At 45.0% G+C, this 140,000-nt stretch overlaps 6 protein-coding genes and 1 long non-coding RNA gene across 11 annotated transcripts in view; 3 read left to right on the top strand and 4 right to left on the bottom strand.

Annotated features, from left to right (window-relative positions):
- Positions 1 to 4,318: 4,318 nt before the first annotated feature.
- Positions 4,319 to 8,241, bottom strand: rpp30 (ribonuclease P/MRP 30 subunit). Its single transcript, XM_079260474.1, has 11 exons — positions 8,130 to 8,241; positions 6,448 to 6,506; positions 6,210 to 6,332; positions 6,060 to 6,131; positions 5,758 to 5,847; positions 5,179 to 5,295; positions 5,059 to 5,088; positions 4,909 to 4,946; positions 4,717 to 4,796; positions 4,547 to 4,618; positions 4,319 to 4,457 (listed from the first exon to the last, which is right to left on the bottom strand). Exons 1-11 carry the CDS (start codon positions 8,209 to 8,211, stop codon positions 4,408 to 4,410), a joined length of 813 nt encoding a protein of 270 aa, XP_079116600.1. The 5' UTR covers positions 8,212 to 8,241; the 3' UTR covers positions 4,319 to 4,407.
- A 177-nt stretch (positions 8,242 to 8,418) lies between these two features.
- Positions 8,419 to 12,595, top strand: nudt13 (nudix (nucleoside diphosphate linked moiety X)-type motif 13). 4 transcript variants are annotated; one of them, XM_079260335.1, is made up of 9 exons: positions 8,419 to 8,605; positions 8,794 to 8,984; positions 9,279 to 9,421; positions 9,518 to 9,625; positions 9,700 to 9,806; positions 9,904 to 10,032; positions 10,936 to 11,047; positions 11,163 to 11,317; positions 11,395 to 12,595. In XM_079260335.1, the coding sequence occupies exons 2-9, from the start codon at positions 8,893 to 8,895 to the stop codon at positions 11,587 to 11,589; spliced, it is 1,041 nt and encodes a 346-aa protein (XP_079116461.1). In that variant the 5' UTR covers positions 8,419 to 8,605; positions 8,794 to 8,892; the 3' UTR covers positions 11,590 to 12,595. The 4 variants fall into 4 exon arrangements, with proteins under 4 accessions (XP_079116461.1, XP_079116458.1, XP_079116459.1 ...); XM_079260332.1 differs by having other exon boundaries at positions 8,838 to 8,984; XM_079260333.1 differs by having other exon boundaries at positions 8,419 to 8,579; positions 8,838 to 8,984.
- Positions 12,596 to 12,995: 400 nt separating this feature from the next.
- On the top strand, positions 12,996 to 18,511 carry LOC306771938 (uncharacterized protein). 2 transcript variants are annotated; one of them, XM_079261274.1, is made up of 5 exons: positions 12,996 to 13,291; positions 15,776 to 15,923; positions 16,009 to 16,070; positions 16,189 to 16,285; positions 17,249 to 18,511. In XM_079261274.1, exons 1-5 carry the CDS (start codon positions 13,115 to 13,117, stop codon positions 18,313 to 18,315), a joined length of 1,551 nt encoding a protein of 516 aa, XP_079117400.1. In that variant the 5' UTR covers positions 12,996 to 13,114; the 3' UTR covers positions 18,316 to 18,511. The 2 variants fall into 2 exon arrangements, with proteins under 2 accessions (XP_079117400.1, XP_079117401.1); XM_079261275.1 differs by having other exon boundaries at positions 16,012 to 16,070.
- Positions 18,512 to 30,038: 11,527 nt separating this feature from the next.
- noc3l (NOC3-like DNA replication regulator) lies at positions 30,039 to 43,030 on the top strand. The gene is made up of 21 exons (XM_079260653.1): positions 30,039 to 30,171; positions 30,961 to 31,165; positions 31,261 to 31,390; positions 31,476 to 31,630; positions 33,863 to 33,946; positions 34,259 to 34,389; positions 34,480 to 34,641; positions 34,723 to 34,816; positions 34,903 to 35,078; positions 35,157 to 35,285; positions 35,360 to 35,491; positions 35,736 to 35,816; positions 35,898 to 35,998; positions 39,227 to 39,299; positions 39,374 to 39,437; positions 39,548 to 39,619; positions 39,699 to 39,880; positions 39,961 to 40,089; positions 40,573 to 40,670; positions 40,781 to 40,865; positions 42,749 to 43,030. Exons 1-21 carry the CDS (start codon positions 30,163 to 30,165, stop codon positions 42,872 to 42,874), a joined length of 2,418 nt encoding a protein of 805 aa, XP_079116779.1. The 5' UTR covers positions 30,039 to 30,162; the 3' UTR covers positions 42,875 to 43,030.
- A 1,785-nt stretch (positions 43,031 to 44,815) lies between these two features.
- On the bottom strand, positions 44,816 to 45,352 carry LOC306771231. Its single transcript, XR_013771758.1, has 3 exons — positions 45,292 to 45,352; positions 44,949 to 44,996; positions 44,816 to 44,867 (listed from the first exon to the last, which is right to left on the bottom strand). It is a non-coding gene; the product is annotated as an uncharacterized lncRNA (long non-coding RNA).
- Positions 45,353 to 48,466: 3,114 nt separating this feature from the next.
- LOC306771488 (interferon-induced protein with tetratricopeptide repeats 1-like) lies at positions 48,467 to 93,570 on the bottom strand (the record flags this gene model as incomplete). Its single annotated transcript, XM_079260654.1, is given in 8 exon segments — positions 48,467 to 48,570; positions 48,621 to 48,702; positions 48,892 to 49,113; positions 51,275 to 51,346; positions 51,351 to 51,464; positions 51,913 to 52,102; positions 52,174 to 52,350; positions 93,566 to 93,570. Coding segments are annotated over 8 exon segments (966 nt in total).
- A 32,691-nt stretch (positions 93,571 to 126,261) lies between these two features.
- Positions 126,262 to 140,000, bottom strand: part of LOC306771489 (interferon-induced protein with tetratricopeptide repeats 5-like) — a gene marked incomplete at both ends in the record, with an annotated part of 14,841 nt that continues 1,102 nt past the window's right edge. The window contains 10 exons of the mRNA XM_079260655.1: positions 126,262 to 126,456; positions 130,062 to 130,109; positions 130,161 to 130,175; positions 130,396 to 130,540; positions 130,621 to 130,744; positions 130,825 to 130,960; positions 134,112 to 134,330; positions 134,462 to 134,653; positions 134,970 to 135,159; positions 135,750 to 135,917. Coding sequence (XP_079116781.1) covers positions 126,262 to 126,456; positions 130,062 to 130,109; positions 130,161 to 130,175; positions 130,396 to 130,540; positions 130,621 to 130,744; positions 130,825 to 130,960; positions 134,112 to 134,330; positions 134,462 to 134,653; positions 134,970 to 135,159; positions 135,750 to 135,917 — 1,432 coding nt within the window. The remainder of the gene's footprint in view (positions 126,457 to 130,061; positions 130,110 to 130,160; positions 130,176 to 130,395; positions 130,541 to 130,620; positions 130,745 to 130,824; positions 130,961 to 134,111; positions 134,331 to 134,461; positions 134,654 to 134,969; positions 135,160 to 135,749; positions 135,918 to 140,000) is intronic.

Raw genomic sequence — 140,000 nt, forward strand, 5'->3', positions numbered from 1 at the left:
TTAGTTCCTCCCATCAAAGCCAGTCCCAGTTAAACCAGTCTGAAGTTTAGTTCCTACCATCAAAGTCAGTCCCAGTTAAACCAGTCTGAAGTTTAGTTCCTACCATCAAAGCCAGTCCCAGTTAAACCAGTCTGAAGTTTAGTTCCTCCCATCAAAGCCAGTCCCAGTTAAACCAGTCTGAAGTTTAGTTCCTCCCATCAAAGTCAGTCCCAGTTAAACCAGTCTGAAGTTTAGTTCCTACCATCAAAGCCAGTCCCAGTTAAACCAGTCTGAAGTTTAGTTCCTCCCATCAAAGCCAGTCCCAGTTAAACCAGTCTGAAGTTTAGTTCCTCCCATCAAAGTCAGTCCCAGTTAAACCAGTCTGAAGTTTAGTTCCTACCATCAAAGCCAGTCCCAGTTAAACCAGTCTGAAGTTAGACCTGGAAACAGAACGTTCTAGATCAGGGTTCCTCGGTCCGGTCCTTCCAGAGTCCAGCAGGTTTTCCTGCTCCAACACACATAAATCAGCTTTACTGGATCCAGCAGATAAGTCGACTCGGCACGAAGACTTATCAGGGTGAATCAAGCGTGTTGGAGCAGGAAACATTGAAAATCTGACGGATTCTGGTAAGACTGAACTAGAGCTGCACAATTCATCATTAAAGAGTCGCGATCTCCATTCATACTCGAATACGATCTCATTTTCAAATGACGACGATTAAAAAAAAACAAAAAAAAACACGAATGTGCCGCGTTTCGAACTGGGACATCACCTGCATCAAATCAAGCGCTCCCTCTTTCTCCCTCAACAAATGACAACGGCGGATCCTTACACCACGTGACGCAGATACCAGCTGGTAGGAAAAAATTTGGCAACTTTCTCGTTATATCTGGCGATTTTCCAAACCCCCTTGGCAACTTTTTTTGTTAAAAGCAACTAGCGACAGATCTAGCGACTTTTACTGGAGTTACTGGAGACGTTTCTGGTGTCTTGGCGACTGACTTGAATGTAATGTAATGGACGTTGTAGGAGAGAGGAATAATGTGGGAGAAACAAAAGGTGAGTCAAAACCACCTTAAATATGTTCATACATATTTGAACATATACAGTGACGATTGGGTTTTTTTAAAGTTGTTTTTATTTTGCCATTGTTCCATTGTGTTTTTAAAGGCTATCACTTCAAACAAGCAGATGTTGAATCCCTTTAGACCCACATTGCATAAATCACTTTTGTCCTCTATTGTTAAATGTTAGAATATCAAATTTAACCAAAGGACTGCAGTGTGAAGTTTCTAGCTTCATGTCTAACCCTCCTGTTTATATTTTAAGAAACACACCTACCTCTCATCACTTTATGCACTGAAAAATATTACTATTAAAATTATGCAAAGGTTGTGTGTGTAAGAGAAGACAAGACATTTATTGTTTTTATGTTCAGTGTCAGCCGTGCAAAGTGTGCCGGTGAAACATGTAACAAATATTTATCTTGGAAAAAAATCGCAAGAGAATCGTGATCTCAATTCTAAGCAAAAAAAAATCGTGATTCTCATTCTATCCAGAATCGTGCAGCCTTAGAATGAACTGAGTAGCCCTGATCTGGATGATGATGATGATGGTGTTTCATTACAGAAGCGGCTGTGTTTGGAGGCGGAGCTTCACGTGTCTGAGTGCCCAATGGAAACCTCCCGTACTGTGACCAATCAGCAGCTGGAGCCGCAGGTCAGTGCAGGTTGCCACGACAACAGGCTGTAACATTGGGTTTAGGGTTGTCACTCTGAGGGGGTTTCCCCGTGTCGCTCTGAGGGATTCCCCGTGTCGCTCCGAGGGATTCCCCATGTCGCTCCGAGGGACTCCCCGTGTCGCTCCGAGGGATTCCCCGTGTCGCTCCGAGGGACTCCCGGTGTTGCTCTGAGGGATTCCCCATGTCGCTCCAAGGGGGTTTCCCCGTGTCCTCCAAGGGGGTTTCCCCGTGTCGCTCCAAGGGGGTTTCCCCGTGTTGCTCCGAGGGACTCCCCGCGTCGCTCCAAGGGGGATTCCCCGCATTGCTCCGAGGGACTCCCCGTGTCGCTCCGAGGGATTCCCTGTGTCGCTCCGAGGGTTTCCCCGTGTCGCTCCGAGGGATTCCCTGTGTCGCTCCGAGGGACACCCCGTGTCGCTCCGAGGGACTCCCCGTGTCGCTCCGAGGGGAGGGACTCCCCGCATCGCTCGAGGGATTCCCCGCATTGCTCCGAGGGACTCCCGGTGTCGCTCCGAGGGTTTCCCCGTGTCGCTCCGAGGGGAGGGACTCCCCGCATCGCTCGAGGGATTCCCCGCATTGCTCCGAGGGACTCCCCGTGTCGCTCCGAGGGTTTCCCCGTGTCGCTCCGAGGGTTTCCCCGTGTCGCTCCAAGGGATTCCCCGTGTCGCTCCGAGGGACACCCCGTGTCGCTCCGAGGGACACCCCGTGTCGCTCCAAGGGACCCCCGTGTCGCTCCGAGGGGAGGGACTCCCCGCATCGCTCGAGGGATTCCCCGTGTCGCTCCGAGGGACACCCCGTGTCGCTCCGAGGGTTTCCCCGTGTCGCTCCGAGGGACTCCCCGTGTCGCTCCGAGGGGAGGGACTCCCCGCATCGCTCGAGGGATTCCCCGTGTCGCTCCGAGGGACACCCCGTGTCGCTCCAAGGGACCCCCGTGTCGCTCCGAGGGGAGGGACTCCCCGCATCGCTCGAGGGATTCCCCGCATTGCTCCGAGGGACTCCCCGTGTCGCTCCGAGGGACTCCCCGCGTCGCTCCGAGGGGAGGGACTCCCCGCGTCGCTCCGAGGGACTCCCGGTGTCGCTCCGAGGGGAGGGACTCCCGGTGTCGCTCCGAGGGGAGGGACTCCCCGCGTCGCTCCGAGGGGAGGGACTCCCCGCGTCGCTCCGAGGGGAGGGACTCCCCGCATCGCTCGCTCGAGGGATTCCCCGCATCGCTCCGAGGGATTCCCCGCGTCGCTCCAAGGGACTCCCCGTGTCGCTCTGAGAAAAGCTGCCAGTGAGGAAGAAGATCCGCCGTCAGAAAGCTTCTAAACCCAGATGATGGTTCCACTCCACCAGTTCGGGTTTTCTTGAGGCTGCTCTCGGCTCGGTATGACGTCAAACAGTTTGTGCAGCTGTAAAAAAAACATTATTTTTTGATCTCTGTAAAAACCTTCAGGTTCACGGTCAGCTCATGTGTTTATGTTGCTATGGAAACGGCTGTCTGTGCAGGTGGTTTCGGTTCAACCCAGGCCTCCTGTGCTGCGCTGCCCACGGTGTCTCGGAGGAGAACCAGTAAGATGCTCACTGACTGGCTGTTCTTGGTGAGATGCATTCTTGGAGTCATTGTTGGTTTTAATGTGTTCTATCTGATCATGTCAGGGTCACATCAACCACATCATGGGTCACTGAGACCCCGCCTCCAGGTCCCAACTCCGCCTCCATGACCTGACTCCGCCTTCAGACAACGCCCCCAAGTCCTGACTCCGCCTCCAGGTCCTGACTCCGCCTCCATAGTCCATCTCCAGGTCCCGACCCCGCCCCCAGCTCCCAACCCAGACTCGTGGTCCCGACCCCGCCCCCAGGTCCTGACTCCGGCTCAAGACCACGCCCCCCGGGGTCCTGACCCCGCCTCCATGGCCTGACTGAACCGTCCAGCACTACATCTCTCACCCATCCAGTCGGTTTCTGCTGCATGATGTCATCGCTCGTTCATTCTTCCTCGCTCTGTTGTCATGGTGACGACAGCGATAGAACCCTTCAGTCTACCTGTTTGATGCATTCAGGGACATTCGGTTGTGTCACAGAATTGAACAGCTGGGTTGGTGTCCCTGAACGCACCACCAGGTGATGGTCGGAGAGAAAATGTACTGTAAGACCCGCCCTACTCTCCTTCTCGTCACCTGATTGGTTCACCTGTTTGGAAGTTTTAAATCAGGTGATCAATAATCGATTGACAGCATGTGGGCGTTTAAACCCACCGTCTGTCCTCAGGATTCACCCTCAGAAGGAAGTTTCTTCTGTGGTGATACATATGTTAAAAGGGACATGTGAAAACAGATTAACGAGGCATTAAATTCACTTAATTCAGAAAAGATAAAAACTTTTCTATTTTTCTATTTTTATGTGGCAGAATTTATATTTTTACTTAGATTGAATGTGAAACAGCTGTTCTTTTGATGACATCATTTCCTGCTCCAGAGCTGACCAATCAGAGGTCAGCATTTGTACTGTACACTGATTTAAAAATAAAATATCTGAAAACTGATCAAGTTTGAGTTTTTCTGCCGCGCTGCATTCGCTTACATCAGGACATCTGAGCGTCAGAGAACAAACCAATCAGGTGGCGACTCGTTAAGATTTTATTTAAACCAAAAGCATCAAAGAAATAAAAGAAAACTAAATAAATGAAGAGGCTCCTCCCCCTCCGCTCTCAGTCATCTGGACAGGTGGCTTTGGCTTTCTTAGCTGCAGGAGCTTCACCTGCAAGGTGAGCACAGAGGGCGGGGTTTAGACTCAGCTCTGCTCTGATTGGCTGGTGGATTTCTAGGTTGTAGCAAAAGGAAACCAACCATCTGGGCTGGGCTGCGGCGCCGGCTGGTTCTTTACAGTGTAGACCACGCCGCTCACCGTCTTCCTGGTTTCTGCAAACACATACACCCTGCTGTAAACACACAACTGCATCTGCACCAGAACCGGGTCAGAACTCACCTTCATACACCAGAACCGTGTCAGAACGTACCTGCATGCATCAGAACTGCCCTGCAGGCGGAGGAAACGGCTTCTTTGGCGTCAGAGTCAGACAAACCAAACAGCAAACCTCTGAGGACCAACATCAGGAACACAACACATTCTGACTACTACAGGGTCTCCTAGGCCGGAATCCATGGGTCCCCCACACAGACAGATGTATTGATCAGTGATTAAAGGATACAGGTTGATGACATCATACGGTCCTCGGAGCTCTAGAGTCTGAAACACAAACATGACAGAGATCTATGGTGGCCCTGAAGGTCCAAAACTGTAGATTAATAGTTAAACCCCGGAACATTGATCCCTGATCAGTGATTGATGGATCTCTGACCTTTTCTGCTGCGCTACAGAGGATGACGTTCTGAAAGAAAAAGACATGTTTCAGCTCACGCTGTGATGTCACTGTGATGTCAGTGAAGCGGGCCAATCACAGGGCAGGATGCATACAGACCTTTCCTTTGCAGCTCTCCATCAGACTGACGGCGTTGGCGATGGTGTAGCGTCTCATGGTGGCGTCTCTAATGGCAGCAGAGTATGACACCTCAAAGACAACACCTCTGTCCACAGCCTGGACACACACACACCTTGTCTCTTTATCTCCATGGAAACAGAGTTTCTGAAACTTGTCCCAACATGAATCCAGAACCAGTCGATACAGTTCTGTCCAAACACTCACAGACAAGCTTCAGAAACAGTCGATCATGAACCAGGAAGACTTTCCAGGAACAGTTGCTAAATTTATTGATACATTCCTTTTATGGAAATTTGGCCTCATAATCTGACAGCTGAGGCTGAAAACATCACGTCTCCATGGAAACGTCACGTCTCCATGGAAACGTCACGTCTCCGTGGAAACGTCACGTCTGCGTGGAAACGTCACATCTGCGTGGAAACGTCACGTCTCCGTGGAAACGTCACGTCTCCGTGGAAACATCACGTCTCCGTGGAAACATCACTTCTTTAGATTCTCCATGTTTCTGGAGTTTTACTCGGTAAACGTTCAGCAGGATCAAGACTAAAAGTTTTTTACCCCGTTGATCGGCGCTCTTTTGAAGAAGAAGGGAAGTTTCTCTGTCACTGAGATGCAGATTATGTCGATGTCATACAGCATGCAGGCCGCCTGAACACACACACACACACACACAGGTCTGTGGTCAATGTCTGCACAGTACGGTGGCTCTGCAGGACAAACAACTAAACAAACTGTTTCTTTTCTGGTGTTTACAGTTTGTTTGTCGTGTCCTTCAGGGCTGACCAAAAATTCCAGCAGCCAGTGAATGCCTCATCACTCTGCTGTAAAGCTGTGATGGATAGAGTGTCAGTGAAGCTCACATGGAAGAGTTTCTCTGTGGTCGGCTGCATGGCAAGGAGGTCGAAGCGACGATACTCTGGTGCGTTCGGCCTCTAAAAAAAACACACACACACACACAGTTAATGATGTTGACGCCGCCACATACTGCCCTCCAGCTGATCAATACTCACAAAGTGACTGGAGTCTGACATCACCACCGTCAGCCTGTTCAGCACTCTGATTGGTCGAGAGCGACCCTGCACCACCGGCAGCTGACCAATCAGCTCATCGATCGGTGTTGGAGTGGGAACTTCCTGCAGAGAGGTTATCAATCAGTGATTAGAACCAACCATCTGATCAATGAGGAAAAATTATCAATAATTTGCTTTTGCCTGCTGTTCCTGAACGCAGCGCAGCAGGCGACCTCACCTGTTTCTTCCTGGTTGTCGGTTCGAACACATAGTTGATGGCGACAGTAGAGAAACCCACTGCAGGAAGCACACACACACACACACACACACACACACACACACACACACACACGTTACATGCAACCTGTTGAGAAGCTCCGCCTCCTATCTGACATCAGCTGGTCACATGACCAAACCCATCCATTTCTTCTTCAGGCTCCCAGAACCATCGAAATGATTCATGCAGTACCAGTCAAAAGTTTGGACACACTTTCCCAATAACTCCGATGTGAAAGTGTGTCCAAACTTTCAACTGCTAGTGTATGTCTAACTTCGAAGGACCACTAAACTTTCCTGGTGCTTCTAAAGGCTCCCAATACTCCTCAACGTTCCCAGTACTCCTCAATGCTCCCAGTACTCCTAAACATTCCCAGTACTCCTCAACGCTCCCAGTACTCCTCAACGTTCCCAGTACTCCTCAACGTTCCCAGTACTCCTAAATGTTCCCAGTACTCAACGTTTCCAGTACTCCTCAACGCTCCCAGTACCCCTAAATGTTCCCAGTACTCCTCAACGTTCCCAGTACTCCTCAACGTTCCCAGTACTCCTAAATGTTCCCAGTACTCAACGTTTCCAGTACTCCTCAACGCTCCCAGTACCCCTAAATGTTCCCAGTACTCCTCAACGCTCCCAGTACCCCTAAATGTTCCCAGTACTCCTCAACGTTCCCAGTACTCCTCAATGCTCCCAGTACTCCTAAACATTCCCAGTACTCCTCAACGCTCCCAGTACTCAACGCTCCCAGTACTCCTCAACGTTCCCAGTACTCCTCAACGTTCCCAGTACTCCTAAATGTTCCCAGTACTCAACGTTTCCAGTACTCCTCAACGCTCCCAGTACCCCTAAATGTTCCCAGTACTCCTCAACGCTCCCAGTACTCCTCAACGTTCCCAGTACTCCTAAATGTTCCCAGTACTCAACGTTTCCAGTACTCCTCAACGCTCCCAGTACCCCTAAATGTTCCCAGTACTCCTCAATGCTCCCAGTACTCCTAAACATTCCCAGTACTCCTCAACGCTCCCAGTACTCAACGCTCCCAGTACTCCTCAACGTTCCCAGTACTCCTCAACGTTCCCAGTACTCCTAAATGTTCCCAGTACTCAACGTTTCCAGTACTCCTCAACGCTCCCAGTACCCCTAAACATTCCCAGTACTCCTCAACGCTCCCAGTACTCAACGCTCCCAGTACTCCTCAACGTTCCCAGTACTCCTCAACGTTCCCAGTACTCCTAAATGTTCCCAGTACTCAACGTTTCCAGTACTCCTCAACGCTCCCAGTACCCCTAAATGTTCCCAGTACTCCTCAACGTTCCCAGTACTCCTAAATGTTCCCAGTCCTGGAGACCACATGTTGATTGACGTAAATCCATACTGCCTGTCTGGGACGTGATGACGTCACTGACTGACGTAAATCCATACTGCCTGTCTGAGACATGATGACGTCACTGACTGACGTAAATCCATACTGCCTGTCTGAGGCATGATGACGTCACTGACTGACGTAACATCTGGAATACAACAAACCCATTCCGACTTGTAACACCTGACCCATCACCAGGTGATGGTTCCGGCCCAGCAGACCCACAACGCCGTCCCCTCCCGGTTCTACCGGTTCCGACGCGCGCGCGCGCGCGGACTCACGGTGGGCAGCGGTCTCCACGAGCTTCTGCAGTTCGTTTCTGTTCGGTGAGAACATCACGTTTAGGTCCATGAACACCGACATGTTTCTGCTGTATACACGAGGACAAGCCGAAAGGGCTGATGGGATTTAGAGTCCTCTGATTTGCTGGAGTCACGCTGTTGCATTCAGGGTTCCTCGGAAAGAAGAGTTTCACCTTCCAGTCACGTCATAAAATCTCCAACTTCCGGTTAGTTCTTTTATTAATGGGGCAGAACCCATAGACATCATATATATGATGTAGTACATAGACATCATATATATGATGCCACGATCATATATATGATGTCTATGGTTAATCCAATCTATGAAAACCAGTCGTTCCGGATGTTACTGGAAGGGGGCGGAGTCAGACACTCTGTTGACAGAAGAAGAAGAAGAAGCCGCAGCAGCAGCAGCAGAAGAAGAAGAAGGTCAGAGCTCCTCGTCAAGCCGAACAGTAATTCCTGCTACATGACACGCATGCACGCGCGTATACACACAGCTCTCTGAGCGGATCTGATCCAGTTTCAACGGTTCCGACCCGGTTCGGTCCTGTTTGACGTGTTTACACATGTAAACAACACATGTAATCAATATGAAACGCAGGTTTCCATGTTTACTGACAGAGTTTCCCCTTCATCCAAGCCGCCCAGAACTGCATCAGAACCGGACCTTTGATGTGTTTCCAGGTTCTCCTGATCTGGGTCCTCCTGACCCAGCAGAACCTCCAGAGTCCGGTTCAGGATGGCAGCCGTGTTGAGAACCCTGGGGATCCTTCTCTCCACCAATCACAGAGCTCCGACCCGCTGTTGCTCAGGCTTTGTGTCCAGAATGAGGTTCAGAAGCTCACAGATGATTGGTTGATTGATTAGTTGGTTGGTTGGTCGATCGATTTGATTGATTGACTGACTGACTGATTGGTTGGTTGGTTGGTTGACTGGTTTATTGATTGATTGATTGACTGACTGGTTGGTTGGTTGGTTGACTGGTTTATTGATTGATTGATTGACTGACTGGTTGGTTGGTTGGTTGACTGGTTTATTGATTGATTGACTGATTGGTTGGTTGGTTGCTCGATCGATTGATTGGTTTATTGATTGATTGATTGACTGACTGCTTGTGGCAAACAGGCTGCTGAACAGGCTGAAGGAGGACAATGAGTCCTGCGCCGCCGCCCTGCAGACCGGTCTCTTCTTCCTCTTCCACCGCCTGAGTCCTCTGCTGCATCGCGTCCACGCCGGGACCTTCAGACCGGTCCTGCTCTCCTGCTCAGGTACAGGAACTCAGAACCAAGACCAGAACCGCTGATTCTGACCCACCTCAGTACCTGGCTTTATGTTCTAACGGCCATGTTGGGTCCTTGTTCCAGACCTGCAGTCGGTCCTGCAGAGGTCTGGTTCTGACGGGTCCCTGCTGAAGGAGTCGGTTCTGATTGGCTGTTCTGAACAGAACCAGGCCCAGTTTTGCCTGGATGTCGGTAAGATCCGGTGAAACAGGCAACTATGTGCTGAGCAGTCTGAGCGGGCTCTGGAGGTTCTGGTCTGTGTTCAGGGGACCTGGACCAGCTGGTGGTCGCAGAGGCGTGTCGGGGGGCCTTCGTGGACCTGAGGAAAGCCTTCTTCCTCCTTCCAGCGGCGGACTCGCCTCTGGTCGCCAAGGTGGGTTACAGAGTCCGTGTATCTGGTCCTTCATGCTGCTGCAGAACTCTGCGTGACATGATCTGTGTTCTGGTTCTGGTACCGGTGCGTCCTGTAGGCTCAGGCTCTGCTGCGCTGGCATCAAACCAACGGGTTCTGCAGTGCCACGGGCCAGCCGACTGTCCGGAACCAGGCTGGCAGCCACAGAGTCTGCAGCACCAACAAGTCCATCATCCATTACCCAAAGGTAAGAACCCACCAGGAACCGGGTCAGACCCTCGGTCCGGTCTGGGGCTCGGTCCGACGGTTCAGAGGAGGAGCCGCATCAACAGTTACTGAAGAAAAGACGACTCACTGAAAAGGAAACTGGATGATCCACTGGTGTCTGCAGGATCAGAGGAAAACTGGGACGGTTTCTAGTCCACCTCCTGGATTCAGTCCACTTGGATCCGGACTGAGACCGGCTTTTGTAGGGGGGCCGAGTTCGGATCTTCCATCCAAATCTAAGTTCACGTGTTCATCCCAAATGACACAAGTTTCTCAGGACCAGGACTGGAATCTGACAGACCTGGAGCCTCGTTTATCAAACTGTGCGCAGCAACGCTGACTACAGGCGGCGTACGGACGGAAAACAGGCAATGCGGCGCAAAGAAACGTCACGATTTACAAAGCAGCACGTCCCACGCCTGTTCCGCTTCATGAATCAGGATCAACAGTAAATGTTGCGCATGTGAGGGAACATCTGGCCACGCCCACATATTGGCCATAAAAGGTCAGGTGAACACCCTGATAATATTAATCCATCTCATTTCCATGACGGTTCTGCAGGAAAAAAGCAGAAAAGAGGAATAAATGACACCTAAATGAGACGTCTCTGACTCCAGTTTATTTACTGGGAACATACTGGTGTTCCTGTGTGTCCCAGCTGGGTTGCAGCGCTGCAGATGTGGTCGGAGAGGGGGGGCAGTGGTTCCACCTTGTGTCCTAGCTGCGGTGTCCTCGCAGAGGAACCAATAACTGCCATGAAGGAGGAGGTGCAGGAGATGGAGAGAAATAAACACCACCCTGACAGAAACCACTGGTTGTCTCCTAACTGGTTGCTTCATACTGTTTTTTTCGTGACTGGTTGTCTGTTTCCGCCCCGCTGCAGATGTCTCCGGTGGTCATCGCCCTGCTGTCGGACGGGAAGCGCTGTCTTCTGGGCCGCCAGGCCTCCTTCCCTCCGGGCCTCTACAGCGCTCTGGCCGGTTTCTGCGACATGGGTCAGAACCACCTGCAGGCTCTTCTGAGTCCGGCCTCATGTTCTGTGTTGCATCACTGACTGGTTCTGTTCTGGTTCTGTTGTATGACTGGGTCTGGCTGTGGTTCTGGTCCCAGGTGAGACTCTAGAGGAGGCTCTGTGCAGGGAGGTGGCGGAGGAGGTGGGTCTGGAGGTCCGGAGCGTCTCGTACAGCTCCTCGCAGCACTGGCCGTTCCCTCACAGCTCCTTCATGGTGGGCTGCCATGCCACTGTTAGCCCCGCCCACACTCAGGTGACCCAATCAGCACGAGGTTTTCAGACTCGGAACAGAACCAGAACCTGGGTCATGTGACTTCCTGTGTGTTCCAGCTGGACGTGGACCGCTCGGAGCTGGAGGACGCTCGTTGGTTCAGTCTGGAGGAGATCAGCTCCGCCCTCCAGGTGAAGACTCCGCCCAGGAAAGGTGACCCCCCCACCGTCTGGCTGCCCCCCCGACACGCCTTGGCTAACCAACTGATCACGGAGTGGTGGGACCGCCAGCGACGCAGCGAGGCCTTGCCGTGAAGACCAAACACATTCAGAAGTAGCCCCGCCCCCTCTTCTGGCCACGCCCCTCTGACATGTATGACACATCACATGACAACGGGGCTTAGGGTGGGCTGGGTCCACATGTGCCTTCCATGTCTTCCTGATTGTTTTAAAACTCACCTCGTCCCTCCTGGACTCGTCTTCATCGCCTTCTCTGATTGGTCCCATAGCTGACAGAACCAGTCCAGGTGGTTCTAATCCGTTCTGACGGAGGAACCGTCTCAGGTGGACCTCCAGAGTCCTGCTAGATGGTTCTACTGGGAGCGGACGGCACCTCATGGGGTGTTGGTTCTGATCCGGCAAACAATAACTACATTTCCGTTCTGTTTTTGTCTCCATGGGTTTTTTTAAAGGTTTTAACAGCAGCTGGAAACAAACAAGAGATTCTGATGTCAAACACACACATCAAAACACACAAAAGAAACTCATTTAAAAGAACCAGGAAAGGACTTTCTGTGTTCAGAGTTAAGAACCGGAACGGAGAAGCTGCAGAGTCCTGGGGATCGAGGTTTTCCTCCTGCTCCTCTGCATCATGCAGCTGGGTGTCCTGAGAGGCGGGCTGCTCAGAGTCAGGATGCAGAATGTGGGAAAGGTTCTGTAAAGTCCAGTTTGCTGTTTTTGTTGTTTGTAGATCATAGAGGACATGCAGCCTCGCAGCTCTGCCAGGAGATGGAGATGGAGGAGCATCAGCCTGTCTTCTGTCCTCCTGATGAGACAAAAAGCTTTTATATGTTCCTTTCTAAACATAAAACCAGTCATTTATAATCACTGAAATGAGTTTCATTCATTCATTCATTCGTTATCCTAACTGCTTAATCCAGTTCAGCGTCGCGGGGAAGCTGGAGCCTATCCCAGCAGGCTTTGGGTGAAAGGCAGGGTACACCCTGGACTGCTTGCCAGTCCATCGCAGGGCTGAAATGAGTTTTAATTATAAATAAACACTTAAATCTGAAAATCAAGGAAGTTAAATAAAACTGAGTTTACAGTTCCTCTGCCGTGTTCGTGTCATTTTTTAATTCAGTACAACTATTTCAGCAGATGTTTGATAGTTTATTCTTTATTTAAATGATCTGTTGACAATCAGACTGGTTTCATCAAAGTCTGATATGGATCAGATTTACTGCAACAATATAGAAATTCTCATGATCAGTCCATCTTAAAACTAAACTAACAAGAACAATTTTTATTAATATTTTTATGATTAAAATCCAGGTTAATATATAAAAAGCACTTTTTACGCGTAAAACTACAGGAAACTCTCAAAAACAGTTCTTACAGAAAGCGGAACCATCTTCCACCGGAAGTTGTGAATCCGGTCGGACCCCTGCAGGCGGACCTGCGGTGTGTCCGTGTCCATAGACATCATATGTCCGTGTCTGGGCGACTCTGCGGGACTTGTCATCATTAAAGGAGCCTCCGGCCGCAGCTGCAGTCCTGCGGGGATCCGCCGATGCTCCGCGGGGCCCACAGCCGGTGATTCGGCGGCCGCTGTGCCCGAAGGATGAGCTTCTCCACGGCTCTGCACACGCAGCTGGCAGCCGTCATGGAGTCTCTGGTCCACGCTTCGGTGGCGGAGCTGAAGAAGCTGGTGGAGGACAGCCGAGGTCTCTGGACCGGAGACGCCCGAGAGGAGGCGCCTCAGCCGGCCACAAGACACACGGGGAGCCTGGACACGATGGTGAGCAGCGGGGAGGGAGACCGGAGGTGTCCGGGGTGTTTCAGCACGGAAGTCAACAAGCTCTGAGGCTACTCAGAAACCCTGGTTAACTGACTCTTGAACTGGTTAACTGACTCTTGAACTGGTTAACTGACTCAGAAACCCTGGTTAACTGACTCTTGAACTGGTTAACTGACTCTTGAACTGGTTAACTGACTCAGAAACCCTGGTTAACTGACTCTTGAACTGGTTAACTGACTCTTGAACTGGTTAACTGACTCAGAAACCCTGGTTAACTGACTCTTGAACTGGTTAACTGACTCAGAAACCCTGGTTAACTGACTCAGAAACCCTGGTTAACTGACTCAGAAACCCTGGTTAACTGACTCAGAAACCCTGGTTAACTGACTCTTGAACTGGTTAACTGACTCAGAAACCCTGGTTAACTGACTCAGAAACCCTGGTTAACTGACTCTTGAACTGGTTAACTCACTCAGAAACCCTGGTTAACTGATTCTTAAACAGGATAACTGGGTCTTGAGCTGGTTAACTTACTCAAATTACTTAACTAACTGTGAAACTGGTTAACTGACTCTGAAACCCTGGTTTACTGATTCTTAAACAGGTTAACTTACTCTTAAACTCACTCAAACTACTTAACTAACTGTGAAACTGGTGAAGTGACCCAACTGGTGAGTGCTGGTAAGCAGAGAGAAGCATCGTGGAAGGAAACTTCTCGTGTCCACAGAGACGATATTTAACTTTATTTAAACTGTGGGATGAAATATCAATTCAAGAATAAAATCTTCGTTTCGTTTCAGCTGAAGGGAACGTACACGCAGGAAAGTGAACGTCAGAGGGAATAAATCTGTTAGTAAGGTGATGTGTTGTACTGGACCCTGACTGGACATCTTTTACTTCACACCAGCTGATAAATGAAACATTCCGTGTTTATTTCTACATGTTGAACTACAACAGCTGCAGTTTTAACCCCTTCAGTACCTCACAGACCAGGTTTCCAGGCCTGTCTCACACAGGTCTAACTGAGACTCCAACCACAGTAGAAAACCTCATGTTGGATGTCGTCAGCACTCAACTGGTTGATTAAAATCTACTGGAGCAGAATGATGTTCTTCATGGCGGGGGGGAGGAAGAGGATGGTGAGGAGGCGATGCTGCTGGGATCCAGACCGACAGATTTCTACCATCACACACACTTATGAAATGATGATTTCAGACGTGTGTGATTACTCCAGATACCGTCGTCCTTCTCATGTTCAGAAACATCTCTTTACGTAAATACTTAAAATACAGCTTCTAAATCTCTGGAGTGGCGTTGCTACGGGCAACCCATGTCTGACAGCGGCTTCAGGTGGGAGGAGATGGGAAGAAACTCAGGGTTTCTCTGTGGTGAACCAGCCAGGAGTTTACTTCATAGCTTGTTACCGTGGTAACAGCCTCTCTTACAGGAGCAAGCGTGTGTCTGTGGTTCTGTCCGAGTCAGGCGTCCAAAACTCACCATGAAGATGTGATGCGAGCATGTTGATCTGCTGCAGGACGGAACCAGACTGAACACACGGACGCTGGCTTGTTTGTGTGCTTGGAACACCTGTCTGTCCTCCCCCCGTCTGACCTCCCCCCGTCTGACCTCCCCCCGTCTGTCCTCCCCCCCGTCTGACCTCCCCCCCGTCTGACCTCCCCCCCGTCTGACCTCCCCCCGTCTGACCTCCCCCCGTCTGTCCTCCCCCGTCTGACCTCCCCCCGTCTGACCTCCCCCCCGTCTGCCCTCCCCCCCGTCTGCCCTCCCCCCCGTCTGCCCTCCCCCCCGTCTGACCTCCCCCCCGTCTGTCCTCCCCCCGTCTGACCTCCCCCCGTCTGACCTCCCCCCGTCTGACCTCCCCCCCGTCTGCCCTCCCCCCCGTCTGCCCTCCCCCCCGTCTGCCCTCCCCCCGTCTGACCTCCCCCCGTCTGACCTCCCCCCGTCTGACCTCCCCCGTCTGTCCTCCCCCCGTCTGTCCTCCCCCCGTCTGTCCTCCCCCGTCTGACCTCCCCCCGTCTGTCCTCCCCCCGTCTGTCCTCCCCCCGTCTGACCTCCCCCCCGTCTGACCTCCCCCCCGTCTGACCTCCCCCCCGTCTGACCTCCCCCCGTCTGACCTCCCCCCGTCTGTCCTCCCCCCGTCTGTTCCTCCCCCCGTCTGACCTCCCCCCGTCTGTTCCTCCCCCCGTCTGTCCTCCCCCCGTCTGTCCTCCCCCCGTCTGACCTCCCCCCCGTCTGACCTCCCCCCGTCTGACCTCCCCCCCGTCTGTCCTCCCCCCGTCTGTCCTCCCCCCGTCTGACCTCCCCCCCGTCTGACCTCCCCCCCGTCTGACCTCCCCCCCGTCTGACCTCCCCCCCGTCTGACCTCCCCCCGTCTGACCTCCCCCCGTCCGACCTCCCCCCGTCTGTCCTCCCCCCGTCTGTTCCTCCCCCCGTCTGACCTCCCCCCCGTCTGTCCTCCCCTCTCAGGTGCAGTTTGCTGTTGTCATGGAGACACTGGGGAACGAGGCTCTGGGGAAGATCCTGAACATTGTGGATGAGGTCCGTCTGCAGGTGGAGAGGACCAGCAGGAAGTCTCAGACCAGAGTTCTGAATATCCTGAATAAAACACACGTAGGTACGTAGCAGGCCCCGCCCCCAACAGCCTCACACACCCATCTGGCGGCCTGAGATGATGATGTCATTAACTGATGTGCTCATAGCAGAACTGGAACATTCCTATGGAGTCCGACATCAGAGCTCCCCGCCGGACCAAGCCTGTCGGGTGAGACTGTGTGTGTGTGTGTGTGTGTGTGTGTGTGTGTGTGTGTGTGTGTGTGTGTGTGTGTGTGTGTGTGTGTGTGTGTGTGTTGCATTCATTGACTCCTGCTGTGTTGCTGCAGACCAAAGCGGAGGAGGATACGGTGGAGGTCCCGTTCGTCCCAGCAGTCACGGTTAAAGATGAACATGGAAACGTGGACCTGGGCGCCATTGCAGAGAGTAAGACACTCAGAGAGGGGCGTGGTCGCAGTTCGTGGGCGGGGCCAGATGATCAAACTCCAGCCTGGTGTTTCTGCTCCTGAATCCTCACCTGAAGTCCAGGATCCTCATGTGTTCACCCGCTCATGTCCAGTTCAGTGTCTTTAGACTGAGGATAAAGTGCAGTTTATCTTCTCCTTCTCCTGAGATGTGATGTTCCATTTTTATAATGTAGTTTCCAGACAAGTCCAGGGTTCTGATGGAGGACCTGGTAGCAGTCTGGGTAGAGGACCCGGTAGCGGTCCGGGTAGAGGTCCCGGTAGAGGTCCCGGTAGAGGTACGGGTAGCGGTCCGGGTAGAGGACCCAGTAGAGGTCCGGGTAGAGGACCCGGTAGAGGACCCGGTAGAGGACCCGGTAGAGGACCCGGTAGAGGTCCGGGTAGAGGACCCGGTAGAGGTCCGGGTAGCGGTCCGGGTAGAGGACCCGGTAGAGGTCCCGGTAGAGGACCCGGTAGAGGACCCGGTAGAGGACCCGGTAGCGGTCCGGGTAGAGGTCCCGGTAGAGGTCCCGGTAGAGGTCCCGGTAGAGGTCCCGGTAGAGGACCCGGTAGAGGACCCGGTAGAGGTCCGGGTAGAGGACCCGGTAGAGGTCCGGGTAGAGGACCCGGTAGAGGACCCGGTAGAGGTCCTGAAGTCCATCAGTTAATGAACAGGATTTATTTACTCTGCACAGCGTAGGAGATGAATTTACTTGTTATTGTTTTGTATAAAAGTGAATTCACCTGAAAGACCTGGAGGGAGACTTGATCTGGTTTTACACTTTTTGGTCAGAATCCTACCATGAACATCTGGAACTGCTCCACATGTAGATATTTAGTCACGCTCGGAACCGAGCCAGAGGTTCTGGTCCAGTTTTCCATCATGTGTTTTGATCCGGTCTCGTTCTCTTTATTTCCTCATCCGGACTTTTCCATGTTTTTCTAGGAGCTCGTGTTGAAGCCGCTCCACCACCGTTGGACCTGCAGCAGATCCCGCCGGGAGCATCTGGGGCGCCCGCTTACGAGCTGCCTGGTTCTGGTGTTCGGCCACCTGGTTGTTCTGGTTCTGGCCCGCCGGATGCCGTCTGGAAGCCTTTCTGCTGTTCCGTCTGCGGGAAGTCCTTCTCATCTCAAGGCAACCTGACCTCCCACCACCTCGTGCACAGCGGCGCAAAGCCGTTCTCTTGTGCCGTGTGCGGCCGATCCTTCCGCCAGCGGCAGAGCATGCACAGCCACATGCGCACGCACACCGGCGAGTGCCCGTTCGAGTGTGCGCAGTGCGGGAAGCGCTTCTCCAAACAAGCGCAGCTGAAGACTCACTCGGTGGTCCACACCGGGGAAAAGCCGTTTGGCTGCGACATCTGCGGCCGCCACTTCAGCCTGCTGCAGAACCTGCACCGCCATGCCATCACACACAGCGGCGACAAGATGTTCGTCTGCTCAGAGTGCGGGAAGGGCTTCACACGCGCCGTGACGCTCCGGACGCACCAACTCATCCACACCGGACAGAAACCGTTTGAGTGCGACCAGTGCCCCAAGACCTTCCGGCATGCCGTCAACCTGCGCAACCACCTACGCGTCCACAGTGGTGCGCGGCCTTTTGGCTGTGACCTCTGCGGCAAGACGTTCCGGCAGGCGGTCAACCTGAAGATTCACCGGCGCATCCACACCGGTGAGCGGCCCTTCAGCTGCGGTGACTGCGGGAAGGCGTTCAGCCAGCAGAGCAGCCTTATGTCGCACCGTCGCACGCACTCGGGCGACAAGCCCTTCCAGTGCGCCTCCTGCGACAAGAAGTTCAACAACGCCAACAGCCTGAAGCTGCATGTGCGCGTTCACACCGGCGAGAAGCCGTATGCCTGCGACATGTGCGGGAAGACCTTCAGCCAGGGAAGCCACCTGAGGACACACAAGAGGCACGTCCACGCTGGCGGGAAGCAGTTCATCTGCGACCGCTGCGGGAAGCGCTATGCCGACCAGCGCAATCTCAAGCTACACAAGTGCGGCTACGCATGACCGTGGCATCCTGCACAACACAAAGCCCCTCCCACCTGGTGGTGGGCGTTTCAGGTTAATCAGACAAAAAGTGCATCTGCTGACCAATCGGGGCTCATACATCCTGGAAGGGGCGGGGCCTCTGCTTCAGGCGTTTGCCCTCTTTATGTTTACACACTACAGTTCCTGTGAGTCCAGCATCCGTTGCCATAGAAATACCTCCAACAACAGCAGTGACATCAGAGTCTCTGATTGGTTGAAGCAGACATTTAAGTTATTGATTGATGTTTCCTGTAAATGTTTCTAATTTTCTAGAGGAAATTTTTCATGTTGGGAAATAAAAACTTGTGACAGATCTGTCTTTAGTGAAGTGCCAGGATGTTCCTCCATCAGATGCATCTGCATCAAACTGGTCGTCAGAAACTGGCTAACTTAGTCTGCGTTAACTTGGTGATGATGTGGGCCTGCTAACGGTCGGACAGACTTCAGCCACCACAACCCTGAACTGGGAGTATAGAAAACTAAAACATGTCTTAAGAAATTTCCATGGGTGCGAATGCGGCAGCCATTTTACAACACTGGAACCGTAACACTGAAGAAAGCCAAAACAACAAAGGAAGCGTTTTGAACACAACTGATGTTTAAATGTTTAAAACAACTTTAAAGTTTACCTGAAATGAGCGAAAGAAAGGTAAAGCTAGTTATGTACTTGCAGAAGCCTCAGTTGAAATGATTACGAAGCTGAAGTTGGCAATAGAAGCAGTTAAAAGGTATAACTGGTTTTTACAGGGCTGAACACCATTTAGTGATGGTAATAATAATCAGTGGAATGCAGAACTGTTGAACTGGCAACTGAAAGTAATCTGGTTGAAAAGCACAGGACAAACACTAAGGAAAAGAGAGATCAGACAGAAGAGGTAAAGAAGACAGGATAGAGTATGACGAAGTGAGACGGACCTGGACACACAGGAGAAAGGAAGAGGAGACATACTGACATGAGAAAACTGCGTCTTAATTCAGGGTCTGCAAACTTTGAAGTTTTGTCGGCTGCATACGTCATAGTAGTGCCAAGTGGTGTCCCAATTCAAAGGCTCCTTCAAATCCGCACTTCCTTTGGCTCCAGATTAGTTCAGAACAAAGGCTACGAGTGATGCATCCTTTGCAGCCTTTTTTTCAGAATTCATTGCGCTTGATAGAAAAGAATGAGCACCATGTGTTATCCCTCCAGCATGTCTCTGGGGTCACAGAACACCCCACCAGGGAGGTCCAGGAGGCATCCTGACCAGATGCCCGAGCCACCTCAACTGGTTCCTCTCAATGCAGAGGAGCAGCGGCTCTACTCTGATCTCCTCCCGGATGACCGAGCTCCTCACCCTATCTCCAAGGCAGAGCCCGGCCACCCTGCGGAGGAAACTCATTTCAGCCGCCTGTATACGAGATCTGGTTCTTTCGGTCACGACCCACAGCTCATGACCATAGGTGAGCGTAGGAACGTAGATCGACTGGTAAATCAAGAGCTTCGCCTTCTGGCTCAGCTCCTTCTTCACCACGACAGACCGGCGCAGAGTCCGCATTACCGCAGACGCCGCACCAATCCGTCTGTCGATCTCGCGCTCCATCCTTCCCTCACTCGTGAACAAGACCCCGAGATATTTAAACTCCTCCACTTGAGGCAGGACCTGACTCCCGACCCGGAGAGGGCAATCCACCCTATTCCGGCTGAGGACCATGGTCTCAGATTTGGAGGTGCTGATTCTCATCCCAGCCGCTTCACACTCGGCCGCGAATCGCTCAAGCGAGAGCTGGAGATCACGACCAGATGAAGCCAACAGGACCACGTCATCTGCGAAAAGGCAGGGACCCAATCCTGAGGCCACCAAGTCGGATCCCCTCAACCCCTCGGCTGCACCTAGAAATTCTGTCCATATAAGTTATGAACAGAATCGGTGATAAAGGGCAGCCTTGGCGGAGTCCAACCCTCACCGGAAACGAATCCGACTTACTACCGGCAATGCAGACCAAGCTCTGACACCTGTCGTACAGGGACCGGACAGCTTGTACAAGGGGGTCCGGTACCCCATACTCCCGGAGTACCCCCCACAGGAGCCCCCGGGGGACACGGTCGAATGCCTTCTCCAGGTCCACAAAGCACATGTAGACTGGTTGGGCAAACTCCCATGCCCCCTCCAGGACCCCAAAGAGGGTATAGAGCTGGTCCACTGTTCCGCGACCAGGATGAAAACCACACTGCTCCTCCTCAATCCGGGATTCGACTATCCGGCGGACCCTCCTCTCCAGGACCCCTGAATAGACCTTACCAGGGAGGCTGAGGAGTGTGATTCCCCTGTAATTGGAACACACCCTCCGGTCCCCCTTATTAAAAAGGGGGACCACCACCCCAGTCTGCCAGTCCAGCGGCACTGTCCCTGATGTCCACGCGATGCTGCAGAGGCGTGTCAGCCAGGACAGCTCCACAGCATCCAGAATCTTCCGTCCGGAAGCCATTCTTCATGGCCATACCAAACTCCTGCCATCAAATCAAACTTAATTTCTTGAGCACATTTCATGCCGTGGGCAACACAAAGTGCTTTACAAGATAAAACCAAGTCATAAAGATTAAAACAAACAGTTGACAACAAGACATTTAAAAACAAAAGAAGCAAGTTCTCTTCACACACACATACACATACACTCATAACATCATTCCCTGAACACTCTTTGACTGAAAACAGGTATAATTAATAAAACAGATAAAAACTTAAACGTCTTACTTGATGCTGATGTGAGGAAACGATATCTGTGGATCCATCCACACCAAGAGCCAGTCCCTGCATGCTCATAGGGACCGCCACCTCAACAACCGCCCTACTCCCAGCCAAGGGCCTGTGGTGGAAAATACTCTGGTCTTGAGAAGTTGTAATACATCTAAGAGTCAACTGTCTTCTTACAATGAACATTTTATTATAAACTAATACAAGCACACGCTGGAGCTTGGAGAGAGAACTCTCTCTCCAGATGCTGAAGTAACACCCGATTATAAACCATGCTTAACTCCTCCTAGTTGCTGAGCACACCATATGAAACAATCATTATCTCTTATTTAAGACTAAACTGAACTCACTAAGCATCAATCACTCACTATATTACTTTATTACCTTTAACCTCTAACCTTTAGACAACTGGTCAACCAAGCAGTTGACAAAAACCGATGCCCTGCAGGAAACTCTTCCTGTCTCAGACTTTGTCTGCACATTCCAGACAAGGATCATATGACTTAAAGAAAGCTTTGTGCATAGACACAAAACACAGCAGGATCACAGCAAATCAATGCATATATGTCTAATACTTAATACAAACCAAACTCATAACAATTTTCCCCAACACTCTCCCTCCTCTTGGTCCTACAGGACCAACAATAAGAAGAGAAATTGTTATCAGAACGCAAAAATACATACAGAAGACAACATTCTCAAAACATCAGGAGCCTCATGCCTGTCGGGTTTTAAAGAATCTTTCAGAAATTACAATAGTGAGGAGCCATTTGCTTCAGCTTCAAAATCTGAGTCTAACAATAAATGTAAGAAAAGTGGAAACAAATCATTCCTCTTAGGGGGTGACAGAAGTGCAGTGAAGACACTGTCGGCGTTCTGGTGGGACTTGGCATATCACAGTTGCAGTGGAGCGCTTCTTTCACTGATCTTGCTTGAGAGCGAAGGCTGGTCTTCAGGCGTGAGAGTAGACTATCTCACTTACCCACGCAACCACAGGGATTATTCTGCCCTTTGTTGGGTGGTGCGTTATTCTTCTGTAATTTCAGACTGAAGAGCTTCAGGAGGTTCAAGCAATCTGTAGTGCCAAGCAGCTCACTCTGCGACCTTTACCGCTGTCTGGGTCGTCAGGAAAACCTGAAATGGCCTAAACCATCAATGTTGGTTCCAGCGCTGATGTTTAAAGCTTCTTATCAGGACAAAATCTCCCGGCTGAAGTGAATAGAGCTGCGTAGATGCTGATTCATGAAGGGCAGCTTTCACCTGTGTGCAAATGCCTGAAAAGGGTTCTTATGAGGTTAGGACAATATGTTAAAACATTACTTTCACACAGAGCTGTGTCTGAACAGGCAGTCTTGGAAGGAACCATGCCCACTTGGGTGAGGGTCCTGCAAAAAGAATCACAAAAAAGCCCATGTTTCCATGTTACGCATGCGCATATACATCAGAACCAGAAAAAGTACTTTTGGTCCAAGGAAGACCTGAAAAGAGAGCCAGAAGGAAATTTCCCCGTCTGCAACCTGTGGGAGGAAAACATTCAGGAAAATGGCATCCAGAAAGTCATTCATAAGAGAGCGCCAAAACATGGACTCGTTTTCAGCTAAAGAGTAAGCTCAAGTAACGAGAACTGAGACGGGAGAGCTGCAGCCTCCACCGTGTCACAGTCAGAGCAAACAGCATCAAAAGGAAAATCAAGTCAGGGTCAACTAGAGGTCGGTCAGGGGCCAGGCCTGGGGGGTGCAGAGGATAGTCAGTTTCAGCTAAACAGTCATGGAGTAAAACATGAACAATACAAAACAACAGTTAGGGCCACTTAGTTATCTGGTAGGTAATCATTCAAAGTAACCAAATTCATTTAATTACTTATTGCAAAGTTCCTATCAGGTAGTCTCATCTTAACCAACAACCAGAAAAAATCCTCTAGTACTGCATAGCAGGACATGTGTCAAACTGGACTCCCAGCAGTCTGACCAACACTTATCCATGCTGGAATCTCCTTTCTGATTTACTGCTCGTGTTGTTTATGTCATGTCTGCTAAATGACAGAAGCAGAACCACACTGAAGAATCTCTGCATATATTAAATAAAGCTCATTCAGAACTGTTGATTTAATCAGTAATGTAGTCTAGTTTAGTCTCATGGTTTACTCTGGTTTGTCTCTCTTAGACTCCAACAGACCCATTCAGGAGCAACACACACAAAACTGAGATCATAATAAGACTGGCTTTCTATTCCAAATATATTGTAAACATAAGCATAAGCATAAAGCAACAAGATGTAAACCCATCTTTAACAGCTGGACTTCAGGTACTGAACAGCCAGAGACCTTCAGGTCATAATAAAGCTGTTTGTTTTCTATCTACATTTGAACTTAAGCAGCATTTAGAAACAAACTTCTAATACTGATGGCAAAACTGTCCACATCCACAACAACACGACGCACACATGCACGTGCACACACTCACAGCAGCATTTCTTCCTTAATGATTTTAATGCAAAGAAAAGGCCAAGGCTAACTGTTTAGCATAGTTAGCTTAACTTTGGAAGTATCAATACTGTTACAAATAATCTGCCTCATGTTCATGTTAATTTTGAGGACATACAGGGCTTAAATGACTTGTTTGTTTACTTATTAAGCGTGTTAACTAAGAGACTGGTCTGTTTACTGGCAGCCATCGCAAGAGTTGGTTCTACTCTTTGAACAAAAATCATCTGATGTGTATTTTAACCACTGAGCATGTCTGCTTTAATTCAAAATAATGAATTCAGATTAGGGATAAAACACCAGCTGTCAGCAAATAAAACACGGAGATTGTTGTACTTGTGTTGCATTCGCTGAAGTCGGGAAATTACAAAGCTACCTTCTTATTTAATGTCATATAGCGGCTTATTTTTGTTCTCGTGTTTTTGTTTTCTCTTGACATCTATTCTGTCTCAAACATTAAAAACTTAGTATTCATCACTTTTTTTTTTTTTTTTTTTTTTTTTTTTATAAGGCACAGCGTGCCAGAAGTTGACTTGTCTGTATGAACTGTTCAGCTTCCCTGCAGCAGAGCAGAGATGTCTGTGTCATTGTTCAGTTGCAGAAGTCTGCAGGAGTGCAAAATTTTATACATGCTCATAAATGTGGTATAAAGCTAAGCAGAAACAGTGAGTAAATGTTTGGTTGTAGGGCCTCATTCCTTGGCCTGGTCTTGTGGATAATCATTCAGCTCGTATCACTCGATCTGCTCAGGAGTCAGGCGCGCCACAGCCACCATGCTCTCCTCCAATCAGCATACAATCAGAAATTCATGCCAGGAAGTGCCCGACACATGTTCATCAAAACTTCCTGGTAGATAAATCAGGTTCATATGTGTAAATAACAAAGAGTGACATGTAAAGGATCAGACAGTAGGCAAAAGTTCAAGGAAGGAGATCCAGGTTTTCCACAGAGAACTGAGTGAACACAACAGTCTTTCTGACAGAATCAGGGTGCAGCTTATTCCAGAAAACATCATCTGATTCTGTAGTCGGGGTGGGATCTTGCTGCCTGCCGGCCACATCCGCTAGTCTTTTACTTCCAGAAAATTCCACAACTGAAACACAGTCTGAGGACAAGGAGGATCCATCACCTCCAGAGGTCAAAGGTGAAAATCCAGCTCAAATGTCCACCATAGGAGCCATATCCACACTGTTCACAGTCACAACCAACAGGGCTCTGCCAGACCCTCTGGTTCTGGGATCTCCAGGCCCCATCAGCAGCGGCCGGGTCCATGCAGCCACATCTGCATATCAGGTTCTGCTCCAGGACTCAGAGCTGACTGACCACGCGTGACACCCAGAACTCTGCAGTGACCCGGATCAAGAACTCACTCTCCCCCAGCCCCTCCTCTGAATCCCCTCAGGCAGGATAGACAATTTTAGGACCCTGTGGACCAAGCTGCATGCTGACAAGGGTTTAGAAGGGAACGCTGCAATGCGTCCAACACCATACAGCAGACGAGCTTTTGAGACTGAACCATTTGGTCATGTGGTGTATTTTCTTCTCCAGTAAGGGGAAAATAAAGATCATAGCTTCATAATTATAATAGTTTTCTTCTGAATCCTGAGGCGAACATATTATGTGGACCATGTTCTGTGCTGTGAACATCATGTAACTTGAACATTACATTGTAATTGTGTGTGTGAGACTATATTATCAGTGGATTCATAACTCAGTTCTCTCCTGGGAAAGCTGAACATGATCTTGCTAAGAAGATACACTTGTTCTGAGAACTTCTCTTCTCGCCGTTAGCTCACATTTAGCTAAAGTGAACTTATTGCAAGGGAAATTTACTCTAGCAAAGTTACGTTGGTTCACCATTCCTATTTTAAGGTCAAGAATTTTCTTTTTTTCCTAACATTATGCTTATTTTCAGCATCCTTCAGCTGCATTATTTATTTCCAGTTTATCTAGATTTATTTAGACATGCTAGGCATAAATTTATAATAGCAGTAGTAAAGGAATAAAAATCACCTTATGAATGTCTGAAAGGGAACAGACAGAAACCTAAGCTTATTGCCCACACAATGTACAGTAATTTAACATAATAAGTTCCTAATACTATAAATCACATCTCTCACATTTCTGATTTTTCATTCTTAATATGTTGTTGCTCTTTAAAATGTTCTCAGGTGATAATAAAGAATACTTTTCCTTAGGAAAAGGTTCCACATTCATACAGGGAGTGGCTTTTATGCTCTTATAAAAGCTTTAGGAAGAAAAGCACAAGCAGCTATTTTACACAGGATTTATATGTTTGTTTCTGCCTAACATGCTATGACATCATCTCCTTCAGTGAGCAGAAGGCCTTTAATAAACACACTCTTTTCCTCACTTCCTTCTCTCATACATTTTTTGTTGTTTGTTTTTTTTCTTTTTTCTTTTTTTTTCTTACTGCAGTAAATTAGATTTTACACAAACAATTCACTTCAACAGTTGGATGAATGCATGTGAATGGGTCGTGCCCCCACGTTTGTCTACCCCCACACAAGCTTCTAGGCTCTCCTGCGAGAGTCCGGTGTGGCTTCACAAGACGTGGTTTTAATTCTCCACACAATCAATCCAATCAAGTTTAACACAGGAAATTTTACACAACCACCCCAGTTTCCCCTCACATGAAGACAGAGATTTCAACTCTTTAATGGTGCTGTACATCAACCTCCTACTGCAAAGGAACTAGTTCTGTTTGCAGCGGATGTACACAGAGGGTCAATCCCACACCTTTGTAGAATTATCAGGCAAAATTCTCAATGTCTCCAGAAACCAGCCCACACAGTTTCTTCTCTGTTCCTCCTCACTCAAGATGGCTTTCCTCTCAATTTTCTAACTCAAGGTTGGCCTGGTCTTGCTTCTCGAGCTCACAGGACTTACTGACTAATTTACTGGTCTCGGTCTTGTAACTGACAAGATTTACTGGTCTGGTCTTGCTACGTCTAGCTCACAGCACTTACGACTTGGTCTTATTACTCACGATTTTTAACTTAAACTTTAACCTAAACTTAACTTAAACTCACAGGATTTTATTTATGACGTCAACCTGATCTCGTCTTAAGTTATTCTCTTATCCCTTGAGTTATTCTTTCGATGAGGAGGTGAGGAGGAGAATCCCTGTCACAATGAGAATAATGAAGACAATTGACCACAAAACAGAAAAATATTGTGATTATTAATTAAGATATTGATTATTAATTTGTGATAAATTTCTAGTAATGTTTGACTCCAGTTTGAGTCTGAAAATTAATATAAATTTAGAATAACACTTCTCACCATTGTCTTTTCACACTGGTTCAGAAGGAGTCCTGGCGTAGTCGACCACGGGTGGGAGAAAGACGTCCTGTCCTCTGAAATTCTCTAATTGAGGTTCTTAGGATGAATCTGTGGATTCAGGTGGCCAACCCGTCTATCCCCAACCTGGGCGGACTGACGCAGGATCCCGAGACGAGCCCCCAAAAACTGTGGTGGAAAATACTCTGGTCTTGAGAAGTTGTAATACATCTAAGAGTCAACTGTCTTCTTACAATGAACATTTTATTATAAACTAATACAAGCACACGCTGGAGCTTGGAGAGAGAACTCTCTCTACAGATGCTGAAGTAACACCCGATTATAAACCATGCTTAACTCCTCCTAGTTGCTGAGCAGACCATATGAAACAATCATTATCTCTTATTTAAGACTAAACTGAACTCACTAAGCATCAATCACTCACTATATTACTTTATTACCTTTAACCTCTAACCTTTAGACAACTGGTCAACCAAGCAGTTGACAAAAACCGATGCCCTGCAGGAAACTCTTCCTGTCTCAGACTTTGTCTGCACATTCCAGACAAGGATCATATGACTTAAAGAAAGCTTTGTGCATAGACACAAAACACAGCAGGATCACAGCAAATCAATGCATATATGTCTAATACTTAATACAAACCAAACTCATAACAATTTTCCCCAACAGGCCCACCCCACAGCCGCCACCCAAACAGGAGCAGTCGCCATAGCAACAGCCCCAGACCAAACTGGTAGGCGTGGAGTGTGGAGGATCCCCATAGGAAAAACAAGTTAAATAACCTTAAGAAACAATAAAAAGAAATAGGAACCATAATAAAAATACATACAAAAGGACTTTACAATAGTGTGCTAAAAAGAAGAGGTTAAATTACATCAATTGAAAAATAGTAAGAAACAAATAAGGTAAAAGAAATAAATTAATTAAATATAATAAAGTAAAATTCAGATAAATGCTGTGCTAAAAAGGTGTGTCTTGAGCTTCTTCTTAAAAACATCAACAGTTAACATCAACCCTGATGCTCTCTGGCAGGATGTTCCACACTCGAGGACCAGAACAACGCCCGAGTTTTTGCCTTGGCGACAGCCGAAGCTGCATGCCACTTAGCCTGTCGGTACCCATCAGCTGCCTCCAGAGTCCCACAGGCCAAGAAGGCCCGATAGGACTCCTTCTTCAGCTTGATGGCATCCCTCACTGCTGGTGTCCACCAACGAGTCCTGGGATTACCGCCACGACAGGCACCAACTACCTTATGGCCACAGCTCCGGCTGGCCGCCTCAGCAATAGAGGCACGGAACACAGGCCATTCGGACTCAATGTCCCCCACTTCACTCGGGACATGGTTGACGCTCTGCTGAAGGTGGGAGTTGAAGCTCGTCTGAAGGGGGACTCAGCCAGATGTTCCCAGCAGACCCTCACAACACGTTTGGGCCTGTCAGATCTGACCGGCTTCCTCCCCCACCATCTGAGCCAACTCACCACCAGGTGGTGATCAGTTGAAGCTCCGCCCCCCTCTTCACCTGAGTGTCCAAGGCATGTGGCCGCAGGTCCGACGATACAACTACAAAATCGATAATCGAACTGCGGCCCAGGGAGTCCTGATGCCAGGTGTACATATGGACACTCTTATGCTGGAACATGGTGTTCGTTATGGACAATCCATGACGAGCACAGAAGTCCAATAACAAAACACCATTTGGGTTCAGAGGGGGGGACCATGCCTCCCAATCACTCCCCTCCAGGTCTCACTGTCATTGCCCACGTGAGCATTGAAGTCCCCCAGCAGAACAATGGAGTCCCCAGAAGGAGCACCCTCCAGCACTCCCTCCAAGGACTCCAGAAAGGGTGGGTACTCTGAACTGCTGTTCGGTGCATAAGCACAGACAACAGTCAGAACCCGTCCCCCCACCCGGAGGCGGAGGGAAACTACCCTTTCATCCACCGGGGTAAACCCCAACGTGCAGGCACCAAGCTGGGGGCTGATGAGAATGCCCACACCTGCTCGGCGTTTCTCACCATGAGCAACTCCAGAGTGGAAGAAGGTCCAGCCCCTCTCGAGGGTTCTGGTTCCAGAGCCCAAGCCATGCGTCGAGGTGAGTCCAACTATATATCGCCAGAACCGCTCAACCTTGCACACCAGCTCAGGCTCCATCCCTGCCAAAAGGTGACGTTCCACGTCCCTAGAGCCAGCTTCTGCAGTCAAGGATCGAACCACCAGGATCCTCGCCTCTTGCTGCTGCCCAGCTCACATTGGTGAAGGAAAATGTGGATCTGTCTGTAAAAATAGAAACAAAATAGTGTCTCAAACCGAGAACTCGAGTCATTTCTTGTAAAAAAATAAAAAAAAAAAAATTTCAGAAATACTATACTATACTATACCATACTATACTATACTATACTATACTATACTATGCTATGCTATACTATACTATACTATACTATACTATACTATACTATGCTATGCTATGCTATACTATACTATACTATACTATACTATACTAGACTAGACTAGACTAAACTATACTGTAACTATACTATACTGTACCTAAAATCTATCAACTTTGGACCTAATCATGAGTAGTTTATTTTATTTCTTCATCTTTTTATCTTTAACATCACACTTTCTTCACATCATTGCAAATTGCAGCACAAGCTTTCTGAGTATTCATTGTTTTTTCTTCATAATGTCTGCAGAAGAAATGACCAGCCAGATAATGCCGAAAACAACCCTCACAAAACTGCATAAAGATAAACGTGCATTCAGTAGAAGAGGATGCTCTTTTTTGATATAAAAAAAAAAAAAGCATAAAGTTAAATTTGATTTGATATTCAAATTTCACACTTGTCCACACAAGTGTGTGTTTTCAGTATCCTGGAATTATAAACCTGATAATATAAGAAATATTGAGTTGATAAAAATTAGCATTTAAATTGAATGAGATGTTGAAAAGTACAAGTTGCTAAAGGTTCCCAGAGAGTACAAGTAAATAGATAGTAAATAAACAAGTAGATAGATAGATAGATAGATAGATAGATAGATAGATAGATAGATAGATAGATAGATAGATAGATAGATAGATAGATAGATAGAGTCCTCCCGCCGCAAGGGGGCGCTGCTGTCTCCACGCGTCCTAACTGAGAGGTGACTGTTTCCGGTCTCGCTGTGAACCCGGTACCCTGGACGCCACGCGTGTTTCTCTCCACCAAAACACGGACACGCTTTGCTAGTCTCGCCGTGGAAGACAGTTAACGCCCGGACAGGACTCGCAGAGACTCCCGCAGACCTCCGCCATGGCTCCGGTAAGTGAAGCTGTCAGAGTTCCGGGTCCCAGACCTGGACCTGGTCCCAGACCGGGATTTGGTCCCAGACCGGGATTTGGTCCCAGACCGGGATCTGGTCTCAGACCGGGATCTGATCAGGGCAACATAACAGTTTCAGCACTGTAAAGGTTTTGCTGATGCAATGTGGACCTTCATGGTCCACCTGGTTCCTCCGGGGTCCTCCTGGTTCCTCTGGGTTCCTCCTGGTTTCTCCGTGTTTGTCCTGGTTCCTCCGGGTTCCTCCTGGTTCCTTCTGGGTCCATGAGGCCGGATGATAAAACAATCTGAAAGCCCCTCTAGCAGGAACCTGCACAGATAAAACCTTTCCAATCCAAACTCTGCAGAACTCCAGTTTAACCACCTTCTTCCCAGTTTAGTTGTCTTCTTGCTCCCAGTACTGCTTCCAGTCCAGGCGATCAGAAAGATTGATCTCAAGTCAGCAGATCATTTCAGTTCCTTTTAGCAGCAGTTTCCCGCGGAAACGCTTCAGATGTTTCAGTAAAGCTGGAATGTTTACCTGATCTCAAAGGGAGGAAAGTTTCAGGATTTGTTATGTATAAAAGATCAAAACGTCTTCAGGAGGAACTTGAAGCTGCTTCCAGAGGATGAAGCCTTCAGGTGAGTTTACCTGCTGGAACCCATAGATCAGGAGGGAGAACGTGGTGCTGGAGACAAAACCAGAAGATGCCGTCATGAGGAAGCTTGTTCCCTCACCTGTTCAGGTGATGCTGCGCCTGAAGGTCATGCTTGTCTCCTCCCTCCCCGCAGCCTCGCTCCAAGAAGCGGCGTCCCACGTTCCGCCGCCTGCTGAAGACCAGTGGCGTGAAGCTGGAGAACAAGATGAAGAACCGACAGCTGAAGCAGCAGAACGTCGCCAAGAAGCAACGCAAGGAGCAGAAGAGGCTGCGGCAGGCCATGAAGGGGGCCGCCCTGGATACGCCCCGCCCCCTGGAGACGTACAGGAAGAGACCAGGTGATAGAGCACCCCTCAGTCACATGACCAGTCCTCAGTTACATCATCACTGATCAGTCACATGATCAGTCACATGATCACTTCCTGTCTGACAGAGGAGGAGGAGGAGGAGGAGGAGGAATTCTTGGAGAACCTTCCTAGCGACATGATGGAGGAAGACCACCTGCAGCAGATGACCGCCATGGCCCGACAAGCCTCCTTCATCACCAGAGACCTGTCGTCATGGTAACGCAGACACTCTCAGGAACAACATTCATACTGGGCTGATTGTTACTCGGGTGTGTTTGTTTGGTGCTGCGGTGCGTCCCAGCGGGCCGGTGCACAGCGGCAAGAAGAGGAGCGCCGACGTGGTTCGGAGCTACGAGAAGGTCCCGAGGAAGATGGCGAGGACGGAGGAGACGGAGGTCGTCCATCTGCTGCCCATCAAAGACAAGAGAGGCGTGATCCCACAGAGCATCCAGAGAGGTACCACCTGACCCGCCACCTGACCCGTCGACACGCCACCTGACCCGTCGACACGCCACCTGACCCGTCGACCCGCCACCTGACCCGTCGACACGCCACCTGACCCGTCGACCCGCCACCTGACCCGTCGACCCACCACCTGACCCGTCGACACGCCACCTGACCCGTCGACCCACCACCTGACCCATCGACCCGTCACCTGACCCGTCGACACGCCACCTGACCCGTCGACCCACCACCTGACCGTCAACCCACCACCTGACCCATCGACCCACCACCTGACCCGTCGACACGCCACCTGACCCGTCGACACGCCACCTGACCCGTCGACCCGCCACCTGACCCGTCGACACGCCACCTGACCCGTCGACACGCCACCTGACCCGTCGACCCACCACCTGACCCATCGACCCGTCACCTGACCCGTCGACCCACCACCTGACCCATCGACCCGCCACCTGACCCGTCGACCCACCACCTGACCCATCGACCCGTCACCTGACCCGTCGACCCACCACCTGACCCGTCGACCCGCCACCTGACCCGTCGACCCGCCACCTGACCCGTCGACCCACCACCTGACCCATCGACCCGCCACCTGACCCGTCGACCCGTCACCTGACCCGTCGACCCGCCACCTGACCCATCGACCCGCCACCTGACCCGTCGACCCGTCACCTGACCCGTCGACCCGCCACCTGACAGTCAACCCGCCACCTGACAGTCAACCCGCCACCTGACCCATCGACCCACCACCTGACAGTCAACCCGCCACCTGACCCATCGACCCGTCACCTGACAGTCAACCCGCCACCTGACCCATCGACCCACCACCTGACAGTCAACCCACCACCTGACCCGTCGACCCGTCACCTGACCCATCGACCCGCCACCTGACCCGTCGACCCACCACCTGACCCGTCGACCCGTCACCTGACCCGTCGACCCGTCACCTGACCCGTCGACACGCCACCTGACCCGTCGACCCACCACCTGACCCATCGACCCGTCACCTGACCCGTCGACCCACCACCTGACCCATCGACCCGCCACCTGACCCGTCGACCCGTCACCTGACCCGTCGACCCGCCACCTGACCCATCGACCCGCCACCTGACCCGTCGACCCGTCACCTGACCCGTCGACCCGTCACCTGACAGTCAACCCGCCACCTGACAGTCAACCCGCCACCTGACCCATCGACCCACCACCTGACAGTCAACCCGCCACCTGACCCGTCGACCCGTCACCTGACCCGTCGACCCGTCACCTGACCCGTCGACCCGCCACCTGACCGTCAACCCGCCACCTGACCCATCGACCCACCACCTGACCCGTCACCTGACCCGTCGACCCGCCACCTGACCCGTCGACCCGTCACCTGACCCGTCGACCCGCCACCTGACCGTCAACCCGCCACCTGACCCATCGACCCACCACCTGACCCGTCGACCCGTCACCTGACCCGTCGACCCGCCACCTGACCGTCAACCCGCCACCTGACCCATCGACCCACCACCTGACCCGTCGACCCGTCACCTGACCCGTCGACCCACCACCTGACTGTCAACCCGCCACCTGACCCATCGACCCACCACCTGACAGTCAACCCGCCACCTGACCCATCGACCCGCCACCTGACCCGTCGACACGCCACCTGACCCGTCGACCCACCACCTGACCCGTCGACCCACCACCTGACCCGTCGACCCGTCACCTGACCCGTCGACCCGCCACCTGACCGTCAACCCGCCACCTGACCCATCGACCCACCACCTGACCCGTCGACCCGTCACCTGACCCGTCGACCCGCCACCTGACCGTCAACCCGCCACCTGACCGTCAACCCGCCACCTGACCGTCAACCCGCCACCTGACCCATCGACCCACCACCTGACCGTCAACCCGCCACCTGACCCATCGACCCACCACCTGACAGTCAACCCGCCACCTGACCCGTCGACCCGTCACCTGACCCGTCGACCCGTCACCTGACCCGTCGACCCACCACCTGACCCGTCGACCCGTCACCTGACCCGTCGACCCGTCACCTGACAGTCAACCCACCACCTGACCCATCGACCCACCACCTGACCCGTCGACCCGCCACCTGACCCGTCGACCCACCACCTGACCCGTCGACCCGCCACCTGACCCGTCGACCCACCACCTGACCCGTCGACACGCCACCTGACCCACCAGCTTGGTAAAGACACATCTGTTTGTTTCCAGCTGTTCCAGACCAGAAGGAGGAGGAGGAGGAGGAGGAGGAGGAGGAGGAGGAGGAATATGCTGAGACCAATCAGGAGGAGAACGGTGCGGACCAGAACATCTGACTTTAGAGCAACCAATCAGATCTTCTTATTTCCTTCATCATGTTTCGTGTTTTCTCTTCTCATCTTCATCAGTTACTCTTCATCAAGTCAGAATAAAAGTCTGTTCATATCAGCAGTGGAAACACGCACTCACTCACACACACACACACACTCGCCTGTTTGTCAGAAAGGGATTTGAACAGAAAAGTACAGACGGAAGGTTTTTACGTCCCACAGTCAGAGAGATGACGTTTACGGTTGCTGTGGCAATGGATGTGATGCAGCTGAAGCTGTGCTGTCTCCTCCGCGTCAGACGGCGTTCCGCCGAGCCTCGCGGAGCTGACGGCGGAGCAGAGGGAGCAGCTCCGAGTTCAGAAGTTAAACCAGAAGAAGGGGATCATCGCCAGCCTGGGGTCCGCCATCATCTCCGACCCCTTCAGCAACGTAAGAGCGGGCCGCCGGTCCTGGATCAGACCGTCATGACGCTGCCGTCATGTGACTTGATGTGTGTGTGTGTGTGTGTGTGTGTGTCAGATGAAGCGTGTGAAGGAGCTGCGAGGGATGCTGATGGAGACCGACCCCAGCGTGGCTGTGTCCGTCCGGAAGCTGGTGATGGTTTCCCTCATGGAGATCTTCAAAGACATCGCCCCCACCTACAGAATACGACCTCTGACCCCTGCCGAGAAGACCGCCAAGGTACCTGTGGCTCAGACCTGTCCTGCGCGAGCGCGCTGGCTCAGTGGCTGATGGTGTGTTCGGGTCACCTCATGTTCCCAGGTCAGGAAGGAAACGCAGCAGCTCCGAGAGTTCGAGGAAGGTTTGGTGAGTCAGTACAAGTTCTACCTGGAGGATCTGGAGCAGACAATCAACGGTAGGCCACCTCAGCACACCTGCACCTGCAGCCGCACCTGCAGCCGCGCCGCTGCACACACACCCATGTTTCCCCCTCATCCTCAGACTGGAAGCAAAAGAAGAGGAAGAGGAGTCAGGCGGTGGGGTTCCAGTCGTACCGCGGTCTGGCCGAGGTCGCCGCGCGATGCCTCTGTGAGCTGATGGTCGCTCTGCCTCACTTCAACTTCCACAACAACATCATCGTCATGCTCGTCCCGCTGATGAACAGCCCCTGTAGAAAGGTCAGACCTGCTGGTTCAGGCGCTTTAGGGCCGCCGGGTCGGGTACACAGCTGTGATGCATTCAGGTGTCTGTTTCAGGTCTCTGGTTTGTGCTGTGAGGCGTTCAGGAAGCTGTTCCAGCAGGACATGGTGGGCGGGGCCTCACTGGCTACCGTGCGCGTCATCTCCGGCCTCGTGAAGAGTCTGAACTACAACATCAGACCAGAGGTAAGGTATGACATTGACCTGATCCTGTGTGTGTTACCCTGCTGGACACCTTCCTCTGCCCTCCTCTTCCTCAGCTGCTCAGAACGCTGCTCAGTCTGAGGATCAAGGAGGTGGAGATGAAGAAGGACCTGGAGGCCACAGCACCAAAGAAGAAGTTCATGACCAACAAAGAGAAGAAGAAGAACCTGTCCAGGATGCAGAGAAAGGTAAACACGACGGTCTGCAAACATCTTGGAACTGTTGACTGGTTGGTGGGGGTGGACCTCGGTAGTTCTCCTGGTGCTGCTGTTGGACCTGGTCCTGCAGGTCCTTCAGGTGGACCTGGTCCTCCTGGTCCTGCAAGGGAACTGGGTCCTCCTGGTCCTGCAGGGGAACCGGGTCCTCCTGGTTCTGCAGGTGCACATGGTCCTCCTGGTAAACAGGTGATGATCCAGTATGATGTGTGTGCAGTGGCAGAAGGCCCAGGAGAAGCTGGAGAAGGAGCTGCTGGAAGCCGAAGCTTCAGAGAGCAAAGAAAGGAAAAGCAAACTGGTGAGTTAAACCTCAAACTAGGTCAAAGTTGGAGGAAGTCAGCATCCTCATCCTCATCTTCCTCTTCCTCCTCTTCCTCAGCACACAGAGACTCTCAACATGGTCTTCCTCATCTACTTCAGGATTCTGAAGAAAGCTCAGAGATCTGTTCTTCTTCCTGCCGTTCTGGAGGGTCTGGCCAAGTAGGAAACACATCTGTCCGTAACAACCTGCTCACTGTAACAACGGGCGTACTGTAGCAACCTGCGTACTGTAACAACCTGCGTACTGTAACAACGAGCGTACTGTAACAACCTGCGTACTGTAACAACCTGCGTACTGTAACAACCTGCGTACTGTAGCAACCTGCGTACTGTAACAACCTGCGTACTGTAACAACCTGCGTACTGTAACAACCTGCGTACTGTAACAACGGGCGTACTGTAACAACCTGCGTACTGTAACAACCTGCGTACTGTAACAACGGGCGTACTGTAACAACGGGCGTACTGTAACAACCTGCGTACTGTAACAACCTGCCAATGTAACAACAGGCGTACTGTAACAACCTGCTCACTGTAACAACGGGCGTACTGTAACAACCTGCGTATTGTAACAACCTGCCAATGTAACAACAGGCGTACTGTAACAACCTGCTCACTGTAACAACGGGCGTACTGTAACAACCTGCGTACTGTAACAACGGGCGTCCTGTAAAAACCTGCGTACTGTAACAACCTGCTCACTGTAACAACGGGCGTACTGTAACAACCTGCATACTGTAACAACGGGCGTACTGTAACAACCTGCGTACTGTAACAACCTGCGTACTGTAACAAGGGCGTACTGTAACACCCTGCTCACTGTAACAACCTGCTCACTGTAACAACCTGCGTACTGTAACAACGGGCGTACTGTAACAACCTGCTCACTGTAACAACCTGCATACTGTAACAACCTGCTCACTGTAACAACCTGCTCACTGTAACAACGGGGGTACTGTAACAACTAGCGTCCTGTAACAACCTGCTCACTGTAACAACGGGCGTACTGTAACAACCTGCGTACTGTAACAACCTGCGTACTGTAACAACCTGCTCATTGTAACAATGGGCGTACTGTAACAACGGGCGTACTGTAACAACCTGCGTACTGTAACAACGGGCGTACTGTAACAAGGGCGTACTGTAACACCCTGCTCACTGTAACACCCTGCTCACTGTAACAACCTGCGTACTGTAACAACGGGCGTACTGTAACAACCTGCTCACTGTAACAACCTGCATACTGTAACAACCTGCTCACTGTAACAACCTGCGTACTGTAACAACCTGCTCACTGTAACAACGGGCGTACTGTAACAACTAGCGTCCTGTAACAACCTGCGTACTGTAACAACCTGCTCACTGTAACAAGGGGCGTACTGTAACAACCTGCTCACTGTAACAACGGGCGTACTGTAGCAACGGGCGTACTGTAACAACCTGCGTACTGTAACAACGGGCGTACTGTAACAACGGGCGTATTGTAACAACCTGCTCACTGTAACAACCTGCTCACTGTAACAACGGGCGTACTGTAACAACCTGCGTACTGTAACAACCTGCTCACTGTAACAACCTGTGTACTGTAACAACCTGCTCACTGTAACAACGGGCGTACTGTAACAACTAGCGTCCTGTAACAACCTGCGTACTGTAACAACCTGCTCACTGTAACAAGGGGCGTACTGTAACAACCTGCTCACTGTAACAACGGGCGTACTGTAGCAACGGGCGTACTGTAACAACCTGCGTACTGTAACAACGGGCGTACTGTAACAACGGGCGTATTGTAACAACCTGCTCACTGTAACAACCTGCTCACTGTAACAACGGGCGTACTGTAACAACCTGCGTACTGTAACAACCTGCGTACTGTAACAACGGGCGTACTGTAACAACCTGCGTCCTGTAACAACCTGCGTACTGTAACAACCTGTGTACTGTAACAACGGGCGTACTGTAACAACCTGCGTACTGTAACAACCTGCGTACTGTAACAACTGGCGTACTGTAACAACAGGCGTACTGTAACAACGGGCGTACTGTAACAACCTGCCAATGTAACAACAGGCGTACTGTAACAACCTGCTCACTGTAACAACGGGCGTACTGTAACAACCTGCGTACTGTAACAACGGGCGTACTGTAACAACCTGCGTACTGTAACAACGGGCGTACTGTAACAACGGGCGTACTGTAACAACCTGCGTACTGTAACAACCTGCCAATGTAACAACAGGCGTACTGTAACAACCTGCTCACTGTAACAACGGGCGTCCTGTAACAACGGGCGTCCTGTAACAACGGGCGTCCTGTAACAACGGGCGTCCTGTAACAATGGGCGTCCTGTAACAATGGGCGTCCTGTAACAACCTACATACTGTAACAAGGGCGTACTGTAACAACCTGCTCACTGTAACAACCTACTCACTGTAACAACCTGCTCACTGTAACAACGGGCGTACTGTAACAACCTGCTCACTATAACAACGGGTGTACTGTAACAATGGGCGTACTGTAACAACCTGCGTATTGTAACAACGGGCGTACTGTAACAACCTGCTCACTGTAACAATGGGCGTACTGTAACAACCTGCGTACTGTAACAACGGGCGTCCTGTAACAACTTGCGTACTGTAACAAGGGCGTACTGTAACAACGGGCGTACTGTAACAACCTGCTCACTGTAACAACCTGCGTACTGTAACAACGGGCGTACTGTAACAACCTGCTCACTGTAACAACGGGCGTACTGTAACAACCTGCTCACTGTAACAACGGGCGTACTGTAACAACCTGCTCACTGTAACAACGGGTGTACTGTAACAACGGGCGTACTGGAACAACCTGCGTCCTGTAACAACCTGCATCCTGTAACAACGGGCGTCCTGTAACAACCTGCGTACTGTAACAACCTGCTCACTGTAACAACGGGCGTACTGTCACAACGGGCGTACTGTCACAACGGGCGTACTGTCACAACGGGCGTACTGTGACAACCTGCTCACTGTGACAACCTGCGTACTGTAACAACCTGCTCACTGTAACAACCTGTGTACTGTAACAACGGGCGTACTGTAACAACCTGCTAACTGTAACAATCCGCTCACTTTAACAACCCGCGTACTGTAACAACCCGCGTACTGTAACAACGGGCGCACTGTAACAACTAGCGTACTGTAACAACGCGCGTGCCGTGACAACAACCTGCATGTCATGACAACAACCTGCATGTCGTGACAACAACCTGTGTGCCGTGACAACAACCTGTGTGCCGTGACAGTGCGCGTACCGTGACAACCAGCGTACTGCTGCGACAACACGCGTACTGCGACAACATGCGTGCTGTAACAACCTACGTATTTAATATGATGTCACTTCTTTTAGTTTTGCTCACCTGATCAACCTGGAGTTCTTTGATGACCTGCTCAACGTCCTGCAGAGCCTCATCCAATCAGGAGTGAGTATGCAGTATGGCTCTGCTTCCTTAACAGCTGCTCATTCATTGATGGACTGATTGATTGGTCTCTGCAGGAACTGACCAATCGGGAGCGTCTCCACTGCATCCAGACCGTCTTCACCATCTTGTCGGGACAAGGTCCGTCTGTCTCAGATTATGGGATGATATTCGTCTCCTCCTCATCTTCAGACTCCTCTTACACAGGAGCAGTGTCTACTTCCTGTCTGAATGTTTCTACTTCCGTTCAGGTGACGCTCTGACCATCGACCCTCTGAATTTCTACTCTCAATTCTACAAGCTGCTGCCACGGCTCCACGCAGGTCTGTTTCAACCTCACTGGTCACTTAACCAGTCATACTGCTCGCTGATGACATCATACATCACATGACTGCTTCTCAGGTGCACCCAATGAGGACATCCCCATCGTGCTGCGGTGTCTGGACGCCATGCTCACTCGCCGCAGGAAGCAGGTGACCCTGCAGAGGGCCATGGCCTTCGTCAAGAGACTAAGCACGCTCAGTCTGCACATCCTGGCCAATGGCAGCATAGGAATCCTCGCTGCCAACCGAGCCACCATGCAGGTGAGTGCGACCAGTTGGGAGAGTTTACTGGGAAGTGTGGTCCTGTCGGGGTTCGGCTGACCTCTGCTTGTGTTCGTCAGTCCTTCCCAAAGTGTGACCTTCTGCTGGATAACGAGGTTCAGGGCAGCGGCTTCTTCCTGCCGGAACTGGATGAACCGGAACACTGCAACCCCCAGAACACAGCGCTGTGGGAGCTGCACACCCTGCAGGTAGGAACTGGTTCAGCTACCTCACGCTCCAGACACTTCCTGTCAAACTGCCTACCAATCAGAGAGCTGAAAAAGAAAGTTTGTCCAATCAGGAGCAGCGAAGGGGGAAATAACGGACCTCTGGCTGCAGGATGGTGTTCTAGTTGGTCCAGTTGGTCTGGTCCGGTCGGCCTGGTTGGTCCAGTTGGTCCGGTCGGTTTGGTCTGGTCCGGTTGGTCCGGTTGGTCTTCATGCTGCTCAGTCTGAGAAGGATACAACAGTCATATTGACATGTTTACACGTTTGTCATGTCAACATCCCGACCAGAATATTCTGGTGGAACTGTTACTATGGTAACAGCTCTGGGTGTGATTGGAACCTGATATAAACATGGCTGCTGGTATCACACATGTACCCAGACCTTCTTGCATCATCCTGAATGCGATTCGTCTGCTGATGCCGCGCCTCCACAGGACAAGTAATCACGTCTGCGTTTGTTTCCAGAGGCATTACCACCCGGTTGTCCGGCGGATTGCGGCCCACCTAAGTCAGGGAGCTCCCAGTGACGGGTCAGCAGCACTCAGTGTGGAACTGAGCCGCAGGTACAAGACCAGCTTCTTAAAGGGACAGTGCGCTGGGAAAACAGCAGCGTAGTCCCAGAAACGCTTTAAATGCTGATTTCTCTGGAATAACCTCAACCTTCACTGTGCAGGTCGCCTCTGGAGCTGTTTGAAGACTACAGCCTGAAAGACATGACCTTTAACCCTCCCGTTGCTCCACCGGGCTCGAAGAAGAAGGTGGGACAGTGAAACGTTTACCTGCTTAACCAGAAGCGTTTTACAGGCTGATAAAGGCAAAGTCAGTTGAAGTGTGCCACGTTGGTAGTTAGGTTGGTTAAAGTACGGTAAGTGGGAAGTTAGGGCAAGAAGGTGGAGCTGAAAGGAGGGTCAGAGCGTGGATGATTGACATCTATAAAGCACCCACCTTCCTGTAGCTAAGAGCAGACAGAGCAAACCTGAAGCTAACAGGAGCTAACCAGCTAATGGAGGTGGGCAGGCTTAAGCTAAATCAAGCTGTTACCCAAATTTCAAGATTTAATTACTGCTAAAAGAATGAAGCACATAACCCCCCCCCAGGCTGTAAACATGTTTATTTCTGCAGTAAACATGTTTATTTCTGCTGTAAACATGTTTATTTCTGCTGTAAACATGTTTATTCCTGCTGTAAACATGTTTATTTCTGCTGTAAACATGTTTATCTCTGCTGTAAACATGTTTATTTCTGCGGTAAACATGTTTATTCCTGCTGTAAACATGTTTATCTCTGCTGTAAACATGTTTATCTCTGCTGTAAACATGTTTATTTCTGCTGTAAACATGTTTATTTCTGCTGTAAACATGTTTATTTCTGCAGTAAACATGTTTATTCCTGCTGTAAACATGTTTATATCTGCTGTAAACATGTTTATTCCTGCTGTAAACATGTTTATTTCTGCTGTAAACATGTTTATCTCTGCGGTAAACATGTTTATTTCTGCGGTAAACATGTTTATTCCTGCTGTAAACATGTTTATTTCTGCTGTAAACATGTTTATCTCTGCTGTAAACATGTTTATTTCTGCTGTAAACATGTTTATTTCTGCAGTAAACATGTTTATTTCTGCAGTAAACATGTTTATTTCTGCAGTAAACATGTTTATTCCTGCTGTAAACATGTTTATTCCTGCTGTAAACATGTTTATTCCTGCTGTAAACATGTTTATTTCTGCTGTAAACATGTTTATCTCTGCTGTAAACATGTTTATTCCTGCTGTAAACATGTTTATTTCTGCTGTAAACATGTTTATTCCTGTTTTAAACATGTTTATTTCTGCTGTAAACATGTTTATTTCTGCTGTAAACATGTTTATTTCTGCTGTAAACATGTTTATTCTTGTTGTAAACATGTTTATTTCTGCTGTAAACATGTTTATTCCTGCTGTAAACATGTTTATTCCTGCTGTAAACATGTTTATTCCTGTTTTAAACATGTTTATTCCTGTTTTAAACATGTTTATCTCTGCTGTAAACATGTTTATTCCTGCTGTAAACATGTTTATTTCTGCTGTAAACATGTTTATCTCTGCTGTAAACATGTTTATTTCTGCTGTAAACATGTTTATTCCTGCTGTAAACATGTTTATTTATGCTGTAAACATGTTTATTCCTGCTGTAAACATGTTTATTCCTGCTGTAAACATGTTTATTTCTGCTGTAAACATGTTTATTCCTGCTGTAAACATGTTTATTTATGCTGTAAACATGTTTATTCCTGCTGTAAACATGTTTATCTCTGCTGTAAACATGTTTATTCCTGCTGTAAACATGTTTATTTATGCTGTAAACATGTTTATTCCTGCTGTAAACATGTTTATCTCTGCTGTAAACATGTTTATTCCTGCTGTAAACATGTTTATTTCTGCTGTGAAGTTGGTCTTTTTAACATGGGAGTCTATGGGGATTTGCTGTTTTGGAGCTCCTAGTGGATGAAGGGGAAACTGCAGGTATTGTCAGTTCTGCACAGGCTTTCCTTTTAACCGCCGGAGGCTGCTGCTTGCTCTGATCAGTTTGTCGACTCCAGACAGTGAAACACGAGTCACGTGTCATCACATCAACCAATCAACTTTTGTTTGTTTCTTCAGGATCACTTTGTGGGCGGAGCCACGCTGCTGGACACTGAGCTGCAGAGACGAGTGGACTGTGTCCTGACTGCTGCTGAGAACACACACCCGGACTTTAGCAGAGCGTGCGCACACATCCAGCACTGACACACACACACACACACACACACACTGCTCTTCTGTGAGAACTATGAAAAACCTTTTCATTCATTCAGGATGCTGGCGGTTCATGTAAAATATTGTTTCCTGTTCGCCAGATGATCTGTTAACGTTTTTAAAATTATTATTTGTTGTTTGTTTATTTTGTCTTTTGCAGTAAATAAACAAAAGATGCTGTTCAGAAGAATGGCCTTCTGGGATGTTTTCTTCTTGGGTTTTTCAGGGCCGTTCTGATGGATGTATGTATAGATGGATGGCTGGATAGATCTATGGATGTATAGATAGATGGATGTATAGATCTGGATGTATAGATAGATGGAACAATGTATAGATGAATGAATGTATAGACCTGGATGTATAGATCTATGGATGTATAGATGGATGGATATATAGGTCTATGATGAGGATACACCTGTTTTCTGATTTGTGCTCGAAACCTGAAAGGAAAAACCAGACCGGGAGACCTGATTGGATTGTTTTTCCGTCAGAAAGAAGTCACATGACCAGAAGTCCTTTCTAGTTTTAGTTTCATCCTGTATCCGTGGACAGCGATCTGCTGGATTGCTGGTTTCTGTGGACTCTCTTTCACCAACAAAGAAGAAAAGTGGTTCCTCTTTGCAGTTTTGTCATCTTTGACCACGACTGCTTGTTTTTGAAGTCCACGTACTTCAACACACCCAAGTCAGATGAATGGCTCATCTGGAAGCTTCCATAGAACTTGATGAGCCGTTGACGTAATCTGCATCTGGAGTTGGTGAGAACTCGTCCCTCAGGCAGGGCAGGGGTCCCGGAGGACCAGGTCTGACACACACTGCTCCTGGTTCATGCAGAACTGCATCAGATTTATTTCTCCTCCTCAGACTGATCATCATGTATTTGACCCCCACAAAGTCGACCCAGACCAGAGACCGCTTTCTGACCCGGGTCAAAAAGGCCGGTGTGAACGACAGTCCTCAGAGATGGTTTGACTGGAAATGAAAGAACTAAATGAGACCGTTTCTGACTTTTAACAGACCAGCTTTCAGTTTAGAAGTAAATTCACAGACTTTTTATAAAATCACAAGATAAAGTTAATATTTAATCCCCGTTCTGATGTCTACAAAAACCTCCCGAGTCATCACATCTGTGTCTGATTACTCAGGGGACATCTGGGATATGACAATGTATTCCCGGTTCGGGTTTATTCCCCTTGGAGTCCGTTGTCTTGGCACTGGCTGCTAATGTGGGAGTTTAGCAGCTAAACAGAAGACTTGGAAGGTTTACTTCATGTGTCCCCTGGCTTCTGCTGCACGCCATTCTGCGTGTCCCACTCTCCACAAGACGCTGTTTCATGTTTTTAGTCCATAATAATCTAATCCATAATATTTAAAAAGCACATTTTTAATGTAAAACATAACATGTGAAACTCAGAGTGGTTACAGAAAGAAACAGAAGACACCTTTTTAGTGAAATCTAAAGACTACAAAATAATCTAAGGACCTTAAATGTATTAAAAGCAATAAAAAGATTAGAATGCAATAAAATAAAAGAATAAAACAAGAAACCAAACCGTCAGAAAGAACATTATAAACTACACTGCAAACATAAAAAAACAAAAGGACTCAGATTCACTGAGAGAAATGAAAAAGTTAAATCCCTTCAGAGACGGGATTGTCCTGCTGGACTAACGGACCAGGAAGACAAGCCCCCCCCCCCCCCCCCCCCCCGACAGAACTAAATAAATGATCTCAGCCTGTGAATGTCAGGCTGCGGGAACCAAACCAGCACCGATCCGTCATTCAGGACCTCGTAGTTCCAAACGCAGCTCACACAGAGCCGACAAAAACTCGGTGTTGTCTCGGTCCCTCTCCAGGGCTTTCTCGTAATATCCCACCGCCCTCTTCCGAAGTCCCTCCTCTTTGGCCACATCTCCCAGCACGCCGTAGGCGGCGGCATCTCGGGGGTTTTCGGACAGACGTCGCTCTGCAACCTGCTTCAGTTTCTGCGGATGAAGGAAACATTTTCACGACTTCTCATCAGACCCAGGAATTCATCTGGACAAGCGAAGAAGAAGCTGACAGACCTTCAGGCAGTAGCTCCGGTCTGATTGGTTCGGTTCGAGCTCAAGAACCTGTTGAAAACAGGACAGTATTACACCTCCAACATGGTCTAGGACTTTATTTCCTAAAGCAGAGGTCTAGTGTGGGTCCCTGAGTCACTGGTCTGTTCCCAAGGATAAGGTTTATTCTGGTTTCCCAAATGGGGGTCTAGTGTGGTTCCCCATATTAAAAGTCCAAACTGGACTTTTAATTTGGGGAACAGGAGATTTGTTCTGGTTCCCAAGTTGGAGATCGATCCAGACTCTCAGGTTTTGTCTGGTTTCCCTAGTTGAGGTCCATAGGTGGGGGTCCGGGTTCCATCAGTACCTTTCTGTAGTAGGTGATGGCGAGCTGGGACTGGAAGGTGTGGTGCTGACAGAACTCGGCGTAGTTCCTACAGATGGCCCGACGGATGCTCTCAGGCTCCGCCTCCATCTTCCCCAGAGCGTCATCAAACAGCTGCTGAGCTCTGAAACCACAAAGACACGGTTTTAGTCCAGGACCCCCGACCTGAACCAGGACCTAGGCTGTAGCACAGCTTCAAACAGAAAGTTATTAAAACTGTTCAGAATTCGGTTCAGTGGCAAATGAAAACATGTCGGGCCCCTGACAGACGTCAGTGTCCGGTCCGGGCCCCATGACACAAGTCAGTCTTCGGTCCGGGCCCCTGACAGACGTCAGTGTCCGGTCCGGGCCCCATGACACAAGTCAGTCTTCGGTCCGGGCCCCTGACAGACGTCAGTGTCCGGTCCGGGCCCCATGACACAAGTCAGTCTTCGGTCCGGGCCCCTGACAGACGTCAGTGTCCGGTCCGGGCCCCATGACACAAGTCAGTCTTCGGTCCGGGCCCCTGACAGACGTCAGTGTCCGGTCCGGGCCCCATGACACAAGTCAGTCTTCGGTCCGGGCCCCATGACACAAGTCAGTCTTCGGTCCGGGCCCCTGACACAAGTCAGTCTTCGGTCCGGGCCCCTGACAGACGTCAGAGTCCGGTCCGGGCCCCATGACACAAGTCAGTCTTCGGTCCGGGCCCCATGACACAAGTCAGTCTTCGGTCCAGGCCCCTGACAGACGTCAGTCTTCGGTCCGGGCCCCTGACGGAGGTCAGTCTCCGGTTTGGGCCCCTGACGGACGTCAGTCTTCAGTCCGGGCCCCTGACAGAAGTCAGTCTTCGGTCCGGGCCCCATGACACAAGTCAGTCTTCGGTCCGGGCCCCTGAGTACGTCAGTTTCCGGTCCGCGCCCGACGGAGGTGTCTCCGGTTTGGGCCCCTGACGGACGTCAGTCTTCGGTCCGGGCCCCTGACACAAGTCAGTCTTCGGTCCGGGCCCCTGACGGACGTCAGTCTTCGGTCCGGGCCCCTGACAGAAGTCAGTCTTCGGTCCGGGCCCCTGACAGACGTCAGAATCCGGTCCGGGCCCCATGACACAAGTCAGTCTTCGGTCCGGGCCCCATGACACAAGTCAGTCTTCGGTCCGGGCCCCATGACACAAGTCAGTCTTCGGTCCGGGCCCCTGACAGACGTCAGAATCCGGTCCGGGCCCCATGACACAAGTCAGTCTTCAGTCCGGGCCCCTGACAGACGTCAGAATCCAGTCCGGGCCCCATGACACAAGTCAGTCTTCAGTCCGGGCCCTTGACAGACGTCAGTCTTCAGTCCGGGCCCCTGACAGATGTCAGAATCCGGTCCGGGCCCCATGACACAAGTCAGTCTTCGGTCCGGGCCCCTGACAGACGTCAGTCTTCAGTCCGGGCCCCTGACAGATGTCAGAATCCGGTCCGGGCCCCATGACACAAGTCAGTCTTCGGTCCGGGCCCCTGACAGACGTCAGAGTCCGGTCCGGGCCCCTGAGGACGTCAGTCTTCGGTCCGGGCCCCTGACAGACGTCAGTCTTCGGTCCGGGCCCCTGAGGACGTCAGTCTTCGGTCCGGGCCCCTGACAGACGTCAGTCTTCGGTCCGGGCCCCTGACAGACGTCAGTCTTCGGTCCGGGCCCCTGAGGACGTCAGTCTTCGGTCCGGGCCCCTGACAGACGTCAGTCTTCGGTCCGGGCCCCTGAGGACGTCAGTCTTCGGTCCGGGCCCCTGACAGACGTCAGTCTTCGGTCCGGGCCCCTGACAGACGTCAGTCTTCGGTCCGGGCCCCTGAGGACGTCAGTCTTCGGTCCGGGCCCCTGACAGACGTCAGTCTTCGGTCCGGGCCCCTGACAGACGTCAGTCTTCGGTCCGGGCCCCTGAGGACGTCAGTCTTCGGTCCGGGCCCCTGACGGACGTCAGTCTCCGGTCCGGGCCCCTGACGGACGTCAGTCTCCGGTCCGGGCCCCTGACAGACGTCAGTCTTCGGTCCAGGCCCCTGACAGACGTCAGTCTTCGGTCCGGGCCCCTGAGGACGTCAGTCTTCGGTCCGGGCCCCTGACGGACGTCAGTCTCCGGTCCGGTATTAAATTAAGTGAAGCTCGACTTATTTACTGTAAATGACAGTAAAGTATTCTACTTTACTGGAGAAGAAGTAGAAGTAGAATAAATATGTTCTACTCTACTCTACTGTAGACTCCTCTCCAGAGCTGACGCCGGTCACCTCTTGATGTTTATTGGATTTTACTGGGATTCTGATGTGCAGGTTCTGGTCGAGCTGGTTCAGACGAGCAGAACCTGACCCAGCGGAGCACCTGGAGTGGTTGCGCTCCTCGGCGTACTGCAGAGCCAGCTCTGCCTTGGCGTAGTTTATGGTGCTCTTCAGGCTGATGGCCTTCTCCAGGTGCTCCATGCTGAGCCGTCTCCACCGACGAACTTCTTCTGCAGAACCAGAGTGGACCAGATGTTTGGGACGTTTCTCAGGAAGGATTTTAGTCTTTGTAGGTTTTTTTCAGAGCCCATCATCTTATCAGTAACTAGTAATTAACAGTAATTAAGATCACCTGTGTCTATGCTGGATGGACAACCACTCCTGGATGATCTCTCTCCTGATTCTGGTTGGCGCCACCAGCCCTTCTGAGAACCTGGTGAGGAGGAACTGGGTTTACTCTCTCCTGATGCTGGTTGGCGCCACCAGCCCTTCTGAGAACCTGGTGAGGAGGAACTGGGTTTACTCTCTCCTGATGCTGGTTGGCGCCACCAGCCCTTCTGAGAACCTGGTGAGGAGGAACTGGGTTTACTCTCTCCTGATGCTGGTTGGCGCCACCAGCCCTTCTGAGAACCTGGTGAGGAGGAACTGGGTTTACTCTCTCCTGATGCTGGTTGGCGCCACCAGCCCTTCTGAGAACCTGGTGAGGAGGAACTGGGTTTACTCTCTCCTGATGCTGGTTGGCGCCACCAGCCCTTCTGAGAACCTGGTGAGGAGGAACTGGGTTTACTCTCTCCTGATGCTGGTTGGCGCCACCAGCCCTTCTGAGAACCTGGTGAGGAGGAACTGGGTTTACTCTCTCCTGATGCTGGTTGGCGCCACCAGCCCTTCTGAGAACCTGGTGAGGAGGAACTGGGTTTAGAAGATAGATAAACCTGGATTCAGCGGGAGTAGGATTGTTGCTCTGTGACCACGCACCACCACCACCACCGCCGTGGAGGGCTCCTCCGGAGCTGGTTGGACTGATCCCAGTTCCTCTGTCCAGCTGGTTTTTTCGAGACAGCAGATCCATTTTCTTTCTCTTGTAGCACAAACCCAGACGCTGGTGGATAAACGCTGATTGGTTGTTGTTTTTCAGGACTTTCTTCAGTAGATCAATAGCCCGGTCGACCTGGTCCTGCAACCAATCACATTTCAAAATCAGGCCTACCATTTTACAGCATCAGTTCAGCTGAGCTGAGTGTCACTGAACGCATCAGGAACAGGTTCACCCATCAAGACGACCTTCAGACCCAGGTTCAGTATTTAGACCCGGTCCAGACCGTAGACTCTGGTTCTCTGGGATTTTGCGTCTTTCTGTATGTACCTGCTTGTTGAGGTACTTGGTGACGTTTCGGAGGACCTGGGTGTCCTCAGGTCCAATCTGCAGCGCCCTCTCCACCAGCCCGTCGGCCTCCTGGTGTTCCTGGTAGTACAGCAGCTTCAGTGCCAACATGGACATCAGGACGGCATCATCAGGGTTGATGTCCAGCGCTCGGCGAAGTTGTTTGATGGCGGGAGACTCTTCAGCATTTGGTTCTAAAACATACTGCAGATCAGACCTCGTTAGTTCAAGTTTCACATTGATCCAAAACCTGATCAATCGATTGGTTTAACTGATGGTGACAGTTGTTAGAACGTCTCGTGGTCCTACGATACGAATACAATGTCCGTGATGGAACTGTGGAGGTTGTTCTTAGTCTCAGCCCTTCCAGGTCTCACCGCTACTACCTACATGAGCGTTAAAAGGAACTCTGACAATCTGGCATACACATATATATATATATATATATATATATATATATATATATATATATATATATATATATATATATATATATATATATATATATATATATATATATATATATATATATATATATATATATAATTCTAATGGGCAGTGTATCAAGATGGGGAGATTGTTGAACCACTGTTTAAAATGTCTTGGTGCAAACTCCAAGAAGTTCCAAGCAAGACCAGTACCCGTGAAGGTCTACAGCAGGGGTGTCCAAAGTCGGTCCTCGAGGGCCGCTGTCCTGCAGGTTTCCCATGTATTCCTGTTCCAACACATCTAGCTTCCACTAAATGGATCAAACAGCCAATGACGTGCACAACTGATTAAGCTCTACAACTAGTTAATTTGAATCAGGTGTGTCTGAGCAGGGATACATAGAAAACCTGCAGGATTCTGGCCCTCGAGGACTGGAGCTGGACACCTCTGGTCTACAGCTATATGATGACCATTGTGGAAGATGTTCTCCTCTCTGTCGGCTTCTAAACAGGATACAGACTTTAGATTAAACAAAATGCTCCACAAAAGAAACCCCTCAGATCACTTTTTCAAGACAGAAATTCTCACATTTCAGATAGTTATGTAATATGATAAACATGTCTCATTAGTGTCTTTCAGGCCATTGAAAAATGTTTTACTAGCATTTTGTCATGTTTGTTTTAAATTTTTACAAAGTTAGGTTAGCAGCAAAATACGAGCCAGATCAGTAATTCTCACTTGGCTAACAACATTGAACTTTACTCTCTTAGATTTTTCATGCACAACAGTTGTGGAAAATTAGAATCTCGAGCTTTATTTTTGAAGCAATCAGAAGTTATTGTATTCCTTTTTTTCAATTCTTGTCTTATTAGTCTCAATTTGTGATAATACCCTTAATTTCCACACCAACAAAGGTCTGTTTTCCCATCTCCCCATTTAGACCAATCAAATTTTCCAAATTCTGTTCACTCCAGACCTCTTGTGCAGAACTTGAGAAGCTGTTGAACCTTTTTATTTGGTTCTGCTTTGAAGCGAATAGAATTTGGACAAAATGATTGTTCTTAACAGGCAGATATACAAGAAGAAAAAGCATTTGTTGATGAACATACTTAGGTAATCCCTGGTTCAGAGGATCTCATTTTTCTCTGAGCTTATGATATAGTGACATCTAGGACTTTCTACATCTGAATGGGACCTTGTGTGAAATCTGATGTTTACTTCTACTAAAAAAAATTACAATATTTTTGATACTTTCATTTTGTGCAATATTTGTCAATGAAATTGTAACATTTCTGTTTGACATGGTTGACCAAGGTTCCACTGAAATGCCCATATAAACATGTAAATGACAGTTCAAACACACATAAGTTTTCCCATGCCTCATCCACCTCTCCACCTTCAATATCGACATCTGAAAATCCTGAGTGAAGCCCACTTGGGTCAGGATAGACGAGTTATATCTTATTCACTACACATGATGGAATAACTCTGCGGATCCTTCTTCCCAGCCAGCCATGCAGCCACCATGTAAACTGACGATACGAGCCGAATCTGTAAGACCCGAAGGCAGATATTTTCTACTGTTGTGTTGTGAGACCTTAAGTCAGTAACCCCACTATCTAAGAGTAGTTATACAAAACTACAATCACAGAGGCAGAATTCAGTTGAAATAATTTATATTTCACTGTTATACTAATGTTGCCTGTAGCCATGGATCTTAAAAATGTGAAATACTTATAAATTCATATTGTTATTGTCATAAACTACTATTGTTCCCTTTAACGTCCCCAGCAGGATGCGTCCCCACAGACCTCCTCAGGGTCCCCAGAAAGGGTGAGTACCCTGAAGGGACCCTGAAGGGCCCTAGGATGAGGCGATAACAGTACTAAAAACATCATGTTGGGCCTAAAGGAAGGTTGTGGTGGTGGATCAGTACCGGTTCTGTGCGATAGAGGATGATGGCGTAACCATTGTTTAACTGGGAGTCATCGGGCATCAGCTCCAAAGCTGCAGAAACACTCCTGGGCTCTGGGATAGTAGGACTTAGAGAACTTCAGTAAGGTCCAGGCCTTCTCTCCATACACTTCTGGGTGGAGGACTGTGGATGATTGGATTGGATGCTTCACCTGCAGAGAACCAGACGGGTAATGAAATGATGACAGAGATGGATGTTGTCAACATGTATGCCTTTTTCTGTCTCCATGGGGGTCTTTACTTTGTCTTTGAGGCCATTTTGTATCATTTGCTGCTTGTTTTTCTGTCTCTTTGTGATCTGGTTTGTCTTACAGTTCATATTTTTGTCTTTATGGTTGTTTTAATGTGTTTGTAGTAGCTTAATTTTCTTTGTGACCATGTGATCCTCTGTGATCCAAAACCAGAAACCGTCCATCCCTTCATGCAGGAAGTATCGTCTCGTTACCCAGGCTGTGTTTCTGGATGGCCATCAGTGATGTAATAACCTAACTACCTGTCAATCAGGGAAGTCATGTGACCCTCCTCCTCTCACATCCATCAGGACAACTGTTAAATGTATGAGTGCTAAGCTAAGATAGCAGTTCTGTTCTGTGTACATACCAGTATGTCCTGGACTTTCTGCCAGTAGCTCTGAGACTGCTGGTGGTCTCCGGTGTGGTACTTCAGCCAGGCCAGGTCTCCGTACAGCACAATGAACCGGCGCTCGTTCTCCTCACCGTAACATTCCACCGTCTTCTGCTCCGATTGGTTGAGAAGGGACAACGCCTCCTCTGGCTGACCCTGAAGGTACCTGAGGACAGACAGGTGAGGATGCTCAGAGGTTCCAGGTATGTGAGGAGAAACAAACCTCTCACCGTTTACCTCACATAAGCCAGGTTTCTGTAGGAGTGCGCCATGGCTCCCTGTTGTCCCAGCTGCAGCTCCGTATCGTGCAGCAGCTGCTTGCTGAGGTCGTCCAGCTTCATGTCTTCCTCCTTCAGGTCCCAAGTGAAGCGACTCTGCAGCTGCTGCAGCCTGCAGTGAAGATCTGCTGCATCACTGCAGCTCCAACAGAAAGGTGTGTTAATTAGATGGAGAAAGGTTTTTACGCTAATTGTGGATATTACTACAGTAGTACTACTAACAGAGCTGTACTACAGTAGTACTACTAACAGAGCTGTACTACAATAGTACTACTAACAGAGCTTTACTACAGTAGTACTACTAACAGACCTGTACTACAATAGTACTACTAACAGAGCTGTACTACAGTAGTACTGCTAACAGTCATTTACTACAGTAGTACTGCTAACAGAGCTGTACTACAGTAGTACTACTAACAGACCTGTACTCCAATAGTACTACTAACAGAGCTGTACTACAGTAGTACTACTAACAGACCTGTACTACAATAGTACTACTAACAGAGCTGTCCTACAGTAGTACTACTAACAGGCATGTACTACAGTAGTACTACTAACAGACCTGTCCTACAGTAGTACAACTTAACAGTCATTTACTACACTAACAGAGCTGTCCTACAGTAGTACTACTAACAGGCATGTACTACAGTAGTACTACTAACAGGCATTTACTACAGTAGTAATACTTAACAGTCATTTACTACAGTAGTACTACTAACAGACCTGTACTACAGTAGTACTACTAACAGACCTGTCCTACAGTAGTACTACTTAACAGTCATTTACTACAGTAGTACTACTAACAGAGCTGTCCTACAGTAGTACTACTAACAGGCATTTACTACAGTAGTACTACTTAACAGTCATTTACGACAGTAGTACTACTAACAGACCTGTACTACAGTAGTACTACTAACAGACATGTACTACAGTAGTACTACTAACAGACATGTACTACAGTAGTACTACTAACAGGCCTGTACTACAGTAGTACTACTAACAGACCTGTACTACAGTAGTACTACTAACAGAGCTGTACTACAGTAGTACTACTAACAGACATATACTACAGTAGTACTACTAACAGTCATTTACTACAGTAGTACTACTAACAGACATGTACTACAGTAGTACTACTAACAGACATGTACTACAGTAGTACTACTAACAGAGCTGTACTACAGTAGTACTACTAACAGACATATACTACAGTAGTACTACTAACAGTCATTTACTACAGTAGTACTACTAACAGACCTGTACTACAGTAGTACTACTAACAGACCTGTACTACAGTAGTACTACTAACAGAGCTGTACTACAGTAGTACTACTAACAGACCTGTACTCCAATAGTACTACTAACAGAGCTGTACTACAGTAGTACTACTAACAGACCTGTACTACAATAGTACTACTAACAGAGCTGTCCTACAGTAGTACTACTAACAGGCATGTACTACAGTAGTACTACTAACAGACCTGTCCTACAGTAGTACTACTTAACAGTCATTTACTACAGTAGTACTACTAACAGAGCTGTCCTACAGTAGTACTACTAACAGGCATTTACTACAGTAGTACTACTTAACAGTCATTTACGACAGTAGTACTACTAACAGACATGTCCTACAGTAGTACTACTAACAGTCATTTACTACAGTAGTACTACTAACAGACCTGTACTACAGTAGTACTACTAACAGGTATTTACTACAGTAGTACTACTAACAGGCATTTACTACAGTAGTACTACTAACAGACCTGTACTACACTAGTACTACTAACAGACCTGTACTACAGTAGTACTACTAACAGAGCTGTACTACAGTAGTACTACTAACAGACCTGTACTACAGTAGTACTACTAACAGACATGTACTACAGTAGTACTACTAACAGTCATTTACTACAGTAGTACTACTAACAGAACTGTACTACAGTAGTACTACTAACAGGTATTTACTACAGTAGTACTACTAACAGGCATTTACTACAGTAGTACTACTAACAGACCTGTACTACACTAGTACTACTAACAGACCTGTACTACAGTAGTACTACTAACAGAGCTGTACTACAGTAGTACTACTAAAAGACATGTACCACAGTAGTACTACTAACAGACCTATACTACAGTAGTACTACTAAAAGACCTATACTACAGTAGTACTACTAACAGAGCTGTACTACAGTAGTACTACTAACAGACCTGTACTACAGTAGTACTACTTAACAGACCTGTACTACAGTAGTTCTACTAACAGGCATTTACTACAGTAGTACTACTTCACAGTCATTTACTACAGTAGTACTACTAACAGACCTGTACTACAGTAGTACTACTAACAGAGCTGTACTACAGTAGTACTACTAACAGGCATTTACTACAGTAGTACTACTTAACAGTCATTTACTACAGTATACTACTAACAGACATGTACTACAGTAGTACTACTAACAGACCTGTACTACAGTAGTACTACTAACAGACATGTACTACAGTAGTACTACTAACAGACCTGTACTACAGTAGTACTACTAACAGACATGTACTACAGTAGTACTACTAACAGTCATTTACTACAGTAGTACTACTAACAGACCTGTACTACAGTAGTACTAATAACAGAGCTGTACTACAGTAGTACTACTAACAGATCTGTACTACAGTAGTACTACTAACAGAGCTGTACTACAGTAGTACTACTAACAGACCTGTACTACAGTAGTACTACTAACAGACATGTACTACAGTAGTACTGCTAACAGGCATTTACTACAGTAGTACTACTTAACAGTCATTTACTACAGTAGTACTACTAACAGACCTGTACTACAGTAGTACTAATAACAGAGCTGTACTACAGTAGTACTACTAACAGATCTGTACTACAGTAGTACTACTAACAGAGCTGTACTACAGTAGTACTACTAACAGACCTGTACTACAGTAGTACTACTAACAGACATGTATTACAGTAGTACTACTAACAGTCATTTACTACAGTAGTACTACTAACAGACATGTACTACAGTAGTACTACTAACAGAGCTGTACTACAGTAGTACTACTAACAGACCTGTACTACAGTAGTACTACTAACAGACATGTACTACAGTAGTACTACTAACAGTCATTTACTACAGTAGTACTACTAACAGTCATTTACTAAAGTAGTACTACTAACAGAGCTGTACTACAGTAGTACTACTAACAGACCTGTACTACAGTAGTACTACTTAACAGACCTGTACTACAGTAGTTCTACTAACAGGCATTTACTACAGTAGTACTACTTCACAGTCATTTACTACAGTAGTACTACTAACAGACCTGTACTACAGTAGTACTACTAACAGAGCTGTACTACAGTAGTACAAATAACAGACCTGTACTACAGTAGTACTACTAACAGGCATTTACTACAGTAGTACTACTTAACAGTCATTTACTACAGTATACTACTAACAGACATGTACTACAGTAGTACTACTAACAGACCTGTACTACAGTAGTACTACTAACAGACATGTACTACAGTAGTACTACTAACAGACCTGTACTACAGTAGTACTACTAACAGACATGTACTACAGTAGTACTACTAACAGTCATTTACTACAGTAGTACTACTAACAGACCTGTACTACAGTAGTACTAATAACAGAGCTGTACTACAGTAGTACTACTAACAGATCTGTACTACAGTAGTACTACTAACAGAGCTGTACTACAGTAGTACTACTAACAGACCTGTACTACAGTAGTACTACTAACAGACATGTACTACAGTAGTACTGCTAACAGGCATTTACTACAGTAGTACTACTTAACAGTCATTTACTACAGTAGTACTACTAACAGACCTGTACTACAGTAGTACTAATAACAGAGCTGTACTACAGTAGTACTACTAACAGATCTGTACTACAGTAGTACTACTAACAGAGCTGTACTACAGTAGTACTACTAACAGACCTGTACTACAGTAGTACTACTAACAGACATGTATTACAGTAGTACTACTAACAGTCATTTACTACAGTAGTACTACTAACAGTCATTTACTAAAGTAGTACTGCTAACAGACCTGTACTACAGTAGTACTACTAACAGACCTGTACTACAGTAGTACTACTAACAAGCATTTACTACAGTAGTACTACTCAACAGTCATTTACTACTTTAGTACTACTAACAGACCTGTACTACAGTAGTACTACTAACAGAGCTTTACTACAGTAGTACTACTAACAGACCTGTACTACAGTAGTACTACTAACAGGCATTTACTACAGTAGTACTACTTAACAGTCATTTACGACAGTAGTACTACTAACAGAGCTGTACTACAGTAGTACTACTAACAGACCTGTCCTACAGTAGTACTACTAACAGAGCTGTACTACAGTAGTACTACTAACAGACCTGTACTACAGTAGTACTACTAACAGAGCTGTACTACAGTAGTACTACTAACAGACATGTACTACAGTAGTACTACTAACAGAGCTGTACTACAGTAGTGCTACTAACAGACATGTACTACAGTAGTACTACTAACAGACTTGTCCTACAGTAGTACTACTAACAGAGCTGTACTACAGTAGTACTACTAACAGAGCTGTACTACAGTAGTACTACTAACAGACATATACTACAGTAGTACTACTAACAGTCATTTACTACAGTAGTACTACTAACAGACCTGTACTACAGTAGTACTACTAACAGACCTGTACTACAGTAGTACTACTAACAGAGCTGTACTACAGTAGTACTACTAACAGACCTGTACTACAGTAGTACTACTAACAGACATGTACTACAGTAGTACTACTAACAGTCATTTACTACAGTAGTACTACTAACAGACCTGTACTACAGTAGTACTACTAACAGGTATTTACTACAGTAGTACTACTAACAGGCATTTACTACAGTAGTACTACTAACAGACCTGTACTACACTAGTACTACTAACAGACCTGTACTACAGTAGTACTACTAAGAGAGCTGTACTACAGTAGTACTACTAAAAGACATGTACCACAGTAGTACTACTAACAGACCTTTACTACAGTAGTACTACTAACAGACCTATACTACAGTAGTACTACTAACAGAGCTGTACTACAGTAGTACTACTAACAGACCTGTACTACAGTAGTACTACTTAACAGACCTGTACTACAGTAGTTCTACTAACAGGCATTTACTACAGTAGTACTACTTCACAGTCATTTACTACAGTAGTACTACTAACAGACCTGTACTACAGTAGTACTACTAACAGAGCTGTACTACAGTAGTACAAATAACAGACCTGTACTACAGTAGTACTACTAACAGGCATTTACTACAGTAGTACTACTTAACAGTCATTTACTACAGTATACTACTAACAGACATGTACTACAGTACTACTACTAACAGACCTGTACTACAGTAGTACTACTAACAGACCTGTACTACAGTAGTACTACTAACAGACCTGTACTACAGTAGTACTACTAACAGACATGTACTACAGTAGTACTACTAACAGTCATTTACTACAGTAGTACTACTAACAGACCTGTACTACAGTAGTACTAATAACAGAGCTGTACTACAGTAGTACTACTAACAGATCTGTACTACAGTAGTACTACTAACAGAGCTGTACTACAGTAGTACTACTAACAGACCTGTACTACAGTAGTACTACTAACAGACATGTACTACAGTCGTACTGCTAACAGGCATTTACTACAGTAGTACTACTTAACAGTCATTTACTACAGTAGTACTACTAACAGACCTGTACTACAGTAGTACTAATAACAGAGCTGTACTACAGTAGTACTACTAACAGATCTGTACTACAGTAGTACTACTAACAGACCTGTACTACAGTAGTACTACTAACAGACCTGTACTACAGTAGTACTACTAACAGACATGTATTACAGTAGTACTACTAACAGTCATTTACTACAGTAGTACTACTAACAGACATGTACTACAGTAGTACTACTAACAGATCTGTACTACAGTAGTACTACTAACAGACCTGTACTACAGTAGTACTACTAACAGACATGTACTACAGTAGTACTACTAACAGTCATTTACTACAGTAGTACTACTAACAGTCATTTACTAAAGTAGTACTGCTAACAGACCTGTACTACAGTAGTACTACTAACAGACCTGTACTACAGTAGTACTACTAACAGGCATTTACTACAGTAGTACTACTCAACAGTCATTTACTACTTTAGTACTACTAACAGACCTGTACTACAGTAGTACTACTAACAGAGCTTTACTACAGTAGTACTACTAACAGACCTGTACTACAGTAGTACTACTAACAGGCATTTACTACAGTAGTACTACTTAACAGTCATTTACGACAGTAGTACTACTAACAGAGCTGTACTACAGTAGTACTACTAACAGACCTGTCCTACAGTAGTACTACTAACAGAGCTGTACTACAGTAGTACTACTAACAGACCTGTACTACAGTAGTACTACTAACAGAGCTGTACTACAGTAGTACTACTAACAGACATGTACTACAGTACTACTACTAACAGAGCTGTACTACAGTAGTGCTACTAACAGACATGTACTACAGTAGTACTACTAACAGACTTGTCCTACAGTAGTACTACTAACAGAGCTGTACTACAGTAGTACTACTAACAGAGCTGTACTACAGTAGTACTACTAACAGACCTGTACTACAGTAGTACTACTAACAGACATGTACTACAGTAGTACTACTAACAGAGCTGTACTACAGTAGTACTACTAACAGACCTGTACTACAGTAGTACTACTAACAGTCATTTACTACAGTAGTACTACTAACAGACCTGTACTACAGTAGTACTACTAACAGGCATTTACTACAGTAGTACTACTTAACAGTCATTTACTACAGTAGTACTACTAAAAGACCTGTACTACAATAGTACTACTAACAGAGCTGTACTACAGTAGTACTACTAACAGGCATTTACTACAGTAGTACTACTAACAGAGCTGTCCTACAGTAGTACTACTAACAGGCATGTACTACAGTAGTACTACTAACAGACCTGTCCTACAGTAGTACTACTTAACAGTCATTTACTACAGTAGTACTACTAACAGAGCTGTCCTACAGTAGTACTACTAACAGTCATTTACTACAGTAGTACTACTAACAGACCTGTACTACAGTAGTACTAATAACAGAGCTGTACTACAGTAGTACTACTAACAGATCTGTACTACAGTAGTACTACTAACAGAGCTGTACTACAGTAGTACTACTAACAGACCTGTACTACAGTAGTACTACTAACAGACATGTACTACAGTAGTACTGCTAACAGGCATTTACTACAGTAGTACTACTTAACAGTCATTTACTACAGTAGTACTACTAACAGACCTGTACTACAGTAGTACTAATAACAGAGCTGTACTACAGTAGTACTACTAACAGATCTGTACTACAGTAGTACTACTAACAGAGCTGTACTACAGTAGTACTACTAACAGACCTGTACTACAGTAGTACTACTAACAGACATGTATTACAGTAGTACTACTAACAGTCATTTACTACAGTAGTACTACTAACAGACATGTACTACAGTAGTACTACTAACAGAGCTGTACTACAGTAGTACTACTAACAGACCTGTACTACAGTAGTACTACTAACAGAGATGTACTACAGTAGTACTACTAACAGTCATTTACTACAGTAGTACTACTAACAGTCATTTACTAAAGTAGTACTGCTAACAGACCTGTACTACAGTAGTACTACTAACAGACCTGTACTACAGTAGTACTACTAACAGGCATTTACTACAGTAGTACTACTCAACAGTCATTTACTACTTTAGTACTACTAACAGACCTGTACTACAGTAGTACTACTAACAGAGCTTTACTACAGTAGTACTACTAACAGACCTGTACTACAGTAGTACTACTAACAGGCATTTACTACAGTAGTACTACTTAACAGTCATTTACGACAGTAGTACTACTAACAGACCTGTACTACAGTAGTACTACTAACAGACCTGTCCTACAGTAGTACTACTAACAGAGCTGTACTACAGTAGTACTACTAACAGACCTGTACTACAGTAGTACTACTAACAGAGCTGTACTACAGTAGTACTACTAACAGACATGTACTACAGTAGTACTACTAACAGAGCTGTACTACAGTAGTGCTACTAACAGACATGTACTACAGTAGTACTACTAACAGACTTGTCCTACAGGTGTACTACTAACAGAGCTGTACTACAGTAGTACTACTAACAGAGCTGTACTACAGTAGTACTACTAACAGACCTGTACTACAGTAGTACTACTAACAGACATGTACTACAGTAGTACTACTAACAGAGCTGTACTACAGTAGTACTACTAACAGACCTGTACTACAGTAGTACTACTAACAGTCATTTACTACAGTAGGACTACTAACAGACCTGTACTACAGTAGTACTACTAACAGGCATTTACTACAGTAGTACTACTTAACAGTCATTTACTACAGTAGTACTACTAACAGACCTGTACTACAGTAGTACTACTAACAGAGCTGTACTACAGTAGTACTACTAACAGACCTGTACTACAGTAGTACTACTAACAGGCATTTACTACAGTGGTACTACTTAACAGTTATTTACTAAAGTAGTACTGCTAACAGACCTGTACTACAGTAGTACTACTAACAGACTTGTCCTACAGTAGTACTACTAACAGAGCTGTACTACAGTAGTACTACTAACAGACCTGTACTACAGTAGTACTACTAACAGGCATTTACTACAGTAGTACTAACAGGCATTTACTACAGTAGTACTACTAACAGAGCTGTACTACAGTAGTACTACTAACAGACCTGTACTACAATAGTACTACTAACAGAACTGTACTACAGTAGTACTACTAACAGACCTGTACTACAATAGTACTACTAACAGGCATTTACTACAGTAGTACTACTTAACAGTCATTTACTACAGTAGTACTACTAACAGACCTGTACTACAGTAGTACTACTAACAGACCTGTACTACAGTAGTACTACTAACAGGCATTTACTACAGTGGTACTACTTAACAGTTATTTACTAAAGTAGTACTGCTAACAGACCTGTACTACAGTAGTACTACTAACAGACTTGCCCTACAGTAGTACTACTAACAGAGCTGTACTACAGTAGTACTACTAACAGAGCTAGACTACAGTAGTACTACTAACAGACCTGTACTACAGTAGTACTACTAACAGACATGTACTACAGTAGTACTACTAACAGAGCTGTACTACAGTAGTACTACTAACAGACCTGTACTACAGTAGTACTACTAACAGGCATTTACTACAGTAGTACTAACAGGCATTTACTACAGTAGTACTACTAACAGAGCTGTACTACAGTAGTACTACTAACAGACCTGTACTACAATAGTACTACTAACAGAACTGTACTACAGTAGTACTACTAACAGACCTGTACTACAATAGTACTACTAGCAGAGCTGTACTACAGTAGTACTACTAACAGGCATTTACTACAGTAGTACTACTAACAGAGCTGTCCTACAGTAGTACTACTAACAGGCATGTACTACAGTAGTACTACTAACAGACCTTTCCTACAGTAGTACTACTTAACAGTCATTTACTACAGTAGTACTACTAACAGAGCTGTCCTACAGTAGTACTACTAACAGAGCTGTCCTACAGTAGTACTACTAACAGGCATGTACTACAGTAGTACTACTAACAGGCATTTACTACAGTAGTAATACTTAACAGTCATTTACTACAGTAGTACTACTAACAGACCTGTACTACAGTAGTACTACTAACAGACCTGTACTATAGTAGTACTACTAAAAGACATGTACTACAGTAGTACTACTAACAGTCATTTACTACAGTAGTACTACTAACAGACCTGTACTACAGTAGTACTACTAACAGGCATTTACTACAGTAGTACTACTTAACAGTCATTTACTACAGTAGTACTACTAACAGACCTGTACTACAGTAGTACTAATAACAGAGCTGTACTACAGTAGTACTACTAACAGGTCTGTACTACAGTAGTACTACTAACAGACATGTACTGCAGTAGTACTACTAACAGTCATTTACTACAGTAGTACTACTAACAGACCTGTACTACAGTAGTACTACTAACAGACCTGTACTACAGTAGTACTACTAACAGACCTGTCCTACAGTAGTACTACTTAACAGTCATTTACTACACTAACAGAGCTGTCCTACAGTAGTACTACTAACAGGCATGTACTACAGTAGTACTACTAACAGGCATTTACGACAGTAGTAATACTTAACAGTCATTTACTACAGTAGTACTACTAACAGACCTGTACTACAGTAGTACTACTAACAGACCTGTCCTACAGTAGTACTACTTAACAGTCATTTACTACAGTAGTACTACTAACAGAGCTGTCCTACAGTAGTACTACTAACAGGCATTTACTACAGTAGTACTACTTAACAGTCATTTACGACAGTAGTACTACTAACAGACCTGTACTACAGTAGTACTACTAACAGACATGTACTACAGTAGTACTACTAACAGACATGTACTACAGTAGTACTACTAATAGGCCTGTACTACAGTAGTACTACTAACAGACCTGTACTACAGTAGTACTACTAACAGAGCTGTACTACAGTAGTACTACTAACAGACATGTACTACAGTAGTACTACTAACAGTCATTTACTACAGTAGTACTACTAACAGACCTGTACTACAGTAGTACTACTAACAGACCTGTACTACAGTAGTACTACTAACAGAGCTGTACTACAGTAGTACTACTAACAGACCTGTACTACAGTAGTACTACTAACAGACATGTACTACAGTAGTACTACTAACAGGTATTTACTACAGTAGTACTACTAACAGACTTGTCCTACAGTAGTACTACTAACAGAGCTGTACTACAGTAGTACTACTAACAGACCTGTACTACAGTAGTACTACTAACAGGCATTTACTACAGTAGTACTAACAGGCATTTACTACAGTAGTACTACTAACAGAGCTGTACTACAGTAGTACTACTAACAGACCTGTACTACAATAGTACTACTAACAGAACTGTACTACAGTAGTACTACTAACAGACCTGTACTACAATAGTACTACTAACAGGCATTTACTACAGTAGTACTACTTAACAGTCATTTACTACAGTAGTACTACTAACAGACCTGTACTACAGTAGTACTACTAACAGACCTGTACTACAGTAGTACTACTAACAGGCATTTACTACAGTGGTACTACTTAACAGTTATTTACTAAAGTAGTACTGCTAACAGACCTGTACTACAGTAGTACTACTAACAGACTTGCCCTACAGTAGTACTACTAACAGAGCTGTACTACAGTAGTACTACTAACAGAGCTAGACTACAGTAGTACTACTAACAGACCTGTACTACAGTAGTACTACTAACAGACATGTACTACAGTAGTACTACTAACAGAGCTGTACTACAGTAGTACTACTAACAGACCTGTACTACAGTAGTACTACTAACAGGCATTTACTACAGTAGTACTAACAGGCATTTACTACAGTAGTACTACTAACAGAGCTGTACTATAGTAGTACTACTAACAGACCTGTACTACAATAGTACTACTAACAGAACTGTACTACAGTAGTACTACTAACAGACCTGTACTACAATAGTACTACTAGCAGAGCTGTACTACAGTAGTACTACTAACAGGCATTTACTACAGTAGTACTACTAACAGAGCTGTCCTACAGTAGTACTACTAACAGGCATGTACTACAGTAGTACTACTAACAGACCTTTCCTACAGTAGTACTACTTAACAGTCATTTACTACAGTAGTACTACTAACAGAGCTGTCCTACAGTAGTACTACTAACAGAGCTGTCCTACAGTAGTACTACTAACAGGCATGTACTACAGTAGTACTACTAACAGGCATTTACTACAGTAGTAATACTTAACAGTCATTTACTACAGTAGTACTACTAACAGACCTGTACTACAGTAGTACTACTAACAGACCTGTACTATAGTAGTACTACTAAAAGACATGTACTACAGTAGTACTACTAACAGTCATTTACTACAGTAGTACTACTAACAGACCTGTACTACAGTAGTACTACTAACAGGCATTTACTACAGTAGTACTACTTAACAGTCATTTACTACAGTAGTACTACTAACAGACCTGTACTACAGTAGTACTAATAACAGAGCTGTACTACAGTAGTACTACTAACAGGTCTGTACTACAGTAGTACTACTAACAGACATGTACTGCAGTAGTACTACTAACAGTCATTTACTACAGTAGTACTACTAACAGACCTGTACTACAGTAGTACTACTAACAGACCTGTACTACAGTAGTACTACTAACAGACCTGTCCTACAGTAGTACTACTTAACAGTCATTTACTACACTAACAGAGCTGTCCTACAGTAGTACTACTAACAGGCATGTACTACAGTAGTACTACTAACAGGCATTTACGACAGTAGTAATACTTAACAGTCATTTACTACAGTAGTACTACTAACAGACCTGTACTACAGTAGTACTACTAACAGACCTGTCCTACAGTAGTACTACTTAACAGTCATTTACTACAGTAGTACTACTAACAGAGCTGTCCTACAGTAGTACTACTAACAGGCATTTACTACAGTAGTACTACTTAACAGTCATTTACGACAGTAGTACTACTAACAGACCTGTACTACAGTAGTACTACTAACAGACATGTACTACAGTAGTACTACTAACAGACATGTACTACAGTAGTACTACTAATAGGCCTGTACTACAGTAGTACTACTAACAGACCTGTACTACAGTAGTACTACTAACAGAGCTGTACTACAGTAGTACTACTAACAGACATGTACTACAGTAGTACTACTAACAGTCATTTACTACAGTAGTACTACTAACAGACCTGTACTACAGTAGTACTACTAACAGACCTGTACTACAGTAGTACTACTAACAGAGCTGTACTACAGTAGTACTACTAACAGACCTGTACTACAGTAGTACTACTAACAGACATGTACTACAGTAGTACTACTAACAGGTATTTACTACAGTAGTACTACTAACAGGCATTTACTACAGTAGTACTACTAACAGACCTGTACTACACTAGTACTACTAACAGACCTGTACTACAGTAGTACTACTAACAGAGCTGTACTACAGTAGTACTACTAAAAGACATGTACCACAGTAGTACTACTAACAGACCTATACTACAGTAGTACTACTAACAGACCTATACTACAGTAGTACTACTAACAGAGCTGTACTACAGTAGTACTACTAACAGACCTGTACTACAGTAGTACTACTTAACAGACCTGTACTACAGTAGTTCTACTAACAGGCATTTACTACAGTAGTACTACTTCACAGTCATTTACTACAGTAGTACTACTAACAGACCTGTACTACAGTAGTACTACTAACAGAGCTGTAGTACAGTAGTACAAATAACAGACCTGTACTACAGTAGTACTACTAACAGGCATTTACTACAGTAGTACTACTTAACAGTCATTTACTACAGTATACTACTAACAGACATGTACTACAGTAGTACTACTAACAGACCTGTACTACAGTAGTACTACTAACAGACATGTACTACAGTAGTACTACTAACAGACCTGTACTACAGTAGTACTACTAACAGACATGTACTACAGTAGTACTACTAACAGTCATTTACTACAGTAGTACTACTAACAGACCTGTACTACAGTAGTACTAATAACAGAGCTGTACTACAGTAGTACTACTAACAGATCTGTACTACAGTAGTACTACTAACAGAGCTGTACTACAGTAGTACTACTAACAGACCTGTACTACAGTAGTACTACTAACAGAGCTGTACTACAGTAGTACAAATAACAGACCTGTACTACAGTAGTACTACTAACAGGCATTTACTACAGTAGTACTACTTAACAGTCATTTACTACAGTATACTACTAACAGACATGTACTACAGTAGTACTACTAACAGACCTGTACTACAGTAGTACTACTAACAGACATGTACTACAGTAGTACTACTAACAGACCTGTACTACAGTAGTACTACTAACAGACATGTACTACAGTAGTACTACTAACAGTCATTTACTACAGTAGTACTACTAACAGACCTGTACTACAGTAGTACTAATAACAGAGCTGTACTACAGTAGTACTACTAACAGATCTGTACTACAGTAGTACTACTAACAGAGCTGTACTACAGTAGTACTACTAACAGACCTGTACTACAGTAGTACTACTAACAGACATGTACTACAGTAGTACTGCTAACAGGCATTTACTACAGTAGTACTACTTAACAGTCATTTACTACAGTAGTACTACTAACAGACCTGTACTACTGTAGTACTAATAACAGAGCTGTACTACAGTAGTACTACTAACAGATCTGTACTACAGTAGTACTACTAACAGAGCTGTACTACAGTAGTACTACTAACAGACCTGTACTACAGTAGTACTACTAACAGACATGTATTACAGTAGTACTACTAACAGTCATTTACTACAGTAGTACTACTAACAGACATGTACTACAGTAGTACTACTAACAGAGCTGTACTACAGTAGTACTACTAACAGAGCTGTACTACAGTAGTACTACTAACAGACATGTACTACAGTAGTACTACTAACAGTCATTTACTACAGTAGTACTACTAACAGTCATTTACTAAAGTAGTACTGCTAACAGACCTGTACTACAGTAGTACTACTAACAGACCTGTACTACAGTAGTACTACTAACAGGCATTTACTACAGTAGTACTACTCAACAGTCATTTACTACTTTAGTACTACTAACAGACCTGTACTACAGTAGTACTACTAACAGAGCTTTACTACAGTAGTACTACTAACAGACCTGTACTACAGTAGTACTACTAACAGGCATTTACTACAGTAGTACTACTTAACAGTCATTTACGACAGTAGTACTACTAACAGAGCTGTACTACAGTAGTACTACTAACAGACCTGTCCTACAGTAGTACTACTAACAGAGCTGTACTACAGTAGTACTACTAACAGACCTGTACTACAGTAGTACTACTAACAGAGCTGTACTACAGTAGTACTACTAACAGACATGTACTACAGTAGTACTACTAACAGAGCTGTACTACAGTAGTGCTACTAACAGACATGTACTACAGTAGTACTACTAACAGACTTGTCCTACAGTAGTACTACTAACAGAGCTGTACTACAGTAGTACTACTAACAGAGCTGTACTACAGTAGTACTACTAACAGACATATACTACAGTAGTACTACTAACAGTCATTTACTACAGTAGTACTACTAACAGACCTGTACTACAGTAGTACTACTAACAGACCTGTACTACAGTAGTACTACTAACAGAGCTGTACTACAGTAGTACTACTAACAGACCTGTACTACAGTAGTACTACTAACAGACATGTACTACAGTAGTACTACTAACAGTCATTTACTACAGTAGTACTACTAACAGACCTGTACTACAGTAGTACTACTAACAGGTATTTACTACAGTAGTACTACTAACAGGCATTTACTACAGTAGTACTACTAACAGACCTGTACTACACTAGTACTACTAACAGACCTGTACTACAGTAGTACTACTAACAGAGCTGTACTACAGTAGTACTACTAAAAGACATGTACCACAGTAGTACTACTAACAGACCTATACTACAGTAGTACTACTAACAGACCTATACTACAGTAGTACTACTAACAGAGCTGTACTACAGTAGTACTACTAACAGACCTGTACTACAGTAGTACTACTTAACAGACCTGTACTACAGTAGTTCTACTAACAGGCATTTACTACAGTAGTACTACTTCACAGTCATTTACTACAGTAGTACTACTAACAGACCTGTACTACAGTAGTACTACTAACAGAGCTGTACTACAGTAGTACAAATAACAGACCTGTACTACAGTAGTACTACTAACAGGCATTTACTACAGTAGTACTACTTAACAGTCATTTACTACAGTATACTACTAACAGACATGTACTACAGTAGTACTACTAACAGACCTGTACTACAGTAGTACTACTAACAGACATGTACTACAGTAGTACTACTAACAGACCTGTACTACAGTAGTACTACTAACAGACATGTACTACAGTAGTACTACTAACAGTCATTTACTACAGTAGTACTACTAACAGACCTGTACTACAGTAGTACTAATAACAGAGCTGTACTACAGTAGTACTACTAACAGATCTGTACTACAGTAGTACTACTAACAGAGCTGTACTACAGTAGTACTACTAACAGACCTGTACTACAGTAGTACTACTAACAGACATGTACTACAGTAGTACTGCTAACAGGCATTTACTACAGTAGTACTACTTAACAGTCATTTACTACAGTAGTACTACTAACAGACCTGTACTACAGTAGTACTAATAACAGAGCTGTACTACAGTAGTACTACTAACAGATCTGTACTACAGTAGTACTACTAACAGAGCTGTACTACAGTAGTACTACTAACAGACCTGTACTACAGTAGTACTACTAACAGACATGTATTACAGTAGTACTACTAACAGTCATTTACTACAGTAGTACTACTAACAGACATGTACTACAGTAGTACTACTAACAGATCTGTACTACAGTAGTACTACTAACAGACCTGTACTACAGTAGTACTACTAACAGACATGTACTACAGTAGTACTACTAACAGTCATTTACTACAGTAGTACTACTAACAGTCATTTACTAAAGTAGTACTGCTAACAGACCTGTACTACAGTAGTACTACTAACAGACCTGTAATACAGTAGTACTACTAACAGGCATTTACTACAGTAGTACTACTCAACAGTCATTTACTACTTTAGTACTACTAACAGACCTGTACTACAGTAGTACTACTAACAGAGCTTTACTACAGTAGTACTACTAACAGACCTGTACTACAGTAGTACTACTAACAGGCATTTACTACAGTAGTACTACTTAACAGTCATTTACGACAGTAGTACTACTAACAGAGCTGTACTACAGTAGTACTACTAACAGACCTGTCCTACAGTAGTACTACTAACAGAGCTGTACTACAGTAGTACTACTAACAGACCTGTACTACAGTAGTACTACTAACAGAGCTGTACTACAGTAGTACTACTAACAGAAATGTACTACAGTACTACTACTAACAGAGTTGTACTACAGTAGTGCTACTAACAGACATGTACTACAGTAGTACTACTAACAGACTTGTCCTACAGTAGTACTACTAACAGAGCTGTACTACAGTAGTACTACTAACAGACCTGTACTACAGTAGTACTACTAACAGACATGTACTACAGTAGTACTACTAACAGAGCTGTACTACAGTAGTACTACTAACAGACCTGTACTACAGTAGTACTACTAACAGTCATTTACTACAGTAGTACTACTAACAGACCTGTACTACAGTAGTACTACTAACAGGCATTTACTACAGTAGTACTACTTAACAGTCATTTACTACAGTAGTACTACTAACAGACCTGTACTACAGTAGTACTACTAACAGACCTGTACTACAGTAGTACTACTAACAGGCATTTACTACAGTGGTACTACTTAACAGTTATTTACTAAAGTAGTACTGCTAAAAGACCTGTACTACAGTAGTACTACTAACAGACTTGTCCTACAGTAGTACTACTAACAGAGCTGTACTACAGTAGTACTACTAACAGAGCTATACTACAGTAGTACTACTAACAGACCTGTACTACAGTAGTACTACTAACAGACATGTACTACAGTAGTACTACTAACAGAGCTGTACTACAGTAGTACTACTAACAGACCTGTACTACAGTAGTACTACTAACAGGCATTTACTACAGTAGTACTAACAGGCATTTACTACAGTAGTACTACTAACATAGCTGTACTACAGTAGTACTACTAACAGACCTGTACTACAATAGTACTACTAACAGAACTGTACTACAGTAGTACTACTAACAGACCTGTACTACAATAGTACTACTAACAGAGCTGTACTACAGTAGTACTACTAACAGGCATTTACTACAGTAGTACTACTAACAGAGCTGTCCTACAGTAGTACTACTAACAGGCATGTACTACAGTAGTACTACTAACAGACCTGTCCTACAGTAGTACTACTTAACAGTCATTTACTACAGTAGTACTACTAACAGAGCTGTCCTACAGTAGTACTACTAACAGTCATTTACTACAGTAGTACTACTAACAGACCTGTACTACAGTAGTACTAATAACAGAGCTGTACTACAGTAGTACTACTAACAGATCTGTACTACAGTAGTACTACTAACAGAGCTGTACTACAGTAGTACTACCAACAGACCTGTACTACAGTAGTACTACTAACAGACATGTACTACAGTAGTACTGCTAACAGGCATTTACTACAGTAGTACTACTTAACAGTCATTTACTACAGTAGTACTACTAACAGACCTGTACTACAGTAGTACTAATAACAGAGCTGTACTACAGTAGTACTACTAACAGATCTGTACTACAGTAGTACTACTAACAGAGCTGTACTACAGTAGTACTACTAACAGACCTGTACTACAGTAGTACTACTAACAGACATGTATTACAGTAGTACTACTAACAGTCATTTACTACAGTAGTACTACTAACAGACATGTACTACAGTAGTACTACTAACAGATCTGTACTACAGTAGTACTACTAACAGACCTGTACTACAGTAGTACTACTAACAGACATGTACTACAGTAGTACTACTAACAGTCATTTACTACAGTAGTACTACTAACAGTCATTTACTAAAGTAGTACTGCTAACAGACCTGTACTACAGTAGTACTACTAACAGACCTGTACTACAGTAGTACTACTAACAGGCATTTACTACAGTAGTACTACTCAACAGTCATTTACTACTTTAGTACTACTAACAGACCTGTACTACAGTAGTACTACTAACAGAGCTTTACTACAGTAGTACTACTAACAGACCTGTACTACAGTAGTACTACTAACAGGCATTTACTACAGTAGTACTACTTAACAGTCATTTACGACAGTAGTACTACTAACAGACCTGTACTACAGTAGTACTACTAACAGACCTGTCCTACAGTAGTACTACTAACAGAGCTGTACTACAGTAGTACTACTAACAGACCTGTACTACAGTAGTACTACTAACAGAGCTGTACTACAGTAGTACTACTAACAGACATGTACTACAGTAGTACTACTAACAGAGCTGTACTACAGTAGTGCTACTAACAGACATGTACTACAGTAGTACTACTAACAGACTTGTCCTACAGTAGTACTACTAACAGAGCTGTACTACAGTAGTACTACTAACAGAGCTGTACTACAGTAGTACTACTAACAGACCTGTACTACAGTAGTACTACTAACAGACATGTACTACAGTAGTACTACTAACAGAGCTGTACTACAGTAGTACTACTAACAGACCTGTACTACAGTAGTACTACTAACAGTCATTTACTACAGTAGTACTACTAACAGACCTGTACTACAGTAGTACTACTAACAGGCATTTACTACAGTAGTACTACTTAACAGTCATTTACTACAGTAGTACTACTAACAGACCTGTACTACAGTAGTACTACTAACAGAGCTGTACTACAGTAGTACTACTAACAGACCTGTACTACAGTAGTACTACTAACAGGCATTTACTACAGTGGTACTACTTAACAGTTATTTACTAAAGTAGTACTGCTAACAGACCTGTACTACAGTAGTACTACTAACAGACTTGTCCTACAGTAGTACTACTAACAGAGCTGTACTACAGTAGTACTACTAACAGAGCTATACTACAGTAGTACTACTAACAGACCTGTACTACAGTAGTACTACTAACAGACATGTACTACAGTAGTACTACTAACAGAGCTGTACTACAGTAGTACTACTAACAGACCTGTACTACAGTAGTACTACTAACAGGCATTTACTACAGTAGTACTAACAGGCATTTACTACAGTAGTACTACAAACAGAGCTGTACTACAGTAGTACTACTAACAGACCTGTACTACAATAGTACTACTAACAGAACTGTACTACAGTAGTACTACTAACAGACCTGTACTACAATAGTACTACTAACAGGCATTTACTACAGTAGTACTACTTAACAGTCATTTACTACAGTAGTACTACTAACAGACCTGTACTACAGTAGTACTACTAACAGACCTGTACTACAGTAGTACTACTAACAGACCTGTACTACAGTAGTACTACTAACAGGCATTTACTACAGTGGTACTACTTAACAGTTATTTACTAAAGTAGTACTGCTAACAGACCTGTACTACAGTAGTACTACTAACAGACTTGCCCTACAGTAGTACTACTAACAGAGCTGTACTACAGTAGTACTACTAACAGAGCTATACTACAGTAGTACTACTAACAGACCTGTACTACAGTAGTACTACTAACAGACATGTACTACAGTAGTACTACTAACAGAGCTGTACTACAGTAGTACTACTAACAGACCTGTACTACAGTAGTACTACTAACAGGCATTTACTACAGTAGTACTAACAGGCATTTACTACAGTAGTACTACTAACAGAGCTGTACTACAGTAGTACTACTAACAGACCTGTACTACAATAGTACTACTAACAGAACTGTACTACAGTAGTACTACTAACAGACCTGTACTACAATAGTACTACTAGCAGAGCTGTACTACAGTAGTACTACTAACAGGCATTTACTACAGTAGTACTACTAACAGAGCTGTCCTACAGTAGTACTACTAACAGGCATGTACTACAGTAGTACTACTAACAGACCTTTCCTACAGTAGTACTACTTAACAGTCATTTACTACAGTAGTACTACTAACAGAGCTGTCCTACAGTAGTACTACTAACAGGCATGTACTACAGTAGTACTACTAACAGGCATTTACTACAGTAGTACTACTAACAGACCTGTACTACAGTAGTACTACTAACAGACCTGTACTATAGTAGTACTACTAAAAGACATGTACTACAGTAGTACTACTAACAGTCATTTACTACAGTAGTACTACTAACAGACCTGTACTACAGTAGTACTACTAACAGGCATTTACTACAGTAGTACTACTTAACAGTCATTTACTACAGTAGTACTACTAACAGACCTGTACTACAGTAGTACTAATAACAGAGCTGTACTACAGTAGTACTACTAACAGGTCTGTACTACAGTAGTACTACTAACAGACATGTACTGCAGTAGTACTACTAACAGTCATTTACTACAGTAGTACTACTAACAGACCTGTACTACAGTAGTACTACTAACAGACCTGTACTACAGTAGTACTACTAACAGACCTGTCCTACAGTAGTCCTACTTAACAGTCATTTACTACACTAACAGAGCTGTCCTACAGTAGTACTACTAACAGGCATGTACTACAGTAGTACTACTAACAGGCATTTACGACAGTAGTAATACTTAACAGTCATTTACTACAGTAGTACTACTAACAGACCTGTACTACAGTAGTACTACTAACAGACCTGTCCTACAGTAGTACTACTTAACAGTCATTTACTACAGTAGTACTACTAACAGAGCTGTCCTACAGTAGTACTACTAACAGGCATTTACTACAGTAGTACTACTAACAGACATGTACTACAGTAGTACTACTAACAGACCTGTACTACAGTAGTACTACTAACAGACATGTACTACAGTAGTACTACTAACAGAGCTGTACTACAGTAGTACTACTAACAGACCTGTACTACAGTAGTACTACTAACAGGCATTTACTACAGTAGTACTAACAGGCATTTACTACAGTAGTACTACTAACATAGCTGTACTACAGTAGTACTACTAACAGACCTGTACTACAATAGTACTACTAACAGAACTGTACTACAGTAGTACTACTAACAGACCTGTACTACAATAGTACTACTAACAGAGCTGTACTACAGTAGTACTACTAACAGGCATTTACTACAGTAGTACTACTAACAGAGCTGTCCTACAGTAGTACTACTAACAGGCATGTACTACAGTAGTACTACTAACAGACCTGTCCTACAGTAGTACTACTTAACAGTCATTTACTACAGTAGTACTACTAACAGAGCTGTCCTACAGTAGTACTACTAACAGTCATTTACTACAGTAGTACTACTAACAGACCTGTACTACAGTAGTACTAATAACAGAGCTGTACTACAGTAGTACTACTAACAGATCTGTACTACAGTAGTACTACTAACAGAGCTGTACTACAGTAGTACTACTAACAGACCTGTACTACAGTAGTACTACTAACAGACATGTACTACAGTAGTACTGCTAACAGGCATTTACTACAGTAGTACTACTTAACAGTCATTTACTACAGTAGTACTACTAACAGACCTGTACTACAGTAGTACTAATAACAGAGCTGTACTACAGTAGTACTACTAACAGATCTGTACTACAGTAGTACTACTAACAGAGCTGTACTACAGTAGTACTACTAACAGACCTGTACTACAGTAGTACTACTAACAGACATGTATTACAGTAGTACTACTAACAGTCATTTACTACAGTAGTACTACTAACAGACATGTACTACAGTAGTACTACTAACAGATCTGTACTACAGTAGTACTACTAACAGACCTGTACTACAGTAGTACTACTAACAGACATGTACTACAGTAGTACTACTAACAGTCATTTACTACAGTAGTACTACTAACAGTCATTTACTAAAGTAGTACTGCTAACAGACCTGTACTACAGTAGTACTACTAACAGACCTGTACTACAGTAGTACTACTAACAGGCATTTACTACAGTAGTACTACTCAACAGTCATTTACTACTTTAGTACTACTAACAGACCTGTACTACAGTAGTACTACTAACAGAGCTTTACTACAGTAGTACTACTAACAGACCTGTACTACAGTAGTACTACTAACAGGCATTTACTACAGTAGTACTACTTAACAGTCATTTACGACAGTAGTACTACTAACAGACCTGTACTACAGTAGTACTACTAACAGACCTGTCCTACAGTAGTACTACTAACAGAGCTGTACTACAGTAGTACTACTAACAGACCTGTACTACAGTAGTACTACTAACAGAGCTGTACTACAGTAGTACTACTAACAGACATGTACTACAGTAGTACTACTAACAGAGCTGTACTACAGTAGTGCTACTAACAGACATGTACTACAGTAGTACTACTAACAGACTTGTCCTACAGTAGTACTACTAACAGAGCTGTACTACAGTAGTACTACTAACAGAGCTGTACTACAGTAGTACTACTAACAGACCTGTACTACAGTAGTACTACTAACAGAGCTGTACTACAGTAGTACTACTAACAGACCTGTACTACAGTAGTACTACTAACAGTCATTTACTACAGTAGTACTACTAACAGACCTGTACTACAGTAGTACTACTAACAGGCATTTACTACAGTAGTACTACTTAACAGTCATTTACTACAGTAGTACTACTAACAGACCTGTACTACAGTAGTACTACTAACAGAGCTGTACTACAGTAGTACTACTAACAGACCTGTACTACAGTAGTACTACTAACAGGCATTTACTACAGTGGTACTACTTAACAGTTATTTACTAAAGTAGTACTGCTAACAGACCTGTACTACAGTAGTACTACTAACAGACTTGTCCTACAGTAGTACTACTAACAGAGCTGTACTACAGTAGTACTACTAACAGAGCTATACTACAGTAGTACTACTAACAGACCTGTACTACAGTAGTACTACTAACAGACATGTACTACAGTAGTACTACTAACAGAGCTGTACTACAGTAGTACTACTAACAGACCTGTACTACAGTAGTACTACTAACAGGCATTTACTACAGTAGTACTAACAGGCATTTACTACAGTAGTACTACAAACAGAGCTGTACTACAGTAGTACTACTAACAGACCTGTACTACAATAGTACTACTAACAGAACTGTACTACAGTAGTACTACTAACAGACCTGTACTACAATAGTACTACTAACAGGCATTTACTACAGTAGTACTACTTAACAGTCATTTACTACAGTAGTACTACTAACAGACCTGTACTACAGTAGTACTACTAACAGACCTGTACTACAGTAGTACTACTAACAGACCTGTACTACAGTAGTACTACTAACAGGGATTTACTACAGTGGTACTACTTAACAGTTATTTACTAAAGTAGTACTGCTAACAGACCTGTACTACAGTAGTACTACTAACAGACTTGCCCTACAGTAGTACTACTAACAGAGCTGTACTACAGTAGTACTACTAACAGAGCTATACTACAGTAGTACTACTAACAGACCTGTACTACAGTAGTACTACTAACAGACATGTACTACAGTAGTACTACTAACAGAGCTGTACTACAGTAGTACTACTAACAGACCTGTACTACAGTAGTACTACTAACAGGCATTTACTACAGTAGTACTAACAGGCATTTACTACAGTAGTACTACTAACAGAGCTGTACTACAGTAGTACTACTAACAGACCTGTACTACAATAGTACTACTAACAGAACTGTACTACAGTAGTACTACTAACAGACCTGTACTACAATAGTACTACTAGCAGAGCTGTACTACAGTAGTACTACTAACAGGCATTTACTACAGTAGTACTACTAACAGAGCTGTCCTACAGTAGTACTACTAACAGGCATGTACTACAGTAGTACTACTAACAGACCTTTCCTACAGTAGTACTACTTAACAGTCATTTACTACAGTAGTACTACTAACAGAGCTGTCCTACAGTAGTACTACTAACAGGCATGTACTACAGTAGTACTACTAACAGGCATTTACTACAGTAGTACTACTAACAGACCTGTACTACAGTAGTACTACTAACAGACCTGTACTATAGTAGTACTACTAAAAGACATGTACTACAGTAGTACTACTAACAGTCATTTACTACAGTAGTACTACTAACAGACCTGTACTACAGTAGTACTACTAACAGGCATTTACTACAGTAGTACTACTTAACAGTCATTTACTACAGTAGTACTACTAACAGACCTGTACTACAGTAGTACTAATAACAGAGCTGTACTACAGTAGTACTACTAACAGGTCTGTACTACAGTAGTACTACTAACAGACATGTACTGCAGTAGTACTACTAACAGTCATTTACTACAGTAGTACTACTAACAGACCTGTACTACAGTAGTACTACTAACAGACCTGTACTACAGTAGTACTACTAACAGACCTGTCCTACAGTAGTCCTACTTAACAGTCATTTACTACACTAACAGAGCTGTCCTACAGTAGTACTACTAACAGGCATGTACTACAGTAGTACTACTAACAGGCATTTACGACAGTAGTAATACTTAACAGTCATTTACTACAGTAGTACTACTAACAGACCTGTACTACAGTAGTACTACTAACAGACCTGTCCTACAGTAGTACTACTTAACAGTCATTTACTACAGTAGTACTACTAACAGAGCTGTCCTACAGTAGTACTACTAACAGGCATTTACTACAGTAGTACTACTTAACAGTCATTTACGACAGTAGTACTACTAACAGACCTGTACTACAGTAGTACTACTAACAGACATGTACTACAGTAGTACTGCTAACAGACATGTACTACAGTAGTACTACTAACAGGCCTGTACTACAGTAGTACTACTAACAGACCTGTACTACAGTAGTACTACTAACAGAGCTGTACTACAGTAGTACTACTAACAGACATGTACTACAGTAGTACTACTAACAGACATGTACTACAGTAGTACTACTAACAGAGCTGTACTACAGTAGTACTACTAACAGACATATACTACAGTAGTACTACTAACAGTCATTTACTACAGTAGTACTACTAACAGACCTGTACTACAGTAGTACTACTAACAGACCTGTACTACAGTAGTACTACTAACAGAGCTGTACTACAGTAGTACTACTAACAGACCTGTACTACAGTAGTACTACTAACAGACATGTACTACAGTAGTACTACTAACAGGTATTTACTACAGTAGTACTACTAACAGGCATTTACTACAGTAGTACTACTAACAGACCTGTACTACACTAGTACTACTAACAGACCTGTACTACAGTAGTACTACTAACAGAGCTGTACTACAGTAGTACTACTAAAAGACATGTACCACAGTAGTACTACTAACAGACCTATACTACAGTAGTACTACTAACAGACCTATACTACAGTAGTACTACTAACAGAGCTGTACTACAGTAGTACTACTAACAGACCTGTACTACAGTAGTACTACTTAACAGACCTGTACTACAGTAGTTCTACTAACAGGCATTTACTACAGTAGTACTACTTCACAGTCATTTACTACAGTAGTACTACTAACAGACCTGTACTACAGTAGTACTACTAACAGAGCTGTACTACAGTAGTACAAATAACAGACCTGTACTACAGTAGTACTACTAACAGTCATTTACTACAGTATACTACTAACAGACATGTACTACAGTAGTACTACTAACAGACCTGTACTACAGTAGTACTACTAACAGACATGTACTACAGTAGTACTACTAACAGACCTGTACTACAGTAGTACTACTAACAGACATGTACTACAGTAGTACTACTAACAGTCATTTACTACAGTAGTACTACTAACAGACCTGTACTACAGTAGTACTAATAACAGAGCTGTACTACAGTAGTACTACTAACAGATCTGTACTACAGTAGTACTACTAACAGAGCTGTACTACAGTAGTACTACTAACAGACCTGTACTACAGTAGTACTACTAACAGACATGTACTACAGTAGTACTGCTAACAGGCATTTACTACAGTAGTACTACTTAACAGTCATTTACTACAGTAGTACTACTAACAGACCTGTACTACAGTAGTACTAATAACAGAGCTGTACTACAGTAGTACTACTAACAGATCTGTACTACAGTAGTACTACTAACAGAGCTGTACTACAGTAGTACTACTAACAGACCTGTACTACAATAGTACTACTAACAGACATGTATTACAGTAGTACTACTAAGTCATTTACTACAGTAGTACTACTAACAGACATGTACTACAGTAGTACTACTAACAGAGCTGTACTACAGTAGTACTACTAACAGACCTGTACTACAGTAGTACTACTAACAGACATGTACTACAGTAGTACTACTAACAGTCATTTACTACAGTAGTACTACTAACAGTCATTTACTAAAGTAGTACTGCTAACAGACCTGTACTACAGTAGTACTACTAACAGACCTGTACTACAGTAGTACTACTAACAGGCATTTACTACAGTAGTACTACTCAACAGTCATTTACTACTTTAGTACTACTAACAGACCTGTACTACAGTAGTACTACTAACAGAGCTTTACTACAGTAGTACTACTAACAGACCTGTACTACAGTAGTACTACTAACAGGCATTTACTACAGTAGTACTACTTAACAGTCATTTACGACAGTAGTACTACTAACAGACCTGTACTACAGTAGTACTACTAACAGACCTGTACTACAGTAGTACTACTAACAGGCATTTACTACAGTAGTACTACTCAACAGTCATTTACTACAGTAGTACTACTAACAGTCATTTACTAAAGTAGTACTGCTAACAGACCTGTATTACAGTAGTACTACTAACAGACCTGTACTACAGTAGTACTACTAACAGGCATTTACTACTGTAGTACTACTCAACAGTCATTTACTACTTTAGTACTACTAACAGACCTGTACTACAGTAGTACTACTAACAGACCTGTACTACAGTAGTACTACTAACAGAGCTGTACTACAGTAGTGCTACTAACAGACATGTACTACAGTAGTACTACTAACAGACTTGTCCTACAGTAGTACTACTAACAGAGCTGTACTACAGTAGTACTACTAACAGAGCTGTACTACAGTAGTACTACTAACAGACCTGTACTACAGTAGTACTACTAACAGACATGTACTACAGTAGTACTACTAACAGAGCTGTACTACAGTAGTACTACTAACAGACCTGTACTACAGTAGTACTACTAACAGACATGTACTACAGTAGTACTACTAACAGAGCTGTACTACAGTAGTACTACTAACAGACCTGTACTACAGTAGTACTACTAACAGTCATTTACTACAGTAGTACTACTAACAGACCTGTACTACAGTAGTACTACTAACAGGCATTTACTACAGTAGTACTACTTAACAGTCATTTACTACAGTAGTACTACTAACAGACCTGTACTACAGTAGTACTACTAACAGACCTGTACTACAGTAGTACTACTAACAGACCTGTACTACAGTAGTACTACTAACAGGCATTTACTACAGTGGTACTACTTAACAGTTATTTACTAAAGTAGTACTGCTAACAGACCTGTACTACAGTAGTACTACTAACAGACTTGTCCTACAGTAGTACTACTAACAGAGCTGTACTACAGTAGTACTACTAACAGAGCTATACTACAGTAGTACTACTAACAGACCTGTACTACAGTAGTACTACTAACAGACATGTACTACAGTAGTACTACTGACAGAGCTGTACTACAGTAGTACTACTAACAGACCTGTACTACAGTAGTACTACTAACAGGCATTTACTACAGTAGTACTAACAGGCATTTACTACAGTAGTACTACTAACAGAGCTGTACTACAGTAGTACTACTAACAGACCTGTACTACAATAGTACTACTAACAGAACTGTACTACAGTAGTACTACTAACAGAGCTGTCCTACAGTAGTACTACTAACAGGCATGTACTACAGTAGTACTACTAACAGGCATTTACTACAGTAGTACTACTAACAGACCTGTACTACAGTAGTACTACTAACAGACCTGTCCTACAGTAGTACTACTTAACAGTCATTTACTACAGTAGTACTACTAACAGAGCTGTCCTACAGTAGTACTACTAACAGGCATTTACTACAGTAGTACTACTAACAGACCTGTACTACAGTAGTACTACTAACAGACATGTACTACAGTAGTACTACTAACAGACATGTACTACAGTAGTACTACTAACAGGCCTGTACTACAGTAGTACTACTAACAGACCTGTACTACAGTAGTACTACTAACAGACATGTACTACAGTAGTACTACTAACAGACATGTACTACAGTAGTACTACTAACAGAGCTGTACTACAGTAGTACTACTAACAGACATATACTACAGTAGTACTACTAACAGTCATTTACTACAGTAGTACTACTAACAGACCTGTACTACAGTAGTACTACTAACAGACCTGTACTACAGTAGTACTACTAACAGAGCTGTACTACAGTAGTACTACTAACAGACCTGTACTACAGTAGTACTACTAACAGACATGTACTACAGTAGTACTACTAACAGTCATTTACTACAGTAGTACTACTAACAGACCTGTACTACAGTAGTACTACTAACAGGTATTTACTACAGTAGTACTACTAACAGTCATTTACTACAGTAGTACTACTAACAGACCTGTACTACAGTAGTACTACTAACAGACCTGTCCTACAGTAGTACTACTAACAGAGCTGTACTACAGTAGTACTACTAACAGACATGTACCACAGTAGTACTACTAACAGACCTATACTACAGTAGTACTACTAACAGACCTATACTACAGTAGTACTACTAACAGACCTGTACTACAGTAGTACTACTAACAAAGCTGTACTTCAGTAGTACTACTAACAGAGCTGTACTACAGTAGTACTACTAACAGGCCTGTACTACAGTAGTACTACTAACAGACCTGTACTACAGTAGTACTACTAACAGGCATTTACTACAGTAGTACTACTTAACAGTCATTTACTAAAGTAGTACTACTAACAGACATGTACTACAGTAGTACTACTAACAGACCTGTACTACAGTAGTACTACTAACAGACCTGTACTACAGTAGTACTACTAACAGACATGTACTACAGTAGTACTACTAACAGACCTGTACTACAGTAGTACTACTTAACAGTCATTTACGACAGTAGTACTACTAACAGACCTGTACTACAGTAGTACTACTAACAGACATGTACTACAGTAGTACTACTAACAGACATGTACTACAGTAGTACTACTAACAGACCTGTACTACAGTAGTACTACTAACAGGCATTTACTACAGTAGTACTAATAACAGGCATTTACTACAGTAGTACTACTAACAGACCTGTACTACAGTAGTACTACTAACAGACCTGTACTACAGTAGTAATACTACCAGACCTGTACTGTAGTAGAACTACTAAAATAGCTGTACTACAGTAGTACTACTAACAGACCTGTACTACAGTAGTACTACTAAGAGACATGTACTACAGTAGTACTACTAACAGTCATTTACTACAGTAGTACTACTAACAGACCTGTACTACAGTAGTACTACTAACAGGCATTTACTACAGTAGTACTACTAACAGGCATTTACTACAGTGGTACTACTTAACAGTCATTTACTAAAGTAGTACTGCCAACCGACCTGTACTACAGTAGTACTACTAACAGACCTGTACTACAGTAGTACTACTAACAGGGATTTACTACAGTAGTACTACTTAACAGTCATTTACTACAGTAGTACTACTAACAGACCTGTACTACACTAGTACTACTAACAGACCTGTACTACAGTAGTACTACTAACAGAGCTGTACTACAGTAGTACTACTAACAGACATGTACCACAGTAGTACTACTAACAGACCTATACTACAGTAGTACTACTAACAGACCTATACTACAGTAGTACTACTAACAGAGCTGTACTACAGTAGTACTACTAACAGACCTGTACTACAGTAGTACTACTTAACAGACCTGTACTACAGTAGTACTACTAACAGGCATTTACTACAGTAGTACTACTTCACAGTCATTTACTACAGTAGTACTACTAACAGACCTGTACTACAGTAGTACTACTAACAGAGCTGTACTACAGTAGTACAAATAACAGACCTGTACTACAGTAGTACTACTCACAGGCATTTACTACAGTAGTACTACTTAACAGTCATTTACTACAGTATACTACTAACAGACATGTACTACAGTAGTACTACTAACAGACCTGTACTACAGTAGTACTACTAACAGACATGTACTACAGTAGTACTACTAACAGACCTGTACTACAGTAGTACTACTAAGAGACATGTACGACAGTAGTACTACTAACAGTCATTTACTACAGTAGTACTACTAACAGACCTGTACTACAGTAGTACTACTAACAGGCATTTACTACAGTAGTACTACTAACAGGCATTTACTACAGTGGTACTACTTAACAGTCATTTACTATAGTACTGCCAACCGACCTGTACTACAGTAGTACTACTAACAGACCTGTACTACAGTAGTACTACTAACAGTCATTTACTACAGTAGTACTACTAACAGACCTGTACTACACTAGTACTACTAACAGACCTGTACTACAGTAGTACTACTAACAGTCATTTACTACAGTAGTACTACTAACAGACCTGTACTACACTAGTACTACTAACAGACCTGTACTACAGTAGTACTACTAACAGAGCTGTACTACAGTAGTACTACTATCAGACATGTACCACAGTAGTACTACTAACAGACCTATACTACAGTAGTACTACTAACAGACCTATACTACAGTAGTACTACTAACAGACCTGTACTACAGTAGTACTACTAACAGAGCTGTACTTCAGTAGTACTACTAACAGAGCTGTACTACAGTAGTACTACTAACAGACATGTACTACAGTAGTACTACTAACAGTCATTTACTACAGTAGTACTACTAACAGTAATTTACTAAAGTAGTACTGCTAACAGACCTGTACTACAGTAGTACTACTAACAGACCTGTACTACAGTAGTACTACTAACAGGCATTTACTACAGTAGTACTACTCAACAGTCATTTACTACTTTAGTACTACTAACAGACCTGTACTACAGTAGTACTACTAACAGAGCTTTACTACAGTAGTACTACTAACAGACCTGTACTACAGTAGTACTACTAACAGACCTGTACTACAGTAGTACTACTAACAGTCATTTACTACAGTAGTACTACTTAACAGTCATTTACGACAGTAGTACTACTAACAGACCTGTACTACAGTAGTACTACTAACAGACCTGTCCTACAGTAGTACTACTAACAGACCTGTACTACAGTAGTACTACTAACAGACCTGTCCTACAGTAGTACTACTTAACAGTCATTTACTACAGTAGTACTACTAACAGCGCTGTCCTACAGTAGTATTACTAACAGGCATTTACTACAGTAGTACTACGTAACAGTCATTTACGACAGTAGTACTACTAACAGACCTGTACTACAGTAGTACTACTAACAGACATGTACTACAGTAGTACTACTAACAGTCATGTACTACAGTAGTACTACTAACAGAGCTGTACTACAGTAGTACTACTAACAGGCCTGTACTACAGTAGTACTACTAACAGGCCTGTACTACAGTAGTACTACTAACAGACCTGTACTACAGTAGTACTACTAACAGGCATTTACTACAGTAGTACTACTTAACAGTCATTTATTAAAGTAGTACTACTAACAGACATGTACTACAGTAGTACTACTAACAGACCTGTACTACAGTAGTACTACTAACAGACCTGTACTACAATAGTACTACTAACAGACATGTACTACAGTAGTACTACTAACAGACATGTACTACAGTAGTACTACTAACAGACCTGTACTACAGTAGTACTACTAACAGGCATTTACTACAGTAGTACTAATAACAGGCATTTACTACAGTAGTACTACTAACAGGCATTTACTACAGTAGTACTACTTAACAGTCATTTACGACAGTAGTACTACTAACAGACCTGTACTACAGTAGTACTACTAACAGACATGTACTACAGTAGTACTACTAACAGACATGTACTACAGTAGTACTACTAACAGACCTGTACTACAGTAGTACTACTAACAGGCATTTACTACAGTAGTACTAATAACAGGCATTTACTACAGCAGTACTACTAACAGACCTGTACTACAGTAGTACTACTAACAGACCTGTACTACAGTAGTACTACTAACAGACCTGTACTGTAGTAGAACTACTAACAGAGCTGTACTACAGTAGTACTACTAACAGACCTGTACTACAGTAGTACTACTAAGAGACATGTACTACAGTAGTACTACTAACAGTCATTTACTACAGTAGTACTACTAACAGACCTGTACTACAGTAGTACTACTAACAGGCATTTACTACAGTAGTACTACTAACAGACCTGTACTACACTAGTACTACTAACAGACCTGTACTACAGTAGTACTACTAACAGAGCTGTACTACAGTAGTACTACTAACAGACATGTACCACAGTAGTACTACTAACAGACCTGTACTACAGTAGTACTACTTAACAGACCTGTACTACAGTAGTACTACTAACAGGCATTTACTACAGTAGTACTACTTCACAGTCATTTACTACAGTAGTACTACTAACAGACCTGTACTACAGTAGTACTACTAACAGAGCTGTACTACAGTAGTACAAATAACAGACCTGTACTACAGTAGTACTACTAACAGGCATTTACTACAGTAGTACTACTTAACAGTCATTTACTACAGTATACTACTAACAGACATGTACTACAGTAGTACTACTAACAGACCTGTACTACAGTAGTACTACTAACAGTACTACAGTAGTACTACTAACAGACATTTACTACAGTAGTACTACTAACTGTACTACAGTAGTACTACTAACAGACATGTACTACAGTAGTACTACTAACAGTACTACAGTAGTACTACTAACAGACATTTACTACAGTAGTACTACTAACAGTACTACAGTAGTACCACTAACAGACATGTACTACAGTAGTACTACTAACAGACATGTACTACAGTAGTACTACTAACAGTCATTTACTACAGTAGTACTACTAACAGGTATTTACTACAGTAGTACTACTTAACAGTCATTTACTACAGTAGTACTACTAACAGACCTGTACTACAGTAGTACTACTAACAGACCTGTACTACAGTAGTACTACTAACAGGCATTTACGACAGTGGTACTACTTAACAGTTATTTACTAAAGTAGTACTGCTAACAGACCTGTACTACAGTAGTACTACTAACAGGCATTTACTACAGTAGTACTACTTAACAGTGATTTACTACAGTAGTACTACTAACAGAGCTGTACTACAGTAGTACTACTAACAGAGCTGTACTACAGTAGTACTACTAACAGACCTGTACTACAGTAGTACTACTAACAGACATGTACTACAGTAGTACTACTAACAGTCATTTACTACAGCAGTACTACTAACAGAGCTGTACTACAGTAGTACAACTAACAGACCTGTACTACAGTAGTACTACTAACAGACATGTACTACAGTAGTACTACTAACAGTCATTTACTACAGTAGTACTACTAACAGAGCTGTACTACAGTAGTACTACTAACAGACCTGTACTACAGTAGTACTACTAACAGACATGTACTACAGTAGTACTACTAACAGAGCTGTACTACAGTAATACTACTAACAGACCTGTACTACAGTAGTACTACTAAGAGACATGTACTACAGTAGTACTACTAACAGTCATTTACTACAGTAGTACTACTAACAGTCATTTACTAAAGTAGTACTGCTAACAGACATGTACTACAGTAGTACTAATAACAGAGCTGTACTACAGTAGTACTACTAACAGACCTGTACTACAATAGTACTACTAACAGAGCTGTATTACAGTAGTACTACTAACAGACCTGTACTACAATAGTACTACTAACAGAGCTGTACTACAGTAGTACTACTAAAAGGCATTTACTACAGTAGTACTACTAACAGACATGTACTACAGTAGTACTAATAACAGAGCTGTACTACAGTAGTACTACTAACAGACCTGTACTACAATAGTACTACTAACAGAGCTGTATTACAGTAGTACTACTAACAGACCTGTACTACAATAGTACTACTAACAGAGCTGTACTACAGTAGTACTACTAACAGTCATTTACTACAGTAGTACTACTAACAGACCTGTACTACAGTAGTACTACTAACAGAGCTGTACTACAGTAGTACTACTATCAGACATGTACCACAGTAGTACTACTAACAGACCTATACTACAGTAGTACTACTAACAGACCTATACTACAGTAGTACTACTAACAGACCTGTACTACAGTAGTACTACTAACAGAGCTGTACTTCAGTAGTACTACTAACAGAGCTGTACTACAGTAGTACTACTAACAGACATGTACTACAGTAGTACTACTAACAGTCATTTACTACAGTAGTACTACTAACAGTAATTTACTAAAGTAGTACTGCTAACAGACCTGTACTACAGTAGTACTACTAACAGACCTGTACTACAGTAGTACTACTAACAGGCATTTACTACAGTAGTACTACTCAACAGTCATTTACTACTTTAGTACTACTAACAGACCTGTACTACAGTAGTACTACTAACAGAGCTTTACTACAGTAGTACTACTAACAGACCTGTACTACAGTAGTACTACTAACAGACCTGTACTACAGTAGTACTACTAACAGTCATTTACTACAGTAGTACTACTTAACAGTCATTTACGACAGTAGTACTACTAACAGACCTGTACTACAGTAGTACTACTAACAGACCTGTCCTACAGTAGTACTACTAACAGACCTGTACTACAGTAGTACTACTAACAGACCTGTCCTACAGTAGTACTACTTAACAGTCATTTACTACAGTAGTACTACTAACAGCGCTGTCCTACAGTAGTATTACTAACAGGCATTTACTACAGTAGTACTACGTAACAGTCATTTACGACAGTAGTACTACTAACAGACCTGTACTACAGTAGTACTACTAACAGACATGTACTACAGTAGTACTACTAACAGTCATGTACTACAGTAGTACTACTAACAGAGCTGTACTACAGTAGTACTACTAACAGGCCTGTACTACAGTAGTACTACTAACAGGCCTGTACTACAGTAGTACTACTAACAGACCTGTACTACAGTAGTACTACTAACAGGCATTTACTACAGTAGTACTACTTAACAGTCATTTATTAAAGTAGTACTACTAACAGACATGTACTACAGTAGTACTACTAACAGACCTGTACTACAGTAGTACTACTAACAGACCTGTACTACAATAGTACTACTAACAGACATGTACTACAGTAGTACTACTAACAGACATGTACTACAGTAGTACTACTAACAGACCTGTACTACAGTAGTACTACTAACAGGCATTTACTACAGTAGTACTAATAACAGGCATTTACTACAGTAGTACTACTAACAGGCATTTACTACAGTAGTACTACTTAACAGTCATTTACGACAGTAGTACTACTAACAGACCTGTACTACAGTAGTACTACTAACAGACATGTACTACAGTAGTACTACTAACAGACATGTACTACAGTAGTACTACTAACAGACCTGTACTACAGTAGTACTACTAACAGGCATTTACTACAGTAGTACTAATAACAGGCATTTACTACAGTAGTACTACTAACAGACCTGTACTACAGTAGTACTACTAACAGACCTGTACTACAGTAGTACTACTAACAGACCTGTACTGTAGTAGAACTACTAACAGAGCTGTACTACAGTAGTACTACTAACAGACCTGTACTACAGTAGTACTACTAAGAGACATGTACTACAGTAGTACTACTAACAGTCATTTACTACAGTAGTACTACTAACAGACCTGTACTACAGTAGTACTACTAACAGGCATTTACTACAGTAGTACTACTAACAGACCTGTACTACACTAGTACTACTAACAGACCTGTACTACAGTAGTACTACTAACAGAGCTGTACTACAGTAGTACTACTAACAGACATGTACCACAGTAGTACTACTAACAGACCTGTACTACAGTAGTACTACTTAACAGACCTGTACTACAGTAGTACTACTAACAGGCATTTACTACAGTAGTACTACTTCACAGTCATTTACTACAGTAGTACTACTAACAGACCTGTACTACAGTAGTACTACTAACAGAGCTGTACTACAGTAGTACAAATAACAGACCTGTACTACAGTAGTACTAGTAACAGGCATTTACTACAGTAGTACTACTTAACAGTCATTTACTACAGTATACTACTAACAGACATGTACTACAGTAGTACTACTAACAGACCTGTACTACAGTAGTACTACTAACAGTACTACAGTAGTACTACTAACAGACATTTACTACAGTAGTACTACTAACAGTACTACAGTAGTACTACTAACAGACATGTACTACAGTAGTACTACTAACAGTACTACAGTAGTACTACTAACAGACATTTACTACAGTAGTACTACTAACAGTACTACAGTAGTACCACTAACAGACATGTACTACAGTAGTACTACTAACAGACATGTACTACAGTAGTACTACTAACAGTCATTTACTACAGTAGTACTACTAACAGGCATTTACTACAGTAGTACTACTTAACAGTCATTTACTACAGTAGTACTACTAACAGACCTGTACTACAGTAGTACTACTAACAGACCTGTACTACAGTAGTACTACTAACAGGCATTTACGACAGTGGTACTACTTAACAGTTATTTACTAAAGTAGTACTGCTAACAGACCTGTACTACAGTAGTACTACTAACAGGCATTTACTACAGTAGTACTACTTAACAGTGATTTACTACAGTAGTACTACTAACAGAGCTGTACTACAGTAGTACTACTAACAGAGCTGTACTACAGTAGTACTACTAACAGACCTGTACTACAGTAGTACTACTAACAGACATGTACTACAGTAGTACTACTAACAGTCATTTACTACAGCAGTACTACTAACAGAGCTGTACTACAGTAGTACAACTAACAGACCTGTACTACAGTAGTACTACTAACAGACATGTACTACAGTAGTACTACTAACAGTCATTTACTACAGTAGTACTACTAACAGAGCTTTACTACAGTAGTACTACTAACAGACCTGTACTACAGTAGTACTACTAACAGACATGTACTACAGTAGTACTACTAACAGTCATTTACTACAGCAGTACTACTAACAGAGCTGTACTACAGTAGTACAACTAACAGACCTGTACTACAGTAGTACTACTAACAGACATGTACTACAGTAGTACTACTAACAGTCATTTACTACAGTAGTACTACTAACAGAGCTTTACTACAGTAGTACTACTAACAGACCTGTACTACAGTAGTACTACTAACAGACATGTACTACAGTAGTACTACTAACAGAGCTGTACTACAGTAATACTACTAACAGACCTGTACTACAGTAGTACTACTAAGAGACATGTACTACAGTAGTACTACTAACAGTCATTTACTACAGTAGTACTACTAACAGTCATTTACTAAAGTAGTACTGCTAACAGACATGTACTACAGTAGTACTAATAACAGAGCTGTACTACAGTAGTACTACTAACAGACCTGTACTACAATAGTACTACTAACAGAGCTGTATTACAGTAGTACTACTAACAGACCTGTACTACAATAGTACTACTAACAGAGCTGTACTACAGTAGTACTACTAACAGGCATTTACTACAGTAGTACTACTAACAGACATGTACTACAGTAGTACTAATAACAGAGCTGTACTACAGTAGTACTACTAACAGACCTGTACTACAATAGTACTACTAACAGAGCTGTATTACAGTAGTACTACTAACAGACCTGTACTACAATAGTACTACTAACAGAGCTGTACTACAGTAGTACTACTAACAGTCATTTACTACAGTAGTACTACTAACAGACATGTACTACAGTAGTACTACTAACAGAGCTGTCCTACAGTAGTACTACTAACAGGCATGTACTACAGTAGTACTACTAACAGACCTGTCCTACAGTAGTACTACTTAACAGTCATTTACTACAGTAGTACTACTAACAGAGCTGTCTTACAGTAGTACTACTAACAGGCATGTACTACAGTAGTACTACTAACAGGCATTTACTACAGTAGTAATACTTAACAGTCATTTACTACAGTAGTACTACTAACAGAGCTGTCCTACAGTAGTACTACTAACAGACCTGTCCTACAGTAGTACTACTTAACAGTCATTTACTACAGTAGTACTACTAACAGAGCTGTCCTACAGTAGTACTACTAACAGGCATTTACTACAGTAGTACTACTTAACAGTCATTTACGACAGTAGTACTACTAACAGACCTGTACTACAGTAGTACTACTAACAGACATGTACTACAGTAGTACTACTAACAGTCATGTACTACAGTAGTACTACTAACAGAGCTGTACTACAGTAGTATTACTAACAGGCCTGTACTACAGTAGTACTACTAACAGACCTGTACTACAGTAGTACTACTAACAGGCATTTACTACAGTAGTACTACTTAACAGTCATTTACTAAAGTAGTACTACTAACAGACATGTACTACAGTAGTACTACTAACAGTCATGTACTACAGTAGTACTACTAACAGAGCTGTCCTACAGTAGTACTACTAACAGGCATGTACTACAGTAGTACTACTAACAGGCATTTACTACAGTAGTAATACTTAACAGTCATTTACTACAGTAGTACTACTAACAGAGCTGTCCTACAGTAGTACTACTAACAGGCATGTACTACAGTAGTACTACTAACAGGCATTTACTACAGTAGTAATACTTAACAGTCATTTACTACAGTAGTACTACTAACAGAGCTGTCCTACAGTAGTACCACTAACAGACATGTACTACAGTAGTACTACTAACAGTACTACAGTAGTACTAAGTGTACGGCTGGTCAGTATTTTTATGCAGATTATTTCTAGATTAAAGATAATATTACTAAGTGTTATGGACCAGGCCTGATGCTGGGAAAAACATATTTCACAGAGGAAAAGTGTAATAGTACTACAATAATAATAATAGTAATAGTAGTACTACACTGTTAAATTAGTCTGGTAATAATCTAAATAAGTTTAAATGTAGAACTTTTTTATGTTTTTAACCCTTTCATGCACAGAGACCCTGTAGTGTGAAACTATTTACAAGCTTTTTTCTGCATATTAATGAATGAGGAAGGCATTTTTGTAAATAAACCACTTCAGTGTTTTTTGTTTTTTTTTCCAAAAATGTGAAAAATGCATTGTTTTTATTATAATTCATGCATGAAAGGGTTAATTAACTTTAAGTTTATGTATTTACTTTTCAGTGTTATTTTAATGTCCAGTAATGAGGTTTGAAGTCCATAAAAGTGTCTCCATGGTACTTTGGATTTGGCAAATGTGGATTTGATTTAGAACTTGCTGTTTGTTTTTTGTCATTTGCTATAAAACTATTAATCTACAGATCAATTTATAGATCTACATGTAAGTATCAGCCATGTTTTTGTCTCATATTTGCGTGACAAACTGACAGCAAGTCATTCAGGGAGGACCCCCACTTGTTCCACTTAAAGCACCCGGAAGGACAGTGTCTGCATGCAGTAGCTTGTCTGTATGTGTAAGGCAGGACAATAGCTGCGTGCAGTAGTTCAGGCGTCATGTTCATGTCATTTAGTGTTTTCTTGGTTTTTGTGTCAGTAGTTTGATAGTTTGATAGTGTTGTTATGATTGGCTGATTTTCAGTCTGGATTAATCTCATTAATGGTTGTCATAATGAAATTAATTGTTCATAAAACAAGAATGTGATTTAGTAAATACTGTAACTATACATATCAGAAGAAATCTGGCTGACTGCGTACTTTAGCTGTGCTGATCCAACCAGCTGGTGTCAGGCTGAATTTATAAAACTCATTTTTAAATTGAGGAAAAACTCTGAGTTAAGATGTAGAGAACATAGTGGATACTCCAAGTACTTTAAAATGATTTTTTAGTAGGAGATTAAATGCAGTTCGACCCAAAGACTCACCTCATGGTATCGACCGAGTTCAGGCAGGAATAAAACGTTCTGAAGACTATCTGCCCACTAACAAACAAAAGGAAATGTGGAGGATGCCTTCACTGTCAGCTCTGAAGGTGTCAACACTCAGTGAGTCGGGAGGTTGATTACATCAGCAGCATTTAGGTTTCATTTCCTCAGAAATGTTTGAGCAGACATGATCAAACCTGCAACAGAATGACTTCAGCTGCAGGATGAATGTTTTCATTAGCATGCGGAGACCAGTTATGTACAGAAAAAAAACTTTAATTCCGAGGAAAAGAAGTCAGAATCCTGACTTTTCTCAGAATTCTGAGATTTTTCTTGAAGCCTAAAAGGACGAATTCTAAGCGGAATAAGTTGCCTAAGCAGTGAGTCAGTGTTTGGTCTTGCCTGGTGCCTTGCCGGCACAGTTCATGCTTTTAACGTCATACAAGCAGAAGTTCAGAAACATGGAAGAGTCTGAGCGTCTGGACGCGCTTTCAGGAGGATTTTTTTACTTTTTTAAAATTTGGAGTTGCACCTGTTCCACCTGCTTTAGTTGGTGGAAAGCACGTCCAGACGCACCTATTTTAATGTTTCATTATTTGCTTTAATGTCATGTTTTGAGACTTCCGTCACTTCAAATGTGTCTGCTGTAGTTTTATCAAAGCCCTCTGAAAAGCATCCATATTAAAGAATGAATGCTTCCTACAGTATGTTATGGTCCTGATATTTAGCCATGTCCTACAACAATGCTCCCTCTCCTGGAATGTCTCCCAGTAAGTCACCGCAGACAGCTGCGACTTAATATGACAATAAAATAGTACCTGATCAGAGAACCTCAGAATTCAGACTTTTTTCTTTGAGTTTTAATTTCTTTTCTTCAGTGGCCCCAATACTCATCTGTATTATTTCTAAAGTGCTTTTAACGCCAGGTGTTACAGCCCTGCTCCGAGTACTTTTTAGGAGGGACATCGGGCACACATGTCCCCTGCACTTTTTACCAACCAAAAACAGTGTTTTGCTACAGCAAACAGACAATTGTCAAGCACTAGGACCAAAGGAAAACGGCCGCTGAAGCAGAGGCTTGTTCTATTTCGTATAGGCTATCGCAAGTGGCTTTATCTTTGCACACGCATGCTCGTAGCACTCAAAACTTTAGTCCGCACCCACCTACTGGGTCGACCCTGTCTCGTCCTCGAGTATAAATTGGTCTGAGCCCTACAATCAGCTCCCAATTTTTCTTCAGCACTCAAGCATCAAGTCCAAGATCAAGGAAGATCAAGAGCAATGACCTCCACCAGCAGTATCTGCCAAGTCCCTGGCGTGCCAGACTCACTTACATTCTCGGCTCAGACCTTCACAGCAAGTGCGAGGGTTGTCTCGGTCCTCACCACACCGGGATGGCCCTGACTCCTCAGGCTACGTACCCCTTCTGCGAGATGCTTCCCCTGGAGGAGAACCAACGCTGTGTCAAGTTCTTCATCATCTCAGCCGAGGATGAGTTCACTGCCACTGAGTATCCACTGGAGAAGGTCTTTGACCTGTTTGACTTTGGGTGAGAGTCGGATGACTCCACGCCCCCCATGGATCCATGGGGGTCCACCCTTCCTGTTGGAAGAGCCTTAGCTGCCTGAGTCTGAAAATGTCCTGGATGTCTATCCCGCTCTGTCCAAGGTCCTGGTCTCTGCTTCAACCAACCTTACCGCTATTGGACAGCTGTTACAGGAGCTTCCAGCCATCATCGAGAAGGCAGCTGCCCTCAAGAATCTGTTGGTCCCGTCAGCGCAGGCTCCGCACCCCCTCTCCCAGTTGACATGGCGGGTAGGTTTACTGCCAAGCATTCTTGCTGCTGTGACCTTGTCTGGCACCGTTTTCCAGCTATTAGGGCCTATCGGTCCAGATCGGCTGCTGAGACTGGGAAGCTGAGGGCACCAGTCTTCACCAACACCTCAATCACCAAGGTGGAGGGGTTTTCTGACCATTGGTTCCCTCCAGTCCCTCTCTTGGAGTCGAGTCTTTCAGTGGTTGCTGTAAGAGCTGCAGGGCACGCTGGATGGCGGCCCTTCCCTCCCACGCACAAAGATCAACTGACTGCCTGCTTCTTTGACCGCTCCCACCAGTGTGCGTACCAGGCATCAGTCATGCCGAATAACCTCCTGCTGCTGGCCTATGGCGCCAAGATGATGAAGGAACCCGACCACCTTGCTGACCATGCAGAGGACATTCCCAACGGGGCCAATGCCATCCTGAACCTGTGTGCGGTTGCCGCTGCTCGCATATGTGTGTGGCAGCATATGGTCCACTGGAATGTTTGGCTGCACCTTTCATCCTCTGTTCCCGAGGAGGTGAGGAAGGAGCGACTGGAAGGCCCCGTCAGCCCGGGCAGGTTGTTCAGTCCTCATACCCAGTCTGCTCTGGCACACCTGCAGAAGACCTCTGAAGAGGCTGAGAGGTTCAGGAAACTTGTGGCGCGTCCTCAACCTGACACTAGCGCAGCTGGCGATGTGAAAACAGTATTCTGGCCTGCAAGCACCGTCTCCTCCCCTCACTTTTCTATGAGTGCAAGCGCAGACATTCAACTTCGTCAGCCCAGCTCGCTATCTCATAAACTTTAAGCATTCAGGCTGACATTGCTGAGTTTCACGCATCCCCTCCTCGGCTGTGAGTTTGTACATAAAACGCTCTCAGGAGACCAGTACCCGACCCTTTTGGGCCGAGCCCCCATGGGTCGCACCGGAGGAAACTCGGCGGTAGGAGCTCTGTCCTGGCTCGTTGCTAACAAACCAAGCCTGCGCACTCTCAGAGTGTCACTCAGAGTAGTGGTGGCTGTTTTCTTTGGACAGCCCTTTAAGCACTTGGCCTCACGGGTTCCTGGACCAGCTGAAGAAAAAGCTGGTACATTGGAGCGGATTGTAGGGCTCACCATAATATATACTGAAGGACGAGACATGGCCCACTCAGTAAGTGGGTGTGGACTAAAGTTTTCAGTGTTATGTGCATATGCACAGAGGGATAAACCCACTAGCGTCAGCCTTAAAGGGCTGCACTTATACTCATAGTATCTAGGGTTACAGTACGTAACCAACGTTTGCCTTAGTTCAGACCCACCCACAAGATCCTCCATTGGCTCTGCCATTTCTTGTGTCATTGGCTGACCCTGCTATTACTACACCTTGCCTGCACATTGGTAGCTAGTCAGAGTAAGTTACTTAACCCCTTAAACGCTGGCGGCCCACCCGCGGGCCATTTTCCGTATTTTTTTTATATCACGCTCCTACAATATCTCAGAAGTTTCCTATTTCAGTAAAACTACGCATGACACACCGGTGGGCTCTCTCCTTCTGATTGACCCCATTTTTGACCAACTGGATTGATCCATGGTCCTTCTATAGTCAATAATACCCACTGAGTGTCAACCTAGGTGGTCTGACCATCACATACGTTTCCGCTTCCAGACCTGGTCCACCAGCTCTGATGTCAGTTCTGACACCACTGTCGTAAAGCCAATAAAATTCCCGTCACGGCGATGTGCAGCTTCTGCACATCGCCGGGGGGGGCGTCCACGTTGATTTCTTTGTTTAAGTTCTTACTGTTGCCGTATTTCCAGTGGTTCGGTTGGGTCTGCTAAAGACGTGGGACCTGGTTTGTTAGAAAACTTGGGGTCTCGGTTCTAAAACGTCAGACCCCGGACCGGGGGAACCGTTCATGCGGGTGTCGTTCAGTCCGAGTGTTCGTGAAGCACAAAGAGATGAAAGAGACGCAGCGGTTCAACACCTCTATTTCCCTCCAGTTGTAAACATTTGTTCATAAATACAAAATCATAGAAAGAAAGGAAATAAGCTGCTGCTGATTTATCTGCGTGTGTGTACCATACTCTGTGTGTGCATGTGTGCAGCGATGCGTGTCTGTTAGAACATACACTTATTACAGTCGCAGGACTAATGTGGGATAAAAACTTCTTGTTTGTCTTTATTAGTCTGTCATGTGATTGTGATGGAAACCCAGCAGCTCTTCAGATGAAGAAGGACCAGCTCCTTCCAGAGGAAGAGGAAGAGGGACAACAGTGAGGGGAAGAAGCAGCAGTAGCATCAACTCCAGATTTAGAAAGCTGGCATGGTGTTGATGAGGCAGATATAACACCACCTCAGCCTACATTCCTGCCCTTCAGACCACCAGGACCCCTGCTCATCATAACAGCTTCATATTCTGCTCTCCAGCTTTTTACTTTACTTTTACAAAAACTATATGTCACCTTTCATTAGAGTCTCATTGACGACTGTATGTTGAAGTGTTCTGGAGTTATAGCTTAGTGAAGTTGGAGGCCATTTGGAGGCTCCAGTTCATGCATGTACGTTTTTATTTAGGTGGTACTGAAGCTGCAGTGTGAGGATAACTCTTTCAGGTGTCGGAAATAGGGGAAAGTGGAGGTAGAAATGTCTTCTGAAAATACTCTTAGCTTACTGACAAACCCTGCCGATGTTTTAAACTTGTCCAAGACCGTTTGTCCTGCAGCTTGCGGTTTGAGCCTGTTTGGGTGTCTCGTAATGTCTGCGAGGAACACGAGTTTCACCGTCCACTTCTTGTTCTCCAGTTCAGGATACCTTTGGCCCTTTTCAGCCAGAAAGGCCCAAATAGCATCAAAGCAGTCCAGAACTTTTCCGCAGCTCAACCATCTCATAGCCGAGTGGAGAGGAAGATCTGTGTCCAGCTCCCCCAGCAGGGACTGAAACTGTCTGTCGGATCGCTTCACTGATGTCAACAAACTTTGCCACTGGGGCCACAACTTCACTGAGATCTGAATTTGATATTTTTGCACACAGACTTCCTTGATGTATGCAGTGGAGTTTCATGATGGGGTTGCCGACTGTTTCTTCAATCAGTTTGACCTGTCCCTATTTTAATCTTGATTTTAATATTGATTAAGCCAAAGAGAAAGGTGTAAAACATGATTAAATAAATGTCCCATACTCCTCTCACTTCCTCACCACGTATATGGTATATACAGGAGACAGAGTTCAGAAAGTCCGTCACTGATAATTTTACCAATATTCACAAAACTTGTTTTGACTCAGTTTTAATTAGTCAGATATTATAGATCACTTTCCTGTTGTAGTTACTGTTCATTGATATTAATTAAAGATTAATGAGGTACTTTTTGGAATCCCTGTGAAAATATTGAATGAAAAAACTTCAGTCCAGCTGTGGCAGGATGTTTTTATTGACTCTGTCATACTGAAAAGATCACAACATGTGCTGAACGGGAAATCTGGAGCATAAATATACCCTGAAAAGGCTCCACTGAAATCAGTTAGAAAGAAAAACCTTTTATAAACATTATATTCAAAACACAACCTGTCATATGTTTCGTGTTGTGTCTTTAGTTCTGGTTTCCTGTTTTCCTTGTTTCGCTTTCTCCTCTGTGTCTTGTTTCCTGTTTTGCTTTCCTGTTCATTATATTCTCCTGGCCTCATTAGTTAAGCCATTCCCCATGTGTTTGGTTCTGTTTGTGTGTTTGGTTCTGTTTGTGTGTGTGTGTGTGTGTGTGTGTGTGTGTAAACTACTGGGTTTCTGTTATTCGTTGCTTCATTTCTGTATCTGTTCATCTGCCTCCTGCCATTCTGTCTCTTGGGTCCACACCTCCATCGAAAAAGGAAACATAGTGAGCTTCTGGAGGTTTCTGAAGGTGATGAGATGCGATGCTGGAAGGTGCCAAATGTGGTCCTCTGCCGGGGACAAAAAACTAATCTTCCTGACAGCAGGGTCCTGCAAGATGCCGTCCTAAAGAGTTTCACTGTACAGGAGAAGCCCTGTAAACACGGCAGTCCACCACAGAGACATCCAGGTCAACACTTTGGTCCACCACTGATAAAACAGAAGTCACTGAAGTCATTATAGACATGAGAAGCTCCTGTAGAGCAGGTGTGGATGGTTTATGTAGTAAAATGATAAATGTCATTGATCCACCAGTCTGTGGGATGAATCTCTCTCTGCTTTGTGGGGCGGTCCCTAAAATGATAACAATACCAAAAGTAATCCCTAAATTTAAGCCTGGAGATGAAACCAAATGAATAAGTACATACTTATGTCAGTACTACCCACTGTGTCTAAAGTAGTAGAGAAGAACATTGTACACTAAGTGACTACTTAGAATCTGAATAAATTCATCCCATCGCCGTACAGTTTCAGAGAGAAGAGCACAGCTAGCATGGCAGTTCCAACTTGATGAAGGTGAGTGGGATTTGTGTTGTTCGATACCATCAATTTTTAAAATTCTGTTCAGCAACATGCAGCATTATATTGTCAGGGGATCTGCCTCAAATGGGTTTAGAAGTTGTACATGTGACAATATGTTTACGTCAACAGTAGAAAAACGTAAGATCAGAAACAACGGGGTTCCACAAGGTTCAATATTAGGACTGTTTCTTTTCATGCCATATATAAATGATTTGGAGAATTTCTCTCATCCTGCATGAAAGGATTTTGGCAAATGACACAAATCTTTATTTCCCTAAAAACACGGACTATCTCCAACACAGTATATCTATAACATATATAAGATAGCATGGGTAGCAATAAAAGCCATCTTCAGTTAACTTTAAGGTGGAATAAAATATGTTTCTTCTGCAATTCATTCACCAAGTGCTGTTCCTGAACTACCTTTTCCTACACTTTGACTTTCATCCAATATTCTCAAGTTTCACTCATTTACTCAGAATTCAAATCACACTTTCAATATTCTAAAGTATTATTCAATATTCATTCATTTTATGAACCACTTAGTCCAATAAAGGGTTGCGGGAAGCAGGAGCCTATCCCAGCAATCATTGGGTGAGAGGCAGGTACACCTGTACAGGTGAACATCTACCATTCATAAGGCTATAAATACTGAGTCATTCTCAAATGACCTGGTAAGCTGAGAAACATGAACTGTGTCTGGGTAAATACTAAACGGTGGTGTCTTTGGCATGTCTGTCTTTGTGCAGTCGGTGACAAAGTCGACTGAGGTCTTCCTCCTTAGTGCTGCAGCTACTGATGGCTCAACAGAAGCTCCTCGTTGTCTCCATCTTCTTCCAGAGCTTTCTGGTGGTATTCCTCTGCCTTCTCCCAGTCTCCTGCAGCTCTGGCCACATCTCCCAGGATGCCGTGGGCGATTGTGTCTCTGGGATTCCTGTCCAGGCGACGTTCTGCAATCTTTACCAGTTTCTGTGGAAGAGCAAGTTCAGGTTATTTCCTTTCACTGTCCCGTGGGGGGGCGCTGTCACAGTGACGTAACAGGGTCTGGAGTGCCTGCTGGTCCAGAAATGTAGTTTCAGTTTTACAGTGGTCCAGTAGGACGCGTACACATCCGCCCCCCTCCCCCCACTAGGACGCTCCGATCACAACCTGGTCCTCCTGCTGCCCCAATACACACCCAAGGTGCGAAGGGAACCCGCGCAGAAGAGGTCTGTGAAGGTGTGGACTGAAGAGGCCAATGAGAGGCTACGGGACTGTTTCCAGACCACAGACTGGAGCATGCTCTGTGATTCTTATGGTAATGACATCGATGGCCTCACGCACTGCATGACGGACTATATTAACTTCTGCGTGGACAGCACCGTGCCAACCCGGAGGGTACGGTGCTTTTCCAACAACCACCCATGGGTCACCCCTGAGCTTACAGCCCTGCTGAACCAGAAGAAAAGGGCTTTCACCTCAGGGGACAGAGAGGAGCAGAGGAGAGTTCAGCGCAAGCTCCAGTGGAGGATCAGGCAGGCTAAAGAGGACTGTGCTAGGAAGCTGGCCCAGAACAACGTGCGGGATGTGTGGAGAGGGCTGAAGAACATCTCCGGATTTGGGCAGAGTGCCAGGGGAACGGCCGAGGGTAACCAGCGCTGGGCAGATGAGTTGAACTGTTACTTTAACAGGTTCAGTTCTCCCTCCATCCCTTCTGCCATCCTGCCTGCTCCCCCATCTTCACATGTCTCCAGTCCAGGGGACACCTCCCCCCTCCCTGGACCACTACCAGCTTCACCTGACCGCTCCTGCCCCACATCCACACAGACTGTCTCCAGCCGCCCTCCACCCCTCTCCCTCTGCAGTCCACCCCAGTCCCCCCCTCACTCCCCCCTCTCCCTCACGTCAGACCAGGTGAGGAGAGAGCTGAGGCGACTGAATCAGAGGAAATCTCCAGGACCAGATGGTATCACTCCCAGGCTGCTGAGGACCTGTGCGGACGAGCTCAGTGAGGTTCTCTGCCACATCTACAACCTGAGCCTGAGCCTGGAGAAGGTCCCTGTCCAGTGGAAGACCTCCAGTGTGGTCCCGGTTCCTAAAACAGCACACGCTAAGGAACCAGCCCACTACAGACCTGTCGCCCAGACCGCCAACCTCATGAAGACCATGGAGAAGCTTCTCCTAGAGCATCTCTGCTCCGTGGTGAGCTCCTCACTGGACCCGCTGCAGTTTGCCTACAGGCCTAACATCGGGGTAGAAGACGCCGTCATCTACCTGCTGCAGCGGGCGCTCACCCACCTGGAGACCACCGGCTGCGCTGTGAGGGTCATGTTCTTCGACTTCTCCAGCGCCTTCAACACCATCATGCCGGCGTTGCTTCAATTCAATTCAATTCAATTCAACTTTATTTATATAGCGTCAAATCACGGCAATGCCATCTCAAGACGCTTTACAGACAGAGGGGAAAACATAATGAAGGCCAATTCATAACAGCCTATATAAGGAAACCAACAGATTGAGTTGAGTCCAACTCAATCTCCCATCCTGAGCAAGCACACTGGCGACAGTGGGAAGGAAAAAACTCCCTTTTAACAGGAAGGAAACCTCCGGCAGAACCCGGCTCAAGGACAGGCAGCCATCTGCCTCTGCTGTGTGGGGGGAAGAGGACAGAAAGACAACAGACAACAGGAACTGCTACTCCCGGCCAGGGAGACCTGCTGAGACAGGAGACATACATGAAGAGAGAGAGAAAGAAGCTCAGTGTATCAGGAAATGTCCCTCAGCAGTCTAAACCTATAGCAGCATAACTAAGGGATGCTAACCATCCCTAGCTATAGGACTTATCAAAAAGATAAGTCTTCAGCCTAGTCTTAAAGGTGGGGAGGGTGTCTGCTTCCCTAACACTAACTGGGAGCTTATTCCATAAGAGAGGGGCCTGATAACCAAAGGCTCTGCCTCCTGCTCGGCTCTTTGAGACTCTAGGAACCACAAGTAAGCCTGCAGTCTGCGAACGAAGTACTCTGCTTGGTATATAAAGAACAATGAGGTCTTTGATATATAGTGGTGCCTGGTTGTGGAGGGCATTATATGTAAGGAGAAGGATTTTAAATTCTATTCTAGATTCAACAGGCAGCCAATGAAGAGAGGCTAAAACTGGAGAAATAAGATCTCTCCTGCTGGTTCTGGTCAGGACTCTGGCTGCAGAATTCTGGATCAGCTGAAGGGTTTTCAGGGCCTATTTAGGACAGCCCAGTAATAGAGAGTTACAGTAATCTAGTCTCGAAGTAACAAAAGTGTGAACCAGTTTTTCTGCATCACTCTGAGACAGAATGTCCCTAATTTTGGCTATATTACGTAAATGAAAGAAGGCTGTTTTAGTAACCTGCTTAATATGTGGACCAAAGGACAGGTCAGGGTCAAATATTACTCCAAGGTTTCTTGGAAGCTAAAGTAATGCCATCCAGGTTCATTACAAAACCGGAAAATTTAGCTCTGAGTTTTTCAGATCCAACGAGAATTACTTCAGTCTTATCTGAGTTTAAGAGGAGAAAATTTCTAGACATCCAAGTCTTTATGTCTATGAGACAATTTTGTAGCCTATTGGGATGATTTGTTTCATCTGGTTTAAAGGATAAGTATATCTGAGTATCATCTGCATAACAATGAAAGTTTATTCCATGCTGTCTAATAATTTTGCCTAAAGGGAGCATATATAGCGTGAAGAGTATTGGTCCAAGTACAGAACCTTGAGGAACTCCATGACTTACTGTAGTTTGGGAGGAGGACTTGTCATTTACATGAACAAACTGAAGTCTATCAGATAAATATGATTTAAACCAACTTAACGCTGTACCTGTAATTCCAATCACCTGTTCTAGTCTTTGTAACAGAATGTTATGATCGACTGTATCAAATGCAGCACTAAGATCAAGCAAGATAAGTACGGACACAAGTCCTTTGTCTGAGGCCATAAGAAGGTCATTAGTAACTTTCACCAATGCTGTCTCAGTGCTATGATGAGCTCTAAATCCTGACTGAAACTCCTCGCATAAATTATTTCTGCTCAGGTGGGCATGTAGCTGAGCTGAAACTATTTTCTCCAGAATTTTGGACATAAACGGGAGGTTAGATATAGGTCTATAATTTGCTATCACCTCTGGATCCAGAGATTGCTTTTTAAGTAAAGGCTTGATTACAGCAGTTTTAAATGATTGTGGTACATATCCTGTCACTAAAGACATATTGATAAGATTTAGTAGTGATGTATTAATTAAAGGGAAAATGTCCTTAAAGAGGCTCGTTGGGAGAGGGTCTAAGATACAGGTGGATGGTTTAGATGAAGCTATTATTTTAGTTAATTCAGAGGGTTGGACAGGACAGAAACTATTTAGACACAAGTCAGATCCTGGTTCTAAGGATGCTTCGGAGACCACAACAGGCTCAACATTATAGGTAGAAGGAAGAGTATTGTGAATTTGATCTCTAAAGCCTGTTCCATCCTCCACGAGAAGCGAGAACTTTTTTCTTGTTCTCGAGGCTCCGAGAAGAAAATGACGTCATTTTGTTCTCGCGGACGTGTTTGAGGACAGTTCTTGACACACCGGGCTGGCAGAACTTTTTTCTTGCGGGGCTCCGAGACGTATCGTGTGATTGGTCGGACATGTGAGGTGGGCGTGGTTAACACGGAGAAAGCATGAAGCGGAGTTGCTGCTTCCGCGTTTTTACTGTTGCAGGTAAAACGGATTGTTTTGATAAAACAGCTGATCGAGGTGGTGAGAAAGTACGAACATTTTTACATGTGGCAATAAAACACTCGGACCCAGCTGCGTGCACGACCCGCCCTGCCGCGTGCACGACCCGCCCTGTCGCGGACGCAGCTGCTCGTTAAATATGAAACTAGAAACTCGGAGAGCGGAAACCTCCGCCAAGCACAATGTTTAAGAATCCTTTTAAAAAGTTCCTGGATCCAAACAGTGATCGGGATCACCACCAGAATTAAATCACTTCTTCATTTTTACATTTTTACATTTGCAACAATATTTATAAAATCCCTCCGTAACCTTTTAAGTTATCTTGAGCAAAAAGACGCCGGGGAAACAACCTCCTCGGTGGAGGTAACAACCGGGTTCATCGCGCATAAAAGCAGACATCGCCCCCCGCAGTGACCCCTCCCCGCTGCAGACGTGCTTCTCGTGGAGGATGTATGGACTGTCGAACAAGACGTTTTTTCTTGTTCTTGCAGCCTCGAGAACAAGAACTCAGTTCTTGCGTCTCGTGGAGGATGGAACAGGCTTAATAGTATCAATTTTATTCCTGAAAAAATACATGAAATCATCACAGCTAAGTGAGAAAGGAATACATGGCTCCACAGCGCTCCGGCTCCTAGTAAGCCTAGCTACAGTGCTGAAAAGAAACCGAGGGTTGTTTTTGTTTTCCTCTATCAATGATGAATAATAAGCTGTTCTTGCCGTACGTAAGGCTTTTTTGTATACAATTAAACTTTCTTTCCAGGTTAAGTGAGACTCCTCTAGTCCTGATGAACGCCATCTGTTTTCCAAACGCCTTGATGCCTGTTTTAGAGCTCGAAGCTGGGAATTAAACCAGGGAGCCTTCATAATCTTACCTAATTTCTTCTTCTTTAGGGGAGCAACATTATCCAAGGTTGTACGCATTGAAGCTGTTATAGTATCAGCATGTTGATCAATCTGAGCAGGAGTAAGGCTTAAAGGGGGACTCTCAGTCATGCTAACACATGGTAGAGGGGAAAAAATTGATTCAATTGATTGTTTAAATGTTGTAATATTATTGTCTGATAAACATCTACTATAGTAGAATTTATTTTTGGTCAGTGAGTAATCAAATAAAGTGAATTCAAAGGTTAATAATAAGTGATCGGAAAAGACAGGGTTTTGAGGAAATACTTTGAGCTTATCAGTCTCAATACCAGATGTTAGAACAAGATCAAGAGTGTGACCATGAGAGAGAGTGGCTCCATGGACATTTTGTGAAAACCCAACTGAGTTTAGAATAGAGCTAAAGGAAATGTTTAAACAATCATTTTCATCGTCAACATGAATATTAAAATAAAAAAAGGAGCGGTTTCTCTGAATTCCATTTTGGATGAGATAAATTTAATATCAGGAATTCAAAGGATTTATAGTTAGTTTTGTGCTTAGGATTAATTAAAAATTCTGACTTAAAAATAGCTGCAACACCTCCTCCTCTGCCTGTAGTTCTAGGAATGTGAAAGTTTAAATAGTTAGCTGGCGTAGCTTCATTAATACTAACATAATCCTCTTGCTGTAACCAGGTTTCCGTAAGACAGAATAAATCAATGTGGTGATCACCTATCAAGTCATCGACTAATAAAGACTTATTTGGGAGGGATCTGATATTCAGTAGGCCACACTTTATTGTCTTATTTTCAGATTTTATTAGATCTATTGTTTTTATTTTTATGAGGTTTTCACGATTAACCCCAGAAGTGTTTTGTGTTGTTTAATTCTTACTGCTGGGAAGTTGTATAAGGTCAGAATGGGGTTTTGGGTGGGCGGCGGCAGGTGGGAAGCTGCAGAAAAGTGTGTAGGACTACAATTCTGCCTCCTGGTCCCAACCCTGAGTTGTCAATTTAGCTGACTAATAAAAGAGTCCATATTGCTAGATAAGAAAGCGGCTCCATCCAACGTGGGATGGATGCCATCTCTCCTAATAAGACCAGGCTTTCCCCAAAAAGCGCTCCAATTATCTAGCTTCGAGGGAAGCTGGAGGACACGGGAGTTGACGGACATCTCGCTGCCTGGACCATCGACTACCTCACTGACCGTCCACGGTATGTGCGGCTGCGTGGCTGTGAGTCAGAGGTGGTAGTCTGCAGCAAGGGGGCACCTCAGGGCACAGTCCTCTCGCCTTTCCTCTTCACCATCTACACCTCGGACTTCACCTACAACACGGACAGCTGCCATCTACAGAAGTTCTCTGACGACTCCGCCATTGTGGGACGGGTGTTGGAGGGAAACGAACTCGAGTACCAGTCGGTCATCATGGACTTTGTGAACTGGTGTGAGCGCAACCACCTGTGCCTGAACACCAGTAAGACGAAGGAGATGGTGGTCGACTTCAGGAGGAGGACATTACCACACCTACCGGTGAACATCCAGGAGGAGGACATTACCACACCTACCGGTGAACATCCAGGGGGAGGACATTACCACACCTACCGGTGAACATCCAGGGGGAGGACATTACCACACCTACCGGTGAACATCCAGGAGGAGGACATTACCACACCTACCGGTGAACATCCAGGGGGAGGACATTACCACACCTACCGGTGAACATCCAGGGGGAGGACATTACCACACCTACCGGTGAACATCCAGGAGGAGGACATTACCACACCTACCGGTGAACATCCAGGGGGAGGACATTACCACACCTACCGGTGAACATCCAGGAGGAGGACATTACCACACCTACCGGTGAACATCCAGGAGGAGGACATTACCACACCCACCGGTGAACATCCAAGAGGAGGACATTACCACACCTACCGGTGAACATCCAGGGGGAGGACATTACCACCCCTACCGGTGAACATCCAGGGGGAGGACATTACCACCCCTACCGGTGAACATCCAGGGGGAGGACATTACCACACCTACCGGTGAACATCCAAGAGGAGGACATTACCACACCTACCGGTGAACATCCAGGAGGAGGACATTACCACACCTACCGGTGAACATCCAAGAGGAGGACATTACCACACCTACCGGTGAACATCCAAGAGGAGGACATTACCACACCTACCGGTGAACATCCAGGGGGAGGACATTACCACACCTACCGGTGAACATCCAGGAGGAGGACATTACCACACCTACCGGTGAACATCCAGGAGGAGGACATTACCACACCTACCGGTGAACATCCAGGGGGAGGACATTACCACACCTACCGGTGAACATCCAGGAGGAGGACATTACCACACCTACCGGTGAACATCCAGGAGGAGGACATTACCACACCTACCGGTGAACATCCAAGAGGAGGACATTACCACACCTACCGGTGAACATCCAGGAGGAGGACATTACCACACCTACCGGTGAACATCCAGGGGGAGGACATTACCACACCTACCGGTGAACATCCAAGAGGAGGACATTACCACACCTACCGGTGAACATCCAGGGGGAGGACATTACCACACCTACCGGTGAACATCCAGGAGGAGGACATTACCACACCTACCGGTGAACATCCAGGAGGAGGACATTACCACACCTACCGGTGAACATCCAGGAGGAGGACATTACCACACCTACCGGTGAACATCCAGGAGGAGGACATTACCACACCTACCGGTGAACATCCAGGGGGAGGACATTACCACACCTACCGGTGAACATCCAGGGGGAGGACATTACCACACCTACCGGTGAACATCCAAGAGGAGGACATTACCACACCTACCGGTGAACATCCAAGAGGAGGACATTACCACACCTACCGGTGAACATCCAAGAGGAGGACATTACCACACCTACCGGTGAACATCCAAGAGGAGGACATTACCACACCTACCGGTGAACATCCAGGGGGAGGACATTACCACACCTACCGGTGAACATCCAGGGGGAGGACATTACCACACCTACCGGTGAACATCCAGGGGGAGGACATTACCACACCTACCGGTGAACATCCAGGGGGAGGACATTACCACACCTACCGGTGAACATCCAGGGGGAGGACATTACCACACCTACCGGTGAACATCCAGGGGGAGGACATTACCACACCTACCGGTGAACATCCAGGGGGAGGACATTACCACACCTACCGGTGAACATCCAGGGGGAGGACATTACCACACCTACCGGTGAACATCCAGGGGGAGGACATTACCACACCTACCGGTGAACATCCAGGGGGAGGACATTACCACACCTACCGGTGAACATCCAGGGGGAGGACATTACCACACCTACCGGTGAACATCCAGGAGGAGGACATTACCACACCTACCGGTGAACATCCAGGAGGAGGACATTACCACACCTACCGGTGAACATCCAGGAGGAGGACATTACCACACCTACCGGTGAACATCCAGGAGGAGGACATTACCACACCTACCGGTGAACATCCAGGGGGAGGACATTACCACACCTACCGGTGAACATCCAGGGGGAGGACATTACCACACCTACCGGTGAACATCCAGGAGGAGGACATTACCACACCTACCGGTGAACATCCAGGAGGAGGACATTACCACACCTACCGGTGAACATCCAGGAGGAGGACATTACCACACCTACCGGTGAACATCCAGGAGGAGGACATTACCACACCTACCGGTGAACATCCAGGAGGAGGACATTACCACACCTACCGGTGAACATCCAGGAGGAGGACATTACCACACCTACCGGTGAACATCCAGGAGGAGGACATTACCACACCTACCGGTGAACATCCAGGAGGAGGACATTACCACACCTACCGGTGAACATCCAGGAGGAGGACATTACCACACCTACCGGTGAACATCCAGGAGGAGGACATTACCACACCTACCGGTGAACATCCAGGAGGAGGACATTACCACACCTACCGGTGAACATCCAGGAGGAGGACATTACCACACCTACCGGTGAACATCCAGGAGGAGGACATTACCACACCTACCGGTGAACATCCAGGGGGAGGACATTACCACACCTACCGGTGAACATCCAGGGGGAGGACATTACCACACCTACCGGTGAACATCCAGGAGGAGGACATTACCACACCTACCGGTGAACATCCAGGAGGAGGACATTACCACACCCACCGGTGAACATCCAGGAGGAGGACATTACCACACCTACCGGTGAACATCCAGGGGGAGGACATTACCACACCTACCGGTGAACATCCAGGAGGAGGACATTACCACACCCACCGGTGAACATCCAGGAGGAGGACATTACCACACCCACCGGTGAACATCCAGGAGGAGGACATTACCACACCTACCGGTGAACATCCAGGAGGAGGACATTACCACACCTACCGGTGAACATCCAGGGGGAGGACATTACCACACCTACCGGTGAACATCCAGGAGGAGGACATTACCACACCCACCGGTGAACATCCAGGAGGAGGACATTACCACACCTACCGGTGAACATCCAGGGGGAGGACATTACCACACCTACCGGTGAACATCCAGGAGGAGGACATTAGCACACCTACCGGTGAACATCCAGGGGGAGGATATTACCACACCTACCGGTGAACATCCAGGAGGAGGACATTACCACACCTACCGGTGAACATCCAGGAGGAGGACATTACCACACCTACCGGTGAACATCCAGGAGGAGGACATTACCACACCTACCGGTGAACATCCAGGAGGAGGACATTACCACACCTACCGGTGAACATCCAGGAGGAGGACATTGAGGTAGTGGACAGTTTTAAGTACCTGGGTGTTCACCTCAACAATAAACTGGACTGGTCTCACAACACTGATGCCCTGTACAAGAAGAGCCAGAGTCGCCTCCACCTTCTGAGGAGACTGAGGTCCTTCGGAGTCTGCAGACCTCTGCTCAGGACATTTTATGACTCTGTAGTAGCCTCTGCTATCCACTACGCCGAAGTCTGCTGGGCCCCGGGCAGCACAGAGCGGGACTGGAAGAGACTTAACAGGCTGGTCAGGAGGGCCAGCTCTGTCCTGGGCTGCCCACTGGACTCTGTAGAGGAGGTGGGTGAGAGAAGGGTGTTGGCCAAACTCACATGCATCATGGACAACAGCTCTCACCCACTGCACCAGACTGTAGAGGAGCTGAGCAGCTCCTTCAGTGGGCGACTTAGACACCCTCAGTGCAGGAAGGAGCGCTACCGCAGGTCCTTCATACCCACAGCTGTTAGACTGTACAACTCCACTGTGGAAATAGTGCAGATGCAGATGTATAGATCGTGTATGTATAGACAGATGTATATATCTTATATATAAATATATATTATATTTTTTATATATATTGTATATCACATCTCTAACGTGCATTGTATATACGATTTTGCTCGTTTAGCTTGTTCTTTAGATTTTTTAACTTGTAGTGGATTTTAGTTATATTTTTATATCTACTTTGTTTGCACCTTTCATTACTATTTGCACCCTCCTTGTTGTTTCTGAGAGCCTATGTAACAGTGAATTTCTCCACTGTGAGATAAATAAAGTCTTATCTTATCTTAGGAGGCACTGCCGTACATACAATGGAATGGAAAAGCGGGTCTAACTAGCTGCAGCTAACTAGCTAGCTCTAACTAACTAGCTGCCTTCTGACTTCTGGTTCCACGTTCCGGTTTAATCTTGTTTGGATCAGAGGAAGTCTCTGTGAAGCTGCTTTTTTCCTCCCTTCAGTCCCAGTGATCCACAGTTTGATCAGATTATTGATAGTTGAAGGAAACAGAAGCTCACAGACCTTCATGCAGTGTCTCCTCTCTGATGAGTCGCTGTTGAAGTCCAGAGCCTGTTGGATAAAACAGGAGAGGAGGAAGTAAAACCTGCGCTACGTCCTCCATCAGCTAAAATCACGGCGGTTCGGTCTCGCCGACGTGATCGAAGACACTTCGCGACACATCAGCTGGCAAAACTTTTTTCTGGTGGGGCTGCGAGAAGTATCGTGTGATTGGTTGGACATATGAGGCTTCCGCGTGCACGTTCACCCGGGTTGTTTAATGAAACAGCTGATGGAGGTGGAGAGAAAGTACTAACCCCGCCCTGCCATGTGGTTTGGACCAGGACCAAGCGGCATATAAAAGCATGAGACAGTTCTGGCTTCCTGCGGAGGATGGAACGAACTTTAAAATCCCTTCAGACCAGTGGTGTAGGGGTCCCTTAAGAAGTGGGTCTACTCTCAATTCTTCCCCCCCCCCCCCCAAAAAAAAAAAAAAAGTAGAAATGAAAGTAACCAAGAAAAAGTTACATGCAACACTACTGTAAAGAGTTTACCCCAAAAATCCGTCAGTATTTCTGCTCATTGTTACTTAATTCCTGCTCTTTGGTTTCAGGGAGGAAGAGTTATGAAATGACTAAACCAGTACTGGAACACAGACTGGTGAGAGACAGGCTCATAGACATATATACATCTATCTGCATTATGTCTATGTTCAGGCTGAAGTTAACACAGCTAAAGCTGAACTGCACCTGTGTAGCATACTGGTAACCTTAGCTGCACCTGTGTAGCATACTGGTAACCTTAGCTGTACCAGTGTAGCATACTGGTAACCTTAGCTGTACCAGTGTAGCATACTGGTAACCTTAGCTGCACCTGTGTAGCATACTGGTAACCTTAGCTGCACCTGTGTAGCATACTGGTAACCTTAGATGCACAGGTGTAGCATACTGGTAACCTTAGCTGTACCAGTGTAGCATACTGGTAACCTTAGCTGTACCAGTGTAGCATACTGGTAACCTTAGCTGCACCTGTGTAGCATACTTATAACCTTAGCTGCATCGGTGTAGCATACTGGTAACCTTAGCTGCACCTGTGTAGCATACTGGTAACCTTAGCTGCACCTGTGTAGCATACTGGTAACCTTAGCTGTACCAGTGTAGCATACTGGTAACCTTAGCTGTACCAGTGTAGCATACTGGTAACCTTAGCTGCACCTGTGTAGCATACTGGTAACCTTAGCTGCACCTGTGTAGCATACTGGTAACCTTAGATGCACAGGTGTAGCATACTGGTAACCTTAGCTGTACCAGTGTAGCATACTGGTAACCTTAGCTGTACCTGTGTAGCATACTGGTAACCTTAGCTGCACCTGTGTAGCATACTGGTAACCTTAGATGCACAGGTGTAGCATACTGGTAACCTTAGCTGTACCAGTGTAGCATACTGGTAACCTTAGCTGTACCTGTGTAGCATACTGGTAACCTTAGATGCACGGGTGTAGCATACTGGTAACCTTAGCTGTACCAGTGTAGCATACTGGTAACCTTAGCTGTACCTGTGTAGCATACTGGTAACCTTAGATGCACAGGTGTAGCATACTGGTAACCTTAGCTGTACCTGTGTAGCATACTGGTAACCTTAGATGCACAGGTGTAGCATACTGGTAACCTTAGCTGTACCAGTGTAGCATACTGGTAACCTTAGCTGTACCTGTGTAGCATACTGGTAACCTTAGATGCACAGGTGTAGCATACTGGTAACCTTAGCTGTACCTGTGTAGCATACTGGTAACCTTAGATGCACAGGTGTAGCATACTGGTAACCTTAGCTGTACCAGTGTAGCATACTGGTAACCTTAGCTGTACCTGTGTAGCATACTGGTAACCTTAGATGCACGGGTGTAGCATACTTATAACCTTAGCTGCATCGGTGTAGCATACTGGTAACCTTAGCTGTACCAGTGTAGCATACTGGTAACCTTAGCTGCACCAGTGTAGCATACTGGGAACCTTAGCTACACCGGTGTAGCATACTGGTAACCTTAGCTACACTGGTGTAGCATACTGGTAACCTTAGCTGCACCAGTGTAGCATACTGGTAACCTTAGCTGAGCTGCTGGTTGACGTAGCTACACTCGTAGGGACGTTTGTAATTGTAAAAGCAGAAGTGTGTATACTCAGTGCTGTGGGTATACTCCCTATGTCCGCGTATACCCTGGACTCCACCACGGTTTCAGGTCCTGGTTTTAGCAGACACATGAGTGTGGACTGTAATTCTACCTTTTTGTAGTAGATGATGGCAAGATCTTCTTGCTTTGTGTGATAACAGCAGAATTCGGCGTAGCAGCGACAGATGATCTGAGAGACGCTCCAGAACTCTTTGTCCAGCGTCTCCAGGACATCATCGAACAGCTGCTGAGCTCTGAGAATAGAGAAGAAACCGCTATAGAGCTGGGACCAGCAGCCTGGATGTGCTTGTTTTCCTGTTTATTGTCATCTTTCTGTGCTGCCAACAGGTTGGATAATTCCTGCAGGATGATTATCTTTCAGCTGCAAGCAGTTATTTAACTTTCTGAAGCAAGCATGTGGAAAGGCGTATCATGTGGTCGTAGAAAAGATGTTAGTACAGGACGATGCCAGGATTCATGGGCTCAGATAGTGAAAGAGTGGTTCAGGGAACAGGAGACATCCAGTCCACACCACATAGTCAGACCTGAACCCCATGGAGAATCTTTGGGAAGGTCTGGAGGAAAATTAATGCAAAGCTGGATGGAAATAAATCTGCTGAGGTTGCAGAAGCTTCAGAGAATGAAAGTTTATGTAAGGAAGCATGAGATGAGATTCAGTCGCACCTGGACACCTGGTATTCCTCAGCGTACTGCAGAGCCAGCTCGGCCTTGGCTTGGCTCATGGTATCGTTCAGCTGGACAGCCTCCTCCAGGTGTTCAAGAGTGAGCTGCCTCCACTGTTGGACATCTGTCCCAGAACAAACAAATCACAGCGTGTATGAGACAGCAGCTGCACTGACATGATACCTCAGACAGTATAGAGCTCCATCTTCAGCAGTACCTTTCTGTTCTCTGCCTCGCCACCTTCGTATGCTCAGCAGGTCTGTCTTCTTCCTCCTGTAGCACAGAGCCAGCTGGTAGTGGATGAAAGCTGACTGTCTGCCGCTATCCAACACTTTCTTCAGCAGATCAATACTTTCATCTAATTGATCCTGGAACAGGAAAATGTCTTACAGAGAAATGTACAGTTCTGCCTGATCTTTCCTGGACCAGGTCTAAAGAGGACTTTTCATTTAGATGTTCACTCAAATATAGACACTGATTAGACATTCATGGGAGCTGGCTTTGTTGTTGTCATTATTATTATTATTAATATTATTATTATTATTATTATTATTATTATTATTATTATTATTATTATTATTATTACACTTGTCATCACTCCCAGACATTTCCTTCTGGCTTGTATCTCTGAAGGGGTCACCACAGTGAATCATCGCACAGTGGAATTGGCACGTTTGACGCCAGATGCCCTTCCTGACACAACCCTCCCATTTGGAGCCCCAAGTGGATGAGGAGGGAACTGCAGTTTTTGCTTCACTTTTAACCACCGGAGGTTACTACTTGATTACAACCAGATAAATCAGCTGACATCTCAACAGAGCTGATGCAGACGCATGAGGAAGGTAACTAAAACCATTCCAACCATTCTTATGAGAAGTGGTAGGCAAACAACATGGATAAGGTCACACCTCTAACAAGGACAAAGAGAGAGAGCAGTATTGTGTGCTTTACTGAAACATAGCAGCAGGATCAGATCCTGAACTCTGATGTGTCTCCACAGCTTTAATCATGTTTGAGCAGATCAGGACCAAGCGGCATCCTCCGCTGGTTAAAAGTAAAGCCAGTGCAAAGTGCCAAAAACTGCAGTTCCCCCTTCATCCACTCGGGGCTGCACTACAGAGCGAATCCCCATAGACTCCCATGTTAAAAAGACCAACTTCACAGCAGAAATAAACATGTTTACAGCAGAAATAAACATGTTTACAGCAGAAATAAACATGTTTACAGCAGAAATTAACATGTTTGCAACCGAAATAAACACGTTTTCAGCAGGAATATGTTTTTTCCATTTTACTGTAAACATGGGAGGCCATACCTTCTTGCGAAGGTACACAGCTACATGTTGGAGGACCTGGGTGTCCTCAGGTCCAATCTGCAGCGCCCTCTCCACCAGCCCGTCGGCCTCCTGGTGTTCCTGGTAGTACAGCAGCTTCAGTGCCAACATGGACATCAGGACGGCATCATCAGGGTTGATGTCCAGCGCTCGGCGAAGTTGTTTGATGGCGGGAGACTCTTCAGCATTTGGTTCTAAAACATACTGCAGATCAGACCTCGTTAGGTCAAGTTTCACATTGATCCAAAACCTGATCAATCGATTGGTTTAACTGATGGTGACAGTTGTTAGAACGTCTCGTGGTCCTACGATACGAATACAATGTCCATGATGGAACTGTGGAGGTTGTTCTTAGTCTCAGCCCTTCCAGGTCTCACCGCTACTACCTACATGAGCGTTAAAAGGAACTCTGACAATCTGGCAATAATGTGTTTATTGTTCCATTTGTCACAGTGTTGTGATTATTGACACAGGAAAACCTCTCATTTTCTAAAGTTGCTTCTTTTACGAATTTTCTATTTGGCTATATATATATACATATATATATATATATATATATATATATATATATATATATATATATATATATATATATATATATATATATATATACATATATATATATATAATTCTAATGGGCAGTGTATCAAGATGGGGAGATTGTTGAACCACTGTTTAAAATGTCTTGGTGCAAACTCCAAGAAGTTCCAAGCAAGACCAGTACCCGTGAAGGTCTACAGCAGGGGTGTCCAAAGTCGGTCCTCGAGGGCCGCTGTCCTGCAGGTTTCCCATGTATTCCTGTTCCAACACATCTAGCTTCCACTAAATGGATCAAACAGCCAATGACGTGCACAACTGATTAAGCTCTACAACTAGTTAATTTGAATCAGGTGTGTCTGAGCAGGGATACATAGAAAACCTGCAGGATTCTGGCCCTCGAGGACTGGAGCTGGACACCTCTGGTCTACAGCTATATGATGACCATTGTGGAAGATGTTCTCCTCTCTGTCGGCTTCTAAACAGGAGACAGACTTTAGATTAAACAAAATGCTCCACAAAAGAAACCCCTCAGATCACTTTTTCAAGACAGAAATTCTCACATTTCAGATAGTTATGTAATATGATAAACATGTCTCATTAGTGTCTTTCAGGCCATTGAAAAATGTTTTACTAGCATTTTGTCATGTTTGTTTTAAATTTTTACAAAGTTAGGTTAGCAGCAAAATACGAGCCAGATCAGTAATTCTCACTTGGCTAACAACATTGAACTTTACTCTCTTAGATTTTTCATGCACAACAGTTGTGGAAAATTAGAATCTCGAGCTTTATTTTTGAAGCAATCAGAAGTTATTGTATTCCTTTTTTTCAATTCTTGTCTTATTAGTCTCAATTTGTGATAATACCCTTAATTTCCACACCAACAAAGGTCTGTTTTCCCATCTCCCCATTTAGACCAATCAAATTTTCCAAATTCTGTTCACTCCAGACCTCTTGTGCAGAACTTGAGAAGCTGTTGAACCTTTTTATTTGGTTCTGCTTTGAAGCGAATAGAATTTGGACAAAATGATTGTTCTTAACAGGCAGATATAAAAGAAGAAAAAGCATTTGTTGATGAACATACTTAGGTAATCCCTGGTTCAGAGGATCTCATTTTTCTCTGAGCTTATGATATAGTGACATCTAGGACTTTCTACATCTGAATGGGACCTTGTGTGAAATCTGATGTTTACTTCTACTAAAAAAAATTACAATATTTTTGATACTTTCATTTTGTGCAATATTTGTCAATGAAATTGTAACATTTCTGTTTGACATGGTTGACCAAGGTTCCACTGAAATGCCCATATAAACATGTAAATGACAGTTCAAACACACATAAGTTTTCCCATGCCTCATCCACCTCTCCACCTTCAATATCGACATCTGAAAATCCTGAGTGAAGCCCACTTGGGTCAGGATAGACGAGTTATATCTTATTCACTACACATGATGGAATAACTCTGCGGATCCTTCTTCCCAGCCAGCCATGCAGCCACCATGTAAACTGACGATACGAGCCGAATCTGTAAGACCCGAAGGCAGATATTTTCTACTGTTGTGTTGTGAGACCTTAAGTCAGTAACCCCACTATCTAAGAGTAGTTATACAAAACTACAATCACAGAGGCAGAATTCAGTTGAAATAATTTATATTTCACTGTTATACTAATGTTGCCTGTAGCCATGGATCTTAAAAATGTGAAATACTTATAAATTCATATTGTTATTGTCATAAACTACTATTGTTCCCTTTAACGTCCCCAGCAGGATGCATCCCCACAGACCTCCTCAGGGTCCCCAGAAAGGGTGAGTACCCTGAAGGGACCCTGAAGGGCCCTAGGATGAGGCGATAACAGTACTAAAAACATCATGTTGGGCCTAAAGGAAGGTTGTGGTGGTGGATCAGTACCGGTTCTGTGCGATAGAGGACAATGGCGTAACCATTGTTTAACTGGGAGTCATCGGGCATCAGCTCCAAAGCTCTGCAGAAACACTCCTGGGCTCTGGGATAGTAGGACTTAGAGAACTTCAGTAAGGTCCAGGCCTTCTCTCCATACACTTCTGGGTGGAGGACTGTGGATGATTGGATTGGATGCTTCACCTGCAGAGAACCAGACGGGTAATGAAATGATGACAGAGATGGATGTTGTCAACATGTATGCCTTTTTCTGTCTCCATGGGGGTCTTTACTTTGTCTTTGAGGCCATTTTGTATCATTTGCTGCTTGTTTTTCTGTCTCTTTGTGATCTGGTTTGTCTTACAGTTCATATTTTTGTCTTTATGGTTGTTTTAATGTGTTTGTAGTAGCTTAATTTTCTTTGTGACCATGTGATCCTCTGTGATCCAAAACCAGAAACCGTCCATCCCTTCATGCAGGAAGTATCGTCTCGTTACCCAGGCTGTGTTTCTGGATGGCCATCAGTGATGTAATAACCTAACTACCTGTCAATCAGGGAAGTCATGTGACCCTCCTCCTCTCACATCCATCAGGACAACTGTTAAATGTATGAGTGCTAAGCTAAGATAGCAGTTCTGTTCTGTGTACATACCAGTATGTCCTGGACTTTCTGCCAGTAGCTCTGAGACTGCTGGTGGTCTCCGGTGTGGTACTTCAGCCAGGCCAGGTCTCCGTACAGCACAATGAACCGGCGCTCGTTCTCCTCACCGTAACATTCCACCGTCTTCTGCTCCGATTGGTTGAGAAGGGACAACGCCTCCTCTGGCTGACCCTGAAGGTACCTGAGGACAGACAGGTGAGGATGCTCAGAGGTTCCAGGTATGTGAGGAGAAACAAACCTCTCACCGTTTACCTCACATAAGCCAGGTTTCTGTAGGAGTGCGCCATGGCTCCCTGTTGTCCCAGCTGCAGCTCCGTATCGTGCAGCAGCTGCTTGCTGAGGTCGTCCAGCTTCATGTCTTCCTCCTTCAGGTCCCAAGTGAAGCGACTCTGCAGCTGCTGCAGCCTGCAGTGAAGATCTGCTGCATCACTGCAGCTCCAACAGAAAGGTGTTATTACATCTGACCTGAAGGTGGTGTTTGTTCTGCATGCAGATTATGGTCGAGCTTATTCTTTAATCGTGAAATGAAACAAGACAGCCGTGATACAGACGAAAACCTCAGTCCCACTGACACTCAAGTTTCTCAAGTCTCCATGGCTGACTCCTCCCTCCAACACAGGAGGGTCTTGGAAAGGACATTGGATTTAGGAGGAACAGTGCAGTTTTTGTCATGGTCATGGACCAGCTCTAAAACCTCCTCGGGGTCTTGGAGGGGACATGAAAGTTCTCCCAACCAGTCTACATGGGCTATGTAGACTTTGGGAACTGTGCCTCATGGGGAGTCCTATGGAAAGTGCTTCAGGAATCTGGGGTCTGGTTCTAGGGTGTAGGACCAGTTCCAGAACTTGGTCACACTGCTGGCATAAATTGGATATGTTTCCAGTGAGGGTTGAACTCCTCCAAGGCTGCCCTTTATTATAGATTCTGTTCAGAACATTTTTGGACAGAATTTCTAGGATCAGCTGAGGTGTTGAAGGCACTGAGGGCCGGGTCTCTGCTTTTTGCAGATGATGTCCAAGTGCCCCAACTGGAGGAGTATGTATGTCCTTATGCCTTGTTCATTAGAGTGGGAAGGGTGAAGCAGGAGGTCTACAGGATAATGGGTGCGGGTCTGCAGTGATCTGGACTCAGTCTGTCCTGGTAAAGAAGGAGCTAAGCTAAAAAGAAGAAGATCTGGATTTACCGTTGTAGTTAATTAAAGTTATCCAGTTGGAGTATTTGAGGTCACAAAGCATAAAAACAGTTAAGGTTAAGATGAACCTTTGGAGAGTACATCAACCAGATGAAACTGGTTATAGTGAGAAGCTACCAACCTCTAAGACAAAAAAAAAAAAAAAACCAGAAGTATGAGTGTGGTATGCTCAGAGTGGGAAGCTCTGTCTGGGAAAGAGTGTGTACTTTCAATGTTACATTTAAATGTGTGTGTGTTAGGAGAGCACTGGAGGGGAGGAGATTCTGGACTGTGTTAAAAAGGAGAGTTAGGAGCAGTTTGGGGCTCTTCAGCCCTGGGTCTGAAGGACTCCACCTAACTATGGGTGTCTGTCTCTTCCCTTATGCAGGATTGTGGGCTCCTGGATAATGTGTCAGTGATGAGAAAAGTTTTTCCAGGCACATATTCAACTTCTGGCTTTTATCTCATTAGCTGCATTAGAAGGCGCTGGCATCTCAAAGGGACATTATCAAGGCATCAATTGTTAATAAGCGGTGCTAGAGGCTTGTGATCAGACTCAAGCTTGAGCTCGTCCAATTCAATACTTGTCAAATTTCTCACATGTCCATACACCTGCTAAACACTCTTTAGTTTCTGAAATACGCCGAGAACAATAAGCTATGGGTTTCCACTCTCTTCTGGGGAGCTGGGGTAGTGCTTCTCCTAGTCCATAGCTGCTGCTGTCAGAAGACACAGCTGTGGGTCTTGTGCTGTCAAGGAGAGAACGGAGGTTTTTGTCAGCATCCCCTTTATTTTTTTTAAAAAACAGACTGTTGTGAGTGACTCCAGGTCCAGATGTTCTTGGTCTTCAAGAGCTCATACATCATCGCAACGGCTGTCGCAGGAGCTGGAGCGAACCTGCCCAGGTAAATTACCATGCCTAGGAATCTTTTCAGTTCATGCACATGTCTAGGAGGTGGTAATTGGTGGATTGCCTCTACTTTCTCAGGATCAGGCCTGACTCCTGACTGATTGATCAGGTGACCTAGGAATTTCAGCTGGCTCTGTCAGAGTGAACATTTGTCCTTAGTGAGTTTCAAACTTGCTGATTCTATCCACTGCAACACCTTTTTGAGGCAACATCATGTTGCTCCATCGATGTCCCATCGACTAAGATGTCATCCTTGAAAAATGTATAACTTCTAGACCCTCCAGAGTCTTGAGCATCTTTCCCTGGAGAATCTCAAGTGCACTGGTAATTCCAAAAGGTAATATTTTGAAGCAATATTTCAAAAAGCAAAAAGTATGATAAATGTCAGTTTGCAGCTGTCCAGGTTTCGTGGAATCTGCCAGAATCTGCTGGCAGCCTCTCGGGAGGAGAACACTGTTGCACAGCTAAGCTTGGCAGTTATCCCATCGGATGTAGGAAGGATGTAGTGCTCCCTTTTAACTGACCTGTTCAGTTGTATGAGATAAGATCCTGGCTTAAGCATAGTTTTTTTAGTACACACAATTCAGTGAGTTGTGTCACTGGCTCAATGATACCGTTAATCTTCATCCAAAGGGTCAAGCCATGGTGATGGGTTGGGATGATGTTTCTCCCTTACTTGTATTGAAGTGCTGTAGAGCCTGTACTCCGTCTGTCGGATCATGTTCCTTCATCCAGGTCTGGACTTCTGGTGACAAGACACGCAGAAGCTGCTCAGAGATGACAGCTTCAGGATTTAGAGCTCATCATAGCACTGAGACAGCATTGGTGAAAGTTACTAATGACCTTCTTATGGCCTCAGACAAAGGACTTGTGTCCGTACTTATCTTGCTTGATCTTAGTGCTGCATTTGATACAGTCGATCATAACATTCTGTTACAAAGACTAGAACAGGTGATTGGAATTACAGGTACAGCGTTAAGTTGGTTTAAATCATATTTATCTGATAGACTTCAGTTTGTTCATGTAAATGACAAGTCCTCCTCCCAAACTACAGTAAGTCATGGAGTTCCTCAAGGTTCTGTACTTGGACCAATACTCTTCACGCTATATATGCTCCCTTTAGGCAAAATTATTAGACAGCATGGAATAAACTTTCATTGTTATGCAGATGATACTCAACTATACTTATCCTTTAAACCAGATGAAACAAATCAGCCCAATAGGCTACAAAATTGTCTCATAGACATAAAGACTTGGATGTCTAGAAATTTTCTCCTCTTAAACTCAGATAAGACTGAAGTAATTCTCGTTGGATCTGAAAAACTCAGAGCTAAATTTTCCGGTTTTGTAATGAACCTGGATGGCATTACTTTAGCTTCCAGTGCTATAGTGAGAAACCTTGGAGTAATATTTGACCCTGACCTGTCCTTTGGCCCACATATTAAGCAGGTTACTAAAACAGCCTTCTTTCATTTACGTAATATAGCCAAAATTAGGGACATTCTGTCTCAGAGTGATGCAGAAAAACTGGTTCACGCTTTTGTTACTTCGAGACTAGATTACTGTAACTCTCTATTACTGGGCTGTCCTAAATATGCCCTGAAAAGCCTTCAGCTGATCCAGAATTCTGCAGCCAGAGTCCTGACCAGAACCAGCATGAGAGATCATATTTCTCCAGTTTTAGCCTCTCTTCATTGGCTGCCTGTTGAATCTAGAATAGAATTTAAAATCCTTCTCCTTACATATAAAGCCCTCCACAGCCAGGCACCACTATATATCAAAGACCTCATTGTTCCTTATATACCAAGCAGAGTACTTCGTTCGCAGACTGCAGGCTTACTTGTGGTTCCTAGAGTCTCAAGAGCCGAGCAGGAGGCAGAGCCTTTGGTTATCAGGCCCCTCTCTTATGGAATAAGCTCCCAGTTAGTGTTAGGGAAGCAGACACCCTCCCCACCTTTAAGACTAGGCTGAAGACTTATCTTTTTGATAAGTCCTATAGCTAGGGATGGTTAGCATCCCTTAGTTATGCTGCTATAGGTTTAGACTGCTGAGGGACATTTCCTGATACACTGAGCTTCTTTCTTTTTCTCTTTATCTCTTTCTTTTACCCCCCCCCCCCCCCCCCTTAAACAGTGTTGCATCATTAACATGTATGTCTCCTGTCTCAGCAGGTCTCCCTGGCCGGGAGTAGCAGTTCCTGTTGTCTGTTGTCTTTCTGTCCTCTTCCCCCCACACAGCAGAGGCAGATGGCTGCCTGTCCTGAGCCGGGTTCTGCCGGAGGTTTCCTTCCTGTTAAAAGGGAGTTTTTTCCTTCCCACTGTCGCCAGTGTGCTTGCTCAGGATGGGAGATTGAGTTGGACTCAACTCAATCTGTTGGTTTCCTTTTATAGGCTGTTATGAATTGGCCTTCATTATGTTTTCCCCTCTGTCTGTAAAGCGTCTTGAGATGGCATTGCCGTGATTTGACGCTATATAAATAAAGTTGAATTGAATTGAATTGAATTCCCTGATCTCCTCCTTGGTGCGTTGCTCTGGCTGGATCCAATGGTGGTAGAGCCCTCTCAGGTGTTGATAGATCATGGTGGGCATCTCTCCAAGTGGCACTGATGTATGGTGGGATTTTAGTCTTTATGTCTCTGGTGATATATTGAATTTTGCCAATAAAGGACGTTTTAGTTTTATATATGAGTGTGCCATGTAGGCCTCCAAGGCTTTTCCCGACAAGAGTGGCACCAATCTGCATGCTGTTTCAGTCTACTGCCATCTTCATGTACTAGCCATTCTCTCAAATCATAGAAGGTAATTTTCAATGCCTCCCCCTCCTGATGTGGGGGAATTTTTTTGTGGGTGCGGTACAGTGACTCCCACCAGGGCCATTCTGCTGCGTCACCTGACTCTCTAGGTTCACTAGGTGGGGTAGGTGTAACTGCAGTATGCCGCCACAGTGCCGGGTTGGAAGCCATCACCACAGGCTACTGGTGGTTTCAGTGCTAGGAATTGCAACTGAATAATCTCTGGCTGCCAGGGTAATGGATGGAGTCTTTTATGTTACTTTACACTATTTGTGATGATTTTGTTTTATGTAAATCACTTTGAATTTTCTCATACATAAAAAGTGCCATACAAATAATTTTTCCTTGCATTGATGGATGGATGATGGACTGATGAATGTCACAAAGGAGAAGTCAGAAATGTTTCAGGACATTGTACCATCAGAACAGGAAGTTTAGCCTGTTATGACAGAATTTCTTTGTCTCTGGTAAACACTGCTCTCGGCTACTGGAACCTGTGCTCCATGCTGTTAAATAACGGTGTTGATCTGACAATGAAAAGTGTTTTTCAAATAAATTTAGAGTGATTAAAGCTTGACATGCTTTGGACGTTTTGTGTACAAAGTGGCCAAACACGGACCCAGCAGGTGTCAACAGAATAAACCAGCCCGCCCTACAGCCAGCAGAGGAAATCATTACCCTTTTCGAGGACTTTCGACAGAGGCAGCCAAGACCTTCCTGACCTGTGGAGAGGCTGACTCCATGCCATCCACCTGTCCCTGGGGACTGTCCAAGTGCCGTAAGCAAAATCACTGTGTGATCCACACTCTATTGTCAAGCACCTGCTCTCCCTGGATTCCTTACCTTTCTCCTTAGTCCCGAGTTCCTGCCTGCCCCAGCGTTTTCCCTTCTCCTCGTGAGTCTTCCTGGTATATTGGACCTTGGACCGTTTCTTGGATTTGGATTTTGGATTCTGCACAACCCATGTATGTCTCTGGTGAGGAGATTGTTTGTTCCTCTTGGACATTAGTTCACCCTGGAGTCTCAATCTCTGTGCCACTCAACTAACCTCCCCTGTCGTCATCAGCTGAACCCGGTTTGGAAAGACCTTACAGGAAGATCCTTAAACTGGAATCAGCTTTCTGCGTTTCAGACTCCAGCTATTGTAAATAAAATCTCGAACCAGATCCTGAGGTTTTCTGATTCTTTTGGGTCCCGTTTTGAGTCGTCACACTTACATCCAGATGTTCTGCAGGAAAACAGCTGCTGAGTTCCAGGTAGGAACAAAGTGAAAAACCCAGGAAAACTTTTTTTTTCCAAAAGAAACTTGGAACAAAAGAAAAACAAAAGAAAATTTTCCATCTTTCTTTTAGAATGCCGTAAGCTAAATGTCGGAACGAGAAGAACTATACTTTGCATAACTCGAACCCTAACAAATGGACACTGTGGGGTTTTGAAGAGATGGGCGACAGTGGAAAGTTCTGTGGGTGGACACACACACACACACACACACACACACACACACACACACACACACACACACACACACCATGGCAGCAACAACCGACACACCTGTTCTTAGGTGAGCCGAGCAGCTGGAGCCTAATGAGACTCACCTCATGTTGATGGTTCAGTGACTCGTCTCGTACGCTGGAACAAATGCCCCGATGAGCTGCAACAACAGCACTGATATAGAAACTGTAATGATGCATTCACTGTCGCCTCAGAAATATCAGCTGCACAGAAAGAGGTGTCACAAAGAAAATCTTTTTCTGCTGAATCGTCATCACAAGATGAAGGTTTCCCACAGCTCCTGAATGAATCACCAGCCTGTAGCTTTCATTTCCCTGCTCGTCTGATTTCATCACCTCACACCCTCTGATCTGAGACGACACCTTCCTGGAATTGTTTTTCATGACTTAAAGTTTATTTTCATTTTAGGAGAAATGACAGTTGCATATACACAATGTGGACAATGACAAAAACAAGGGGGAACAAACAAAAAAACACTTGGAAAACAAAACAAAGCTAGATAAGAGCAGTAACAAAGATGCCAACCAAACATGGGTAAAAGGTTACATCATTACAAACCCGTCAAGCAAATCAACACAATGAGCAGGAAACCTCAAAAGCTTAAGTGGGAGAAATAACGGGCCCACTTCAAAGTTATCCATTCTGTCCAGTCTGATTGACAATCTTTCCAATGCTGCTAGCTGACCAAGAGTATTCCACAGGTGAGCAACTGGGCCTTCCATTCCTTAACAAAAAGCTTCCTCACCTGCATAACAGTTTAAACCCACTGTGCAAGAGAAGAGGGAGAACTCTGGAAACAGAGGGGTCTTACACTATCTAACCTCTGCTCACGGTGCACAGGTAACAAAGTTGATGACTACAAGCTTTGTGGTCCAACAATACAAAACTTTTGACTTGAGGTGTGCAGAGACTTATCAACGTTGCTCAATGTAGGCTCCAACGTCCGCCACTCTATGCATACTGAGTCACCTGGGTGATATTTACAGCTGCTTAGTAATGAGACGATGTCTGCCTCCACAAAACATCAGTAAGATGAATGTCATTCTCTCTGTCCCCCTGTCATTAGCTCCATTACTTAGTGGAGGCAGTGATGGGCGTGGCCTCACCACCCTGGGGTTTGGATGCTGCCTAGGAGGGTCGGTGTTTTGGTCTGTCTTGGGTTGCAGGTCTGGGCTGCGTGTCATGTGGGGCACTGGGGTCGGTTGGCACTGGCTCTTGGTTTGCAGACAGATATCAAAAGAAGAGGAGATGCTAACGATGCTAAGCATCATCCTGGAACTACTTTATGGAGACTGAATTGTTTTGCTGCTCCAGATGAAAGAAGAGCTGAATCAGATTAATGTTGATGGTTGATGAGTGAATTAGATCTCCAGCCGTAGATCACACAGCGCACTCAGAAACTCGCTGTTGTTTCTATCACAGTCCAGAGCTGACTCATAAAACTCTTCAGCTTTAATCCTGTCCCCCTCAGCATGGACCACTTGAGCTAGCAGAGCGTAAGCCTGACCGTTATCTTTATTCCGCATGAGATGTTGCCCTGCAATCTGCTTTAACTTCTGCAGAGAAACAAACACAGACATGATTCATTTCTCTCTCCAGCAGCTGAAGGATTAAATCCCATAAGGTCATCACAGGAACGACACCTACTCAACAGGATCGACAGGTTACCTCCGTGTTATCTGGTTTACCCCACCCTGACAGTTCCTTTGATGCTGGTTACCAACTCTTCTCCTTTCCAGACACACACTGCACCCGTTCCTCCACATCCCCATGAGAATCTCCCGTTCCTCCACATCACAATGAGACTCTCCCGTTCCTCCACATCACCATGAGAATCTCCCGTTCCACCTCATCACCATGAGAATCTCCCGTTCCTCCACATCCCCATGAGAATCTCCCGTTCCTCCACATCACCATGAGAATCTCCCGTTCCTCCACATCCCCATGAGAATCTCCCGTTCCTCCACATCACCATGAGAATCTCCCGTTCCTCCACATCACCATGAGAATCTCCCGTTCCTCCACATCCCCATGAGAATCTCCCGTTTCACCTCATCACCATGAGAATCTCCCGTTCCACCACATCACAATGAGAATCTCCCGTTCCACCTCATCACCATGAGAATCTCCCGTTCCACCTCATCACCATGAGAATCTCCCATTCCACCTCATCACCATGAGAATCTCCCGTTCCACCTCATCACCATGAGAATCTCCCGTTCCACCTCATCACCATGAGAATCTCCCGTTCCTCCACATCACCATGAGAATCTCCCGTTCCTCCACATCACCATGAGAATCTCCCGTTCCTCCACATCACCATGAGAATCTCCCGTTCCTCCACATCACCATGAGAATCTCCCGTTCCTCCACATCACCATGAGAATCTCCCGTTCCACCTCATCACCATGAGAATCTCCCGTTCCTCCACATCACCATGAGAATCTCCCGTTCCTCCACATCACCATGAGAATCTCCCGTTCCACCTCATCACCATGAGAATCTCCCGTTCCTCCACATCACCATGAGAATCTCCCGTTCCTCCACATCACCATGAGAATCTCCCGTTCCTCCACATCACCATGAGAATCTCCCGTTCCTCCACATCACCATGAGAATCTCCCGTTCCTCCACATCACCATGAGAATCTCCCGTTCCACCTCATCACCATGAGAATCTCCTGTTCCACCTCATCACCATGAGAATCTCCCGTTCCTCCACATCACAATGAGAACATCCCGTTCCACCTCATCACCATGAGAATCTCCCGTTCCACCTCATCACCATGAGAATCTCCCGTTCCTCCACATCACCATGAGAATCTCCCGTTCCACCTCATCATGATGAGAATCTCCCGTTCCACCTCATCACCATGAGAATCTCCTGTTCCACCTCATCATGATGAGAATCTCCCGTTCCTCCACATCACAATGAGAATCTCCCGTTCCACCACATCACCATGAGAATCTCCCGTTCCACCTCATCATGATGAGAATCTCCCGTTCCACCACATCACCATGAGAATCTCCCGTTCCTCCACATCACAATGAGAATCTCCCGTTCCACCTCATCACCATGAGAATCTCCCGTTCCACCTCATCACCATGAGAATCTCCCGTTCCACCTCATCACCATGAGAATCTCCCGTTCCTCCACATCACAATGAGAATCTCCCGTTCCACCTCATCACCATGAGAATCTCCTGTTCCACCTCATCACCATGAGAATCTCCCGTTCCTCCTCATCACCATGAGAATCTCCCGTTCCTCCACATCACCATGAGAATCTCCCGTTCCACCTCATCACCATGAGAATCTCCCGTTCCTCCACATTACCATGAGAATCTCCCGTTCCTCCACATCACCATGAGAATCTCCCGTTCCTCCACATCACCATGAGAATCTCCCGTTCCACCTCATCACCATGAGAATCTCCCGTTCCTCCACATTACCATGAGAATCTCCCGTTCCTCCACATCACCATGAGAATCTCCCGTTCCTCCACATTACCATGAGAATCTCCCGTTCCTCCACATCACAATGAGAATCTCCCGTTCCACCTCATCACCATGAGAATCTCCCGTTCCACCTCATCACCATGAGAATCTCCTGTTCCACCTCATCACCATGAGAATCTCCCGTTCCTCCTCATCACCATGAGAATCTCCCGTTCCTCCACATCACCATGAGAATCTCCCGTTCCACCTCATCACCATGAGAATCTCCCGTTCCTCCACATTACCATGAGAATCTCCCGTTCCTCCACATCACCATGAGAATCTCCCGTTCCTCCACATCACCATGAGAATCTCCCGTTCCACCTCATCACCATGAGAATCTCCCGTTCCTCCACATCACAATGAGAATCTCCCGTTCCTCCACATCACCATGAGAATCTCCCGTTCCTCCACATCACAATGAGAATCTCCCGTTCCTCCACATCACAATGAGAATCTCCCGTTCCACCTCATCACCATGAGAATCTCCCGTTCCACCTCATCACCATGAGAATCTCCCGTTCCTCCACATCACCATGAGAATCTCCCGTTCCTCCACATCACCATGAGAATCTCCCGTTCCTCCACATCACCATGAGAATCTCCCGTTCCTCCACATCACCATGAGAATCTCCCGTTCCTCCACATCACAATGAGAATCTCCCGTTCCTCCACATCACAATGAGAATCTCCCGTTCCACCTCATCACCATGAGAATCTCCCGTTCCTCCACATCACCATGAGAATCTCCCGTTCCTCCACATCACCATGAGAATCTCCCGTTCCACCTCATCACCATGAGAATCTCCCGTTCCTCCACATCACAATGAGAATCTCCCGTTCCACCTCATCACCATGAGAATCTCCCGTTCCACCTCATCACCATGAGAATCTCCCGTTCCACCTCATCACCATGAGAATCTCCCGTTCCTCCACATCACCATGAGAATCTCCCGTTCCACCTCATCACCATGAGAATCTCCCGTTCCTCCACATCACAATGATATGGAACAGGAAGCCCATGATGGAACCATCTCCATGTTTAGGTACAGCATCATATTTCAGCCAATAATGTTGCATATTAAGTCTTCTGGATCTGTTGAGCTCATGTCAGGAACATTGTTTGGTTCTAAGATGATTAAGCTTTGTGACGTGTAGGAGAGCCCATTGATCCAGGAAAGGATGAATGCATGTTTTCATTATGTTTCAAGCAGATTCCGATCCTACCATCTGAATGTGTGGCTAAAATGGAGATTCATCCGACCAGGTAATGGTTTTACATTTTCAATTGTCCAGTTGTATGTGTTGTGGGTTCAGAGATGTTATCCAGCAAATCTTGGTTAGAATCAGTGGTCTGCAACCAGTCTGCCCAGTTTTCTCCAGCCAGAAATGTCTTGGCTACAAACCCAAACATCTGCTTAATGAGACCTGCATTGTCAGGATGAGTTAAACCAGATATTCAAAAGAAAACCTAGAAACCTTGACCCTGCTGAGTAGTTCAGTATCCTGGTCCAGGCTGGGCTACATCCCAAAGGACGTCCTCCAGGTGGAGACCCACTATATGAAGGACAAAAGCCTGGTACAAACTTTAGTTCCTTAGATTATTTCAAGAGTGAGTTTAACGGAAACTTGAGTGAGAACCTGGAAGTAAAACCTAAAACTTACCTTGACACACTGTTTCCACTCCCAGGTGTTGGGGGTTAGCAGCAGACCCTGTGAAGGCGAAAACCCAAGGCTCAGATCAGGAACACCTAGACATCATACCTTCACCAGGAGAACCTGCAGGAACATGGAGGCCCAGGCCTGACACCAGGTTATCCCGGACAATTACCTTCTATCGGTTACTAGTCACCCCTGTGCTCCTGGCCAGCTCCCAGGGGCCAAAATGTGGCACCCAGACAAAACATATTCAAGGACACAACATCTGTGGAATGGCTTTATGCAGACACTTCTGCAGGGGCCCCAGGCCAGCTCAAAATTTGCAACCATTGCAACCCACCTCTCTGTAGTGAGTGATGGCTTCAGCTTCTCTCTTTGTGTGATATAAGTGATAGTTGGCGCAGCGCTGATGGTAAACCTGGCGAAAGCTGATGTCGGATGTCTCAGCTAATCTGAGCAGACCTTGCTGGAACAGCTCATCCGCCCTGACAGATGGAGATGATGAAGGTGAGCTTACAGTCAAATAAAAGAGGAAAGTTTGGTGTTCAGATATAATCCCAGTTACCTGGAGAAGTCTTTCTGCTCTCCGTACATCAGAGCCAGATCAGAAAGAGCTAGAAGAAATGATGGTTTAATGCGGATGGCCTCTTCCAGGTGATAAATGCACTGACACCTCCACTGCTGGACGTCTGGAGAAACACATTAGTTCTGAGGGGGTCTCAGTTCACATGCCGTACCTGTGAACAGGTAAGTGTCTGTGTCTACCTGCCTTTGTAATGTTTGCTCTGCACAGCCGACTTCTTCTTGTTTTTGTAGCACATTGCTAGCTGATGGTGGATAAAAGCTGATTGGCTGGTCCTCCCCAGAGCTCGCTTCAGAAGATCAATAGAGCGATCATTTTCTCCCTGGAAGATTTTTAGTGGAACAAGGGGGGTGAGGGGATGGAAGGCAGTCTACCTGTTATTTAACTGTCTTTTGGTTTGTTTTTCTGGCATTAACCCTTACAACTCTGCATGATTGTCCCAAGTCTTATCACTGTTCAGGCGGAGAAGATATTCACTGCAACTATATTTTACCAAGAAGAAAGAAGAGGAAAATCTAGTTCACTGGTTGGCAAGGACAAAAAACATCTCATCCTCCATCAGTAAACATGGAGCAGCAAAAGAGTTTGCATTCCGGTTTCTGCTTTTACTTTAATGCTCAAGTAAAAATTTGCTTTCACACTGGTTGATAACCAACCAGGAGACCCTGGTTTCCAGCCAGACCAGAGTTTGCTTCTTCAGTCCAAACCAGGAGACCCTGGTTTCCAACCAGACCAGAGTTTGCTTCTTCAGTCCAAACCAGGAGACCCTGGTTTCCAACCAGACCAGAGTTTGCTTCTTCAGTCCAAACCAGGAGACCCTGGTTTCCAACCAGACCAGAGTTTGCTTCTTCAGTCCAAACCAGGAGACCCTGGTTTCCAACCAGACCAGAGTTTGCTTCTTCAGTCCAAACCTGGAGACCCTGGTTTCCAACCAGACCAGAGTTTGCTTCTTCAGTCCAAACCAGGAGACCCTGGTTTCCAACCAGACCAGAGTTTTCTTCTTCAGTCCAAACCAGGAGACCCTGGTTTCCAACCAGACCAGAGTTTTCTTCTTCAGTCCAAACCTGGAGACCCTGGTTTCCAACCAGACCAGAATTTGCTTCTTCAGTCCAAACCAGGAGACCCTGGTTTCCAACCAGACCAGAGTTTGCTTCTTCAATCCAAACCAGGAGACCCTGGTTTCCAACCAGACCAGAGTTCGCTTCTTCAGTCCAAACCTGGAGACCCTGGTTTCTAACCAGACCAGAGTTTGCTTCTTCAGTCTGAACCAGGAGACCCTGGTTTCCAACCAGACCAGAGTTCACTTCTTCTATCCGAACCAGGAGACCCTAGTTTCCAACCAGACCAGTGTTGGCTTCTTCAGTCCAAACCTGGAGACCCTGGTTTCCAACCAGACCAGAGTTTTCTTCTTCAGTCCAAACCAGGAGACCCTGGTTTCCAACCAGACCAGAGTTTGCTTCTTCAATCCCAACCAGGAGACCCTGGTTTCCAACTAGACCAGAGTTTGCTTCTTCAGTCCAAACCGGGAGACCCTGGTTTCCAACCAGACCAGAGTTTGCTTCTTCAGTCCAAAGCAGGCGATCCTGGTTTTTCAACCAGAGCAGAGTTTGTTTCTTCAGTCCAAACCGGGAGACCCTGGTTTCCAACCAGACCAGAGTTTGCTTCTTCAGTCTGAACCAGGAGACCCTGGTTTTCCAACCAGACCAGAATTCGCTTCTTCAGTCCGAACCAGGAGACCCTGGTTTTCCAACCAGACCAGAATTTGCTTCTTCAGTCCGAACCAGTGAGTATAATCATCTAGATTATTCCAGAAGGACCAGACTTGGTTTAGTTTAAACAAACAGAACCAGCTTGAATCTGTCTTTGGTGCTGATGTGATGGCTTAACTGTGTTGCAGAAAAACCTGAAACAGCTGAATCTTCGTGGCAGAGATGGGGCATCAACGGGGTTTATGACTCCCTGTATTGATGATATCTACTAAGTCCAAGTTTGAGAGCCCTTGAAGCATCTTCCTGAACAGCAGTAAGCAAATGTTTGTAAGACTATGTCCAACAAACCAAATTAAATAATTCCCCCACCTGGAGGACTCACTGACCAACAGCCGGCTAATTCTGGATTTCATGAGAAACTCTGACATTCATGCCAAATAACTTGTAGATTAGTTTTACCCCAGCGGCAACCTCTGACAGTCAAAAGTGAAGTCTTTGTTTAAGTTCCAAAAACGGCAGTTCCCCCCTCATTCACTCGGGGCTCCAAAAGAGAGCAAATCCCCATTGACTCTCATGTTAGTAAGACCAACTTCACAACAGAAATAAACATGTTTACAGCAGGAATAAACGTGTTTACAACAGAAATAAACATGTTTACAGCAGGAATAAACATATTTACAGCCTGGTACAAAAATCCATTGTAGGTTTAATAGGTCAGGTTTACCTTCATGACAACTGTGGGGGTGGGGTGAATTTTTTTTATAACTCGTCTGTGTAGATGTTATTTCATCTTGAAATTCAGCACAATTAGATGCGTGTCCTTTTGATTGACACATAGCTGATATCCTGCTGCAAAAAAAGATAGTGTAGCACAACTGTAGTTTTTAACCGACTAACAGCTTTAGCCTGCCTATCTCTGTTTTATTATTAGCTCGGTTAGCTCTTAGCTACAGACAAGTCAGCGTTTACATGTCAATCATTCGTATTTTTAAATTTTCCGGGAGAGACACCTTGCATGATGCTGCCAAGATGGCGACTGTAGGAACTGCTTGATGAATTTTAAGTCAGCGTTTGAAAACCCATGTTCATGGAGGCTCCGCCCATCTTTTAAATACAGTCTATGGTTTCGTCCTGCTGATGATGTGTTGGTAAAATTGTAATCCTGCTACTAGAATAATATGATAAGAGTCCCTGAACCAGAGCGGCGGAGCATCAAGATGCATATCAGACCACATCCAAACAGAGATGAGATCATTTAGATTTTAAGACGTCGTTCATATGGAAACTTCCCAAGGACAGTGTGCATCCACACTTTTCCAGGTAAAAGTCTGATATAAACACCAGCCCTATAGGTGGCGCTGCAGTGCTGTCACAGAAATACACCAAAACTCAGAGGAATACGTGGAGCATGCTCAGATGCAAACCGTCAGCAACACAGGAGGAAGAGAAAAAAAGAAGAAGAGGGAGGTGTGTCCATGTCTTTCCCCGGGTTCTGCTGCAAATGGGCTATACAAAAGATACATTCAGAGATTCAAGGAAAGGAAAATGTGGCATTTGTTGACATCTAACCAGTTTTGGAAGATCATCAGTGTCAGCCTCCAGAAACACTGGTCCTGTGTGGACAAAGCACCTGAAATAGAATCACCTGGACTCATCTCCATATGGGCTTGATTATCAGAAAATCAGATGGGTAAGATTTCATCCAAGATCTTGATGTAGTCCCTGAGTCCCTGTAGTTTAGTCCCTGGGAAAATCCCAACTTACCTGATTCCGTAGGTATTTCCCAATGTAGCGCATAGTATGAGGGTTCTCTGGATTGGTCTCCAGCGCTCTCTCCACCAGACCTTCAGCCTCTTCGTGGTGGTTGTAGCTCGACAGCTTCAGAGCCAGCATGGACAGCAGAACTCCATCATCAGGGCTGATCTCCAGAGCTCGGCGAAGCTGTCTGATGGCAGATGACTGTGCAGCATTTTCAGATGGCCTCTAAAAACAAAAAGCTCTGATCAGGTAGCTGTTCTTTCTTTCAGGGAGCGGGTATAGCTCCAGAAACATACAGAGAGCTAATTATTTCTGAAGCCAAGCTCACAGCTGGGATATTTTTTGGGAAAACTGACCATCTCTGTGCGGAACAGGCAGATAGCATAGCCAGTGTTCCACTTGCTGTCCTCAGGCTGCAGCTGCAGAGCCTCGCGGAAGCATTCCATGGCTTGCTGGTAGTAAGACCTGGAAAACTTGAGGTAGGTCCAGGCCTTTTCCCCTGACACCTCTGGGTGGAGACCTGTGGAGGAACCAGCCGGATGCTTCACCTGTGGACAGACAGAAGGCCATACTGAACCTGACACAACAGTGAGAATCTGGGCATCATGATCACCGCAGACTTGTTCTAGGATTTCAAGGTTAAAACTCATCAGAATAAGAACCTCTAAAAGAACAAGACTGTTCCGTTTGTGCCACCAGGTAGTTTTTATCCCAGTAGGATGACCAGATCCAAAAGATCCAGACACGAAAGGCTGCTGGTGATCTCTTAGTTTTTGATACCTCAGGGACCTTCTGAGGTCTGATCCAGACCTGGTACACCAATGTCTCGTGAGTTTGGATGTCCTGGTCCAACTATGTACATACCAGTATGTCCTGAACTTTCTGCCAGTAGCTCTGAGACTGCTGGAAGTCTCCAGTGTGGTACTTCAACCAGGCCAGGTCTCCGTATGTCACAATGAGCCGCCGTTCGTTCTCCTCACCGTAACACTCCATGGCCTTCTGCTCTGATTGGTTGAGAAGGGACAACGCCTCCTCTGGCTGACCCTGAAGGTACCTGAGGACAGACAGGTGGTCTTAGAGTGGATGATGTTGGATTGTAGTTCTGATGAATTTAAGTTCTGCCTGTGATTTCGCTGGCAGCCACCACCTCCGTCTCCAGAATGGATCAAGCATTCAGCTTTCAGATTCGAAATGCTGCCTAAATCTGGCCTAAATGTGTTGGTCCAACTGTGGCCTAAATGTGCCACAAATGTTTTCTTGATCTACAACATTGACTAAATGTGAGTACAGCCGCTGAAACTCAGTCACATGACATCAACATACTTCCTGTATCAGGATCACTTCTGGCCATAATCCTGGCCGAGGCCAACTGCCAGTGCCTTAACTGAACCAGAAGTGGCCTGGATTTGGTTGAAACTGTTGTATGAGTAATATAGACATCTAAATGACGGTAACTTTGGGGCGTCTTTTCCAAGCTAGGCAGCTGCTAGGTCGTTCTCAGACTTAATGTTTGGTTTGAGTCTCTTAGTGGAAAGGACTTTATTCTGAGTCAAACAAACTTTCCTGAGAACATCAGATGTTTGTTTGGTCGGTAAAAGATGAAGTGACTGAACTGAACATCTAGTTTCTTCTTGATCCACATACCTGATGTAGGCCAGGATGCTGAATGATCGAGCGTGTGCACCACTCTGTCCCAGCTGGAGCTCAATGTGATCCTGGAGTCGAATGCTCAGGTTCTCCAGGTCAAGGCCTTTATCCTGTAGATCCCAGGTGAAGCGGCTCTGCAGCTGCTTCAGTCGGGTGAGCAGATCACTGAAAATACCAGAGAAAGTTTTTATTCTGACGGCACTGCTTCCTCACAGCTGGAAAGTCAAGACGTGAACAAAATTCTTTCATTTATAAACTTTCGTGTTTTAGGACACAGGAAAACTCAGCGGGACCATGATGGATCAGACCGGGTCAGACCAAACCTGCTTCCTGTTTATCATCACCAGCTGGAAGTCATGGTTCTGTGGGTGATGTAATCAGTCTCTCTAACCTCCTGCCCCTCCAGCCAAGATGAAGACTGGACCACACTGAGACCCGATCCCCCTCAAGCCTGTCTGGTTCCTGCTGCCAAGATGAAGACTGGTTTCTGGACCACACTGAGACCCAGTCCCCCTCAAGCCTGTCTGGTTCCTGCTGCCAAGATGAAGACTGGTTTCTGGACCACACTGAGACCCGATCCCCCTCCAGCCTGTCTGGTTCCTGCTGCCAAGATGAAGACTGGTGTCTGGACCACACTGAGACCCGATCCCCCTCAAGCCTGTCTGGTTCCTGCAGCCAAGATGAAGACTGGTTTCTGGACCACACTGAGACCCGATCCCCCTCAAGCCTGTCTGGTTCCTGCTGCCAAGATGAAGACTGGTTTCTGGACCACACTGAGACCCGATCCCCCTCCAGCCTGTCTGGTTCCTGCTGCCAAGATGAAGACTGGTTTCTGGACCACACTGAGACCCGATCCCCCTCAAGCCTGTCTGGTTCCTGCTGTCAAATGAAGACTGGTTTCTGGACCACACTGAGACCCGATCCCCCTCCAGCCTGTCTGGTTCCTGCTGCCAAGATGAAGACTGGTTTCTGGACCACACTGAGACCCAGTCCCCCTCAAGCCTGTCTGGTTCCTGCTGCCAAGATGAAGACTGGTTTCTGGACCACACTGAGACCCGATCCCCCTCCAGCCTGTCTGGTTCCTGCTGCCAAGATGAAGACTGGTTTCTGGACCACACTGAGACCCGATCCCCCTCCAGCCTGTCTGGTTCCTGCTGCCAAGATGAAGACTGGTTTCTGGACCACACTGAGACCCGATCCCCCTCAAGCCTGTCTGGTTCCAGCAGCCAAGATAAAGACTGGTTTCTGGACCACACTGAGACCCGATCCCCCTCAAGCCTGTCTGGTTCCTGCTGCCAAGATAAAGACTGGTTTCTGGACCACACTGAGACCCGATCCCCCTCAAGCCTGTCTGGTTCCAGCAGCCAAGATAAAGACTGGTTTCTGGACCACACTGAGACCCGATCCCCCTCCAGCCTGTCTGGTTCCTGCTGCCAAGATGAAGACTGGTTTCTGGACCACACTGAGACCCGATCCCCCTCAAGCCTGTCTGGTTCCTGCTGTCAAGATGAAGACTGGTTTCTGGACCACACTGAGACCCGATCCCCCTCAAGCCTGTCTGGTTCCTGCTGTCAAGATGAAGACTGGTTTCTGGACCACACTGAGACCCGATCCCCCTCAAGCCTGTCTGGTTCCTGCTGTCAAGATGAAGACTGGTTTCTGAACCACACTGAGACCCGATCCCCCTCAAGCCTGTCTGGTTCCTGCTGCCAAGATGAAGACTGGTTTCTGGACCACACTGAGACCCGATCCCCCTCAAGCCTGTCTGGTTCCAGCAGCCAAGATGAAGACTGGTTTCTGAACCACACTGAGACCCGATCCCCCTCCAGCCTGTCTGGTTCCTGCTGCCAAGATGAAGACTGGTTTCTGGACCACACTGAGACCCGATCCCCCTCAAGCCTGTCTGGTTCCTGCAGCCAAGATAAAGACTGGTTTCTGGACCACACTGAGACCCAATCCCCCTCCAGCCTGTCTGGTTCCTGCAGCCAAGATAAAGACTGGTTTCTGGACCACACTGAGACCCGATCCCCCTCAAGCCTGTCTGGTTCCAGCAGCCAAGATGAAGACTGGTTTCTAGACCACACTGAGACCCGATCCCCCTCAAGCCTGTCTGGTTCCAGCAGCCAAGATGAAGACTGGTTTCTGGACTACACTGAGACCCGATCCCCCTCAAGCCTGTCTGGTTCCAGCAGCCAAGATAAAGACTGGTTTCTGGACCACACTGAGACCCGATCCCCCTCAAGCCTGTCTGGTTCCAGCAGCCAAGATAAAGACTGGTTTCTGGACCACACTGAGACCCAATCCCCCTCCAGCCTGTCTGGTTCCTGCTGCCAAGATAAAGACTGGTTTCTGGACCACACTGAGACCCGATCCCCCTCAAGCCTGTCTGGTTCCTGCTGCCAAGATGAAGACTGGTTTCTAGACCACACTGAGACCCGATCCCCCTCAAGCCTGTCTGGTTCCAGCAGCCAAGATGAAGACTGGTTTCTGGACTACACTGAGACCCGATCCCCCTCAAGCCTGTCTGGTTCCAGCAGCCAAGATAAAGACTGGTTTCTGGACCACACTGAGACCCGATCCCCCTCAAGCCTGTCTGGTTCCAGCAGCCAAGATAAAGACTGGTTTCTGGACCACACTGAGACCCGATCCCCCTCAAGCCTGTCTGGTTCCAGCAGCCAAGATGAAGACTGGTTTCTGGACCACACTGAGACCCGATCCCCCTCAAGCCTGTCTGGTTCCTGCTGCCAAGATAAAGACTGGTTTCTGGACCACACTGAGACCCGATCCCCCTCAAGCCTGTCTGGTTCCTGCAGCCAAGATAAAGACTGGTTTCTGGACCACACTGAGACCCGATCCCCCTCAAGCCTGTCTTGTTCCAGCAGCCAAGATGAAGACTGGTTTCTGAACCACACTGAGACCCGATCCCCCTCAAGCCTGTCTGGTTCTGCTACCTAAGCTCTGGAGATTTTGGGATGAAGATCTGGATCTGGTTCTGAACCTTCTCGGACATCCATCCTGGAACATTATTAGCTGGTGAATAAAGGTCTCTCTGCCGGATGATGGACTCCAGACCCTTAACCGTCCCAGACTGAAGAATAGAAACAGTGGTTTTTCTAAGCTCTAAACACCACCAGGAGCCAATATTTCCATTAAAACCACGACCATTAACCAGAACAGACTTATTCATTGTTCATGTTTCACTGAGTTTATCAGTGTGCTGCTTTGTCTGGAAATCAGCATACTGTTAAATCCCATCCAGAAATCTGCTCTGAACCTCCACATAAACACAGGATTCTTTTCCTTCCTTTTCAGTAAACCACGACTCGGTTGATCCTTTACGGTGAGACCTGGTATAGATGGAGGCAGAGCTGCTGTGACTGAGGAACATGTCCACTGTGGAGTCCCCCAGGGGCCAGTGTTGGGACCAAAGCTTTTCTGATAAATGGGAAGTTTAACCGCATTGTGAAATCGATGCAGATCTTCTTTGGACTGATGACCTTCAGCAGATTCTAGCACAAATCCCAGAAAGCCAAGAAACTTAAAAGATATTTTTTATGAATGAAATTATAAATGACTTCCTGCCTGCACACATGTAAATCCTGACAAAGGAGGAAATCTGAGTGGGAAGTAAATCTGAAGCATCAAGAGAACTGTGAAAAGCACGGCGCTTCCAGGTGTTGGTGTTAAATGTATCTTCAGCAGGAACTCAAACTTTGTCCATTTTTACAAAGAATAAACATAAAGCCACATATGTACAGTAACTGCAGGTGTGTGTTAGTACATGCACATGTGTGGGTTATCAGTATGTAGAAATGCAAATGCAGCTGTGTTCGTAGCAACATGAAATAAAAAATTAAATGAAAAATACTTTTTTAATCCTCAAAGGGAAATTCAATAAAGGCAAATTCATTCATTCATTATTGTAAATGCTTAATCCAAAGAAGGGTTGCGGAGAAGATGAAGCCTATCCCAGCAGTCTTTGGTCAAAAGGCAGGGTACACCCTGGACAGCTCACCAGTCCATTGCAGGACCACACAGAGACAAACAGCCACTCACACTCACTCCTTGGGGCAATTTAGAGTACCCAGTTAACCTAACATGCATGTCTTTGGCTGGTGGGAGGAAGCTGGGGAACCTGGAGAGAACCCATGCATACACAGGGAGAACATGCAAACTCCACACAGAAAGGCCACTGACCAAACCCCTCCCCAGCCAAGGATTGAACCAGTGACCTTTTTGCTGTGAGGC

This window comes from Telmatherina bonti, assembly GCF_933228915.1.
Source record: "Telmatherina bonti genome assembly, chromosome: 21".
In the NCBI taxonomy this organism is placed as follows: domain Eukaryota; kingdom Metazoa; phylum Chordata; class Actinopteri; order Atheriniformes; family Telmatherinidae; genus Telmatherina; species Telmatherina bonti.

Coding starts and splice junctions, on each gene's coding strand:
- rpp30 (XM_079260474.1), bottom strand. CDS start 8,211: ATGTCGGTGTTCATGGACCTAAACGTGATGTTCTCACCGAACAGAAAC. Junction 6,507..8,129: donor CGTGGAGACCGCTGCCCACC/GTGAGTCCGCGC, acceptor TGCTTCCTGCAG/TGGGTTTCTCTACTGTCGCC. Junction 4,947..5,058: donor TCTGTAGCGCAGCAGAAAAG/GTCAGAGATCCA, acceptor TTTGTGTTTCAG/ACTCTAGAGCTCCGAGGACC.
- nudt13 (XM_079260335.1), top strand. CDS start 8,893: ATGGCAGCCGTGTTGAGAACCCTGGGGATCCTTCTCTCCACCAATCAC. Junction 8,985..9,278: donor GGCTTTGTGTCCAGAATGAG/GTTCAGAAGCTC, acceptor TGTGGCAAACAG/GCTGCTGAACAGGCTGAAGG. Junction 9,626..9,699: donor CCAGTTTTGCCTGGATGTCG/GTAAGATCCGGT, acceptor GTCTGTGTTCAG/GGGACCTGGACCAGCTGGTG.
- LOC306771938 (XM_079261274.1), top strand. CDS start 13,115: ATGAGCTTCTCCACGGCTCTGCACACGCAGCTGGCAGCCGTCATGGAG. Junction 16,071..16,188: donor CGCCGGACCAAGCCTGTCGG/GTGAGACTGTGT, acceptor GTGTTGCTGCAG/ACCAAAGCGGAGGAGGATAC. Junction 16,286..17,248: donor CCTGGGCGCCATTGCAGAGA/GTAAGACACTCA, acceptor ATGTTTTTCTAG/GAGCTCGTGTTGAAGCCGCT.
- noc3l (XM_079260653.1), top strand. Junction 33,947..34,258: donor GACCAATCAGGAGGAGAACG/GTGCGGACCAGA, acceptor CCTCCGCGTCAG/ACGGCGTTCCGCCGAGCCTC. Junction 35,079..35,156: donor TGAACAGCCCCTGTAGAAAG/GTCAGACCTGCT, acceptor TGTCTGTTTCAG/GTCTCTGGTTTGTGCTGTGA.